This window comes from Melopsittacus undulatus, chromosome 3 (assembly GCF_012275295.1).
Source record: "Melopsittacus undulatus isolate bMelUnd1 chromosome 3, bMelUnd1.mat.Z, whole genome shotgun sequence".
In the NCBI taxonomy this organism is placed as follows: Eukaryota; Metazoa; Chordata; class Aves; order Psittaciformes; family Psittaculidae; genus Melopsittacus; species Melopsittacus undulatus.
This window is the reverse complement of record NC_047529.1, coordinates 46,179,071-46,323,249: the sequence shown is the minus strand read 5'-3', so window position 1 is coordinate 46,323,249 and position 144,179 is coordinate 46,179,071. Positions and strand designations below refer to the sequence as shown.

Sequence of the window (144,179 nt, the reverse complement as noted above, 5' to 3'; positions counted from 1 at the left end):
TTCTGAACTCATTTCCTTTCCTTATCACTGTTTTAAAGGCCAATTTCTTTGTTAACATGTAAAAAAGTATTTGCAAAGGTCTCTTATCTATGTCCTATATGAGAAAACAGCTAGTGGCTTGCATGACTGATTCAGCGGTTGCTGCCAACTGCAATATTCTAAATACCATGTCTCATTTCAGAATAGATACAAGAACAGTGTCATAAACATGTGACTAAGCAACATGAGAAATGTGACACTTAAGGAACAGCGTTTTCTGCATGATCTCAAACTTGATAGAAATAAGGCATCTATTTTTAGTGCTAAAAGAGATTAACTTCAGCATTCTGCAGAAATGGGGCCCTTTGAAGTTTACCTGAGAGAAAATTACAAACAAATTCCACATGTGGACCAAATAAATACATACTCACTTCAGATATTACCAGTGATCTAAAATTAGACTGGAACCTAATTTCATTAGAACTGGAACCAGAAAATAATTCCAGTAAACCCAAAATATTTTCGAGGTAGCCAGTGTGGGCAGTAGGAGTTTTGCTTCCAAGAAAGTCGATTAGTAGAAAAAAATACAGGAGAAATATTCACAACAAATCTTTCCAAATGGAAGATAAAGGTAATTTGCTGTCCCATAGCAAAAGGGAGTCCTACAGATACAGGATTTTCTTCAAGTACGTTGGCATCCAAAATTCTCTATTTTGACTCTTCAAATAGATGGCAGTCTGTTACTAGGAATATACCTGCATTCGTTGAAAAAAGCACCACAACAACAAAACCAAAGCAGAAATAACAGTAAGCATAGTAAATATACATAGATATTTGATTTTCTTGTTCACAAACACCATCTGGAAGAGCCTCATCCACAAAAATAAAAGACAGGAAAAAAAGCGTTAAAGTGGGATTTTTTCTGTATTGCATTAACATCTGAACTTCATAAGGAAATGGGTCTAACTGAATGACAAATTAAATTTTACAGCAGTAACATAAATCATAAACACAACATCCCCCTAATCTTACGTGAATATATTGTATCAGCTCATATGCTTTGGTCTTGTTCAGAAAAGCTTGGAGAAGTATGGCTGCATAGGGACTCAAATGGGCATCTGCCTGCCCTGCAGTTACTCTGGAGAAATGGTTTTCCAGCCTGTTCAGAAACATTACCACCTTTTCCTGAAAATGCTGCTGAAAACCTCACAGGATTGCAGCAGGGGTCTTGGCATTAGGGTGCAGAATCAAAGGATTGCTTTGTGTGTTGGCTGTACTTGAGGATTTACACATCCAGAATGGTGCTAAGGACATTGTCCAAATGCCTGTTCCAGTGTTTCACCACCATCTCGATAAAGAAATGCTTCCTCATGTCCATTCTAAACCTCTCCTGGTGCAGTCTGGAACCATTCCCATGCATGCTCTCACAGGATAAGAGGGAAAAGAGATTAGCACCTCCCTCTCTACTTGTCCTCCTCAGAAGCTGTATAGAGCAATATGATTGCCCCTCAGTCTCCTCTCCAAGCTAAACAAACCCAGAGCTGTCAGCCACTCCTCACTGAACATTCCTTACAGCCCTGTCACCAGCTTCGTTGCTCTCTTCTGGATGCATTCAAAGGCCTTTACATCCTGAAATTCTAGGGCCCAGAAATGCACACAGTCCTCAAGGAAAGGCTGCACCTGTGCTGAACACAGCAGGATAATTCCTCCTTTGACCAGCTGGTTGTGCTGTGTTTGATGCTCCCCCAGACACAGTTTGCCCTCTGGGCCAGGGGGACACTGATGGTTCCCACTGAGCCTGCTGTCGACCAGTACCCCAAGATCCCTTTCTGCAATGTGCTTTCCAGTGACTCCTTATCCCAGTTTACACTTGTGCCTGGCATTACTATCTCTCAGGTGCAGAATCCATTGTTTGGACTTGTCAAGTTTCATGCCACTGATGACTGTTCAATGCTCCCACCTATCTTGGTTGGAGACTGGAGTCTGATGCTCCCCATTCCCTATTAGTTCACTTGATTATTCCTGCTTATGTGTAGCACTTTCCAGTTGACCCTACTAAATGTGCAGATATTTTCAGATTATTTCTCCATTTTCATCTCTCTTCTGCCTTGCAGCACGACAGTAGTACTTGTTGTTTTTAGTATAAGCACACTATCTATTCTTTCATACAGACCACTAGTGAAAACAGTCTAGAATAGAGTGAAGACAAAACCCTGCAGAGCTGTGTAAATATATCTTCTAATTTTGTCAAGAAACCGCTGAAAAGTATTTCTTGATCATGATTTTGCTTGCAGGTTAGGGTTCTTTCATCTGAACTGTGATTCTGCAGCTGGCTTGCAAATATGATGCTAAACATTGTGAAAAACCTAAGAACCAAAGTATAAAATATTCACCTATCCCCTTCTACCCACAAATGCTATTATCCCACTGTAAAGAATGTTGGATTTGCCAAGAACAAGTTACATGATAAGAGAGTTGGTGGCAACTCATCTCATTATAATGTTCCAGTTACTTCTGTATTGGTTGCTGAATTATTTGTTCCAGATTTTTTTTTCTGGGAATCAAAGTTAGGCTGAGTGGTACATTGCTTCTCACCCTTGTTCCCTCTCAATTCATGGCACTTTGTTCTGTCTTTGTGAATTCAACAGAGGTGGCTGCTATTGGCTCAGAAACCTTTTTAGCCAGAGCTTTTTCTGTTGAAGAATTAAGTTAATAATTTCTGGAAGAGCTAATAATACTTTATTTATCTAAGTATCTTATTTACCTCTAACTGAGGCAGATGGTTTATTGCTGGTATTAACTTTGCTGATCTCTACTTCTTGTTGACTTTTCTACTGAAGATTGAAAGGTAATGCTGTCTGCCTTGCTTAATAGTTAATTAAAAAACCCTGAACCTTCTACAACCCTTTTTATCATTTATAAAATGCAGTGATGACAAATATTTCCTGATGTTCAATTAGAATTTCAGTTTACAAAAATTCAATACCACTCATAATTGCAAATGGTTCAGGCATGCAAAGGAATGAATAATTGTCTATTGTATTTCCTTTAAATCCTGGTTAACCTCTCACTGCTTCTAAATTAGAATAAAAGCAGAGACATGTAGAATGAGAATAACCTCAGAATATCAATATAAATTGACTGAAATATGTTGCTGAGGATGCAACTTGCATATTAAAATCAACACTTCAGTTGCAATACAGAACTGGAAAGTAGGAGATTAATTCAATAATGGTCATGAACTTTCATCTTATTAAGCTGTTATTAAAAATATTGTTATTAAATGTTACGTAAATCATTATTAATTATATCCAGCACTGAAAATACTGCTATGCAAACACTATCAAAGTGACAATAATCATAGGAAAGACTAAATGATGGCTTTTCTGGCAATGGTTGCACTGGAAAAGAGGAACTTCAACACCTTTTGCTGAGTAGAAAGTTCTTAAATCTGATGGGGAAAGTCAGCTCTGGAAAAAACAAAAGCTTTTTGATCCAGCAACTTGTAAAAGGCAATTTGCACTTGATCTGACTCACATATTAAATAAATAGACTATTAACTCAAACCCCAATTGCTTTTAAAAGTCTAATTTTTGAAAGAATTAGCACTTCCAGAAAAAAATTAAAATGCACTTTTAGAAACATGCAAGTTGAAAATGCCATTACCTTTAATATTTCAGGCCATGGCATCCTCGTTCCCTTATTTTTACCAAGATCCTTGCTTGAAGGTCCAGAGGAAAAGTTTATCCATATTGCTGGGACACTATTTTAGCCTTAATTCATAAAAGCAGTTATGCACATGCTCAATTCTCATTTAAATCAATGGGGACTGAGTGCTTGGGTTGGGGGTAGATCTGTATGTACCTCCTTTCCTGAGTCACTCTCAGCCTTTAATAATGAAAGAACCATAGAAGTAACTATTACATATTTTAGAAGAAATAGATAAAAATGGCTACAGCTGTATAATAATTTCTTTTTCTCTGAAGAACTGGGGTGATTAGAGTTAGCAGTAACTGAAAAAGGTGTAAAACGTTTGAGAGGGAGAGAGTTGCTCCTGTTCCTCACTGTTTGGTATGTGATACAAACAGGTGATGGATGAACTGCTGCAGTAATGTGCTTTATAAGACATTAGACGTTGAGGACTGCAGGGCTGTGCAGTGCTTCGCTGCGGCACCTGCAGGGCCTCTGCATCCATCTGGGTGGGAATCAGCTACCAAGCAAATAATGTCCCCAGAAAACAAATACTATCCTGCAATACTACATTACTCCTTCACTTAATACATCAAAAGGCAAAAACAATAAGGCATGACAAAGTGCAGAACTTTATGGAGAGTTGCAGTAGGAGGAGATACTGACAGTCAAGGTTAGGAAAGTAGAAGGAAAACTTATGAAGACACTTCACATATTCATGAAGCTGGAAGGCTGAGGCTGCTCTACTTGCAGCTCTTGTCAAAGCTTACACCGACCGCAATGAGCTCAGAATTGGCGTTGAAGGCCTCAGTGGAGGAGAGCTCTCAGTCAAATTGATAAGTGTTTTGTTGACAAGGGCTAGACTGAAGGATGTGCTCAATGTGCAGGTGCCATTGCTCATAGAAACTGAATTGAAAATGCACATTCCACAAGGACTGCAGTGCAAAGTTTCAAATTTGCTTTCTGACAGCGGTTCTGCTGGTAGAAACTTCCTGCACATGATTTGCAAAAAGGCAACACAAGAAGCGGTGTGATGGTGACAGGAACAACAGTGCATCATTTAAATAAATGCATAAAGCTACTTATAATTTGCTGTGCCTGCAATCCCAATCAAGAGATATTCAATGGAATACTGGCATCATATGGCAAGATGAAAACTCTATAACTTGACACATCCGTTTTTATTCTTGGGCTGATACAGAAGATGCTGGAAGGCAAGAAAGTAATCCTTGTCCTCAGTTTATAAGCAAAATTTTATCATGAGAAACAGACAGGTCCTAGTTGGTCATAAAAGACCTAGAAGAAAAATTGATGTAACTATACCTTAGAAGCACAAAAAAGCACATGGGCACCCTTAGCATATGTAAGACTGTTTCAGATTCCTTACCTTCTGTATGACACAAATTGACCCAAAGGTACAAACAAGAACATGAGCCTTTAGGGTGCTTAATGCACACAGACAACAAGAGTAAGCAGTGCCTGCCTCCTTAGAAACAAAACATTTAAATTAGGGCTTCTAAATAGTCAATTCTCAGTAGACATTGGTTAAAATACAGGAAGGGTTCAGGGAGCTGCAGCCATGGGAACATCCCCATTTCTGTTTGAATACGTACATCACTGTGCTGCAGTTAGCCACCCTGCTGTCTCCTGTTTTCTCTGTCCTCACACACATATAGAATGAATCTTGCTCTCACCACTGGTCCAGCTTCACAAGAGGTGCTCTCACACAAGAGCTGGTGCTGCTCAGGACATTAAACCATGCTCCTCAAAAGAAGGGAATTGTCTAAAATGGAAAAAAGGCAAATCAAATGGGGTCAGACCTTTTCCATGGTGAGGACCCCAGCCATTAATTAGTTATAAAAATATTGGCATCACACTACACTTACTACAGCACCATGTATGAGAAGTCTGAAAAGGACTCTTGTAATACAATTGTAAGATTAAGGGGAATTTTTTGCCTCCCTATTTGCAATATGAAGCTTTTCCAGATAAGTACCAGGATTACCAAGATCCTTGAAGGAATTACTTTCAAGAAAGCAGCTGCCATTAGAAGAAATCTAATAGGATAGTGCCTTAACTTGGAAGATACATGATCCCTTTCTACACCTTAAGGGCAGCACAAGTGTTCTGAATTCATAATTTTGTACCCATTAATTTATATTAGATCAAAGTCAGCTAGTAATATGCCCTTTGGTGCTATGTAATCATTTCTGTATCCTTCTGCTATTAGATATGATGCTATACATATAAAAAATACATTACGTACCCTATTGATACCATAAACCTGGTATCAAATTTTCACCAAACCTGGTGAATCCTGATAATAAGTGCTATTGTTTCTTTTTTCTGTCTTGGAAAGAATGAAAAGCCTTTTCATATTCTTTTCTTGAAGAAACACATTTACTTCAAATCCTGAAAATATCTAACAATTCAGAAAAAAATACATTCACTTCTGGCTACCTTCTTTAGATCTGTGATGCGCTGATAAAGCAGAGACATGCAAGTAAATCTATTATTTGATTGCAATTAAGTCAGCATTAATTTTTTAGCACTCTCTCTTAGCGACGGTACAGCTCCAACCTTCACAACATATCAGTAAAGCAGTGATATAAACTCCCAGCAACTTAGCTTTCAAGGATTACCTATGAGAAACTAAGCTGAGACAAAAGATTTGTATATAGTTCCAAATTTCATATCTTTGCCTTCAAATTTGGGTTGAGCACATTTCTATTATTTCTACAATTAAGAACATCTTCACTGTAATCTCCAAAGAGCAAGCACGCCAAATTACACAGTACTACCTGGCAGTGCTGCTGAGCTAGAGATACATGCGCAGACTAGAGCTGCCAAAGAGATATGGACTTCCTAGTTGTCACCATGTTATCAGTCTCCTACATGACAAATACAAATAGACCTCAAAAAAGCATATCCTTGTACCCCTTATGAGATGGGGGTATTTTTCATTCTGCATTCTGTGATCTAATGAGCAAAATTTGAGTCATCTGAGTTAAAGCAGACATTGCTCTGTAGTGGCTTTTTCTTACATTCTTGGGAAAAGGTATCACCATAGTGTTCAATAGCGTCTGACCTCTTCCAAACAAAAGGTTTTTGAGCTTTGCTTTTTAATATAAAGACAATTCCAGTTTCATGGAAAGGTTTTAAAAGCCTCAAATGCAACAAAACCCGTGCATAAAACTTCAAAATTGAACTGCTCTGAGGTGGACTGTTGCCTGCAGTTACTCTTTTGAATCAAGCTAGTTTCATCTGAGAAGATGCCAAGGAAAAAGAAATGTGAAATGTGCTTTAGCTGTTTGGGCCACATTTAAAAGTGATCCACATGGCTGGGGGGTTAGGTACAATAAAAAAGTGGTAAGGGTGGCTATAAAACACAGTTCAGAAGGATACATCTTCAACAGTCTCAAGCACCTTCAAAAGAAGACATGAAAGACAGAAAATCAAACTAGATGCTTATTTTTGTCTTATTCTAGGTGTTTACAAGGCTGACTGAATAAGCGTGTCTCGGGTACTTCCGCAGTTGGTTCAGGTTTGCTCCAGCTCCTGTTATCACCAGCACTTTAATTACAGGGATGTTCCTTTAGCTCCAAATCAGCAACCAAAATGAAAGTGTAGTCTAAGATACATTTCTGTAACTGCAGTTACTCATGTTTTGCTTCAGTGAAATTAACAGTGTGCTTCAGCTGCTGCGAGCTGTAAGATCCCTTTACCACAATAAGCTTCTGATTAGATGGTCATGCATGATTAGCAAGGGTACAGTCTGAAATACTGGATAGGGAAAGCAGAGCAGACACTTCTTTGTGTCACTTTGCCTTAATAGTTATAACCTGAGTATTTACACACCTAGTTTATGCCTCCAGCTTTTGTCAAACCTTTCATCTAAGTTACTATTCACTTTCCAGTCTAACTCATACTCCTTCTCCTCTGGAAGGTCGAACAAGGACAAGGACACTGAAGGACAACTACTTGATTTGCTTATGGCAGTGTCCTCAAAGATATCATTTGAGAAACAGCCTAGTTCTTTATGTGCCTGAAGTATTTTTTGTCCCTTGTTTTTTGGCAATTTGGAGATGGGCCAAAGACTTGCAGCAATTCTGCTGTAAGGTGGGACAGCAATGTGGGCTGCTATCAGAAGAGGAGCTTCTTGCTGCTACTAACACATCCATTTGTAACAAAAGACGTCCTTGCCAGTGGCTAAGCCATACAGCATTGTACACTGGAAACAAAGACAAGCTGAATAAACTTGCATAGAAGAAAAACAAGAAAGAAAAATGAAAGTAATCATAGCGGGTGATAAAACTTGTTTTTCTTCCAAACACAACAAAACAAGACAAATGTATCTTTATGGTAGAGCTAGGTCAGAAGACAATTTGGACACTTCTCGCTGCCCAGCCTGCAGAGCTCTGGGCCCAGTTAACCAGGGCTTCAGCCAGCAGCTGCAGTAGGCAGGGATGGAGTAAAGAATTGGAAAAGGTGGCATGTCTGCTAGAAAGACAGCAAAGGCCAAGAGGCAGACGTTCTTTTCAGACATTAAATCCTCTAGTGAAACTTTGCTGGTAAGTTTTCCCATTTCCCATGAGGCTGAAATCCTGGAGAACGTAATCAGAATTCAAACTTACACAGCTCAGCTACAGAGAATTTTTTATCAGTTCCAGCTCTAGCAGAAACATTTCAAAACACACCCACAAGGAAATGCCCTGAGCGGCAAGAGCTGAGGCTGCCATTCAAAAAATTTCCCACAGCCCACTCTGCCGTGTATCTCCATGAAACAGGGTAAAGACGCCACCGGAGCTGCTAAGGACAGAGTATTAGGAAAGACAAAGACCTTCACAATAATATAGAGCAGATGGATGGACTTTAAAAGAGTCTTCCTCTACCACTGCTGAGAAATATTACAGTTTAAAAATCTCTGCTCTCTCCCCATCCAAGGTTTTACATTTTTTCCTACAGAATAAATAAATCTTACTGACTTTCTGCAGTTACTTGTTTGTTTGTTTCCAGTAGATTAAGGGGATCTCCCAGCTTAAGTTTTCCCTATCACATCTCTCTGACATCATCTGAGGAGTTTGTGAGGTCTAACACTGCTGTTTTGGACTGCAGCTACAACAGACACATAGAGTCATCTCTGTTCCTGCATTGCTTTGGTTATGATGCACACCAGGTCTCCGAGGCTGGTCTAGACATTTGCATTGCTGTCCTGAAAAGGAAATTATTGTCATAAATAATTTCATTGAAGACAAAAGGAGTGGCAGAGGTTCACTGGTGAAAGAAGGTTAGGAGGGATATTTTGAATCCTGACAGCTCTCAGCTAGATAGAAAACTGCCAGCTCCTTCTGGGCAAATTAAAAAAATCATCATAAAATGTTTCACATTAGAAGGGACCCACAGAGGCATATAGTGTAACCCCCAGCTGAAAGCAAGCCTAACTTCAGTGTTAGATCAGGTTCTTCAAGACGTTGGTTGTTTGGAAAATTACTGGGGATGGAGGCTTAGTATCCCTGAGCAATGTGCTCCTGTTTGCAGTTAACGTCTCTGTGATTTTTTTTTTCGCCTTATATTTATTGTTTAGTTTGGTTGGCTGTATTTTGTCCTTTCCTTGTGAATCTCTGAACAAGGAAGGACTAGATTGCCGGACCCTTTTCTGCAGAGCTGGTCTGCAACAGACTAGCTCCCAGCTCATACTGTTTCATGTGGTCAGTTGGTCCAGAGAGGAGGAGGGTACTTTTGTCTTTGCTGAGCATCATGTTACCATTGGCTAGTTCCTTCTTCTTGTTCAGATCCCTCTGAATAATAGTTTTGTCCTTCAGCACATTGAACTCTGAGTTGCATATTCTGGTGCCATGCATCAAACAGATGAGGATGCACTCCTTGCTGTTGGTCAGGTCACTAATAAAGAAGTTTAAGAGCGTAACTTCCAGGATTGACCCTTAAAGAATACTAGTCCTATCAGCTATCCATTAATGTTCAATCCCTTGACCACTATTCTTTCATACTAATGGTCCAAGAAGTTTTTCACACAACTTGTAATTCACATGTCCAGTCCACATATTCTCAGTTTGGCTATAAAGAAGCTATGGGAAACTAACAAAGTCTTGCTAAAGTACAATAAAATGACATTCACTGCTCTCTCCTCATCCACTACACTGGTCATTTCATGACATATGGCATTAATGCTGGTTAAGTATAAATTGCCCTTGGTACATCTGATCCGGCTATTCCCAACTGTCCTGTCTTTCACTCGCCTGGAAACAACTTTCAGAAGGATTTGCTCCATAATGTTCCCATGGATATTATGGACATTCCCATGAGGCTGAATGTTCTGTGGCTCCTTAGACTCAGACTTTCCATCTTTGAAAACAGACATAACATTTGCCTTTTTCAAGGCACTGGGGACATCTTCTGATTGCCATGATTTCTATCAGAAATTCATTCTATCTGATGGAGCAGGCATCAAGAGGTCTCTTGATGCCTGCTCCATCAGCCCCCATGGATGCATCCTAATTGGTTTCCTTCTCTTGTCTAAGAGAAGTGATATGGCTAAAAGCGCTGTTGCCACACTCATTACAGTTTACCCTGACTCCATTGAACTTTCATAGTAGTTTCCAGAATCTGGTACAGAACTTTGCAAAAACTATCACTATAGGAACAAAAAACATCCTGACTGGAATGTTAGATGCTGAACTGACAGTTTATGTATTCAGGTAAGCTCAAGTACTAACATCAACTATTCCTGAAGAAAACTGAATCTCAGTCTTTAGTCTGTTGGTTTTCTGTCATGTGTAATAAATAACAAATTTAGGAAACCTAGCTTATAGAAGTGGGACACAAATGACAATGAGACTTGTTTTAGAGGCATACAGCAGACACAGAAGCTGGACATGTGGGTCAGAAAGCATTTTGTGCTGAGCAAGGAACATGTGATGATGAAAAAGAAACATAATGCCAAGTATCAGTAAAGAGTTACTAACCTGGAAACAAGTAGTTTACTTCTACCTAGCCAGGCTGAATGCAAAGATAAAGTGGGAAATCTGTACTGGCTGTACTTTATTACTTTCTTTCTTAATCATATTTAATATCTTCAACATTATATTTACAATGTATTTTTTTTCCCAGGAAGCACACAGCAATCCTGAAGAAAATAGCAAGCAAAGTAAAGAAAAAAACATTCTTATTTTGTCAAGTGAAATTGAAACTTTGTCCAATATGCCATCTTAAAGGTTTTCTGGGCAGTGACGCTAATGGGAACTATGGTGGGAAATTTGTTGGAACTATGCAGTCTCTGCACCTGATTTCCACTTTTGGTGTTGTTTTGGGTTTTGTTTTGTTTGTTTGTTTTTTACTATTTAAAAAATAAGTGATTCATCTGGAGAGTAATTTAACGTTGCCATAGGTGATAACTGAAGACCTAACTAGTAAAACATCTGCTTTCCTCATTACACACAGCAACGGTTCAATTTCTCCAGGGGACTGTTGGAAGGATTATGAAGGACCTCACCTCTTGCCAGCCATGGGAAATTCTCCCCTTTGCAATGGGGTTTTCAAAATACACTACAGTCTTGCAGGTCAAGAAAAGGCCTTCCCATTCCTGCACACAAGCCAACAAGGCTGGTCCCAACACTTACAAGCTTTCTGAGAACAAGCTTGGGAAGAGGTTGTCTTAGCAGAGCAGCCTGATGCACAAAGACACACAGCCTGTGTTCAGGCACGGTGTCTGATAGGCAACTATGAGGCACTGAAGAGCAATTTCAGACTTTCTGTTCCATGTTAGCCAAAGAAACTTTCCCAGTAACACAAGGTGATTCATGTGCTTGACCCTTACAGTCATCCAGATTTCCTTTTCTTTTTTAGCAGGATTATGTCAGCACAGTCCAAATAAGTGAGTTCTTATTTTTTTCCTTGAGCAGAAGAGGAATTCAGCTATTGTGGAAAAAATAACTCATAAATTAGAGAAGACAATGAACTTGATGGGAGGGAAGCCCAAATGAAAACAACACTCAGTTTGGTCTTGTGAAAAGACAAATATGTCATTGAGCTAAGACGATCTAAGTTTAACACATATCAGCCTTTTGCCCCTGATGGGAACTGCATATTTACAGGCCTGACCTAAGTCTAGAGTGTCTGTAAAACATGGGTGCAACAAACATAGCAGGTATTGAATGACCAAGTCACAGAGCAGAGAGCTCAAAACACCTTGGTCACCTCAGCACATTGATGTGATGCATAAAAGGGCATTCAGTACTTTTTTTCCTCTTTTTATGCTTTGCCACAGAATATTGAAGATTACTTTATAACATAGCACCCTAAATAGCTCTGGATCTGATTAAATGCTTGAATACTGTCTCACCTATTTATTTAACTCAGGTTTACCCATGGCTTTATATGTTTCAAATCCACGGGGATTATGTCTTAAATAACCTTTAAGGAGATGAGTGAGCAATGCAGCACTTAACTCAATGATGTACATAAATGTCCCAGAAAAGAGTTTTGTTCCTTATTAACATAGCAAAATCAGGACAGGATTTCAATACATGAAGGAGTGAGCTTTGTAAATCAGAAGAGGAGCATGGATTACCTGACAGCATTTCATTATGAGGAACACAGTGGTATCTAACATTACTCCAGTGACTTCAAGAAAGGACACAGAAACTCAACATCACAACAGCAAAGGTATCCCTTCTGCTTCTGCCCTCACCATCCAACATTTTTGCTCTGTGCAGAGCCCTTCATGCAGAAGCAAACATAGAGGCCAGTCATGTAAATTTGGTGAAAGGGACAAAGAACAAAGACAATTCTCGACTGGGTCCACACAGGATAATGGAAATTTTCCAAAGAAATGGAAAGGAAGGAGGGGTTACAAGGGTCTGCCCCAGTCTTGTGGCCTTCACAGTGCCAACACAGGGTATCTGAAAGTGTTGCTCAGGTGATGAAAGAGTCTTGCAAGATCGATCAACTAATAACCAGTCATCACAGTTCCTTCCCCTCCCAAATAGCTTAGCTGTGGCTGTTTAAAAAAAGTCAAATAATTCTAATGAGGAAATAAGCCAGACTAATTACTATGCTTTTATTACATTATATGTACTGTTCCAAAATATTCTGGGACTTCTCTTATGCTCCCATGATGTTCGTGCTGCACAGTTTTACAAGACAGCTGCAGGCAAGCGGCTGTTTTAATACAATAATACATAAAAGAATTACATCTTTTATAATAGTTACACGGGATCATAGTCACAAATTCTGCTTTCTAGAAGGAAGAAAAAAATCAAATAAAAAAAAATCCACAGGAATCATAGAATCACAGAATAGTTAGGGTTGGAAAGGACCTTAAGATTATCTAGTTCCAACCCCCCTGCCATGGGCAGAGAACATGACTGGCAAGGAAAATATATGGGAAGGGAAGACCCTTGCTATAAGAAAGAAGATGAAGGCAAGAAAGTTTTTGAAGGTTGTGCAAAGTGCAAAGGAACAAAGGATGCCTCTGTCCATAGCAGCCAGACAAGAAGTAACAGCTTAATGTGCATCAGTAATGATTGGAGTCTAGTACTTGGATGAACTTTCAGTTGCTAAGGAGAGCAAACCATTGTAGCAGATAACCTGAGGGGCTGCTGCTCCATCTCTGGGTGGCTTTAAGAGCAGAAATTAGAAAGGGCTTGCTTTGGGCAATGGCATTGGCTGGGTAGCCGGCCCTGCTGCCCTGCCCATTCCAAACTGCTTTCTTTGTCACGTCGGAGATGCCCTAACTACCTGAAAGGATAAATTTCTCCTTAGGAATACAGAAATTGAGCTATTCAAAGTAGAACATGAAAAATGACCCCAAAAGGAGTATGTTCTGAGAGCATTAGTCAAGTGTTTGCATCAGGGATAGAAAAGCTAAGTTCTTTACCTAAACAATTGCCAGGTTTGAGGGGTTACTGCTTCCAGAGCCAGTATTTTTGAAAGCAGTGAAGGAGCTCATAACTGTGACTTCACCCACCACTTCTGTGGTCAGTAGTATAGGCTTTAAGGAAGAATCCCAAATCATTTTTGTTGTCATTGCTAAAGATCAATCAGACACATTCAGCTTTCAAAATTTCACAGCCTGTTTATACCTCATTTGCCCACAAAGCCTCACTATTAGAAGGAGCATGAGGGGAAGAGCAGCCTGAATAAATGACTGAATGGACAAAAAACTTGGGAGTGACAATTTTGGAGTGTTCAGTGAGAAGTATGTTGGACTGCAAGACTTAAGATGGCCTGTCCTCTGTGCATGCATGCATACACATGAATGTGAGGCCTGAGATGTGCAGGGAAGGGCCTTCCTCCAACAATTTCTTTTTTATTGTGTGTTAATATAATAGCTAAGACACTTGGATAGCCCTGTGAGTGATTCATCTTGTTTCTAATTATGGCTAACTTCAAATATTTTCCTGCTATTTAACATAATATTTGCTAATAGTTAGTGCTCAGTTCTTGCTGTGTTTTCTGAGCATGGGCAACATCATATACTTCAGCTCCTCAGCATACCAGAGCAGTCAGCCTGATGCTTTTCACCCTCCTGGCCCCTTATGAATAACTTGTCATGCAAACAATGATGATGCCAGAGGACTGATGATACAACTCATATCTATGCAAAGGACTCCAGGGGGGAGCCTGCATACCACAGACTCTCCAGACTCTCAGCTCTGGCGAGACAACAGAGCCTGTAATGAAGAAACAAGAAGCATATGGATAGAGACAGTCTGTGGGGAAGGTGTTAGTGTGGTGTCTGTACCTGCTGCACTAACAAGCTGGTGCTTGAGTAGGGTCATCAGTGAGTGTGTAGAAAAAGATGATCCACCTGGCTTCTTTAAAGCTCTCCGACAAGGTTCTTAAAGAAAAATTATTACAGGAACTAATAGGGCTGAAGAAAAAGTCCTTTTATGGATTTCGTGTTCCTATAGTTTTAGCTTCCTACAAACCCCTGAAAACCTACCCCCTCAAATCTGCTGAGGTAGTGTTTCTACTGAGAAACTACCTGATCTTATGACTTCATTAATTCAGTTGTAGCAATCTCTGTCATATAACTGCTTAGTAGACAGATGCTCATTAGGACTCAACCCTGCTGCTGTCACCAATAGTTTTAACAAACCTTACCACATTGGGATTTTTTGAGAGTATTTAGCTCTAGACATAACCCTTTAATTACTACCTTAAAATCTCCTTGCAGAAGCACAGTAGGAAACTGAAGCACAGGAGTGTCTTGAGCTTCCTTCTCAGCCCCTAAGCCTGTATAGTTATAGTAATTTCAAATGATTGGTAGAAAAAGACCCCAATAATCCTCATAATCTTGAATGCTCAGCAATAGATTGTTCCACAGAGCTCTTTCTATGCCCAGCATGGTCAAATCCAGTCCCACAGTGGCCTTCCTATGCCAAGAGCTGAAAGAGGAGCTTACAGCAAAGAGGATATGGAATTTCTTATCTCTTCCCAGAAACTCAGCACTGTTCACAGGGAGGTGGAAGGAATAAGAGGTGCAGGATCAGCCCTAGATCTCAGGCTTAGTTTCCTTCATTCACAGTCTGCCCACTAACAACAGCAGCTCTCCCTTTCTCTCATTCACTATTTCCTCAGGCATTCTCAAGCTTAGTATGATAGATGGTGGCAGCCAGGGCAGAGGCTGGGACTAAGGAAGCCACAGGAGAGCAAAGGGGCAGAGCTGGTTTGAGAAGTGGGAGGACAAAAAGACATGTGAGGGTCAGCCAGCACTGACATAGCAGTTGCAGAGGTAGATTCATCATGGAGCAAGAGGACTGATAGGGGATGGCTATATAGTATGCACCAATCTGGGATGGTGGAAGAGCCCGAACACTGAACAAGGTGAAGCATTGGAATGAAAATTTTCAGCAGCAGAGACACAAAGAGCTATCTGCAGAAGGAACTATTCCGATTTTCCCTACTTATAAGAAAAACAAACTTGTGGAGTCCACTTCTGTTCTGGCATAAGAGCTCTGGCAGCCTTCAATACTTCAAAATGGTTTGGCAGCATGACTGATATTGACTTGCTTCTGCCTTTCACAAGCAAATACATGTTATTTTCCACTTATTACTCTCTCTTCATTGCTCTTCTGAAACCTGTTTTCAACTAAAAATGTGCCTTTTTTTTCTTAGTGAAGAACACAAACATGCAAGTTATTTCATCAAAAAGAAACCTGAAAGAGTTATAATTCTGAGATACAGTGAATCTTGCCACATCAGATTTTTATGAGAGGTGAATGTTTAATTATCACAAGGCCATTGCAATGTGCCAGAAACCTACCAACAAATAAACACAACCTGAGTTCCCATCCACACAGGCATAGACCCCTTATGAATAACAAAAACTAGCCAAGCATTTCAGGTGGAATCTGTTTTACCTAATTTAGACATTCCAATTAGTTGTTATGTAGTGATTTGTAAGATATGTAAGTAGTTATGACAGCAGTTCCATCCATTGCAGTCATTAGAAAGAAACAAGTGAAAACACATGTAAAACACAGTACACAAATGGCCCTTTAGAGGTGCTTGTTACATCCAGAAAAAACAGGTTGACCAGAAAACTAAATGTTATTGTCTCAAGCTATGAATCCCAGCCATAAAGGAGAAGACAAACACTGTGCAGTGCACTCTAATTACAGAGATCTTCTGCCTGTTTGTTTCATGCTTGAGACTGCCCTTAATTTTTGTATTTGTGAGAGATGAGCTGCAAAGGGAAGGAGGTTTTAAAATCCGCCATATTTTGGATCTTGGGGCATGTATGGGACTGCAGTGGAAATGAAGATTATTTGAGACAATCAGAGATCTACTCTGGAGCTAGCAGCACTCACTGTTACAATTTTTGAGGTGAATGGCAAAATCGGCCCTTCTCCTTGCTTACAGCATGGATGCTAGTAGTATGTCTCTGCCAAGACATTAAAAAGAATTGTCCCCTGAAGACAATAAATTTGTGCCAGAAGACAAGAAATCTCACTTATAAAGCTACCTTTAGTAGGTAGATAAGGCAAAGAATAGCTGAAAGTCACAAAAGCTCTGGACTGGACATTGCTCATACCAAGGGATGGCAGTCACCACCCTAGGGAATCACAGAATCCCAAGGGTTGGAAGGGACCTCAAAAGATCATCTAGTTCAACCTCCCTGCAAGAGCAGGGTAACCTAGAGTACATCACACAGGAACTTGTCCAGGCGGCCCTTGAATATCTCCAATGTAGGAGACTCCACAACCCCCCTGGGCAACCTGTTCCAGTGCTCTGTCACTCTCACAGTAAAGAAATTCTTCCTGATGTTAACGTGGAACCTCCTATGCTCCAGTTTACAACCATTGCCCCTTGTCCTATCGCTGGATATCACTGAAAAAAGCCTAGCTCCATCATCCTGACACCCACCCTTTACATATTTGTAAACACTGATGAGGTCACCCCTCAGTCTCCTCCAAGCTAAAGAGACCCAGCTCCCTCAGCCTCTCCTCATAAGGGAGGTGTTCCACTCCCTTCATCATCTTTGTGGCTCTGCACTGGACTCTTTCAAGCACCACGGTTAGGCTGAGCCCCATCAGAAACACATAGAGGACTTTTCTCATCGATACAACTTCTGACACAGGAGACAAGTCACCTTCTAAACTAGCTCATTCCTCCTCATCTTCAGAAAGGTCTAGGCAAGATGATAAGCAAGATATCCTCTGAAGTAAGCCAGCCTCTAAAGTCCATGGGTTTATAGCTCGCTCCAGGCTGGTGAGGGCTGACACTTAGGAGCAAATGCTTCCACACACCAGATAGCCTTAGAGGGTCAAAATATTCTTCAGACTGAGCCTTGAATAAGCTTTTAATTGTCCCAGAGGGAGACACAGACTGGTCTTTTCCACTGTAACTTAAACACTGGTAAGCACTGACAATTTTGTGCATTTCCCTTCATGTGCAGAATCCACTGACAGCTAAACTGCATACCGTTCCCAGAATTAACACACGAAAGAAACTACACTCAATCCCAGGGATGCCTTTAGAAATACTAAACAAATTAATCTTCCAGTCATACAGCAGCTTCAGCAGTCACTATTAGAGTATTCACTTCCCTGAGGTTTGCAGTGTCCTCCTGCCTCTCCTCATTCCTGGCTTGCCCTGGCCATTATTTCCCTCTAAAGAAGGATGACAAGCAGTAACAAGATTAGTGCTGTTTGATTAAAGTGTAACTATAGAGACAAAGGATCATTTCACTCCTCAGTGGGCTGTAATTTAGAAACAAAGCTAGTAGCACAGTTCGTATCAAAAAAGCCCAATAAAGAAAAAACAATGCTTAATGGACAGTGATAACATACTGTTTTCATACACTTGATTGCTATTAAGCATGTTAATTTATTATGAAGTTACCATTTAAAAGCTGAGCTTTTATATTGATCAAATTAAATTTAAATTAAATATCTTAGCCTGGGAAAAAGATACCACACCCATTTATACCCAAATTATTGGTGTGGTTTTTACAGCATCTAAGATACAAAATTAGTAATGAAAGGATAAGAAAATTAATTTTTTAAAGCCTCAAATTAAATCCTTAATCTTTACACATACACGACTTCATGAGACCAGATCTTGCTATTAAATTTTGAACTTGAATAAATCTAGATGAGACCAGCAAGATGTTTACAATACCTGATTAAAAATGGATGTTTTAACTGGTATTTGGAATAGACAAAAAAAAAGTCTTTAAGTCTGAGATTAAGTTTTCATCAGAAGTTATAAGGCTTGACTGTTTTGCTCTGTTTTGCAGAAATCATTCTCTTCTAATCTCTTGCCAATTTAAATTTCCAATTAAAAATATTGACCATTTCCAGATTGTTACTTACTTATTTTTTAACAAAAAGTGAAGAAATCCACTGTTCCACTACAAAACCAGCAGGAAAAGAATTTCCCTGGTCGCTATAGGCAATGCCCACTTAGATCAGAAGACCAAAGCAAAGCTATCTACCATTTTGAAGAATAGCAAACTGATGCAGTTCTACTTGACATACAAATTATACTGGCTCCTGATGCAGAAGCTCAGCCAACAAGACCAGTTGGATGTAAAAGTAATGCAATTTCAGGAACTATCAGGCAGTCTCTCTCCAGCCAAGAAGCCCATCACATATCCCACCTCAAGCTGTGTTTTTGAGATCCCCACAAAGAGAATTTAGCCTGGGGTGTATCTGCATCCAAAGGGCATGCAGACACCTGAAACTCTTTTAATGACTAAAATGGGGCTGTTGAATCTGCCTGTCACGTACAGTGAAATGACTACAGTACCACACAGGTATCTTGAGTGTCACAATTGCAAGCAAGCACTCACTTATATTACTTCTCAAGAATAGAGAACAGTCATAAGAAAGAGGACAGAATACAGTTTTTGTCTAATAATGCTAAAGTGAAAAGACTTAAACATGTTTTTAAAGCTGAAATGACTACTAAAAAGTAATCTTATTAATTCAATGCAGCTTTTTTAGTACACTGCATTTGTCTATTAATTTATGTATTTATTTACATGGGTCCTTATAGCAAAGCTCAGAAGATTTTTAGGAACAGGTTAGAGACATACTCATCATAAGGTATCTGCTGAGCTTGCAGCAGTGGGGTCAGATGACTATTGGGTAATACTTTCAATGCTACATCTATTTATGAATGTAGTTCAGAATTTGGCACATTGTAAGAAATTCTTCTAGCTCTTATAAAGGACACAGTAAGATGACTACAATCAATAAGACTATATTAAAGCAACTTAGGCCCAAATATTACAAAAGTATGAAACCAAGAAACATGGCCTATTAAAAAAAAATAATGGGACTGACAGCACAGAGAGACACTTGAATTAATAAAATGATTTTGTTTTTTCTTCCAGTAAGAGTGGAATGATTGAGATGATATAAATTCCATAAATATGTCAGAAAGCAGGAGGGGAAAAAAAGTAAGAGCAAATAAATCCCAAAGATTTACTATAAGCTACTAAAACCTTCATAATTTAAAAGTACATAGCTTGTCATACCACATTTCTTTTCAGTTCTGCTTTAATTCACATACAATTTAATTTGTGGATGCATTTCTCCAAGAAGGACTCAGACTAACTTAGTGCATTTCCTTCTGTCCCCGCCAGATCTTCTCAACCTCTGGTCTCCAGGTAAAAAACCCGCATACATCAGTAGTACTTCTGATCATGTCTGTAATACAAATTTCAATTAGATGAATTATGAATTAATCTTTAGGCAGCTTCTCTTTGTTCAGGAATAAGAGCTTTGATTTTGTACATTAGATAACTGAACGCAAAATATCAATTTCTGATTTCTTTATAGATTTTTAGATGTTTGCATTCTTACTGGAAGAAAAACATGTACTTCTTCAAAATGACATAATAGCTATGTCTTACACAATATGTTTGGCTAACCTTCTCCATGCCAAGATGGTTCAGAATCACAAGTCTTAGGTCATGATTTTTAGAATTTTAGTTAGAGCTTCTTGATGAACAACTTGAAAGCTGATACAGTATCCACTAATCTGGTGACAAACAAAATCAGTCTTTATGTTTAGATACAGCTAGAAATGATGCATCCCCTGTATGGTACTTTCAATGTCATGCAATTTTTGAGCACAATTTGCAACATAAAAACACCTCTACGTTGCCATTTAATCCTCCTGTATGTGTCAAATTAGAAGTAGTATGCTTTAAAATAGTTCCCTAACAACCAGATGACAAGGAATTAATGAAAGAGTCTGACTGTTCCTTTTGATCAAGATAAGAATAAAACACCTTACCTGTAAGTTTAGATAAGAAAACTAGGACCAGAATGAGTAACTGACAATCATTAATAAAATAGTAAATAGGCTAACCAAGCTGACAGAAAATGATTATGAGGGAGACAAAGTGGAACCATGTGTCAGAGACAGTCCTTCACACGAACAATAGCTAATTTGATCAAGACCCTCTGGGATGCTCTCTGCCATGTGTCAGGCCAATTATCCTTACAACACCCTCACCATTACTTTATTCCTCTTCATGTCAGAACACTGAATACTTGTGTAAGCCTCGTGTTTTTTCAGATCTTGTGAGATGATTTTTATTCCCCAGAATCCTTTGTAGCCTGTATAAACTCTGTATGCAAAAAAGCTTCAGCAGTCCTGATAACACTGGGAACTGGAGTCTACATGCTGCTGTACAATATATGCTCATCTTTTTCCCTACAGTCAGAACTACCTGCATTTTGTACCATCGTTCCTTCAATGAATTTGGATGACAAACCCTAGCAAATGATGGATGTGATTCAAGATTACATTGATTGCTTCATTTGAAAGGATACTGAATTAGCTCCTCACCTGGTGCAAGTAACAGTACCATCTGGCCCATGGATAACAAGCCTGAGGATATAATGTATGAATCTACACAACAGTGTAAACAAACTGCGCATGTGTGCATATAAAGTGCACACAATTAACTTTTTAATGCTCCATTTTCAATAAACCACATTCTTTTTTACTGGGTCACTCCAGCTGAAAATCATAACAATGAGAAAGCACTTCTAATACTTTTGCATGTATCTATGACAAAGGCTGACATACAATATTAAACACATTCCTTCCTGATATCTTATTCTCTTTTTCCTCTTGGTAGTATACATGCTAGGTTACACGGAAAATGAGACTTAAGGTTAAAAAAACCCAACAAACTTATCTATAGTTCTGCTGCCCTGAAGTTATGATCAAATCATAGAATAGTTTGGCTTGGAAGGGATCTTCTTCTAACTACATGTCTCTTTTTTATTAAATATTCTTTGATTCCTCTTAAAAGATTTTAACTGCTGATATTATTCTAGCTTGATTATAATGAGTTGTCTGAAAATGCTGACTTGTATGTTAAAGATTGAACTGTCAGAGACACGCTATACCTGGTGCTTCATTGTTTTAATCAAGGAGGTGCCTACTCCATTTCAAAAGCAAAGATTTACGTCCCAAAAAACGATGCATTTTTAATTAGAATTATGTAACCTTTATACCAGTATTCACAACATGATCGTTCTAAATTTATCAAAGAAATTAGTCTTTTTGCCTGTGTCCATTTCTGCCATGTAAACATTCATACCTATTAGCTGATTTTTTTTAAATTTTTTTTAGATAAATGGCATTGTACAAAAAATATAATAATTTTCATCTATTAACCCATATCTACTAATGTGAATTAGCAATGATGATTATACTCGGTACAGGAAACATGGATTGTATTGCATTTGCCCAAACTCCTTGTAGCAGCACAGCTGTGGCTGTTACATCGTCAGGTGCTGCTTTTTCTGTATCATCAGTAGTAACACATAGAGTTGTTATCCCTCCTGTTCTGTAATGCAATTTTTTTGATGTACACCATATGCCAATTAACATTTCACAAATTACCTTGTTATGGTCAATCTGTATTTATCATTCTGACTTAATCTTTTAATATTACACATTTTCAGCAAAGAGGATTTGGGTTGGCAAAGCCGTTCTGCTGTGATTGCACCTGGGCCATGTAGAACAGTACTGCTCCCAGAAAAAATGTGGCTGCCTTGGTTACTGTGATAGTCATTGAGGTGTCAGACAATGAATTTCCTACTTCCTTCAGCTTTAAAAAGGTTTTAAAGGTGCCCCCCTGCCTTGTCTATTGTAACCTCTAAATTGGTGGTTATGATAATCTTATGAAGGACTATAGCCAGGAATATGGGGGCTAAGAAGAATATTGAACCCACAACTTTTTTTGAATGTTCAACTATTCAAATGTACCCAAGAAGCAAGCTATACCACCAAATAGATATCCTTTCAAAGAAAAGGCTAAGCCTTGCCCTGCTGCTAGTGAATAATCATAGACACATGCCCTGAAGAGATGGCACAGGGTAACCAGACCAGAGAGAACGGCCTCTGCAGAGACAGTTGTAAGAAGTATGTTGTCAAACATCAAGGCAAGAATTCAGCACACAGCTCTCTTCCCAGCCCTTCCTGACAGCCAGCTTTAAACAACTCATTGCATTCCTTGCTTAGTGCTTTAGCCATTTGGATCTCATTCTTACATGCCAGACAGTCCTCACACAATGACTATTACAATTGTGTACCTAACTGGCCTTTGGGTTTCTTTCTCAGGAACAAACTCCAAATGACAGTATTACAGTACCCCAATATAGCACATCAGTATTTAAGTCAAGTCCTTTATTGGGTCTGCTCCTAATTTAGAGATATTTGGCTTAAAGGGAGCTAATTCTACTTCTGGTATAATGCTATCAGCTTCCACAGAGAGCAGCTGTTCCATTTTATTCCAGTCATCTCCAAAATTTTCCTAAACAGCTAATTCCTAGATCTTTTTGTCATCTTATCTTAGATGCTGGTGAATGAGGAAACAGCTGTGATAGCTCTGTGACTCTGCATTTAGTACCTACTACAGACACATGGAGCAAAGACTCTTTAACATGCAAGGCAAAAGATAATACAAATTACTAGTGCTGCTAAGGCTGCAAAAAGCTCTTTAATGACTAGTACGCTGGAGAGTGATGGCAAAAGGGGCTGGACAAATAAAACATCATGGGGGAAAAATTTGGATTCCTGTTCTGTTCCAATTATTCTGCATGAAATCTCAAAGAGAAGATAAAGAAACCCTCAAACTCCACAATTAGTGTACAGAGGGTTACCTACTATGACAAAATGTGGCCTGGTATTGGTATAGAACAGCTGTCATGTACCAGAGATGTCTGTTCCCACTCCTTTAAAAATGGGAATACAGGTTTAAGACAGAGTCCAAGCTGTGAATCCCAAAGTAATGAAAAAGTCAGGAGGGCCTGTCTTTCAGCTGTTTATCTGCACCATTTCCATTTCCATTTGATGCAACTGTGCTCTCTTCCAACTCTAGATGACTCCACAGCCCACCTGCCTCAGATTTAAAACTATATTCCCCTTGCAGTGCATATGAGATGTAGCTATTTAAATCTAGGTCTGTTTTGAGTGGTGAGAACTTGCAGAAGCAATTGTGGTTTATCTTTTATAGACTTATGTATTCTGTTGTATCTTCTTCTCCCTAAGCTTTGCTTTTGTTTATGTATCTCAGATAAATTAGAGGGCTAGTCAACAACAGGATATTACTGTTTTCTTCAGAGCACCTTGATTAGGCTCTGAATCTCAGACTCTGCCTTTGTTCTTAGAGCACAATTATTAGAAAAGCCTTGAGAGGCTTTCATAGTTAACAAATGATTTTTCTTCATATCATTTTTATTATGAGAAAGCCTACCCCCACTCTTGAAACCTCACTACAGTTCTTTCCTGTGTTGCCATTGTTTGCTTTAACTGCCTCCTTGAATACTTTCAGACTTGAAGTCCTTCCTGACAATTATTCATCCTCTTAAAGCCTTCACAGTAAGCACACCGCATGGCAAGTGACATATATTCTGCTATCCAGAAGCTGCACCTTATCAATCACTTTTATTGGCTTTTGTGGTATTTTAAAAAGCAAAATAAAACTTCTTCTCTTACAGATCCCTGGTAGACTCCTGACCCCTCTTATACATTCTCCTCCGTGCTTATTCTAAATCTCAAAAATTTGCCCTCCCCTTCATTTCCCCTGTTTGCACCACATTGTATATTCAGAAGACTTTCTCCCTGCCTGAACCTCTGGTTTGTATCAGAAACCCGCTTTACAATTTAGCTTTTGGCATTGAAGCACATTTTGCCTTTGTCTCTCTTAATGCAAGTCTCCTCTCAATAGCTCATTCTTGAAAGTTTCCACTGCTAACTCAGAAGTTGTTAAATTCCACCCTATTATTCTGCTCCTTGCTGTACCTAGACCTTTTTGCTGGCATCAGACTCCTGTGCAGCACACTAATGTATGCTGCTGTATACATACAACACATCATTGTGTGTTGTAAAACACATCCATAACAAAAGGTGTACTTTTTCCTTATTGCTCAGATAATTTTGTCTCATTTCTTCACTAGCCAGAATGAAAATGAGACAGTATATTAGTCTCCTAGCATGAGGCAGTAAATCCTCCTCCCATGGCTACCAGAATGATGTGAATAAATCATCCTGCTGGAACAGGTGACATTCACACAGGAAACCTGTATAAATACTATATACTTCTACAGGGGGGAAAAAAACCTGCAGAGCTTTCAGTCTGGGAAAATGGATTTCTCTGCAGCAAGCCTTCAATTTTACAGAAATGCAGGAACTGTTTTCTTTATTAGACTTAGATGGTACACCACATTGTGCAGCCAGTATTACTGTAAAACTCACCAGAGAGCCAATGCAAAAGTCCTTTGGGTCCAATAGTTATTTCTTAATCCATTTCCCCCTTTATTGAGAGTTTTAGTGAGAATCTGGGACATGCAATAAACATTTATTTGGTCTCCTAGAGCACAGTGATTTTGTACCTTAAAAATCTGACAGTGAACTCTTAAATATAACTAGGTGTGCACTTGTGCATGTATATTTCACTGTAACTTGCATACATGCTTCATTATTGAATTTCAGAGTTTTCACTACCACATAGGACAATACTTCTGTTATTAAACTGTATTCTATGATTTAGAATCCAAAATATACAATTTATGTATTTATTGGCTTCTGTGCAGACATAATTAGAATAAAAAGCACAGAAAATATTAGTCAAGGAAACTGAGTTGTAAAATAATCCTGTTGGGAAAGTATTCCAGTTTTAAGATCTGTATTTTAGAAGGACAAATAGATTTTTCAACACAAAATTGTTTATCCTGTGGGAAAGTTCTTTCTTTTTTGTTTCTCCTTTCATTTTGTTCTGAGGATAAAATAGGAATTTTGAGAGATAATTACTGACCACTAGCTCTGCTTGCATTTCTTTTTCACTATTGTGTCAAGTAGGGACAAAATGCGCAGCTCAGAGAAATATTGGACTTATTTAAGCCACATACAATTGAACTGCCTCTTGTCACTAAATCATTAACTTTGGAGGTGCTTTCAAGAACAGTCTGTTCATATCCATTGCAAAAACTGTACAATCGTAGACTAGAAAAATCAACACCCACTTTCTTGCCGTTACCATGCAGGTGCTCCACATGCAGGTACCATGTAGGGCACCTGAGTTCAAGGGGCATGGGCAGACAAGCTCTTGCTGACTCAGCAGCAGGGGTTCACAACAAAGCTGGCAGGCTGAGCAGCCTACTGCCCTACACTGCCAGAGGCAGCTCGGTTCATAGCAGGAGCAGCAGAAGGGTGTACACATGGTCCGTCAAATTAGCGCACAAAAGCCCATGACCTCTAATTTCTCCATCATCAATAAACAGATGGTTCCTCACATTTTTTTCTTGGCTCAGAAGATGGTAACTAGCTGTAATGATTTGCTGTGGCTTCTGGTGCTTGACAAGGTGTGGATGGTGCATTTGCCATCAGATGCAAGAGCTGCTGCCTCCTCAAGTTCGCTATAGGCCACAGCCACCTCCATTTTTCTTGTCCTACAAATTTGCTGCAGCACTACCCTCTTCTCTACCTCCAAAGTCATCCTGTCTCCTTAAGTTTTAAACAACAACTTCTATGGGGGAGTTAACGGTAACAGAGAAAAAGAAAAGGAAATATGTACTGCCACATGGCAACAAGTCATGGACAAACACAGACTTAGCTAAATGGTAGTATTTAAAATTTGAGAATGCAGTCACTAGAAAACTAAGACTATTAAAGTAGGGCTTCAATAATTGTGAATTCTTAAAGAATCCTACTAAAAATTTTGAAACAAAGACATAATGCTTATTTGCTTTCTGTGTGAGGCTGAACATATTTTATCTTTGACATTTTATATTAGACATCTTTCATCAAAAAGGCAAAATGATACAGTTTCCTATGAGGACTGAGAAAGGGTAAATGAAATTAAATGAATAAATGAGTTTCCCTATGGAAAATCCCATAATTAACTTAATGGAAATAATGAAGTAAATGGATTTTATTTTTATTTTTTCAATTACAGCACACTGTTGGAATGTAACAGAGATACAAAGGAATAACACTGAGATTCTGCATTGTACAGAAAGGTTTGAAGTTTGGGTATTTTTGCTGGTTTTGTTTGTTTGTTTTTAATAGTTCCTCTTATTTCCATGGTATTCAACCTATTTACTCAACAGCAAGACATTTTTCCAAGTGACAAGTGTACTAGGTACACATTTATTGTAAGAGTGAGTTGGTATTGTCATTAGTTGTGAATTCCTTCTGAAGTAATAAAAATTATTAAGCTACTCATCAAATAGAAGTCTGTCCACTTCTGAAATCCTGGGTTACTGCAGTCTATCACATCAGTCAAAATCCATGTGGCTCTTGCAGGGGACATGAATAAAAGCTTTGTCAATATTTTTGGTTTGCAATGTTCTCTAACGTTCATATTTACACAAAGTCTATTTAAGGTGTTTGTTCTTTTCATCTCTTGTTTCAATGCATTCACCAGCAGAATGATTTCCCTGTAAAATGCTAAAACCAGTTTGGCAACCATTCCAGTGCACTTCATGTGTATCATTGTATAGAACAATTAGTAAAGCCTATTTGTTCTTTTATGAAATGTTTTTACTTCAAAAAGAAGGCAAATTGGTTAAGCTTTTGAGATTTCTGCCATTAAATTTGCTCCTGTCAAAGCCTGCTAAATAAAAAATGTCAGTCTTTCAATGCAAGTGAGTTTTGCTCCAGTAATCACAACACATCCCAGGTGGCACATGCTGGAAATATTTGAACCAAAAATTACTCAAAGCTTTTGAAGATTATAATTTTTCCTAGGTTTACTGCAAAAAAGATTTAGAAGCAAGATGATGTTGATAGGTGCATTTTTCTAAGATCAGGAAAAAAAAGAAATTTTGAGAGAAAAACTTTTCTTACTTCAGACTGAATTTTCTGAACCTATTTCAATACTATAAAGAAAAAAAAAGCCTATTGCTTAGCTAGTGCAGGATCTGTTCTTTGGCAATGACAAGAAGACTTAGAATTTAGAAATGAACACATGGGTTGATTCCCACTGCTACATCAATAATCTTTAAAACTGACATTTAGATCCTATTTTTAAATGTAAATGTAAATTTGGGGACCTAAAGTGAAAAAAATAAGTTATCCTTGTTTTGTGAATTTAACCGCATAAATTATTTCAAACCCATTATAGTAGGAGCAAATTTATGAAATTTAAATACAGTTTAAACCTCATAATCCATTGCAAGCTTCTCAAGCAATATTGAATGTAAAAAAACTATTCCAAATCCCTCAACTATCACACTAATAGAGTAACTTAATGCCTTCCAATGTCTCCAGGGAACACGTAATTATTCTGAGTAAATAACCATACTTATTTTTACAGAATACCCTGCATCAGAACAATCTTTTCATTCCCAGGGCATGATTTTTGGTCTCAGTCTACTAGAGATCTTTGTCTTCAGTCAGATGGACATCTATGGTCTTTACTATTGCTAATTTTTTGTATTTTCTGAGGCTTCCAAGGAGCTGCAGCATTGTTTCCTCTGTAGGCACATCCCACTAACTGCTAGTGAGAAAGGCAGGGTTGCCACTTCTTAACATTAATAATCACAACTCTGCTTAAAATAAGTCATCATCAGATGATGCTGAGGAGGTCAAGATGTACTTCTCATTTCCTATTTCACACAGAATATGAAATATGTTGTTAATACATTTTTAATTGCATGCCCTCCTATAACAAGTTTACAACCCACCAAATATAGCATCTATTAAAATCCAAGTACTTTACATTGCCATAATTTTTCACAAATACGTTGGAGCATGATTGAAATATTAACAAGAAAATAACAGGGCTGAAAAAGACTATACAACTGATAGAAGAGTAAAGGATCAAAGAACACACTAAAATAAAATTAAAGTTGTGATCTCTCACTCACACCAAATGCTATTGCATGCATAATTTCATGAAAATCCTATTTAATTTCGCTGCATTTTATGCATTCAGTAAATCTACCATGGAAATGCAATAAATCAGAACATTTTACCTGAATGTTTCCAATAACCTTGTCACATAAAGTCAGGAATAATATGCCTAGAGAACATCATGGAATTGTTTCAATGCTCAATTTTGTGTCAGACCAGCTCTCCAGATTTATTTATTTTCTCAGAGGAAGAAATATATGTAGTTCAGGGTTTCTCAAAAAGCATAAACAAGCAAATGTGCTTGCATAATAATAAGAAAAATGTAGTTCATGTATTAATCAATTTGGGATCTCATGACATTTCTTCAAAGTAAAACCACACCTACTGACACTTGCCCTTTCCAAATTTGTACAGTTGCAAAATGGTAACTAGGAACAGCATTATCTTTTCTGAATCACAAACAGCAAAAGAAGCATAGCTATGTACAATCTAAATATGTTATCAACAGTTGGGTAGAAAAAAATATAGCAGGTTGGGATAAAAGAACAGAGAAGGATTTTCACTGAAGCTTGTTTTCTGGACCACTGTTCTTTGGGTGCTGGACTACATAACTAGGTTCCTTCCAACCCAAACTATTCTATGATTGTTTAAGAATATTAATATTTTCCAAAGATAATGGAAGATGATAATGAAATCACTGGACAACAGACATAAGAAGACTTGTCTAAAGTTAGAAAGACTTCTAACAGAAGAAAAATCACAGAGGAGGGATATATTAAAGGAGTTTGTATCTATCGTGGGATAAATGAACCAGGAATTGGGTGCTGTTGTGAAATAGCAAATGTATAAGGGAAAGTATTGCTAATAGAATACAGCAGTACAAATTTCCAAGAACCTGGTGAAACAACATTTGGGATTCTGTGTACTTATTGGACAATGTATGTTCCAGAAGTATGAACTCCAGCTACATAAGTGAAAACAAAGTCTCTTAGGGTGACAGGATGAAAGAGAGCTGTCCTGCAAGAGCTCAATGACATATGACTATGGCTTATCTTAACATACATAAAAAAAAGCACATTTTGCACATGGAGCAAAGAATAGTGATGCTAGTGGTCACTAGCTCTGCTGAGTGAACTGCTCTTGAATTAACCTCCTAGAAAGCCCCATTTCTGGCTCACAGAGAGCTTCTCCCTGAGTCAAAGGGTGGCTCAGAGCCTCAGTTTAATGTTTAGAATGGTTGAGCCTTGCACATTTATAGATGGTAGCTTGCAAGCTGAATTTAGAGGATAGTCCAAATGTTGAGTATGTAACATACACAGCTTCCTCAAGATACCCCACACATTAACCCATGCCGCTCTAAGGGCACTGGAAGACCCTGACTGACAGAGCGCCATGCCCTCTCTGCTTTGTATTTAACTGTGGTGTACCTTCCTCTCAAAGCACATGACTCTCATTTGCTTCTCATTAGTGACTATGAACTATAAATTCATTTTAGGGGGACAAAACTAGTAATTTAGAAAAATGGCTTAAGTAACTGAACATATTTGCTAAGTTACTGACAATCTTGGAGTCAATGATGTAATTTGAAAGATCAATTCTCTGTGTGAAGATTATGATTATGGCAGAAGTGAATAACAATAACAATGACTGGGGCTAAATTACTGTAAATTGTTCAGCTAATTAAACAATGAATATATCAAATCAAAGACTGTGCAAATCAACCACTGAATCAACAATAATTTGCTTCTGAATTTTGAAACCATCAAGTCATTGAATTAATACAGAGAATAAATTGTGAGACTGACATAAAAAAATGTCTTAGAAAAAAACCCTTAACAAACAAAAGAACCTCCAAGTCATGCATAGAGATAGTGCTGGAAGACATCGCATCACTTTACAAAACATAAAAGCCAAAAACCTATCCATACCAATGCCCTGTTTGCCACTATGGCCTTGACTTAACAGCTGTAAAATCTGAATGTCCATACTTAATGTAGCTCTTTGACTTAGGGAGTTCACTCAAAAGGGCAGTGAAATAAATTTTGCTAAATGCAGAGAAATAATGAAGTTAAAGTAGTTTCCCTTCATTCAGATCCTAAAATCTCACTGTGGCTAGAAGGAGTTTTTCCTCTTACTTTTTTTTCAGAAATTAACAGATGACTTAAACACAGAGGTAAAGTATTGAAAGATTAACAACTCCAGCAACATTTCTTTAATTTTAACTGAGCTTAATCAGATATTACTCTAAATTAAAAAAGAAAAAACAAAACAAAAAAAAACCCCAAACAAACCAACCAACAAACAAACAAAAAAAAAAAAAACCAACCCAAAACCCAAAAACCAACCAAAACCAAAACCCAAAAAAACCCTGAATCATCAAACCGCAAACAGAAGAGCAGCTCAGGACACGTGGATGTTTAAGGTCTGAGGTCTTGTTTGAACAGTATTTTTCTTGGTGTGAGTTGTTAGGTCAAATGGGAGGAAGACTTTGAGGCCAAGACTAGAGTAGGACCAGACGAGGCAGAGAACATGGGTGCTGCAAGATCAAGCACAAGCCAAAGCCAAGAAAGTGGGAAGTCACTAGCTTAAAGCCCAATACAAGAGAGGATTCAGAGGCTGAGATGAAGATTGACCAACTTTATACCAGTCTATATGCTACTGGGGAAGAGGCTGGGCCAAATTAATAGAAATGAATGCTAGAGCAGGACCCAGGGATGTCCTGTCTAAAATAGCGTCAGACAGCTTTGTGCACGTGGGTAATACATTTTCTAAGCAATTCAGTGTGATTATTGATCCGGGACTGGCACTGCAAAATATAACTTCACTTAGGCTGTCTTCTGGTAGTCTATCAAAATAGTTACTCCCTTGAATCAAACTCAAGAAATATGTTACTAGTGGAGCAATCCACAGAGGTATGCCAGTGGTCCCCACTTGAATGCATTAATACTCAAGTGCAATTCAGTTTTTAATTTTAAAGTGCCTATAAGCAAAAGTACAGAAGAACATATGAATATGAATGCGTGGAATAACCTTTCTGTTATACCTCTGAGTCATTGACTGTGGGCACACACACACTGTATGACTAAAACCTTGTCCCTGACACACATGGCTTGGAGTCTAACCAAAGGAACTGCAGAAAGTACAGGCACAAAATAGCTAGTGCTTTTGGCTACACAAGGCATCAAGAGATTATAATGCCTGACAAATTGCACTTGAGTGGAGGCAGCAGCTTGGTATGCGTCAGTAATGGAAACACTACTGATATCTCCTGTATCATAACCAGCTATAGCTATCGCTTGATGGAATCAGAACTAAGGATAGTCTCCATTCTGGTAGTCTCATATGGGACCTTGATAACTCATTTACCCAGTTTAAGAGTCTCAAGTAGGAGACAGTCGTACATTTAACTTTCCCAATCACCAGCAGAACCAACTTTGAGGGCTGTTTCATGTAGTGAAAAGCAATACTCCCTTGACAAAGAAAGGATTGAAGAATAAGTTCACTTCTGAGATGTGACATTCTTGGTAAACCACAGGTAGACTAGTCCTCTGAGTTAGGTAAATCTCAGAAACTGCAGGGAACCCACACATTCTGTGTCTTATGGGCAGAACAGGAATGACAGAATTCAAATCTATTCTCCCTTCCTGGTAATGCCATCAAAAATAGAAACATACCTAAAAATGTTGACATTGCCAAGGGCTTGAAAAACAGTCTCTCAGACTCCCTTATGTCTTGGAAAAAAGTTTCAAAAAGGGGGAAGGCTGTGAGAAAGCAAAAGCGCTCTATGGGGTGCTAGCGAGAAAAAGACCAAGGACACAAATGCCTTGAACTTTTGAACAGCCTATCAAGTAAACAGAGGGGCCTCCTTTTCCTTCCTGCACTTTCTCCCTAAAACATGGGGATGTCATATGAGTAAGTGGTTTGGACATTTTCTCTTTGTTAAAAAGACCTTGCTCTAATTTAATTTTTATCTGTTCTCACACCAATGGGTTAAACAGAATGAATACTTCAAACTAATTTGGGCTTTTTTTTTTTATTTCAGCTGAAAGCTCAAGTTTCTGTCAGAGAGCAAAGCATTACTTAGTTCTATTTGCACTTTAAATCAATCTTTTTTGAGCAGTGGGTCCATTAGAGGTGCTCCCTCCATCTGACAACCCTTTTCTACCCTGCTGATTCATGTCGTAACCCTGTAAACTTCAGTGTTACATATGAACAAAAAATTGAGAATCAGATACAATATTTAAATACATCTTTTATGTACTTCAAAGCTGCTATTAGTGGCTTCCCTATACCTTCTATTCATTAGCCTAGACAATTCTAATTTCCAGTGTTCCCCCAAATGTTATGACTAATCATGAAGAAGTTTAAAACACAAACAACTCTACCACCAATTATCTGCTATTGGTCATTAGTTTTTCTTGTGACCTTATCAGTATCAGGAAGTGGAGAAGAATGATTTCATATTTTGAAAGCTCACACCTCTTATGAGTTAAACGTTTATCAACTCTGCAACAGTATAGTATGATGCTTGGCTCATTTTTCTGAAAAAAGTGCTGAAATTGCCAATGGACTCAGTTTTACTTAGCATGTGTGTTACTTTCAGTATACTTACACTTTTTAAACGTTTTTTTAAAAAAGGATTACTGTTGGATTGGGGTAGAATTACTCTGGCATATATGATTAATGCGTTTGTATACTTTATTCAGTTAGTTCCCTGATACACCTGCCAAAACATTATTTCACTTAAGAAATAAAATGTATAAGAAACATCATTTTCTTGGGATAGTTGATCATGTGAATGGTCCACTGTTCAGAAGGACCTAAACAGAATAGAACAATATGCTAACACAGACTTCTTGAAATTCAGCAAGGGGAAAGACAGTGTGCCGCACCTGGGAAAGAAGCACCCCTTGCAGCAGTACTGGTTGGGGCTGTCCGGCAGATGAGCTGAACATGAGCCTCCAGTGAACCTGGCAGCAAGGAGCACCAACAGCATCCTGGGCTGTGTCAGCAGTAAGGATTGCTGATCAAGGGAAGGGATAATTCTCCTCTGACCTATACTCATTAGCCTACATCAATACCGCTGTAGCCCATAATGCACCCTCTTCTCCCCCTCCAAGTGCAAGAAAAACTGATAAAATGAAACTGTGCAGGCACCAAGGATGGTCAGGGCTGGAGCACCTGCCTCATAGGGGGGAGCTGATCCTGGAGGAGTGATGGCTTCAGGGGGACCTAACAACATTCCCTAGTGCCTGCAAGATGATTATTGAGGCTCCAGAGCCAAGCTTTTCACAGTGATACATGGAAAGAAGAAGTGAGATAACACGGACAATCGGCAACAAAAGAGATTAAGAAGGGGTAAGGAGAAATGTTTTCACCATGAGGCCAAGCAAACAGCAGAAAATGCTGCCCAGAGAGGTCATGCAGTCTCCACCCTTGGAAGTTTTCAGAATGCAAATAGATAAACCACTGGCCAACCTTCTAGTTGATGCTGCTTTGAACAGGAGGTTGGACTAGAACTTTTGAAGTCCTTTCCAACCTGAATTTGCCTACAGTTCCAAAACCCATACCTTTTGGAGACTGACTAGAAGTCTAAAAAACAGGGGAATGTCACATCAGAATATTGAATACGCAAGTTCATCATGTACTACTATTTTACTTAACTACAACCTAGTACATTTACTACTTATGCATGAAGTTGCATTTAAAACTGCCAGCCAACTATATGGGCTTTAGTGGGATTTCTGAGCTCATTCTCATTCCAGGGAAGGCTAGAAAAAGAAAAGCTGAGCACACAGAAAAGCCCTGCTCATATAGAACTCCTTGGACATCTTATTTGTCCCTTAATCTGCCCTTTATTGCTTGCCAGTCACATTTTTCTTTACGTTTAACAAGCTCTACTTGCAAGGGCAAACAAGTTTTCTCCTAATGATGTTCTGATGGAAGAAACATAATTGCACACCATAAAATCTTAGTAGCTATTTTAATTGCTCCACAAATTATCTTTAAGTGCTCTGCATGATTTATAGTAGCAAACCATGCCTCACCCCCCCCCCCCCCCCCCCAGCACCTAATAGGGCTGACTGGGATCTTTCAAGAAATCTTTTTTTTTTGTTAGAAAAAATATCCTCTGAAAGACAAGCCTTTTTTTCAGGGAAGTTTTAATTAAAAAAAATAAAATTGCTGGGAAAGGTTCTAAATTTGGGTAGAAGTTTTAATCAGGTTTAAAATACCAGGTTAATTAGATCTTAATCACAGAAAGAATACCTGAGTTGTGAGACAGGCAATTTGTAAACTAAGCTGAAAAGGTGACAGAAACAGGTTCAAGATACTGCCTCATCCAGATTGCAGACGAGCAAAAGGCTTGATTTGAGGTCTAGGTAAGAGATCTGTCTTGGTTGAAGCTTTGTCATTTCTATTGTGCTGGAAGTAACTTAATGTAAAAAGAAAAAAAATCAGTAAATTCAAGTTTTGTTTGCTGATGAGCCCTATCTTTAAATAATATTAAAGCAGCTGTGAGACAATAAGTAAACATATATACTTGCACAATTACAGTGATTTCTACACTCCTCATCACCTCAGCATTTTGTAACAGCAGACTAAGTGGCAACTCTGATGTAGAACAGCATGATTTTTAGATGGAATAGTGCTGAAAGTAGAACATTGAGAAGATTAACATTTTCTCTACAATAAGCAGTTTCTCTACAATAAAGCTTCCCACTAATTAGGCTGTAATTTATTGAGTAGGAAATAGAAATCAGTGAGGCATTAGGAAAAGCTTTTAGAAAGAGACAAACTTTGTAGCTGTTCCATCAGAGGACTATATTCTGATATAATTAGAGTTTATTTATTTAAAGAGTTGTATACCAGTGGGTTCCAACTCATTAATGAATAGCATTTTTTTTCTATAGAATTAATTGTTGATAGGTCTAAACAGCTTTGAGCTGTACTTAATGGAATCTGATCTGCTGAATAAAATCTTTAATTATTAGTACTTTATTGAGCCACTTGTAGTCTAAAGCTTTTTAGAATACAAAGTACTGAAGCAATCTTGCTCTATATTTAAGTTGGATATAATTATTTTCTGAATGTGACAAGTGGATGTAAAAAAGAACTACAGAGTTTAAGCTGGAAATACATATAAATGATAAAGCAAAACAGACTGAAAAGATAATTGGTAATAGGAAGGCTAGTAATTCAAGTCAGATATGCAAACTTTGTAATGATATAAAATTATGACCATCAGATTGGAAGCAAGTACTACTCAAAAATCAAACTTAAAGACAGATATTTTTTTGCTGTTCTGTGCCACAGACTTAGGAGACAGAGACTTTAAAAACCTCTCAAGGTTCAAACTTGAGGCACCAAAAATGAATTGACAGCATAATTCAAGCAGAACTGAACAACAGTTTCTTGTAAGATTTAAAATAGAGTACCAATTCAAATAATGGAAGTTTCAGTTGCTATAGCATATTAATAACAAAGTATGTTTGCATAACTTATGTACCAAATTATGGCATGTAAAAGAAATAAGCCTAAAATAAAATATACAAGTAAAATATAAATAAATGTGTAAAATACATATACATTTAAAAACAGAAATAAGCCAAACACATAAAAGTGAAAATTTGAGGTAAGATTACAGTAGGAAAAGCAAGAGAAACTGCAAAGCTGCAGAAATTATATTTCATGCAAAGTGTTATCAGAATTTCATTACAACTCTGGATGAAAGCAAATTTTAATATGTCAGCACTTTCAATTCACTCCATATTAATCTTAGCTTTACATATTTTCTTTGAAATTATTCACAAGTTAAGTTAGTATGTGCATACTTTTTATCTCTATAAGTTACAGTTTCTGTGCTAGAGGATTGTCTCTTCAATGTGAAGTTAGTAACTGGGTACAGCTGGCTTCAAGTTTTAGAAATGAAAATGTAACTTTCAAAATCTGCTTGTAAACACATTTACAGTTACTATTTCCTTCAGGATGATAAACACCAGAGTAGATGTAAGGATAAGATCAGTAATGCAATCAAAGATTTAAAGAGGTGCTGGGTATGGAATCTGAATATATAACAGGACCCTTACCTTTGATTATTGTTTCTCCAAGCCTGGCTTATTCTCCTCTGCCTTATGGACCTTATACTGACTGCCATTTGAATTTCCCCTTGGAAGTTTCCCCTGGGCTCATACTTGCTACAACTTGAGTAAATTAAAAACTGACAAAAGCAGCATTCACAACATGTAATGATAAATGTTGGCAAACCGACTGCAGATGGATATCCTGATGTGTATTTCAGAAGAAGGTGTTAAGATCCACAGTGTTTGACACTGTCTTAAGTGATCCGCAAGTATATTAGCAACATGTAAACATATGCAGGGCATAAGGACAGAACTTACAAATCACAAAAAGTCAAAGAAATCAACAGGAAAGATTAATCATGGGGAAAAAATAAAGCAGTTTTTTATTTTATTTTATTTTATTTTATTTTTCAGTTAACAGAAAAAAAAAATAGAATTAACACCTCCAGGAAGAAAATAATCTTGAATATACTTGAGGTTTCAGCCCAGGATGATCTCCTGCCTCCAACTGCTGATTTGTGATCTAGCTCTCATATGCCACACTTTGGAACCACAGGCACTATATCTACTTTTCAGGAATCCTTTTACTCTAAATTCCCTTTATTCTCCTTCCTGGGAGTTCAGGAACTGTGGCTGGTCACCTATCTAAAGCTCTGCTCCCTTGCTTTCTCTAGGTCTTTCCCTGACACCCCTTCCAGACCTTCTGAGAACCTCTGGTGACACTTCCTTCTGGGTAACATTTTAAGCAAAGGGCACAAATATTATGATAGAATTTGTAAACATACACATAACTAGATGTTAGGGAGCTGCCAACACATATGCCCAAATAGGCATGTCTGTGCAAAAACTTATTTCAACCTCTTCATGACCTTAAGAACATAAGGACTTTGTCTGTACTACTGAATTAGGGAGTGTCATGGCAGAGGAGTTAACTCACCTGTGGCTGAAATGCCAGAACTGTCCTTGACGGCACCCTTCTAGCACTTGTCATCTAGCATTTCCCCATGTGATTTTCTACAACTCAGCTCAGGTGCTTGCACAGGCCCAGAACCATCCCTCAACAGCTGCTTTGGACATGGCAACCCTGATTAGAAAACTGAAAATTTAAGTTGGGTTGATGGACAAAGGAAGGCCCTGGGCACTGGTGCTGTGGCTAGTAGAGATGCAGCCTTTGAATCTTGGACCTCACAAAGGTGGCACACATCTTGCACACCTCAGAACTGGAATCACAGCAGGAAGCACAGCAGGCAAGGAGCCATCTAAAGCCAATGTGCTTAGCCTGGTCCTGCTCAGTATTAATCAATGGGAGAGCAACGAGAAGGATGTGCCTTAAATACAAAACGGTAGGAAAGTACTTGGGGGCGACAGATTACATCTTTTATTAAAATATCTGTCCAGAAGCCTTTCTTTGAAAGACTGAACAGGGATCACTGATTTTCCACACTTTTCACACTTGGCAGATGATCCCCCCGGATACTGTGTGAGAAGAGAGAATGAATATCCTCACTACTGCCTCCTGGCGTCACTTCTCAAAACAAGGTATATCCCCAAATGTATTTTGTGAGAAGCTGGACAGCTCGTATTGGCTTAGGGTAATTCTTTGCACCTATGTGGTAAGTAGAGGTATTTACCCCAAGAAGAAAATGAGGAAGGAGAAGGGAGAAAGAGAGAAAGGAGTTAAGTGCACAAGAGGAGAGGAGTCAGTAAGGTTGCAGACATTCTTATTGATTCCTAAATGTAGCTGAACTGACTGATAAGGTCTCTTCTCAAAATTACTTCCACATGCTCATGACTGCAGTTGCCTGGGATCATAATGCCCAGCTGAACTGCTCTTGTTCATACCTAAAATCCATCCTGGTTGACATGAGTTACCATGACCCATTTTAGCTGAAACACCTATTTCAGTGTGATTAGAGACCAGTTAGAAGAGGTTAGCCACTTGTACTGAAAATAAAAGGATGCACGTCTGAATCTTAATGCACAAAAACTCCCAGTAGCATCAGTGGTCTTAAGTGCCTAATGTATCCAGCACAATGTATATGGTTTTGTACAAGCAGCTGCAACATGCACAGGGAAGGCTGCAATCATACAAATCAGAACAAGGTACAGTCACAGCTAAAATTACTACTCTCTAAGGATTATAATGTTATCATAAAGTTATTATTAAATCAGCTCACAGGATATCAACACAAATAATGCTGCCTGGAAAGTCTGAATCACAGGGGACAGTCAAGAGAGATAAATGAAAGCAAATGAAGAATCTAAGATCTGATCAGGGACACAGAATATTAAATGGATCTATTCCTGTTTATCAACACTTGGTAGCACATTACCAAGACAACATGTAAAATGATCTGTTGTTCATCAGTCTGCAAATTAGTAAGGTATTTGTTCACTTATAATTTCTAATCTTCCTTCAAAGTGCTGCTGACATAAACTGTCACTGTGCCAAAAAGTGGATTTGATGGTTAGGTTATGATAAACACTTTTCTTCCAAATGTTTTTGAAAAGAATCTATCCAGAAGACCTACAGAAAAAAAGGAGGAAACTGCACAGGCTTCTTCACCGGTGTAATTTATAATACCTTTTAATGCTCTTTGAAGCAGGATTGCTACAGGAGCTTAGAACTCATGCCTCTGCTTTTCTGCTAATGCCTGCATTATGTGTGCTTACTGAAGTTAAAATAAATTAATAAACCAGAAACAAGAAAAAAGCCCCCATCCAAAGTTACCCTGATTAAGGAATGTAAAATCTAACCCTTAATTATGTCTGCATGCTTGCAGCAAACAAAATAAAGGTGAAATATCACCTTTATTTTTTTAAGTATCACTGACATAAGAAAACCTTGGGAATATTTCATTTTGAAGGTAATCACAGAATTTCAGCACTTCACTCCTCTTGTTAATTGCTAAACAAGTGCAGGTAAGCTCACACTGTATGGTCTGCCTAACCAAATTCAAGACATGCGGGAAAGTGTTCATACTAACGGCAGATGTGTCATCTGTGAAGTCTAGTCACGGAATACATAAAGCCTTTCAGCCATCAACACTTTCCCCTGTTAAAAATGTAAATCCTTGGTTTATTTCAAAATAACTATAAGGGCACTTTGTGCAGAACAGAATCATTAACTTAGCAGTGAAATTACTTGAATGTAACCTGTCTCTAGGATCCTCTTCAACTTTACTAGAATGAGTGAAAAAAATTGAAAGTGCTAAAAATAATCCCAGTAATATACGTGACTGACATATATTTCTTTGTCTTATTTGTTTCAATTATTGCCTTAAGTGATTTTCATACTACAGCATAAAGTATTTTAAACAGATTTTCTTTCTCATTTGGAGAAAAAAAGATAGAAATGCCAAAGAGAATCCTAAAGTTCATAGCCAGTTTACTTCCTTGTTTTGGATGTCAGTTTTAGTTTGCATAATCATTAGGAGGAAAAAAGTTGAGTACACTGCTCAAGGACATATATTAATATTACACAGAAATGCTTGCAGCATTACCTTAGTGCAGCAAGGAATTTGGAGTCAAATGGTATCCATGCAGAACAGGTTTCCTTTGTGCTTCTATTAGCTTCTAATATATGAGTAGACTTTTAAAGGATCATATAGTACAACCTGTTTTCTGAACAGTGGAACAAATTGCTGCACCAAAAACATACAAAAGAATCTATTCTGTTATATTCTAATGGTGGGAGACTAACATTTAAAATGCTGCCTAATTTCTTATAAATTCTCCCTTCTCAAAAGAGCCTTTTATACAAAAACAAAAAGTGGAAAACAAGGTCTCCTTTGAAATAGTTTTCTTGTTTGCTTTAAAAAGTAAGTGATCATTAACAGGAACAACCAACACCAAATAGGATTTTTGCAATCTCCATTGCCCAGTTATGTGAGGTTCATATTTCTTACAAGAACATAGGAAAACCTGCAACTGGCTCTGTATTTAGGAAGCAGATAATGATTAGTTTTTATAAGAAGACCTGCAGAGAGAGAACTGACTTGCTAAGTGTTGGGGTGCCTGTCCTGGTAATGCAAGCCAGGTAGGGCTGCAGATTCCAGAAGTGCACAGTGCTTAGGACACTGCACTAGGTTGTAGGAATTTTTTTCCTGCTGCCTGTGCTAGCTCCAGCCTAATGGCTAGGAACCAACAAGGCATGATTTGGTCATGCCCCTTGGACCCTTAAAGGATGACTTACTGCTGAAGGCTTTTAGAAAATTCCACTAGAGTTCGCAGTTTCTGATACGTCTCATCAGAGTTTGTCTTTTTGCTTCTTTGTTGTTTTCATCTGTCTTTCTTTTAATCTTGTATTGTGAAGTAAGGAAAGCCTCACTGTAAGGTCAATGTGGAATTACCTTGGTCCTTAGAGCTGTTTTTATGGATGGCTGCTAAAATAAATGGATTAGCTGAAAGAAGCTTTGCTATCTCTAAGGCCTGAAAAACTTTGATCTTGGTAGGACCCATTACCACATGAGTAATGAGTACCAGTGACGTATCAGTGAGACATCCTGATATGCTATAAATTCAGAGTCCTGAAAACAGGTACTGAGATTTCCCCTGTTGAAAGAGTTAGCCCTCTTCCCTCCACCCTTCCCTGCCCCCCCCCAACAAAAAAAAAAAAACAACACACAAACCAAACCAAAAGAGTTCAAAGAAGTCAGTCCCTAAGAAAAATAGTAAGCTACAAGATCAGTCTCCCATTCTTTCTTTTTCTGGTTCAGGATATATTTCCTCATCTCTGGTACTAAAGACAAAGCCCAGAATACCCAATGGCGAAAAGTAACAAATTTCCAGAAGACGATGCAGTGAAGGGCTGTGAAGGTCAGAGATGCCCCACTATCTTCCTCAGATAACAAAAGGAGTAGTATATAAGTCTGTTCAAAGCCTTCTGTGGATGAAAACTTATCTTGTTAATTCAATATGTCGCAAAAATAGGAAATTAGGCTGACACAGTTTTTACTTGCATTCAGCAGAAAAATGAGGTAAATGTTTCACTAAATCAATGAAGCTCATTTATGTTAGATGGAAACAGATTAGGCTCTGTATTCCACTTGTAATATACCTTAGCTTTCACTGTTTTATCTTCTTTCAGTACATAACAGTAATTTACAGGAGTTTCAAGTTGTTTCCTCTGGGGTTTTTCCTTCATAATATTCCTCTGGCTGTACAAACTTGGCTGAATGTACCAGAGAGTATACTTAGGAAATCTGTAAGTACCATCATGCCAGAGTCAGGGGAGAACAGTTACTCTAGAGGACAGAGAATAATTTCAGTCTCCATAGGCTGGAAAGGAGGTCTTCAAAGAACATAACTAAATCCACTAACAATAACCACAAAAAACTGCTTTGACAGCAGAAGCACCAGAAACAGCAGCTGACAGGAGGAGGCAAGAAATCACCACAACTTCCTGGAGGAGTAAGTGCTAAAATCTTCAGTGTACAGTTTCTCATGTTGTGATGGAGAAAATGCTGATGAATGCACATGTGCTGCTTTTTATACCTCACATGCTGAAGAGTTGAATTCTGTAAGGTGCTGGGTTGGCATTCATCAAGTCAGGTGAATCTCTGTCAACTACAGGAATAAGAAAAGAAAGAATACTGTCCTTTTGAACAACCCTAAAGATCTTGTCTTAGAACTATTTCTGTTCACTGAAGGATATTCCTGGCTGGCAGAAACTGTTTCCTCAAGTATAATTTGAAAGAGTTATCTCAAACATGAACTCAAGCCTGGTAAGCAGGTGATTTGCAAACATTGTTCTTCTCAGGAATGAGTCTCTATCTCTTCAGTACAACTATTTTAATAGTGGACACAAAGAATTTGCAATGAATTTGAAATCAGAAAGTTTGGAAGAAATTATATTGAAGGAATGGCTTAATTAAAGCAAGAATGAAAACTAATGGTGCTTGTTCAATTAAAAAAGAAGGTGCAGACCAAGTGATTTTACTTATAAGAAAAAAGGGAAATCTAAAGGAAATGTAGCAAAGGAGGGCAAAAAATCTATATAAGGGAAGGTGACTTAAGTAAGGTTTTAAGTGAAGCATACTATCTGGATGAAGTTGCAGAAACTCTATCTCAAATCAAGGCAATTAAGAGCTTCAAAACAGAAAAAGACTACTTCCGGCATGTTACAGATGAAAAAGTAACAAGCCAGGAAAGCTACATGTATATAGCTGGGCAAGACTTATCTGAGCAGTAAATGGGGAGGTACATATATGAACGACTGCTCGGAGAATGAAAACAAGCACTGAAGGAAAACCTATAAAACTTCATCCTTAGCTTTTCCTGATTCTGTGCTTAGCATTATGAATTAAAACTATTTACAAATTTGACCTTTATTTCACTATTGACACAGGGTAAGATGCTAATGTTAACATAGTCCTTTGGTTATAATATTGACTGTAGTTCATAATTACTCTCTCAAGCTGACCATTGAAATCTGCGCAGGCACACTAAGGCAGAGAGGTTTTTAAGGGTTAGAACTGACTACACTGGACTCAGGTTTGTGGCTGTGAGGGAGTGAGGTAACAATGCTTTAGCTTAAAAGCAATCTGATTTTGCCAGTGTCTATTCCCTCTTCTCTCTGAAAAGAAGGCTAAATCATATTTTTTTACAGTACCAGTATCTTTGCACAGTACCTCATTTTGTCATACAGCCATGTGATATTCCCATACTCATCATCTCACCTAGCACCTCAGCACTGTCAAAGGCTCCTGCTCATCTGTACTTCCTTCTTCATCATCTCCCCAGTCTATTTTTTGGGCTGAGCTGCTTTTCCCCTTGTCAGGGAGGATATGCTGAGGATAGCTAAAGGAATTGCTACTGTGCAAGAGCTACAAGAGGTTCTGCATGTAAATACTGTATTTTTAATGCCCTTTCTCAGAAAGTTCTGCTATTTTACCTCACAGACAAGGATCACTGCAGTGTTCCCTTGCAGTCAGTTTTGGAAAATGCCTTGCACTTTTGTGGTATAAAGGAAGTTACCAGCAGGGCTTTCGATCCCTGAAAAGTAAATGTTTTGTTCTATTTAGCTGTCCCTGTAGAATAGACATGCTCATGGGTCGCTGTCATGGTTTAAGGCCAGCTGGCAACCCAGAACCACGCAGCCGCTCACTTACCCCCCACCCTTTTCTTCCCCCACTCCCGGAGGAATGAGAAGGAGAATCGAAAGAATGTAACTCCCACAGGTTGAGATAAGAACAGTCCAATAACCAAGGTATAACACAAATCACTACTGCTGCCACCAATAATAATAATGATAAGGGAAATAACAAGGAAGAGAATACAAATGCTCACCACCTGCAGACCGATACCCAGCCCAGCTGGAGCAGTGATCTAGCCCTTCCAGGTAACTGCCCCCCAGTTTATATAGTGGGCATGACGTGCTGTGGTATGGAATACCTCTTTGGTTAGTTTGGGTCAGGTGTCCTGTCTCTGCTTCCTCCTGGCTTCCCCTCCTCCGTGGCAGAGCATGAGACTCACAAAGTCCTTGGTCAGAGTAAACATTACTGAGCAGTAACTAAAAACATCGGTGTTATCCCAGCTGAAAGTCAAAAATACAGCACTGAACCAGCCACTGAGAAGGAGAAAAATGGATGCTACTGCTGGACCCAGGACATTTGTGGAACTAATAAAAAAGCAGAAGCTGTAAGATTTTTTTTTGTTTGATAAAACAGTCATTCTGATTCATCTGTTCCCATACCAGCAAGAGATCTACATTCCCTTGTCTAGATCAATAAAATATGAACATATATTAATCAACCCCAACCTATAGCTTTTTAAAACAGGCTAAGCTAAATTGAATTTCAGATTAAATTATTTAATATAAATCTCATGTTAATTCTGAAATTTCAAAGCTAGATCTCTTGGAAATGAAAAGATAAACTTAATTACATTACTGATGACTTTCAGATTGATTTACATCATAGTATATCACAGATGGCTTTAAATCAAATTAAGGATTTATGAAAGATAAAACCTTTAGTGACAGCAGACACAGGTAAGGCTGATGAAGTTGATGCCTTTCTTTGTCTTCAACGACAAACTCTCATAGGCCTTTCTGCTTAGTGCAAGTGTTCAAGGACAGGAACTACTAGGAGCAGCTGAAGATCAAGTTATGGTATTTCTGTGCGAGATTGATGGAATTGGGTCATGTACATTCACAGGTGCTGAGACAATTGGTCAGTGTCCTCAAAAAGCAGGTTAAACAGGTGATTAAAAACTGTTGGTGGGTGAACAGGTTAAAAACCAGGTACCTAAAAAAAATACTTGATAATCAGCCCAGTGTACTGCTTAAGATTATACTTTACCTGGCTGCCTGTCACAAACGGAGGGACAATTGTCACACAAGGAGCTACCCTGGGACATGTCCTGTTTAACATCTTTATCAGTGACCTGAAGAGGAGGTCATGGAGTGCACCCTTATCAAATCTGCATATGACACCAAGTCAGGAGCCCCAGTTGATGTGCTCGAGAGGAAACTGCTGTCTGCAAGAATGGGTCGATAGAGACTCCTAAATTCAGGAAGAACAAGTGCAAAGTATTCAACCTGTGAAGTGACGCAGCATGGGAATGCCTGGCTGGGAAGCAGCTCAGTTGGCAAAGCCCAGGGTGGCCCTGGTGGGCAGTGAGCTGAGCTCACACCTGCAGCGTCCCTGGCAGCAAGAAGGGCTGTATCAGCAGGAGCACAGATCAAGGGGAAGGATTACCCCTCTCTCATCAGCACTTGTATTTTCATCTATGCTAGTACTGCCTATTTTGGGCCTCAAGTAAAAAGATGTTGATAAACTGAAGCACGTTCAGTGGAAGTCCACTAAGATCACTGAAGGTGGAGCATCTGCACTATGAGGTAAAGTTAAGGGAGTTGGGCTTGTTCAGCCTGGGAGAGAGAGAATTTCAGGGGGACCTAAAAGCACCCTCCAGTGCCTATAGAGAAGGTATCAAGGGGACAGATCCAGGCTCTGGGTGGTGGGAAGACTAAGGACACTAAGCATAAAATGAAACAGAGGTTCAGACTGTATATAAGGAATTATTTTTTTTCACCATGAAGACAGTGAAGCAGGAGGGGAGATTATCCAGAGAAGTTGTGCAGTCCGTGTCCTTTCAAGGTTTTCAGTATCTTACTGAATATTGAACCATCAACAGACAACTTGCTTTGACAGCACAGCTACCCTTGCTTCAAGCATGTGGTTGGACTGGAGATCCTGAGGTTCCCTCCAACCCGAATTCTCCTATGATCACATGAAGGTCAGCTGAATGTTGCACCACAGTAAGCTATAAAGTGTACTCTGTATCAACTAGCAATGCATAGATAACTGAAAGAAAATAATTATTATTACAGAATTAAAATAAGGTATAATTTAATTTCCACATTACTGACATATATGAGCAATAACTAACCTCGAAAAAACCCTGTAAATCACAGATGATCAAATAATTCCAAATTAAGTTCACAAAAATATCCTGACAAAGTTCACTTCAAAATCCCACTCACTGCTGTCATTAGTAGGCATGTAGAATTCTTTAGAAAGTAGAACAGTTACTGGAGCTGTACGAGAATAAAAATGTATTTTCCTTGTATCACTTTTTTTTCTATTCTGATAAAGAGAGACACTCTCCCATAAAATTCTTTCTAAAACAGATCAAGATAAGTGAAAAACACAGCCACCTGGGAAGCCAAGAATGTGGTAGGGTTAAAAATTACAAAATCACAGACTGCTATTAGGCCATTAACTAATAAGCTCTGCTAATTCAACAACAGAAATACATAATTCAACTATAGGTTTGTGTGTATATATGTATAAAAAGTCTGAACAATTTGCATTTGCAGAGGATTTTCCCAAATTCTCAAGTACATATATTAACAAAAAAAAAAAATCAGACAGACAAAAGAAACATCCTTGTACCATTAGTTCTAAAATTAAGGGTCACTCAGGTGAAACACTTCAGGGAGTGATGACAGGTCAGACCAAGTACTTTTTTTTAGTGTTTCCTGTTCTTCTGGCCTATGACATGATACACTTAGCACATGGGACTTTGCGATTGTTCTTTTGAGACACTGAATAGCCTCCACTGAGCAAAGACCATAGGTACTTTCTCTGGATATGAGAGTCCCCTCTGGAGGCCAGATATGTAAAAGCTGGATGTAGATATACCTGTTCAAAGTACTTTAAGACAGTTACAGCCCAAGTTGCAGGAAGGTTTCTTCAAACCAGGTTACAAATCCTCACCTGTAACAGCTATCTCCAGGGACTCGCTCAGTCACTCTATTTTATGTCAAAACTAAAGACAGTGATGTTTACTCGAGTTACATCTAACAATCACTGAACAAAAGCAGAGGATGAACTTAAATTTAGAATTTCCTGCTGCTACAAACAGGTAAGATATCACATGGGCAGGATGAAGTTCTCACTAAGATACCTAAATGCATGTTTGTGTCAGTGAGCTATGTATCTATGCTCATGCCATCATTACTGCTTGATTCAGTTGTCTAAACAGACACATTGAGTGATAGCGCCACTAAAGATGCTCCAAGGCACCTACATAAAGACAGAAAATGTGACACAAGACTTACGGAAGATCTGCAGGTCTTTGAGGTAGTAGCTGGAGACTGCTAGGGTACATTGTGTTTCATAACTTAAGACATTCCAACTACACAGAAGCATCTAAATCCACATATTGTGCATCTTGAGGTGAGTTTCATCTTAGTGAAAAATCTCTCTAAGAAACATAAGACAGCAATCTGTCTAATAACTATTCTGGCTGCAAAGGTTATTGCTCCCACAAAAGCTGAGGTATGCTCATTAATGTGGTTCAACCGCACTATTTAGTTTTGCACTGAAATGGGTAAGGAGAGCCCAGGTGACCAGTTAACAGCACTTTTACAGAGAGTCTAATGTGTGCCTAAATTGCTGCAATGGCATTACAAGGGGAATTCTCACTGTGCCCCAACACTTTCAAAGCTGCGTAACAAACCTTTTCAAATCCTTGTCAGAGTGAAAGTGCCATATAGTTACTCCATCTCTGGACACAAACACCCCTCTCTCTCTATGTTGTGAAAAAGGTGTCAAAAAACATGACTCATCAGCTGTTACTTCAAGATTTATCAAGGATGCATGTATTTCCCAAAATATCCATTGTTCTTTTATTGGCATAGAGACCTCACAGGTGGGAAAATGCTACAATCTATAAAGAAGAAAATATGTGTCCCTTTGTGCCTGAGTTGCTTTACTAATAACCAAAATATTTATTGCCAATAGATCAGCAAATATGCAGTAGTCTAGTGCTGAAACTGTTCTTTAGAACAGGAATATTGAAACTATGTATTTTGCTATTACACAGATTCCAGCATCCTCCTGTGTTTTGTGTCTTTACAAAATCTTTTTGAAAGAAGCTTTTTTAAAAAATTAAAATGAAAATTATTTTATCAATTAGATACCAGTTTCTTTTGTTTATTCCTTTCCTTGCTGTTTTTGGAATCATGCTTTCAGTGCTGCAGAGGGAGGTGGAAGAACTGATCTTCTACCTTAATGAAACAACCAAACAAAGAAGTAAAGCAGTAACAAAAAGGGCACAGTAGTTCCTGAGTGACTATCAAATTTACATACTTATTTATTTTCTTTAATTTGGCTAAACTTATCCAATTTTCTAATGTGACTATTCAGGAACACGTTTTGCAAATCAAACATTTCTGTTGAAAGAAAGTTTGCTAAAAGAAAGCATTAAACAAATGTTACATTAATATACCAAATACATTAATATACCAAATACAAAGTTTAAGAAACAGAACAGTGGCCCGTGTCTAAACAAATGTAAGAATCACTCTTTAGGGAGCCAATGCAAGATCAAAGTAGATGTTTTTTTAAATATTGATATATTTTACATATATAGAAACCAAGGGTTTATTATCTGAAATAAATGCATTCAAATTAACAAGATAAACTATTTACAGTATTTTTAAAAGTGGTGTTTCAGAGATATTTGCTGACACAAAAACTGAGCTGATGAAACAGGTGCAAAGAAAGGACAAGATCTAATGCTAAAAATGCTTGATATATTACAGCGAATATGCACTACTAACAAACATAAAGCTAAAATGTTGTTTTATCTATTAGACAAAAAATGCTGTTCATCAAGAACAGTTACCCGCTAAATTTATCACAGATGCTGGATCAGTTAAGGTATTGTTGAACTCATATTTTAAAGGCCTTCATGTTTAAGATGATTTTGTTTAAAATATGTTACTTCAGTTATTATGAGGAATATAATTTCAAATCAGATGCTACATAAATATACAAAGGGGATTTTCTCAATATTCATTAATTTTGAATAGAAAGGTTCAAAGTAATCATTAAAAGAGTTAAATTCATTCAGATTAGATCTTTGAAATCATTAATCAACTGTGAGTGAATTAGGCCTATGGTGCCTACATTTGTGCATACACAAGTAAAGCCAAGCAGTACACAATGAATGTAAGAAAGCTGTAAAACTGAGCACGAGATTTTATTTTGCTCAGGTAAGGAGTCTTTTGATTACATTAGAAACTAGACCTCTATACACCCTTTATGTCTTAACTTTAAAATTCATAGTGCTTATTTTAAACATCACTTGAAAGAACTTCCTTTGTTGCCATCTTTACTGTGTGTGCAAACAGCAACATATTGTTTTCCAATATGAGAAACTATTTATTCGAAGCAGCATCTGGATTATTACATTTTTTCTGTATTTAAAATTGGAAATAAATTGCATTATCTCTGAAACTGCTGGATAGCACAGCAGTTTAAAGTAAATGTTTTCCAATAATGACAATTTGCCTGTCTGGCTCAAAAATTTCCAATGCAATCCTGTAACAAATGCACTGTTAAAAAGTAGGTTGCTTGTTTTAATCAATTTGAATTTGAGCAGAGTTCAAAAGAACACTCACTCTCCATAAGAACAAAGAAAACAAAGGGAATTCATCTGAGAGATGAAGAATAATTTGATCAAGGTTCTCCAGAAATTTGATTTTTTCTTCACCATCATAATCTGTGCTTGAAATGTTACTTTCTTCTGTCTCATTTTGAAGAAGCTGTTCCAGAATCATACACAAAGGAAAAATATTCTCATACTGGGTAATATCATACATGGCCTGGATCTGGGAATAAAGAAAAAACAATAATAAGCACAGGTTGAAAACATTTCTGCAGCCCACCATTCAGATGACAGTTTAAGGAATAATGTTAAAGTGTGCGGTATATAATCAGAACAGCTATATGCTTAGTATAATTGCTTCTAAGAATTTTTTTCCTTTTTGTGATAAGAGCCAAACAATTATCTCTCCATCATACTACAAAATGAAAAGTCAACATAACTTCCTGTTCATGAGTCACAGAGGGTTTTCTCCACCTAATTATCCACAGGCTGTGACATACAGTAATGACACCACCACTACAACACCACCAAACACTTTGGTTTACACATACAATTAAAATTGGTGAATTTCAGCATCCTGATTAAAAAGCATTTTTCTTTTTACTCTCAAATTCAAGTGACACCTCTAGAAAGCAAATAAAAAGTCCAAATTTTCACACTCAGTAGAAAACACACAAGCCAGTACTATGTATCTGAGACAGATATCATAGAATAGCTAGGGTTGGAAAGGACCTTAAGATCATCCAGTTTCAACACCCCTGTCACAGGCAGGGACACCTCACACTAAACCATGTCACCTAAGGCTCTCTCCAACCTGGCCTTGAACACCATCAGGGATGGAGCATTCACAACCTCCCTGGGCAACCCATTCCAGTGGTTCACCACCCTAACAGGAAAGAATTTCTTCCTTATATCCAATCTGAACTTCCCCTGTTGAAGTTTTAACCCGTTACTCTTTATCCTGTCACTACAGTCCCTAATGAAGAGTCCATCCCCCGCATCCCTATAGCCCCCACTCAGATACTGGAAGGCTGCTATGAGGTCTCCACGCAGCCTTCTCTTCCCCAGGCTGAACAGACCCAACTTTCTCAGCCTGTCTTCATACAGGACGTGCTCCAGTTCCCTGATCAACCTCGTGTCCCTCCTCTGGATTTGTTCCAACAGTTCCATGCCCTTTTTATGCTGAGGATACCAGAACTGCACACAATACTGCAAGAGAGGTCTCATGAGAACAGAGTAGAGGGGCAGGATCACTTCTTTTGACCTGCTGGTCACGCTTCTTTTTATGCAGCTCAGGACACAGTTGGCTTTCTGGGCTGCAAGAGCACACTGAAGCTGGATCATGTTCATTTTCTCACTGACCAACACTCCGAAGTCCCTGTCTGCAGGGCTGCTCTGAATCTCTTCTCTGCCCACCCTGTAGCTGTGCCTGGGATTGCTCTGACCCAGGTGTAGGACCTTGCACTTGTCATGGTTAAACTTCATAAGGCTGGCATCAGCCCACCTCACAAGTGTGTCAAGTGTAAGTGTAAGAGTCAGTTTGTCAAAGAAGCTCACTGATCAAACCACAAAGTCATTAAAAGTCTTTATCTAATTAATATAAATTTACCTGTCTTGTATTTGGAACTGTAATTTCAAACTGAAGCTTTCAGAATATCTGCTGTATACAAAATATTAATCCATGGGGAGATGTCTGGAATGAAACTCTGTGTCCTCCTTAACAGCAAATCTACCAGTAATATGAGATTACCTTGTTCTGAAAAGGCTGCAGTTACAGTAGATAGATTATCAGAACTGAGAGGTAAAATCCTAGCTGCTAGAAAATTAACTATGTATTTTAGAAAATGGACAAACAACTGTTCAGGCCTGTGGTACAAAGGCACATGGCTCTAGGTAGGCTTCAACATGGGTCTATGACTTAGCATTGAATCATTTTACCCACGTAAGCCGCATCCTGGTAGACTTTCCAAAGTTTGAAATTTTTACATAATAGGTGTTTTCACAAATAATATGTTATTTTTTATTCCAGTGTAGAATCTAACAAAAAGAAGGAACCTTCCTCAGGTAAAGCTGCTACTATCTTCCCCTGCAGTAGATGGTGGCTCAGGGATTCCTTACTTTGTCCTTTGGAGCTAGGAGTTCTTAAATGCAAAATCTGTGTTGAAGGTGCCAAAGGTAATATCTTTCAGATAAACTGCCACCTCAGGGACACCACTAGGACACAACAGCAACCCTATTGCGAAGCCTCTAAGTAGCTAAGTCACTTTGCTTAGTTTTCAAGACATCTTGAAAATCAGCTTAATCGCTGAAAAATATTATTCCTAGCCTTGCATGCTCCAGTTCTCTCTAGAAGCTGGTAAGAAGAATTTGCAGTTCAAAAGCTGCTGTCAAGAATTTGATATTGACATTCATATTGCAACAGACAGCAAAAAATATAAAAAGAAAAATATTTTAAGTATTTTCATACTTTTGAAGTTCAATTAAATCAAATTATGTAATTAGGGAAAACCTTCTTCTAAAGCAGAGATAACAAGAGAGTCTTTCTCCAAACACCAAGCATCTGACTCTAAAACATCTATGTCTACACACTGACTATTCTGACTGTTAACTAATACTAGTGAAATAGATGTATTTATTTGCCTTATTAGACTAAATTACAGCTTTCTAAGTCAAGAAAATAACTAGTATTAGCAATTTCTTGAATTTCCAGGGAATAGATGCTTCTCAAGGCCTACAAAGGCTGCTCTTGAGACTTTCAGTATAGGAATCATCTTACCAAACACAGGCATCAATAGGCTGAGATAGCTCCTGATTCAGTCCACAGAGGTAAGCAGAGGGTGGGATTCAGTTGCTTGAATGTCAGTATCTAATGCCATTTTGGACTTCCAAGGGTATTCAAGGCATGTGCACAAGCAGAGCTTTACATCAGAGTCAGCAGCTCTAAGCTAGGAGTACCAGTTGGAAATCTGAGTTTTGGCAACCAAGTAGTTCTCAGGGACTTTCAGGATGTAATTCATCCCATTCTAAACTAGATCCTCTGATGTACCATGTCCTGAAACTCTTTACAGTGATAAAATATGATTGTGCCCAGAAAAATTACTATTTAGAACCTTAAAATTGCAGTTCTATGCTTTTAGTTCCTGTAATTTGGATATTGGAAGTACATTACAAGCAAAATCCTTTGATTCTAAAGTGTTTGCCTTGTAAACTCACTTAGATCTTCCTTTCACATGAGGAATCAATAGAAAGAATTTTAGAAAGGCAAATTATGTCACTTCACTTATCCCCATAACCTCAGGCTCTTCCAGGCAGTTAAGCAACTGTGTTACTTTCAGTGGGTCTTAAAAAGTGCAACTAATTGCAACTTCATAAACTATCTAATTGATTGTGGATAATAGAAACCACAAGCTAACTAATTATCTTTCCTCTGCAAATACTACTACACTAAAGGAAAATTATTTTAGTCACACAGAACTGACTTTGCAGAGACAGGGTAAGAAAGGAGGAAGTATTTTCTGAGGTAATTGCTTTTCAGGGGACAAATGCACTTTGAAATACTGTTTTATAAAACCAGGAAAAAAAACCCCAACAGTCTAGAACATTCTCTGACTCAAGGCTTATTAACTTTAGCAACCCAGTTATATAATCTGAACAAAACGTGTCTCCATTTCTTCTTTAGATGTTTTTTTGTAGTACTAATAGATCCAATTATTATCAGTGCAAATTTATGCCACACAATTTGTAGAGGCATACCTTTATTGTGACCTAATGGGGCAATCAGGTAACAGTCCTATTAATTTCATCAGTGTGTGTTAGTGGGTAGTGACATATGTACATGTACATACACACACAGCTAGTCCATCCAGAAAATTCAGAAGGTATATCTTCAAAGCAAACCTTATATATAGACGACAATTCCAAAATACCTAACACCAACATTAAATAACTTTATAACTAACCCCATTTTTCAGATAGGATTTTAATATAATCAGTCTTTTTACTGATCAGATGGGTATGCAATATGGATTTTGGACACTTTTTTTTTTTTTTTGAGATCAGTCCTTGCCAAATTTTCCTAAGTATTTGGAAATGTGTTTCTTTAGCAGTAAGATGCATTTTGCATGCACCTCAGTTTTGAATTTAACTTCTGAAATTGTACTCAATCCAAACAAACTTTAAAGTTACATAATTTAAAAAAATTGAACTATTACATAAGATTAAGCTTTACATAAGATGGAAGCAATAGGTGCAAGGACCTCCTGGATGGGTTTGATGATCTGCCAATCAGAATTCATATATTTATATCACCAAGTTCAGAATGCAGGAAGTGTCAAAGCTTTTGGCTGAAATTCATTCTCCAAGCCTTTCCTACATTACAGAGTGACCACCTGGAATAGCACACCTACTTACTACATAATCTGAGAGCTAGGAAGAAGTTCTCTAACCTGTCTTCTTTACAATGGCATCATAAAACCATGTACTAACATGTTAAAGGAAACTGCTAAAAAACGTAGGAAGCATTGACAGTCATAATGCTAAAAAGACATCTGTGTTCTAGGCCCCTGGGCCTTTATTATACTTTCTCTTTGCAAAGCAACAGATCAGATAGTCCTGGATTAAATTCCAAGCTACCACTCTCTTACTGCACTGATTTATTTCTATAGAATATATTAGCAACATTTTGGACAAAAAGTAGGTATTCGAAGGCACAGAATTAATTGAACTAACCTTCACAGAATGGCTGATGTAATTTCTGAAGGTTATTCAACCAGATTTAAAAAAAATCCCAAGTGTTATTCTAAGCTCAAAACCAGCACTTAGAATATTTTTGTTTTCATGGCTTAGTGGCTCATGCACATTTATATAATTTATTCAAGTGCCCTCAACAACAGCAATATAAAAAAAGGAGAATAAATATTAGCTTTGAAGAAATTCTGTACAAGTCTTAAGCCATTTACCAGCCGCAACTCATATTACTAGTGATGAAATCTCTTAGGGCTCGAATTTTCACATGCAGAAGACTGATGCTGCCTTCTGAGTATGCGCAGATAAGTTTTACTCCTTTTATATCTCAAAGGACTTACAGAACGAAGACAATACCTTATCAGTGCAAAAAAATATATATGAACAGAAGAAAAGTATGCTCATGGCAACTAGTGTTTGTTTCCATGCCACTATATAGGCTATGGACAAAGCACCAGCAACACCTGCATACTTTCTGGAATAAGAAAACAAGCTCAGGAAAACTTTTTGGTTTAGAATGCAATGTTGAAATGCTGAATTTTTTTGCAAAATTAAAACAATTAAAATTCATTGAGAAGCATTATTATGTTTGATTAAGGACAAAAACCTTTCCTCCTTTTCTATCCCTGTAATTTAGAAATATCTGTTTAGGCTTTTTTAGTCCCATGAAGATAGTAAGTTTAAACATATACTGCAAAAATTAATTATACACAACATAATGCTATATAAAATACTGGCATTACTAATACAATTTTTAATTTGACTGTAAAGATAAGTGTTTATACAGCTCTGCTGTTTAGAAAGGGATAAAATTGACACTTCTTGAAGGCGGTTATTATAGCAGAGAAGTGTTCTGCCCATATCTCTCCATACTATTCTAATACTTTTGTTTCCTAAAAATTTTTTCTTGCAAATTTTGTCACTTCAATTTCTTGGCAAACTTTTCCTATTCATCAGAGAAGTAACTTTTCGCTAGCAAGGTGCCTTTTCTATGTCCCAAGAAATTCTATTTCAAACTTCACTGAAATATCAAGTGTTAACAATTGGTATTTCTATTCTTTTACACGTATATTTTTCAGAAAAGCATAAAGGGCAGACTGAAATAAACAACAGGAACTGCTAAAGCCTAGTTAATATTTCCTCTCAACGGAAGAAGAGGCAGTAGGAACTGCGGTAGCACCAGCTGCTGTGATCACTTAGTTAAGGATGGAGGACAGAACAGAACCAAATCTGCCATTCAGCTATTTTCAGCAAAAATCCCCCTCAGCCTGTCCCCTGTGCTCACTATTTCTGTGCTCACTATGCCTCCATATAGGAGGGATGCTTCTCTGAAATTATTTTCTGTATTTTACCACTACAGTTGTCCTAAAAGGAATATAAAAACAAGTCCCTTAATAGAGACGTATTTGACATCATCACTTTTTAGGAAAAAAGTTTCTAAATCATTGTAATGAAAAGTAAGAAAGAAGTGACTGGCTGGAAACGCTATCAACAAGTGATAAGTATTTAGTAAATTTTTGTTTGCTAAGGCAATGCTGACAAACCTAAGCTTTCAGTAAAACCAACACTGTTTTACCCTACCCATTCCATCTGAGTAAGTGGTTATTGGAAATACATTTCAAGAATCACTGAATCACAGAATCACAGAATCCCAAGGGTTGGAAGGGACCTCAAAAGATCATCTACTCCAACCCCCCTGCAAGAGCAGGGTAACCTAGAATACATCACACAGGAACTTGTCCAGGCGGCCCTTGAATATCTCCAACGTAGGAGACTCCACAACCCCCCTGGGCAACCTGTTCCAGTGCTCTGTCACTCTCACAGTAAAGAAGTTCTTCCTGATGTTAACGTGGAACCTCCTATGCTCCAGTTTACACCCATTGCCCCTTGTCCTATCACTGGATATCACTGAAAAAAGCCTAGCTCCATCATCCTGACACCCACCCTTTACATATTTGTAAACACTGATGAGGTCACCCCTCAGTCTGCTCTTCTCCAAGCTAAAGAGACCCAGCTCCCTCAGCCTCTCCTCATAAGGGAGGTGTTCCATTCCCTTCATCATCTTTGTGGCTCTGCGCTGGACTCTTTCAAGCAATTCCCTGTCCTTCTTGAACTGAGAGGCCCAGAACTGGACGCAATATTCCAGATGTGGCCTCACCAAGGCAGAGTAGAGGGGGAGGAGAACCTCTCTTGCCCTATTAACCACACCCTTTCTAATGCACCCTAGGATTCCATTGGCCTTCTCTGCCACAAGGGCACATTGCTGGCTCATGGTCATCCTCCTATCCACCAGGACCCCCAGGTCCTTTGAACTGTTTTCTCAAGTTGCAATACATTCTCACTTTATAAACAAATAAGATTAATTCTCACATAGAATTCTGTTCTTGACCCTTTGTTTTTCCTTGGAGAAATCCCTACTTGGGCTACTCACTGTTGGTTCAAGTCCTGAACACAAGACAAACGTTTTTCAGAGTGTGGCATGTACGTTTGGGTAATAGGCATTTTACTTCAAAACAACAGAGCAAGTCTTTTAACTGGATGATCTATAAGCATGTAAGTAAGCTCTACATAGATAATTAAAATTTACAAAACCAACAACATCCGTGGAATAAGAAAGCACACAGCATGATAAAAGAGGTTATCTTTAATTGCTGTTCAGTTTTTAAATAACATGCTGATAGGTGTCTCTAAAATATTTTAAGACAGGCATGCATGAAAGACTTTACTAGAAATATTTGTTCTGATTTTAATAGTGTCATATTTGATTTAAAGATAATTACCTTTGCAAACAGCCACAACTGAGGATTCTGTTTTTAGTTGATTAGCATTTCTCTTTAATTGCTTTTTGTTTCATGATTTGAAATGTGTATTTCCCTAATATCCCCCACCAGTAATCATAATCATTATTAACCATGGCAATATTCACCTGCCAAGCAAATTCAAACTGATTTATACCCTTTTTCCATATCTAAAGCGAAATTCACATCACTTACAATCCCTTACTTAAATTTATACCCCCACCCCGAACTTTCAAAGTATTTTCATCTTTTACTCAATAAGCCACTAAGAAATCTCATTTAGAGAGAGAACAATCAAAAAACTGAAACCTTCTTGGGATAATGGAACTTTATAAATCTATTTTACTCCAATACAAGGCATAAATTTGACCTGTCACTTCTTTCATAGATGTCATTTTTAAAAAATTATTCTAGAATAAAAAAAGTCAATTCTTCACAAGCTGAAGCATAAAATATGTTTTTTGGGGGTTTTCTTGTTGGTTTTTTTTTCAGAAAAGAATCTGAAATAGACTGTGTATCTATCATAGTATGGGTCCTTCCAAAACAAATGGGCTATTTAAGCATATTTCTAATTAAAAAAGGACACACACACACAAAAAAGTTCTAGACCCAACAGTTGCATGCAAGTCACTACCAGGATGAAAAAAAATCCAATAAAAATAATTTAATGTGATTTCTCAGCTATGAACATTTCAGTATTAAAGAAAGGTTTTTCTTGCGGCTTTTCTCCTGTTGGAGGAGGAGGGATTGCCTCTATTCCTGTAAACTTATAGCAAAACAGAACTGTGGGAAAGCGGAGGAAAGAGGCTGGTCAACTCAACTATAAAGCAAAAAAACCCTGGTTTTAGCTCTCTCGGATGCATAGTTCCCTCTAAAAAGGAGCCTTAATACAATTTACATTGACTTCCAACTGCAGCGGGTCACAAAAAAGAATGGAAACAGATATTACTACCTGTTTTGTTCTGCCTCAGCTTCCACCCCATCTTGAAAGTCCCATTTCTCTGTCAGTGTTCTGTTTAGCTTTCAGGGAGCCAAACGATGGAAGACAGATGATTTAGATGTGGTTATGAATAAGATGCTAATTACAAGTGGAAACTGGGACAGTGACATTGACAAAGACGGAGAACTTAGCACATAAGCATCCAGATTTTATAACCAGAAGGTCAAGTGTTGTATCAAAGTTATTCTAACATATCAGAAAAAAGCCCCTAGAAAAGCAGAAAGAATACAAGCTGTCAACCCATCAGTATCCCCATTTAGTAGCTACTGCCCATTAGAAAAGCATAAAGTAGGACAGAAAAAAGTTCTCTTATTCTTTCTTGTTCTCAGCTGTTCTTAAATGTGGTAAGGAAGCTCCCCCAGAAAAGAAACCTTATGGTACTTTGATGGCAGCTGATGCTTGAATAGACCTTCCTAGAGAGAATCATAGAATAGTTAGGGTTGGAAAGGACCTTAAGATCATCTAGTTCCAACCCCCCTGCTATGGGCAGTTCACAGTCAGACTTGCCTGTCCTTCAAGATTTCCACTCAGTTCCTTGGTTAGCCTTATATATATATCACGCTTCTGCTTTTAGCAAAAAGGTGAGAGGTTACAAATTCATAACATCACTGTCTGAAGTGCAATTCTTTAACACAAGCAAGTGTAGGAATGCCATATGCAATAACCATATAATTAAAATAACAGATTTTTTTTCATAGACGTAAGAAATTATACTCTCATCCTACAGAAAATCTCATGAAGTTACAGCAGTGCTAATAATCTAATCAAGTCTTGAAAATAAACATCAAACATACAACATTTTTATAGGTAAAGAATGATACTAAGGTAATAAAATTAAGTTTTGAATAACAACAATATAAAAACCTCTATTAATTAAACTCATCAGAAAACAATGGATTGCTCAAAATACAGCTATATTAGTTTCAGAAGACTGATTGGTAGAAGTTTACATATCTTTAGAAAAGACACGGAAAATAAACAGACTTTGCTTTAGTGGCTCTAACACAGAGAATCCTGAGAGTAATGCAAGATGCACACTTATTTCATAATACTTAGTAATTGTTCATAATTCATTAGCTTTTGAAAAGGAGCTTTTAAACATGCTTTTCATGTCTTAAGACTTTTTTGTTTTTTTCTAAAAGCATGATAACCTTGCCTCACATTCAGCTTGACTTAGGAAAATCATCTCTTCAAATATTAGGGATGGAAAATATCAATTAAAACAAGTTGTCTGGCACTGTCAAGTCATTATCTGCTGCAGAAGAAAAGAGGATCACCATGAAAAACAAGACAAAACAAAATCCCTAATAAAAAGCAAGAGGAGTGATTCTAAGGCACTGCCCTGCGTAAGGAAAAAGACAAAGCTGGCTGGAACACAAGCCTGAGATTTGTAAGAGAAAAAGTGAAATCTCCTTTCTGAATGACTTCCATAGTATCATAGAATGGTTAGAGTTGGAAGGGACCTTAAAGATCATTCAATGAATCCAAAGTTTCTGTATACTTTTCATAAATAATAATAATAAAAAGGATAATGCTAAAGAAGCCAGATTTCCTTCTAATTAAGCAACTATTTTTCTGTTTTCACAGTTAGAGGCTGGATATTGTGTAACTGTTCAAGGATATATTCAACTAAATCAACCTTTGGGTTAGGAAGAAGTGTTTTACTTATCTACTAGCACTTCCTCTTGCTTTGGAAAAAAAAATCTTACAGTTTATTGTACAGAAAAAATCTTTAAGAAAATATTTATATTTCATACAATGTTTTCACAAAGTAGTTGCCAAAAATGGATGAATAATTCCCTTAGATATTATCATGAAACAAGACAACAAAATAATGATGTTTCAACAATCCTAGCATTTGCCTAAATCACCAGCTTTCCACTACAATTATGTCACCAAATCCCATAACCTCTCCCCCAGTTTTCAAAGAATACCATCAGTCTTCCAAATTTTAACTGGAAGGCTCAAGAGGTGCGGTAGGATATTGTAATTTCATGAAAATTAGGATACACAAGCAGCGCTACATTTTTATTTAATGTATTCAAAACTATGTGGAATATATATATGTAGAAAATAAATCTTGCATGGATTAACAGCATTTAACAACATGAAACTGATGTTGGTTATTCAGCTTAAGTATGTGCGAAATTAGAGAAGCAAAAATATTTAACTGAAAATCATACAATATCTACAATATCATGAAATCCTGAGTACACCAAAGTACATCTAAAAGTTTATGTACATGTCTAAATTTAGAAGCAATTGCTCCTTTGGCTAAAACATGACAAAACAGAAAATGGAATAGATTGCTTCCTACAATCTTTTTATTCTTTACAGCAACTGAGTGTAACTGTGAGCAAATATGGTTACTCTTTCAAATTTTAGTTTTCTATTAATTTTCCATCATAGTTTTGTGGAAAGCCCCAAACCAGTAGTTTTCCAGACATTCTCACAGTTTTAATGTGTGTTTCTTTTTTCTTTTCAAATGCTACAGCAGCTCAGTAGTGTTAAAAGACAGGTTTTTAAGAGCTTTGGAGCAGCAGTTTAGAACTTGTGAGTGTCACAGTGAAACTGGTGCTGGAAAGCAGTGATATGCAGTTCAAGATTGGCCCTCTAAAACTCAGCATGCCAGGAGTAACTCTAAAGAAAGTTACATTTAGAAAGATCCTTTTGAAACAGGAAATCTGCTGCAGCTTATGTGGAAATTGCAGCATTCTGACAGAACAGAAGCAAGCAAAATAAACTTGAAGGGGATTAAACTATAAATTGACTGTCAGAAACCAATTAGTTTTTCTTTCAATTTTTGAAGCAGAAAGGAATGTAGAAAAATATACAGGAAGGATTATGCATAGGAAATGCTTAAAATTTAAAATTCTAAAAGTTATTATATCATCTGAAACAGATCATGGAAGAATTACTGAAGAAAGATCTGTGGTCTGAGCATCATCATCAATATTGGTATTGTTATTATATTATTAAGTTAAATACACTAGGTTATACCAAGCCAGGCCAAGTCCAAGGGCTTTCTATGCTTTGATCTGGAATAGGTGGACTTCCATTCAGGGAGTTTGGGGAAAGTCCTCTTGTTATATAAGTTACAGCTTGCACATGGCCGAACCTGTCATCTGGATTGTTCTGTAAATCACAAATGTATCAGCTGGCAATGGCACAACTGGACTTAACTAAACTAAAAGATGCTGGTGGGTGCAAAATTAAATTAAAATCTGGATGTATAGCATCACCGTTTTCAGCAAGTACAGAGGTACTTACAGCAGGCCTCATTCCTTGTCCTAACAGGATACTATCAAGAAATGTAATAGGAATACCTAGGAATACCAGGATTTGAAATGACCTAGAAGAAAGCTGAACAAAATTTAGGAGTATTTATATATGGCAACAGAAGCATATGATTTTTCTCTCTTTCATATCATTTTTTTATGAGAAAGCTTCTCACAGCTCAGTAAGACTACCTAGAACTGACAAGTAGCAAGGTGGTACAGGCTCATTTACCCTTTCTAGAATCTGTTTGAAAGTTATGTTCTGCAGTTGAGTTGGCTATCTAAGATCTGATTACCCTAGCAAAAGTACAGATGATTTTATCACATAGTTGTGCTAAGCCAAAGGCCTAAGAAGAATAAAACTAAAAATTACCAGAAGTCTCCTAAAAGGAGAGGTTTAAAACAATTATGTTTGAAGTAGAAGCATCAATTCTAGAAATAATTAAAAACAGAAGCCCAATTGGAGCTCAGAGTATGTTCAAAGTCAAAAAGATCTGAACAAAGCTCAGTGAAGCAGCATCTGCGTTGAGAAACCTAAAAGGTAGTGTTTTAGGCAAATGCCTGAGATGTCTGACAGCCCTGTTAAAGAATGCTGACATAAATATACCTGTAGAGGCTCATCTGGTACTCTGATAATACTCAGTAAGCTGAAGTTTCCAGAAACAGATTTTCATTCATGTGAATACGGTATAATAGCTGCATAAAAGAATGTCACTGTATCAAACAAACCCTCCAGAGAATAACATAAACAGCAGCAGTAGAACACTGTGTCAGTCTGACACCACTGGAAACCAAGAACATACTTGCATCTGGTAGAAGTAAATTTTGTAGAGTTCAAATACACCTTCCAGCTAAGGGTGTGATATCCCCTAGTGGCCTGAACCAGCCATAACATAGGTGAACTACGTACAAAAAGCTCTCCTGTCATCCTTACCAGTTACAACCTGCCCTGCCATTCCTTTTCCTGTTGTATTCCCACCTCCATTCTTTTGGCTCTGCTTTATTTTTAACTTCCCCTACCTCAGGAAAACAGAAGGTAAGAAAAAATGTGGCAATGGCATGACCATGCTCTGAGCCATCAGCAGAGCCACATGAATTTGAAATACATAGCAGGTATTTCAAATTGTACTTCATCCATCACCACAAACTCTTCTGCTCTTAAGGTCTCTGAATTCTGAATCTGTACAAAATACATTTTTTATTTAATTTGAACTTCCCACAATAAAATAGTATTGGGAAAAACAAATAAAGAAAATAAATAAGCAAATAAATAAATAAATAAATAAATGAGTAGAAAATAAGCTGCCATAGTTTAAACCTAGCTGACAGCTGAGCTCCACACAGCTGCTTGCTCACTTCCCCTGGGTCAGGATGGGGGAGAGAATCAGAAGGGTAAAAGTGAGAAAACTCATGTGTTAAGATAAAGGCAGTTTAACAGGTAAATCAAAAGCCATGCATGCAGGCAAAGCAAAACAAGGAATTCATTCACCACTTCCCTCTTGCAGGCAGGTGTTCAGCCATCTCCAGGAAAGCAGGGCTCCATCATGTGTAATGGTTACTTGGGAAGACAAACACCATAATGTTGAACATCCTCCCCACCTCCTTCTTCCCCAGCTTTATATATATGCTGAGCATGATGCCATATGGTCTGGAATATCCCTTTGGTCAGTCAGGGTCAGCTGCCCCAGCTGTGTTCCCTCACAGCTTCACATGCATCCCCAGCCTACACACTAGTGGGGTGAGAGGCAGAAACGTCCTTGACTCCCTTTTAAGCACTGCTTAGTAACAACTGAAACAAACACCCCTGTATTATAGACTCAGGTTTCCAGCACAAATTCAAAACACAGTCCATACTATCTACTAAGAAGAAAATTACCTCACCTAAAACCAGCGCATAAGCAAATCTGCAAACTGAAGAAAAACAGATACAGATCTCTTCACACTCCCTTCAAAACTATGGATGTTTTGAGTTTAAAAATGAAATTAGAGTTTAAAAATGCAATTAGAATATGTAATTTACCTAAATAATTTCAGAGCTTAATACAGTTTCAAGAAAATTACAAAAAAAAACAGTTTCTAATCATCACCACCATTAAGAGATCATGACCTTTTGTGTAAAACAACATCTAGCATTGCACTAGCAGGATTAAAGGTAACTGACATTCAGAATAGATTCTCAGAGATCATTTTGTTCTTTCTGCAGGTGCCGTAATACTTGCCAATTACTAAATGAGCACACAGTAGGCGAAATGCAATTCTAATGTCAGATTTACTGTGCAATTAGAATGCAATGTTAGATATAGTATGGTATTTATTAAAAATTTGTCCTGATGAGATTAAAAAAATTCCAGCACTTCAGAGGATGACTAGCCTTTCAAAAGGATAGCTACACTTCAGATTGAGGCAGATTTATTTTGTTTTTATTAAGTGGTCTGGAACAAGAAATAAAGCATCTTCCTAAGTGTGGAGCAGACGTAGTAATTCAAATACCTGCTACTTCATTTTACACACAAAGCTATTTACAATCAACTCATTCTATTTAATAATTACTAGTAGGCAATATATACAAGAATGTAATAATGCTTCTTTAAGTGCTGTTAGAACACAATAGCATTCCTCTTTTTTTCTTTACTACTTCATACAGATAAGATGCTGTCAATTTAATGCAATTAAACATAATTGCTTAATTTATTTAGGCAGGAATAAACCCACCGTGAAAGATATTAAAAGATCATATTAACAAATCATACTAAATACACAGGCAACCTAGCTCTTCAAAATTGTTTCAGATGACTGCAGGAATTACATTGACAAAAATGTGATAAAAATCATTACAGATTGACTAATTAAAAGAGAAGAAACAAAATCAACCCCTATTAAAACTAAGGTGCACTGATCATCTTTCTTATGCTGCAACTGACTCCTAGGAAACTTCTAGTTATTGGAAGGTCTAGGCTACCTGGCATTGAGTGAATTCCGATTGAGTTAAAGACATCAGCTGCAACATAAAGAAAGCCTCCTACTGTAATGCTCCAACTTACATTATTAGAAGAAAGACATTACCCTGAATATGAGCGTTTATACATTCCATTGCTATCAATGCTTTTGTAAAGAATATGTATGTCATAGCAGAGGAGAACACTTCTGGGATAATACAGCAATTTGCAAACTGTGAACAAATAAGAAATAGACTCCTACTACATTTGAATGGCTTTAAGGTAGCCATGTAATACATTCCTTGCAAGTTTTCCTGGTGACAGCAAATTAGCCAATAAGGAACTCATGCTGTGACTGTTTCTGCTACAAAACTTAACTCATGTAGATCAAATTCAGATTCACCTATGCTATACTGGCATACAGCTATTGCTTCAGAAAAGTTTTTAAGCTTTCCAGTCTACAAATTCTTGAGAACTTGTCATTTGTTTTTGTCACACATCCATCTCTCTTATGTAATACTGTGCATGTTATATTCCCTACTGGAGATGGGATTATCACCATGTAGAACTATGGTTCCTTTAATGTCCTTTTCAGTTCTCAGTCCTCTGGCCAATAACAATTGACAGACTTTGACTTCCCCAATCCTAAAGGCTTCTTCCACCTACTGTTTCCTCTGTGAGATCTCACTAGCGTTCAGAACTGTACAAGGTCAGCCTTGGGCCATTATCACTCTGTATGTTGTCACACCTTTCCGTGAAACTTTACTGATAGCTATAATCTCTTTCCAAAATAAAATATGCCACATGATTTGTTCCAAACCCTTTTGCCCCAGGTGACACAGGGATTTAGCAACGTACAGGAAATCAGTCTGTTGGTTGTTTTTTCTCTTTCTCAACTCTTAAATGTCTGAGATTTGTATCAGAGTGAACTTAAACACTTATGTACAGATGAAGAAACTTAGTACCTGGGTTCTAGGCTGATTTTAATTCCACTCCTTTTGGAAAAAAAAAAAGGCAGTAAGAACCTATGAGCTGCAGAACTTTCTTTCATTTTACAGGAAGCTGCTCTTATTTTCAGGATCAGAAGAAAACCTATTTTGAAAGATCTTCATGAGCACCATCCTTGAAAAGGGACAGAGTTAACAGTGGTTCAAGATGAAAGAAAGTAAGGAAAACGACATGGAACAGCTTCTGGCTGTATACACATTTTATACCGCAACACAGAGTAAATGTACAGAGTAAATGCACTTAAAGCAGAGGTTATAGTCAAAACCGAAACAAAAAAAAAGTGATAAATAGCAGGAGGAATCTATCAGGCCTCTTGGGTATGTCTACAGTGTGAGGGTAGGTATCTCATCAAAACCTTCTCAGACTAAGCCCTCATCCGGGTGACAGTAATGCCACTATTTCAGTGTATCCAACTCAGGCTGTACCTGTGGAATTTCCCAGAAGCATGGCTTCTCTAAGTATGAGCCACACAATAGGATTCTTCTGAAAAGTGATTGTCATTAACTCAAAGGATCTTACTATGGTCCTAAAACATTCAGTAAAAAGAAAGACCTCACCCACTCTGTCATTAGAAAGAATGAAGTTACTGATAGGTAGACGATCATAAAGACATTTCTCTACGTAAACACAGACTCAAACTAGCTGGTGTTCCTCATGAAAACTGTACATCTTGCTTGACAGGTGTCCTGGTTTCAGTTGGGACAGAGTTATTTTTTCTTCCTAGCAACTGGTGTAGTGCTGTGTTTTGGCTTTGGTTTGAGAACAGTGCTGTAATACACCCATGTTTTAGTTGTTGCTAAGTAGCACTTACTCTGATCAAGCACTTTTCAGTCTCATGCTTTGCCAGTGAGGAGAGGCACAAGAAGCTGGGAAGAAGCACAGCCAGGGCACCTGACCCAAACTAGCCAAAGGGGTATTCTGTACCACAGCACAGTATGTCCAGTATATGAACTGAGGGGAGTTACCTGGAAGGCCCAAATTGCTGCTTAGGTAAAGCTGGGTATCAGTCAGTGGGTGCTGAGCTTGTGTTTTCTGAGTTGCTTTTTCTTTGTTCCCCTGTTATTATTGGTATTATTATTTCTATTATCACTATATTTTACTTTTATTAAACTGTTTTTATCTCAACACGCAGGTTTACATTCTTTCCATTTTCCTCCCCATCCCACCAGGGGGAGGAGAAGGATTGAGTGAGTGGCTGCATGGTACGTACTTGCTGGCTGGGGTTAAACCATGACAATGGAATATCAGCACAACCACTGCTGGGTCTAACAATCTCGTGATGAATGAATAACCCCTGGGTGGAAAATTCTCCTTGAAGTCTGCACAAAAACACTGGTGAAGAAGGGCAGTTTATGCATAACTTTGCATTTGTATAGACAGCTTGGTAATTAGCTGGAGAAGCTGATGACGCAAATAAGTGTAACTTCTTCCCAACTCCACTGTCATGCTCCCAAGTCTTATCTCTGCATTTAACAGTTTTCTACTTACACTCATAAACTAGTTCTCATGTGGCCACAAAAGTAACAACAAACTCCCACCACCCAAACCAAATGAAAAGTCACCCAACCTATGTTGTTGTTTATTTTTTTTAATCTATCTGTTCATTAGATAGCTTAAAAGTGAAGATGTATTATAATGACTTTGCCAGATATAAAATGGCCTTGTTAACGGAAATATTCTAGCCAACAAAGGATGCATTCTTCAAAAGGAAGTACAGGGATCATATGATCAAACTACAGTGAATGACTGGCTGAAATGCCTCAGTGATCAAAATGGGGAAAAACCTGCAGGCTCACCCCAGCATACAGAGTATGCTGAACTATGAAATACTCCCTCTTATGACTTTCATGCAGATGACATCTAGCTTTCTAGAAACCACTCAAAACTACTAAAAGCAGTAATAGTACAAAGGTCTGTGAATTTCTTCTTAATGCTGGAAAAAAGTAGGAGAAACTAAAAACTCAGCTTTCTGCCTTCTTCATGCATCAGCTGGAAAACATCATTGCTCGGGACAAACATCTTTCATCTCACACCTCTATTTGAATACTAAATTCATACTGCCTGACGTAGGACACAGCCTTATTGTCAAACAAAAGTGCACAACAGCAAAATAGAAGAACTGCATGTGACTATTAGCAGAGCTGTAATAATACCAAGAGTAGATAGTCAGTAGAATATTCTTCCTGAGCCAGTACTCTTTCTTACCACATTTATATCAGAAAAACAGCTGAACAGATTAGGTGGGTAACACTTAAAATATTTTATGGAAGTAATCCACATGCACTGTTACTAACAAGCAGCACTATTTGAAGGCGAGAGACTACTGTGACAAGGAAAAAATTATTTCACTCATATCTGGTCTTCCCATCCTTGCCACCAGGTGCCCCATTCTCCTTCTGAAACATTGATACAGCTTTGAAACATTCAGAAACATTGAGTGGGGTTTTTCAAGGGAACACTGAAGTTTTTGAATTCTTTAGCACATTTAGGCTACTTATATAAATTGCAGCATCTTTTAATGACATTTTCCAAGAAGATAAAGGTTAGAATCACAGTACTTCCTGAACCTACTCTTCTTACTCACCCTTTAGAATCCATTAGATGTGGATCATCAGAGAAGCACAAAGTATTGTATGTACTGCCTTAGTGAGAAACACAACTGCAGTGATATCAACAGTCCAAAGAGAAAAGGTAAAGCAGAAAAGAAAAACCATTACAAAGAATAAACTTGTATGACAAGAATTTTCAGAGAATATCATCCACACAGAAAAGTAGCTAGAAAGTTCTAGTGCAGGATCTGGAAATCGGAAAAGAAAACAGTCTAGATATTACCTTTGAACAAAGGTGTCTCTCAGATACAAAGGGTTTTTTTACCTTCAAATTTCAATGCCATCTAGTTCTCGCATAATGAAAAGTAACAGAAAAAAACTCAGTTTATCTTCTTTATATCACACACTGGTTTATACACTGTTTCCTCTTTAAATCACAACCTCTCTTTCTCTCAGAATAGATGGCTCTACAAATCTTGTAAGTCTGTTGGTTTTATCCAAACCCCTTCTAGTTTGTTACACATTTTCTGAGAAGACATTACCACATGACCAAGTCTGCTACAAGTTATCATCTGTATCTTTACCATATTACCTAGTAATCTCAACAATGCTTTAGAACAGTTGCTCTTCACAGAAAAAATAGATAGGAAACTATCTTCTGTACTTGGTAAATGACACCAAATTTAAAGAACTCACTCTGAAAGGTTAAAAATTTAATAATTCATTACAGTTATGAGTAAAAATTAAAATAACCCATCTTCAAAACTTAGATCTACAATAGCTAGCACCACCTTGCTACACTGATGAGAAAGAATAATGACAAAATACTTAGAGTGATTTTTAATTTGGTCCTCTTGCAGTGTGCAGCATGATTTATCTTAGGATTTAAAACTGTCCTTAATTGCATATTAAGAGATAGAAATATGTGCAATGAGACTTTATTAATACTACTGTCATATTTCATACTGAAAACAATATACACTGGCTCACCTATAAAATGAACTCATAACAAAGGCTTACTTCATGCAAAGTAGCACATTAATATTCTAAACAGACTGTAATTGCTATTCTGCTAGTTTTATAATATTCATGTTTGTAAGCAGTTTTGAACAGCAGTCAAGGACTTGTTCTTTTGTAATGCTTCCCTTGCATTTATATTAAAAGCCTTTGAGAAGACAGTCACTGGCTGGTGGGAATAATTTTCCAGGAACATAGGTACATTTTTTTTTAGGTTTGTGAAAGTCTAAAATTATTTATTTGGTCTTTGTTTTTTAAAAAAGTTAACTAATTCAAGTACAGTGATTACTCCAGTAGCTGCAGTATTCACTAAAGGGACAATTGAGTTCCGAACTGCAGCACAATAGTAACACCATTAGAGCATATTGACACAGATGCTTAAAAGACTGACATAAATTTGATAATCTCTTATAAGAATGAACTCCAGATGTTATTGAGGTAAGTAAATAAAGGATGAAGGAGTAAATGCAATACAAATATGAATGAACTGTAATAAAATTAGCATTACATAATACTTAAGAAAAGTTTTGATGTGAAACCATGAGATAGCAAGACAGGAAAAATGTAATGTATCTGACTAGAGCCATCCTGTGCTGGTAATCCTTCTATGTTGTCCACGTGTTGCGGAAAGTACACAAGTAAGGCCCAGACTAATTTTGCTGTGCTTGTTAATGAAATGTGAATATTATATAAGTGGTATTTCAAGTAGTATGTTAGAGAACTTAGTAAGCTGTAAAGAACAGTGCAATCTGTTAGTCTACATCACTGATTAGGGTGTATAAATCTATCTCTTCCTAAGAAAGTAATTCTCTGTAAAAAATGGGACATTAGAAGCCCTCTTATGTACTGACTTAATTTAAAAGGTCATATGCAAATCTCCTTCCCATTTCCAACTTGAAATGCAAGACTGAGGTGCCTCAACTAAGAAAATCACTTTGGTTTGTAAACTCCAATACTACAGGCAAGTTGCACAGAAAAAAATTTAACACTCATTTCTGTAACTTCTACTTAATAGAATAGCTGTCTCCCACTTGTATCTACTCCTGACATGCCTATTCTGAAATATTCATCTCTTTCCCAGCCCTATACCAGGAGCTTACTGAAAGATTGCACACTGGGAGTTAGTTACAAATGGAAGCACTGTGTTATTTTTCAATTATGTGATCTAACAGTCTTAAGAGTCCAAAGAATGTCTATTGTTTTTAAAAATCAATAAACATACAAGACAAAAATATGAATATTTACTAAAAATAAGCTGATAGCAGTTTAGCTTCTAAATGTAGTCAACTGAAACAAAGAAGTTCTGAAACTGTGAAAATCAACAACCTTAGAGCAAACTGCAGAATGAAATAACAGGGAACAATGATTAAAAATACAGAGTTGACAGAATTGCAGAAAGATGTAAATTAGGCAGCAAAACCAGCTTACAGCAAACAGCTAAATGGACAGTGAATGACTCACTATCCCACTTTGAGATGTATACCCTAACTAGGAAATCACATCCACCGCTCAGTCTCAAATATTAGCTGCAAGCAGGCATACAAATTAAGAACCAGAAAAAAAGGTAAGATGGTAAGAAATCAGTTATTTCATAATTTACAACTAGACAGCCCTTGTTTATATATTATGTGTAGCATTTCCTTAAGTTTGTGACAATCTATTTTGTGTGTGTATATCAGGCTGCAGGAAGCTGAAATTCTAAACACTCCATGAAACCGAACAAATAGCCCTCCTTTGCTGCTGCTTTGATTACTTAGAAATCAACTCTCAAACGTTTTGCTTTGAAAGCTGAACTGCTGTTGTTCTCACATCTTATGACACAGTCACTTTATCTTTCCTGATTCCAAATCCATATCCATTCATTTGCATTCCTAGAGAACCACTGCTCTTGAAAGGAAGAGCATGTAGAAACAAGCTAAATAAAAAAGCTGTCATTTTCAGAACAAATAATTTGACTTAAGGTTTCTTACAGCAAACAAGCATAGACAAAGCCAGAGTAGTAATTCCAAATTTTTAGCGATCGTGTATCTGAAAGTATTAAATCATGTACTACAATGTTTTTACATAGACTTCAATCTTAAATCTGTAAGGGACCATAAGGACCACGCTGCTTGATCTAAAAACTGAAGGGGAAAAAAAAAGTCACAACTTTTTTCCCCAGAAAATTAATCTAATTATCTTTCAGAAGGATATATAATTTTATCTTAAAGATGGTAAAACTATAGAAATCACTATTTTTCCTTGTAAGCTGTCAGTATATCAGCTGAATTTTCCATGTATCAACATTGCAAATGAGAACATATGCTGATGCAAAAGTGAACCCATTAAAACAAAAAGTGAAAGCACTGATAAAACATTAAATATTCTATACATAGGGAATAGAAAAGAAGACAATTAATGGCACTGAAGGCAGGGTGAACATTTATAATGCAAGTAACTGAGAAGCTAAAAAGATCACAGAATATCAATAAATCGTAAAGTAAAAAAAAAAAAACACCGAAACACAACATACAAAACAAAACAAAATATAAGACATTTAAAGTGTGTTAGGAATATAAGTAAAACCAAAGATAAAGCCAAAGATACCCTACTAAATATTGGTAGGAAAATGAAAAGGAGTTATGCAAGAAAACTGCAACCGAATAGTCAAGAGTGGTTTCTCCTCTAATTCTGAAGTGGAAGAAAAGGCATTTCTATTCCATATGATATTGTGGACAGAACTCAAGAAGTGCAACAGCCTAACACTTTACTAAAAGATGCTCTCAAGTTCTTTCCAGAACATCTTTGTAGTATTTCTCACAATTAATGCATGTCAAGACCCACATTAAAATATCAAACATAAGTGTACATTAAGCCCAAGAGCCCTGTTTGGAAGATCTATTTCGACAAGATAATGTATTTGTCCAGCAGGCTGTGGGGTCTGTCTGTTAGGGAATTTTCTTTATGTTACTACAGTTATGAATTAACTGGAGCACAGCCCTGTCCCCTACTTTCATACTGACTATTTCAAAACCACAGTTTCCTGTGCAAAAAGCGTTATGTACAATACAAACATATTTCCTGGTTTGGTAAAAATGAGTATCAAAGGAAGCAGACCTTTCTTCTACCCAGAAAGATCTTGGCATAAACAGGTATTTGATCAAATCACAAAATCATAGTTTACTTTTACACAGTTAATTAATTCCAAAATACTATGAAGAGATGAAAAGGTAAAATTTATTATTATGGTTAACCATTTCAGGGACCACAATTATTTCTCGAATAGTATTTGTCAGATGACAATTTATTTTAAGTACTACATTTCACTGTTTGTGTTCCTGGATGCAACTAGCAACTAATAAAACCCATCTATGTTTCATTTAATAACCTTAGACAGACATGCGCTTGCTAGCTTTCACATTTAATTTCTAGTATTTCCCCACAGCAATGAAGCCCTGAAAGTCTTTTTAGAAATATGTCAACTGCAACTGGATGCCTATATTTGAGTTTGTTTTTCAGATGCCATGATTTACACTTAACTACTCAGGCTTCCGGAAAAAAACAATAAATAAATAAATGAGTTTTTCATTTGCCAATCATAGAACCGGGTATAATCTGACAAAGATAATTATTCATTGCTGCTCCTGCAGACCCTTAATATGCCACAATGGCAAATAAATCAATATGTCGCAATTTCAATATAATTATTTTGAAAACACAGACTGCACTGTCAACCGAGTTTTGTAACTACATTAATAGCTAAAAATTCCTGAAAATCTTGCTGTTTCACAGGATGCATTTGACTGCTCATCCTGACTCGCTTTAAACTTTCTACTGAAGGAAACAGGTTCCTTAGATATAAGTTTGTCTTTTAAAACCCTTAACTTTAGAATTATTTTATTTTTTTAAAGTTTCTTTGGAATTCAGATCTTGGAACACTGATGTCTTTCAAATGTAAGACATTATGGATAAATAGCTACACATGCTCAACTTTGTGAAATTCTAGAAATCTTGTCTCCCGCCAAGTCAAATGTAATAAGGAAAGTGCCAGTGCCTTGTACACAGATTACAATAACTTTTGCTATGCTTGTGTTAGACCAGTTCCTGCATGTGCATAAATTCATTGAGAGCCATTACTTCTGCACACATAAACCACCGTCAGTTGCTCACAATGAATTCAGATCTGTACACTGACACTGACTGAGAAGAACCAAAAAGTCATCCTCTTTCCTAATACTGCACTGCTTATTAAACAAGTAAGTGGGTATGAGGAACACTTCTTTACAGACAACAACAAATGAAAATCAGATGACAGCAACAAATGAAAATCTGAGATCTTCTGGGTAGTGATGTATATAAAGTTAAAAGCCATGTTGTACGTTATCTACTATTCTAACAGAATTTTTGATACATGCACCAGTGACAGTAAAGTGTCTTTAAGGGTGTCGTCAAGGATATTTAAAATGCCCCACTTTGGTTCCTCTGCCCTCATTTTTCAGGCAGGAGAATCAACCAAGAAGCACCTCAGGATGACAAAGGATGTGCCAAGGTGCCAAGTCAGCAAATGCTCCTTTGGCTGTAATGAGAGAACTGCTGCTTGCAGGCTTGGTGGCAGGCTGCCTGGGGTGCTGTCACACAGGACCTGAGACTGATGGGGTACCAAGGTCAAATGAAAAAGCAAGAGCCCTCCCAGTTGCCTCCCCTGTCACCAGAAAGAGGAAAAGCTTTGCCATGGCAACACCACTATGTATTTTTCATCTCTGCTATCTTTAGTACAGCTTATTTTGGCTGTATTTTTTAGGGGTTTGCATTACAAACATAACATTTCTTCCCCATTCCAACACTAAAAAGGAGTAAGACTGAATTGCTGGAGCAATCTCAAACACCTGATTTTTTGTATCCTGATAATCCCTCCAAAATCTCCATTCAATTTTTTCTTTGAATATATTATGCTACAATTTAAAACTATTCTAACAAGAGGAAGAAGACAAAGAAAATACGGATGACATCAAAGCAATCACAAAATAGTACAGACATCTGAGACTATTAAGGTTTGTTCTTCTCTCTTTAAATCAGACATCTGCATTTGCTACTGAATATATATTACTGTAACTGTTGCTTTCTTACAGGAATCAGAAGTGGCTGATAAGAAGTTTCAAAATGCAAATAGTGTACAGGTTTGCTAAATGTGCTACACATTCTGAATACGGAAACATATATAGAGAATCCTCTTTCAGAGCATAAGGTAGGAAAGACAACTAAGGCAGATATCACTGATCAAGTGCAGGTAGCATTACGTAAGAGTTTGTTTCTTATAGAACAGAAAATTACAAAATTATGTCTTACATAGGGGCATAATAGAAAGTACTGACAAAAGTAAGGGTCATGTGAAGTAGAAGAAAAAAAAATATAAATCCCCAGATAAAAGGAAACTCAATTATAGTTACATAAACAAATTCTCAGTTCTTGTTCTAAATAATTATTCTATTATTTTAAAAGTATCTGAACTCAGCAACTGTATAATAAATATCATAGTATAAATACAAACGTTTAATCCAGTTTGACTGGAAAATTGAGTTCTCTAGAGATTTCAACAAGCTCTGGATCTGGTCTTTAGCTTTTAAATTAACTAGACTAGCATCATACAGAATGCAATTAGACCACAACATAGCCAGGACTATTTCATTCCCAACTATTTTAACTGATACTAAAAATGCTGGCATATTCTAAGCATTTTTAATGCTTCTTTCAAATGAACTCTAGTAAAAAATTTGTTCCCACCAGCTGGATTTCTTCCTCAAATGAATATTCTAACAAGTAGCAAACCAAATCAATATTTAGTTAATACTACTGATTCACATTGAATCAACATAAAACTAATTGTGTAGACAACTGCTTATGCTCCATTCATAACTCACCTACTTATTTATCTACTTACCGTATAACTTTATATATAAACATTTTTTCAGCTGTAATACTATTTCAACACATTCTAACAGTGTAGACCACGGCTTTTTTTTTTTTTGTTAATTATTACTTAATTCTAGGCAATAAAATTCAGACTGAGAAAGCCAAAACTGAAGTTATTACTTGAGAATGAAGAGAATAATAATTGTAAACAATAAACAGAATCAGTAACAATTTTCTGATTAGATGCATAAATAACACAGTCTTACATTCAGCTTCTAGAAAAAGTTATCACCTGTATAGGAAGGAATTTGGACTACATGACTTCTTGTGACCTCAGAATCCATGAATCAGTAATATAATTTAACTTCCAAATGCATTTTAAATTGTTTGCAAGAAGTTAAGAAGTGTGTTCTGAAACTGAAATGTATGCTAAAATCCATTCTGGAGAACAGTTCTTATGATAAATGGAAGTATTTAAAAATGAGCAAAAAGGCTCTTGATTATTATTAGTTTTGTCATTAGCATAAAATAACTCAGAACGGTACATATTATTTGAAATGCTATTCAGGTGAACACAGTTGGAAGCTACTTATTATTCAGATCCTTACATGTACATATGACACCACTGTAACTGAGCACAACTCTTGTACGATCTCGATCAGTGGTGCAGTCCAAGTCTTCAGGTACATTTTTCTTCCAGTTCCCAAGAGCTCTCTTACATTACTGTTTTCTCCATCTTTATAGATAAATTATATACAGGTGTTACAGTGAATACTGAATATAAATGGGGACATCAAAAGTAATCTGCCTGAGAAATACAGAATTCACAGGACGCCAAACATGAAACCCCCAAGAGCCTTTCTCTGATGCAAACCAGTCAGTCCTGCACAAAACTGATCTGCTTAAAATCCCTGCCAGATCACATCTAATCTACATTTTGATTTTTTTATAACTGCTTGAAGAAGAGTTTTAGCCTCTCTCACTTTGAAATCCTGATTGTTGGATGTGTTATTAATTTTCTAAAATGAGTCAAATTTTGTAAATTTTCTGTAAAACCTCTTTCCTGACTTACTAGCATTATTAAATCCTCATTATACCATTTCCCCCTAAATTACCATCCACATATTTCATTTGAATGGTACTTCAATTTCTTCCAATAGTCAGGAGGACAGAGGACATCTGCAGTGCAGTTTTGCCTCCTTTCCCCTTCCCTGTAACTGATTTAAATTTTGATGATAATTATCAATGTCAATATAATATATAAATAGGAGTGGAGATTTACGGCTGAAAGGTTTTAATCCCAACCCTCACTCTGAGATAGGTTCAAATACACTTTGAGCACCCTCAAAAGATGCTCATCATGAATGTACTTGAAGAAGTTCAGTAAAAGAAGTTTGGTATCTAACCTTAATCACCAAATAACGCTGCTTCTTGTTTACTCCAAAGTCATAAGGACTACTCCTTGTACAGCAACTTTTAACATTCTAGAAGACTATTACAACTCCTCTTCCCCCTCAGTTCTCTCTTTTCTATATTATTTTATGGAAACTTATATTTTGTCAACAATATCTTAAAGCAGATTAAACGTGCACACAAAGAATCCTATGCAGATGATCTGTAAAATGTAAAAAAACCCAAACTATTCCATGATTTACAGCATTTTTAAAAAGACTGAAAATTCAAAAAAATACCAAAATACAAATCACCAATAATTATTATTTTGAGTAAATATAACATATTCTTGACATTTTTATCATAGAATCATAGAATGGTTAGGGTTGGAAAGGACCTTAAGATCATCTAGTTCCAGCCTTCCTGCCACACCATCTGGTTCTTTATAACACAACTTGCTTAGTTGTGCTACAGAATACTAGCACAATTCTAATAAATATTGCGCAACATTCCATGCTCCTCATCATAAAGCACCTTTTACAGTTTGGCCTATTTAGCCCACTATCTCTGGAAAACAGATGAATTTTAAGCAAAGTATTACCAAGTCTTCAATAATTTCAAAAAAGGTGACTAGTAATGCTGTGTAATAGTTAACAAAATTGTCTGACATAAAGAGAATTCTGCAGGCAGTTTAATTTGCATGACTCCTCTAAAGCCACTATGGGAGTAGAAACCCTCTTCCTTCCACTGGCCTTAAATCATGCATAAGGAAAGTCTCATCAGCTTTGTACCTTCCCTGAAAGTTAACTTCTTCTGCTTCTTTCTACAGTGGTGTCTACACTTCAAGAAACAGACAGGCATAGTTTAGAAGGAGCTGTCTATTATATGATTATTAGTTAATCTTAAGAATCCAAGAAAACTGTACCAAGGAAAACTGTACCTTAACAAAAACTGGAATTAGCTCCTATGTTACAGACAAAAACTATAAGTATAAACTGCTAATTCATCAGACTCAGACACTAATCAAAGCATATCTTCATCTAAGCTAAGTAGAGCTGAGTGATTCTTGAGCAATAACCATGTAGAATGAACTAGCAGGGGCTATTCGAAAGATTGGTCAAAGGATTCATTAGAAGAATTGTAAAACAGTGAGGTAATTAAGGTCTGTGATTCAGACAGTGTTCTTTAATATTGCACATTAATTCTCTCATTTATTTTACATTGTTTCTTAAATGTACTGCTAGCTACCTGCTTTTTATTAGGAATGGCAAGTCTAAATCAATACAATGACACCGTAAGCCTAATTTAACTCTCTTATGCCTACATCTTTAATTATATGATCACTTACTGTTTGGTTACGGGGTGGTTTTTTTTCTTTTCTTTTCAGGGATATCGGTTTCTGTTACTATAGAGGGTGGATAATGTTCAATTAGAAGAAATACTATTTGGAACTTTTTCTGTCCTTGCTATATATAGCATGGGCATGAAATGTGTAGCATTCAGTCTCTGCTCTGACTAAACAATTACTATTTTTTTATTTTAAATGACAATCATTGGTATAATTCCACACATACCACAAATACTACTTTAACTTCATAAGTGCTTTTACAGAGGAAGGTAATACGTTAGTCCTTTTACAAAAGATCTTTTAAATACTCAAATTCATTGCTGATACCTATCTTGGCTAAGACATGATTTTACAATGCCTGGCATTACACAGAACTGCATGAATACAAAACAAAGTTTTGTTTTGGCTTCTATGAAAGCTGTGAACACACCTTCGTCTTTAAACTCGGACGTATGCACTCACAGAAACAACAATTAAAAAAAAGGCAAAGGCAAATACAAAACACGGCCTGAGGCAGGTATCTAGAGAAAAATTTTCAGCCTGAACGATTGACATTTGCTAAAATTTACAAAATAAAAACAAGCTCTTATGATTAAAAACACTATCATGTACCTGATCTACAATGTGGCTGAATTTTGCTATGTGAGAGTTGTGTCAACTGTGTCCTGAGCTGCATCATGGGAATTATTGCTCAGCAAGTTGAGGGAAGTAATCCCTCCCATCTTCTCAGCACTGGTGAGACACACCTGGAGTGCAGGGTCCAGTTCTGGTCTCCTCAGCAGGAGGCCTGATATACCGGAGTGTGACCAGTGAAAAGTCACAAAAAAATGATGAAGGGATGAGAACATACAGGGAGAGGCTGAGAGAGCTGGAAGTGTTCCACCTGGAGAAAGGAAGTCTCAGGAGGAATCTCATCAATGTCCATAAATACCTGGTGGGGGAGGGGGTAAGGAAGACAGAGCCAGACTCTTCTCAATAGTAACTACTCCTCATCCAGTAACAGGACATATTAGGCAAAACTGAAATACAGGAAATTCCATTTAAACACAAAATTTACTGTTTTTTTTCTATGATAAAGATGATCAACACTGGAACAGGCTGCCTAGAGGGGCTGTCTAGTCTCCATCTCCAGAAAAATTCAAAACTTGGTTAGATACAGCCCCACGCAACCTGTCCTAGTTAAGCCTGATTTTAGTGAGGTTGTACTAGATAATCTCCAGAGGTCATTTCCAACCTTATCCATTCTGTAATTCTATGATACACACAATGAATCCACTCTAAGTTAGTCAACAGGACTGAATTACAGTTCAGATAATAAAAATGTGGAGGAAGAACTCAAAATGAGTGACTGAAGAAATTAACCTAACCTAAGCTCTGTTTATAATTTATTCCTATAGGCAGAGCTACTACTCAGATTTTTATCTCTATATTACCACACTCTCTCTCTTATTTGTCATACACAGTTCCCTGTAGTACTCTATATTAAATGTAGTAGCTAAGCCTAGCTACTACAAAAAAAAACCCTTTGATTAAATGATATGGCTACACAAAAGAGGGTTCTTTAAAACAGGAACCCCAGGTAGAAGTTTAGTACTCTGAGAACTTGGAGAGACTAAGAGTAACTTCTAATGAAAGAATTCATTACAAGAATAAAATAGAGTCACAACAATCTTGTTTCAAGACAGTATACCTAGAGGCTTAACTGTGTTTTGCCAACTCAGTTCAGGGATTGACAGATACCAGGGAATTCAAAACACACAAGCTAAACCTTCAAAGGCTGCACTGTAATCATGCAACCTAGGATGTCATAATTCACAAAAAGAAAACAAACAAACAACACATTTTTTTGCTTGTTTTCCCTATTTTCTTGCTCTATGCATTTTATTCAATGTGTTTCTCCCTATGTGAATTGCTATTGGAATCAAGTGAAAATAACTAATTTTTATGTATTAGGAAGTTAAACTGGAGGGGATTCAACAACGTTATTTCCTAAAATTAGTTTTAATTCTGTAATGTTAGTGCTACATGCATTTCAAATGTATACTCCAGAAGGAAAGAAATAACTCTAGAAGACATGCATACAGACTGTGCTGCCATAAATTATTCTGTGACTGTGTATGTGCGTGCGCATTCACAATTGTGGTTCAGCCCAGCAAAGGTATCCAGTTGCCTGTATTTCATCCAGGTCCAAGACTGCAACCAACAATGTCTTAATCCTAAATCTAATCAAGCCATATGAATCATATCCTGACCAAGCACACTTTACCAATCAACTTTAGGAAAGCATTTTCTGTTGTACAAATCCAAGCATCTAAGCCTTGTTCTCCACCTTAACACCAACCCAGCAACCCATGTCACTAACACAGAAATCTAAATACATTCAGCTGCCGCCCCCTTTCTGTTTCTCCACAAACCTAGCCTAGCATGCTATTCCTGTATCTCCAAACCCCTGTGAGTTACAAGCTCACTACTCATTCCCACACTTACCTAAACCCACCAATATATTAACTCCAAGGAATTAATTGTGGATTGAGAAGGCTACATCATCAGTGCCTCTCTAAAACTGACAATCCTGACTCCTAAGGTCTCCACAAGATAACCCCAAATCTAGTTCTGTGACGTCTTCTGTAAACATATTCAGCTTTAGCTCATCATATTGTAACACCCTAAATTAAACTTATACTAGAAATCCTGTCTAACAATGAATAGGATTTGCTAATGATACCAGTCCTGAAACATACTCCCTCTGGGCACAGCAGTAATTTGCTGGCCTACTAAATCAAGCTTTAACTAAGCAGGTAGAGTACTGTTACCCAAAATCAGAGAATCATAGAATAGTTAGGGTTGGAAAGGACCTTAAAATCATCTAGTTCCAACCCCCCTGCCATGGGCAGGGACACCTCACACTAAACCATGTCACCCAAGGCTTCATCCAACCTGGCCTTGAACACTGCTGGGGATGGAATCTAGACTAAGTTTACAATAAACTACAGAACTGGATTTCACCACTCACACACTTCAGCCATACCAACCACAATTCCAACTTTAGCTACAAAATAAACACCAGGTAGCTAATCCCCTTCACCTTAGGAATAAACCTCCTCTATTAATGACTTGTATATCAGTTAAAACCTAGCAAGATGAAAACTCTGCTTCTTTTGGAGCCAAACTAGGGACAGCAGCCCCTTCTGGATGTGGCAGCACTCAGTGCAGATCACAGGCATATGGACTAAAAACTACTCCACCACACAACTGCAGCCTGCCACAGTTTCAATTGAGGACATAACCAGGGAGCTTGCTCTGACACCAAATCTAACCTGCTTAACAGCAAGCTAGCAGAACAAGTGTAGTCTGACTGGTCAGTCATGGTAAACACTCCAAAGTACAGCCTTTCAAACATTTTGCCATCTTAAAACTAAATCCTGTTCTAACCATAAACCTAACTCTAAATGCACTACAGCCATCCTTCCCCAATTTACAATCTAAGCTAAGCTATGCGGTCCCTTGAAAATCCAGAGTTCAATCCAAGCACAAGCAGGATCAAATCGAACTCACTGCTAATCAAAAAAAGAACGTACAAAGAACAGAAGCAGCTTTCCTATGCTTGATAGCACACCACAGCAAACTGCAGAAGCTATGCCACTCTGCACGTGCTTAGTGGTTATAATGTCTCACAGTGAGTGATATAATGAGTTTTCAAAAGCACTTTAACATTTTATGGAAAGCACTGAACAAACATTAGTTATTCTTCCTGGCACTGTGATTTAAAATAGTGATGGTTATGCATAAACTCTATAGGAAGATAAATACAGCTTCAAAGGTATTTTTAGCAAAAAAAACCCAAACCAATAAATGAGATCCCAATGGGGCAAGCTGATGATCTAAATCATTATGTACAGGTCTGTCTCACATGTTTGAAGAGAGGCAAGAGTGTGAAAGCTAAGTAACACAAAGATCTCGATGTGTCCTCTAAAATGAAAATAATGTTTTGAAAGAAAAATGAAGCCATGATTTTATTACTATCCTGTATCATTTCATAGTTTCCATTTACATTTTCCTATATTTAACTAATTTAAAGACAGTTTTAATTTTCGACTGTAATTAGTCTTCCAAACAAAAATCCATTTTATCAGTAATTTCTAGGGCTACAACTCTTCTCTTTTCCACTCTATGAAGATACGAAACACTAAGGCTGCACTACGAAGTCATTGACACAGGAACTGTACATTCAGTGATAATGAAAACTTTAAACAATCCTCCAGAAGAAAGAAATCTGCAAAAAATGTTACTTTGCCTGTAAATTGAAATTTTAAGAGCACTTATGGTATAAACACTAATTCAACATACACAACTCCGATATCCAAAAGCATTAAGGAAGTGGTGCTTAATTTTCTGTAACATCATTCCATTTTGCAAATCACTGTCAGTAAGCAAGAATGCTCCATGAAGAAAGGAGGTTATCACGAGTATTAAAACTACCTATTTGGAGACACAGATTAAGTAATAATCAAAAGATCTTCCAGACTTAGCAGATATACCATATATGCCACAAAAATCAGATGCTGCTTCTTATTCACATTCTGCTTTCAAGCATGTAAAAGGATTAACCGAGCTGTAAAGAAAGAAATAGGAAAAGAACAGAAGTTACACTGAGAATAAGGAAGTAAAAGCAGCAGCAGCCCAAATAAGCTTTCACTGCACTCTTTTTTTAACTGTATCAAATTGTGTGTGTGGGTTTGGGGGTTTTTTTGTTTGTTTGGCTGTTTTTTTTTTTTTCCTTTTATTTGGTTGGTGGGGTTTTTTTGTGTTTTGTTTAGTTGTTTGGCATTTTTTTTTAAGCCTGGATTTTGTGCATGATTTGAAACAATGTGATTTCCAGGAATATTACTTATTTACTCATAGAGGTATAATATATTCTGATTTCTGTAATTAAGCATTTTTCCTTTTCCAATATTATGTTTTCATGAATGAGATGATTCGCCAGTATTAAGAGTAATAATTCTCTACTCGACAGTAACACAGGGTTCTCCTCATGGAATCGATATTTGTTGCTTCTGTTCCCAAACACACCTGAGGTTTTCTGATTACATGTCATCTTCAATTTGCCAAGAACATAAGTGCATTCTAAGCCCTGCTACTTTTTAGCTCTATGAGAATACTTCAAAACTCCTTTCTTCTTAGTGTTATCATTTTATGGAAGTATGGTAGGGAAGAGAGAAACTGCATGAACCATTTGTCATTGTCCAGTTCTGTCTGGCACACATGCATCTCTAAAATCTAATCTGTAACAGAGGATGACATATGCAGCAAAAGCCGATATACACTTCAAAGGTGTATGGCACTCTTCTGACATATACCAAGTTTGTCTTTCAGGGGAGAGATTTATGTTTTTGCAAGTACTTAGCTCTAAACTAGCTGCATATCTATGAGACAAAACGCAGATCCACTGATTATTCTACCCAGATCCACTGATTATTCTACCCAGCCATTATTTCACTTGTAGCATAAACAGTCACATGGAATAAAAAATAATCCTGCATTTACCCAGAGCACTATTTTGCAGCATCTTTAACTATTCACAGTGTGAAATATGTTGCAACCTGTGCTCACCAACATATAGAAGGAAATGAAATCTAAAAAAGGATGAGCAGGTGTCCAGATGCAAGTTTAATTATTTTAATGAAGTTTACATGGCATCAGTCTCTTTTGTTTTACCTGGGTGAAGTATTAATAATCTGACGTATTAGTAAAAGTCAACAGTACAAACTACAAAAAGCCAAACATGCTGGATAGCCATTTTAGTACCTTGAACAACAGTGGACTGCAAAATGCATTTAGCTTTTCTAGCTGCATGATACTGTCAGCCATTTTTTCTAATTAATGATTTTAACCATATCTACCATATCTGGGAAAAACAGTATAGCTTTTTTCCTAACCCATAAAAAAGCCGTATTACAACATAAATAAACTTGTGGTTGAATTGCATAAACAAAGGAGACTTCTTGGAAAGAGAAGCTTATCTGATGAATTTTCAACATCACATCAGATATGCTCTCATTCAGAATAAAGCATGTGGTCGGTACTATACCTGCCTAGAGCATCCACTGGATACAGAATAACTGCATGGAGAAAGGATTATGAAGACAAGCCCTGACATTAATAGCTCTGTCCTTAGCACTTTAAAACTTCTGTCATCTAGCTGAACAGAGCTCCAGGCAAACTGCATTTTCCCTGATGGACTGATTACCAACTGAGCTAGTCCATCTTGACATTCTCAATGTCTCTAATTTGCAGGCATGCTAGAAAAAAATAATGGCTCTCCAGCCACAGGAATTGCTTTCATTTGCTTCCACATAGAGCTGTTGCCATGCAGTTTGACATTTCAGTGACATGACTGCTATACAGCGCTGAATGGCAACAAAAATGTCAGAAAATGCTCAAAAATCATACTGCATTCATGCTCCTCCTTATTCGTTTTCTCCCCAAATAAACTAACTGTGCTTGCAGGCAGTGTAACAGAGCTTCCTATTTAAAGGCATATGTATCCGAAATACCACAGCTTCACACATGTCACAAGAAGCTCAGATACACGTATCCTGCACTCTAGCTCATCATCAGTCCCTTCCAACATGTGGAAGGGCTTTAACCACACTTACTACAAGCACATTGACCAAGGGCATGTGGGATTGGCAAATCTGGTTGGAAAAAAAGGGTGCTTAGGCAACCAGGGAGTGTCTGACCAGGACTGTCATCTCCTGAGTAATCTCGAGCTACCCATGTGCTACTCTGCCCTCATGCAAGGTTGGATCTGCTGCTACCCATGCACTTTGTCACCTACTGATTTGTCCCTCTTCTGTCCATAACAACAAGTGAGAGCAAGCCCTTCCAGCCTGCACAGTGGAGTTTTTAGGTGAGCTGCAGCTTGCACAGAATGGGTCCCACTCTTTACACCTAAGGTTTAACTGCCACAGCCTAGTGAGCTAGGATGGCAACAGAAATGTCCTCAGGCTGTAGGTTTTGTAAGAGTGTCCTCTTAGATGGAAGACCATACAAGGCCAGGCGAGCTCCATCAACCCGGGTTTGAAGATAGGAGTTTTCCTTCTCCTATGAGGAAGGCCTCTCTTTGCTAACGAAGATTCAGGAAGGGCTTTAGCCCACACATTCTGATTTCCTGGGTCAATCTCGAGTGACTGATGACACAACAGCACAAGTGTCTAGGTGGGATTCTGACTTAGAGGTGTTCAGTCATAAGCCTGCAGATGGTAGCCTCATGCCAGTGGCTCCTCAGCCAAGTGCATGCACCAGGGTCTGAACCTGTGGTTCCTCTCATACTGAGTAGGATTACTATTCCAACAACATAACATCAGTAGGGTAAAACTAACCTGTCTCATGACAATCTAATCCCAGCTCACATTCCCTATTAGTGGGTGAACAGTCCAACGCTTGGTAAATTCTGCTTAACAATGACACACCAACATCAAAGGATCAAAAAGCGATGCTGCTATGAATGCATGGCCGCCACAAGCCAGTTATCCCTTTGGTAACTTTTCTGACACCTCCTGCTTAAAACCCAAAAAGCCAGACGGATCGTAAGGTCCCTCTTCCACAGTCTGTATTGCACTGAAAATCAAGATCAAGTGAGCTTTTGCCCTTCTGCCCTTTGGGAGGTTTCTGTCCTCCCTGAGCTCACCTCAGGACACCTGCGTTACACTTTGACAGGTGTACTGCCCCAGTCAAACTCCCCACCTGCCACTGTCCTGAGAGCAGGTTGCGCTGGGCGCTTGGCACCAGAAGTGAGAGCGCCCCTTGGGGCTCGCTGCCCCCCCCCTCACCAGGTAAGTGAAAAACCGATCACAGTAGTGGTATTTCATTGACAGCCAGGATGCCGGCAGGCGGGTTGCCCCGCACCGCCAAATGTGCGCTCGGCCTCCCACTTATTCCGCACCTCTCATGTCTCTTCACCGCGCCAGACTAGAGTCAAGCTCAACAGGGTCTTCTTTCCCCACTGATTCCACCAAGCCCATTCCCTACTATCTGGCAAAACTTTCCAACATGTACACCTAAAGAATTAGAATACCTAGGAACTAAGTTAGCTTATTAACTACCTACCTGAAACGTAGCTTGTTACAAACATCTAATAAGTTTACTTACATGAGTTTGTCAGTGTTCAGACAGAAGTACACTTTGCATGACTACCTATTACAACTGGTCTGCTGGATTAGGCCTTTCCCAGCATAACAGCTCTGGCCCAGATCACTCAAAAGTGATCTTCAGACATACAATAGGACTTTCTTCCCTTAACTTTAGATATCTACAACATAAATATATTTCAGCTAATCAACTTAAGTTTCATTCCTCATAGCCAGAGAGAAGCCAGCAACTCTACAACCAACTAATACAATTATGTATATCCAATACAGATGGGACAAGAAATGCCTTTCCCTCCCTTGGCTATAAAGGAAGTAAGCAAATCAGATGTAAGCATCACAGAAATCCAAAGTGAAGTGAAACAAATCTCACCATATGTCTAACTATTTGAGTCAAAGGCATTTTACTGTAATAAGACCGACTCTCGAGAATTTATGTAATACTCAACAAAGCCTTGCACGACTATCCATCTTCACAATGGCAGATTTTTTAGTTGACCTTAGCTGCTTGGCTGAGTTCTATAAGAAGTAGACAGCAGTGTCTACTACATACATCTAAACTAAATAGGAAGAATCCCACCCTATATCTTGTGTCAAAGTGTAACTGCATCATTAATTTCAGGGGAAAAGTTAGCACCCACATTTGGACTGGGACTTAACACTTACAGGTAATATTAAGAATTACATATAAATTGGTGTTTGATTTTTAAAAAAAACCTATTCAGTGTACAGGTTTTGTGACAGAAATATTTTAAAGTTTTAAAAATGGAAAAATAGCGTTCAGGGGTAATGGGATATAAAACCATAATGCTAGACAAGCTATGTATCAGCAAATACTAAATAAGAAGGCTTTCCAGAGCCTCACAGTATGTTTTCCTTTCTCTATTTTCAAATCTGTTTTCTGGAGTTTAACTTTCTTTTTCAGACTTCTTGGAATTAACACCTGGGGTGGGGTGGGGGTAGAAATGAGCACTGAACCAGTATGTGCTTTCCATTTCTGGTCCTTTGTCTTTGAAACAGTTATCATGCAGGAAGATCTGTTATCACGGCGAGAAGCTCAACATTTGAAAAATAATCCATCTTTCACAATATCATTCAGAACTCTTAGTATCTCAAAATTGTATCTGCTCTGCAGTACAAATCCAATTGGGGATCAGATGATTTCTATTCCATGGTAAGATAAGGTTCAGTTACTGTATTCTTATAAACTGTATTTATGAAAGTGTCCTACTAGAGATAAAAATTAAATATATATATCTAACATAAATAAAATTAAAAGAATGAAGGGATCCAACTGAGTTTATATTAATATACTTTTGCCTATAAGTCAGTGTCCTGGTGTCACCCAAGCAGTGAAGTAGGAGTTTCACTTTATGTACATGATTAAGTACTTCAATGAATTAAAACAAACTACTAACTTGCTTGAGTTTACTACCATAAAACTCATCCTAACTGGGTAAAAAATCAGGATAACTACACTGTTTTATGGGATTCTTAGTTACTTTTATTTTCTATATTAACATCAGGATATTGGTCCAAAGTAGTAAAAAAAAAAAAATCTATTATTCATACAATTTGTCATATTCTAATATTACTAGATATGTTTGTCATATTTGATATTAACAGACATATTCAATTAGGGGACTATAAAAATATGCAGGGCAATCTGCATAGTGTGTAGTTCATTAGACAGATACACTCTCCTACATTCAACCTATACTTTTAAGTTGTAAAACTAAGGGCACAGATAGCTCTTTAAAACTGTGGGTCACAGACAGATAAGCAGGGCCATAAACAGGAAGATGCAGATACAAACTCAGTAAAATCAGTCAGAATTTTAAAGTAAAAAATTTTCACTTAAGTATCAAAATACATATCCACAACCACATAACCTGAGCTGAATATACTTCCTATTGAAGAGATGACTGAATATAAAATTGCCTATACCACAATGCCAATATTTTATAAACTATAACTTCGCTCAAGTCTTAATGAGGGAGTTAAAATAAAAATGTTAAGATACCTAGATGATTCCTTTAGAAAATAAAAAAAAAGGAATTTTGGTTTTAATCCAAGCCAGTGTTGGAAAATAACCTCAACTTTAAAAAAATTATGATTAGGCAAAAATAAAAAACCAGAAATTTTCTTAGATGAATAAGCTAATTTTTTAATTTCTATATTTCACCAAATGTTTGTAAGTCGATTAACAGCAAGTCAATACATGCCTCACATGATTTGCTTCTCCTATCTGCCAATGACAAAAAAAAAACCAACCCAGACAACAAAAAACAAAACCAGTACACACCTCTAATCATAGCTAAAGTTCAGAGTCCCTAATTTGATTATCTTACTAGGAAAACATCAAATGCCTTTTCAATTAATGGAAGTTTTGCTTAAGCAACAAAAGACAATTAGGATACTTGGCAGCTAATGAAGTTTGATTATGTAAGGTATTATCCTTCTGCAAATTCTATTTTCAGTATTTATGAAGATTGTTTTTTAAAGCTGTCACTCGATATATTTCAAACTGATACTGTATTGTTAGTTTTGATTATAAAACAAGAAAAAAAATCTTTTGAAGAGTCATGACTACCATAAGTAATGCTACATGAAGTAAGAAAGATTCAGAAGCAGGTCTATAAATTAGGTTGTCAGAATTACTACAGTTTAGTGTCCTATTGTGTTAAGTAGGAAGGTTTTTGTTAAGCACTATTTCCAGACATAATTATCACATACAGAATGTACAAGGGCTTGTAAATGAACACAGTACATCTATTTGGAGTAAATGCAAGAATACACAAGCTTTAAAAACTTTATCATCACAGCACGCTAAGCAAATCATAACTTCAGCTACTTTCCCTATGTGAACTTCAGCTTTTCAAATCCTACGATGTGTCAGCCAGAGAGAGATGCATAGCCCCTGCTTCAAATTCAGAACCTTGAACCTTCCACTCTTCGTAGAAGACCAACACTGTGTTTGCAGATGAACATTTCAAGCCTACTTCATTGTTCTAGAACTATTAACAGGCATCTCTGCCTAAGTGCCTGAAGCTCACTTACTTTTCTGATGGTTACTTAAATGCAAAGTGTTTTCAAAGGACTCAAAGGAAAGCCCCGTAAGCTTTAGTAAAATTATATGAAAGTCTTATTCCAGACTAGCATTTGTGTTGGCTGGTCAAAACACATTAATCTTCCAAGAAGCACTTATAATGATGGATGATGAAAATATAAATAAATAAATAATGTTACCAATTCACTCCCCCCCAAAAAGGGGAAAACAAACAAAAAGAAGGGGAGGAAAACTGAAAAAGGGAAAGAGACAGTCTACTGCATTTCCGTACCAGAAGAAGGCAGGCTGACAACCTAGTGGGAGGAGGCAAAAGCAGAGCAGGCAACTCTCTTTATGCAAACATGGCTCTAAATTCTTGAATATGAGAGAATTAGATTATTTCTCTGGGTGAACAGAAGGGGCTATTTAAAAAAAAAGAAAAGTTCTGTGGACTGATAATGGCTAAGATTTGCATCAAGCACAAATACAAGGTAATTAAAATGAGAGAGATGGAAGGCTGCAGGTAGTGAAGCCTTAACTTGAAAAAGGGCTTGGTCCTGCAGATGAAAAGGTCAAGTAACAAATGCATCTTACTGTCACAAATTTCATTACACATATGTGGAGTATGAAGAAACAGAATAAATTTTAAAGAGAAAAAAACTTTGTTGTTGTTGTTGCTGTTGTTGTTTTCCCCTTGTCCATAAATAAATACAAGTCTCTATATCTCTAGAAACTGTCACCCACTAGACTGACATCTTCCCTTCAGTGCTAGATACAACTTTCTTCAATTGCTCTAGAAGTACAATCAAAAGTTTCCATTTCTTGACAGTGGGAGAAAGGAAAAACAGTAGCAATAACAACCAACAAACCACCACCAATATAAACTAGGGGATCAAGCCATACTAGACAAACTGGCATTTAAGCAATTTATTATACTAGCTGTGGTGTAAGAATTGTTCAGGGATTAAATTACCAACTTCTGCATATTTATATATGAATCAAATATTCTAACATTTTCTTGTAAATAAACAAATTACACTGCTGGTAATAAAATCATTTGCCAGTTCAATCAGTCCAAATCACTTCAGTACTTAAAGGGAATCTTTTACAATTAAAATCACAGGATACTAATTTACTTCCATTATCTCAGCTGCAAGTTATACAGTTCTGTAATCTAATTATAAACTTAAAATCAAATATATGATTCTTTCTAACATAAAGCAGAACCAAAGAGGCATCAGACTTAATTTAGAAATTTTTAGAAGTAAAATTTATGTACCAAATAAAAAAGCAATACTTAATTACAGTATGGCAAGGTTAACTAGTACTGTAGTAACTAACTAAGCCAAGTGGAACGCTCAATGTAAACTTTTAATTAGTGTGGAGCACTGGAGTCACTGGCAAGAACTCTGCTGAAGGAAGGGATGACTGATTCTGTTAAACAGGTGAGATTTAATAATGCTAAAAATGAGCAACTTATTTAAACTAAAAAAAACAGATTTTTTTTTTAAGTACACACTTCCCTATCCTTCCATTTGTTTAATGTTTCCTCTGTTTTAGCTACCATCAATGACTGGTATGCTACCAGTGACTTCAGAATGTAATTCAAACATACTAGAAATCTGGGTTGGAAATTACATGTTCCCTTGCCAGCAGTCAGAATTTACTCCCATATCATAAACTACAGATTAAAAGAAAAAAATTTAGACTGTTTGAGCAACACTTAAAGCATTAAATTAGATACACCTATGATTAATGTTTTCTATATATATCAGTGCCTTATTTGCCACCAAATAAAAAGCTGCATGCTTTCTTTTTATTGACCATTTGAGGATAAATCATAATTCCAAGTGAAATTGAACAGTTTGCATTAAATACATGAAAATATCTATGAAAACCCAATTTATTTCAAACACCTCTTCTCAAAAATTAAACACCTATTTACCTTTCTTAAAACAAAAATACATAAAAAACAAACAAAAACAGAAAAAAAACAAACCCCAAAACAAAACACACACACACAAAAACACCACAACAAACAAACAAAATCAAACCCCCAAAAATCTCTGCAGTTTACTGGAAAAAAATTTAACCCAAGAACAACATTCATCAAAAATCTTATCCCTATTCTATTCTGCTCTCCATCTCCTACTCATTCCAATAAATTAAATAGAATTCTAAGTGTTGGATAACTTTTGCATCATGAAAATTAATGTTATAATGTGAAACATAAAAACTAATTCTGAAATAATGTGACTTTCTTTCCAGTTTTGCATGTGGTAGAGGCATACTTCTTTGTGGGTCCAGCTGGATACTTACATTGTATTATTGCCTGCATGACTGCAATAACTGTTTTAATTAATTATTTCAAAGTCTTTTCCAAATTATATAGCATGATCTTAAAACCTATACAGTCTATATATTACACAGTCTGATAATTTTATGTTTGTCCATAAGGAAATTTTCTTTTACTTGGTATCTCTTTTTTTGAACATGCTGTTAAAGTTAGGTGCTGCCATTTTCTGGGTTCTTAAACCCACATATTCTGTAAAAGGATCCATTTATTACCTTTTATGAAACAAACAGATACATACAAAAAACACTTCCAAACACCACTCTCTAGCTCTTCTCCAAAAGAAAAGGTGACAGTACCTGTTGAGCCTGCAACAGCTGCTCAGCAAACTTACGTACTTCTGATAGTAGAAGAGATATTAAAGAATTCCTTAGTATGTTGTTCCTTCCTAGCAAAACCAGTGTGTGTGATACAGCATACAGTGCCTGAAACTAAAGAAAATAACAATATATGCAATCCTTTTTACCCCAAGCAATGACTTTAAATAGAAATATGCTTTACATATTAAATAAAAAAATAAAATTTAAAATTTTAATGTTTAAAACTCTATTAATTACACACATATGAGATCTATGAGAAACCATATCAATTGCCCAGAAACTTTCTTTTTTTTAAATATTAGCACTACAGGAAACCATCATATGAACAAACTCATCCAAGACTGTGAATTCCCCAGCTGGTAGCTTTGCAGCATTAGCTGTCATCCGCCCATCTGCTGCCAGAGAAAAGTGGTGACTGCCCTGCACATATAGTAATTCTGTTCATCACAGGTAGACTAATGAACAAATGAATTCTTTGAAATTCAAACAAACATAGAAGCAAGCTAAGAGCTATACTGATTTCTCTGTCAATAGAGTTATCAGGAACAAACTTGATTAAATACTGATTAATGCAAGACACCACATTTTCAAATTCGAACAATTCACTGTCAGATTGTTGCCTAACAAGCTGTAACCAAAGCATTTCTCCTGAACCACAGGAGGAGTGATACGAACTTATATGAGAATTATATTAGCAATTTTTTTCCCCACAGTCTTTTATATATATACATATATAAAAAATATATATATAAAAAAAAAACCCAGGACCACCAAAAAACCCCAAAACAACCCAAACCAAACAAAAAACCCAAACCAACTCTCTTGTTTCCTGTACTGTAAATGTACAACTATTATGCAATGAAACATACTACTCTCCCGAAGTAAACACTGCTAGAAGAAATGGTCATTTCTATATATAAAAGAATTGTAGTTCTTTAAAAGAAAAAATACACATTAAATTATACATTAAATAAAAGTGTAATTATATTTTATATAATGTACACCTCTATGACATTAACATTCAGTATCTCTTTGTAAATGAATCTTTTTGACTGACAAAAGGATATTTGACCCAAATTTGTATGCCTAAGAATAATTACATCTTCACCACTTGAAAGCAGACCACTGCATCCTATTAACAATCTTGTTTAGTTTACTAGCCAGCTAATGTATGTACACACACACACATGCACACATATATCTATATACACACACAGAAATAAAAACACTTGCCCATCCTGTACAAGTTTGCACCGAATGAATCATCCTGAAAATTATAGAAAACAATGAACTTTTTTTTTTGCAATTATTAATGCTAGCAGCAGAGATTTAACTAAAATGGTATTTTTCACAATATTTCGGTATCCTTTCTGGTTTAGGAAAAGTCACCATTTTCTAGCTGGAATTTTGTAGGACTAGATAACAGGGGATATTCCAATTTAAAGCCTGATCCTCTACTAAAGGAAGTAAAAGGGATTTTGTACTGACTGTATTTACAATACCTTATTTTAAAGAGAAAAAGGAGACAACAAAAAATTCAGACTATATGCATTAAAATCAAATAGAACAAATTTATAGCATATAAGCAATGAACTAAATAGAGAACAGAAGTAAGTCTTTGTGTTTCCAAGCAATGCTCATGTGTTACTAATTAAACTCTGGAAACATTCAAACTGATACTAGTTCAAATAGTATGCAGCTTCATTAAAGATAAAGATATCTTTAGCTCTCAAATCTAACAAATGTTACAAAAGGAACTGAAATCTTTTAATCCCTTGGGCTTGCTTAATGGTATAGATGAAATAAAACCTATGCTCTTCAGGGATTCTCAGGTACAAGCAGTCAGAAAATTAGATTGTAAAAAACATACAATCAGGAACAAGAAAATAATGGAGCTCAGTTCACTATTCAGGAGCTGCATCATCCATCCCCAGCTCTTCCCTAACACCTGGGTTTCTGCTCTCTTATCATATTCCTCAAGATGGAAAGCAAGACAGAGCAATGCTGTGCCAGTAGCTGGGAAGCACATGTGGATTATTGGCCTGCTTCCGCCAAAGTAAATATATAATGCTCTGCTAGCCTCAGGCATAATGATTTGGTCTCTCCTCCAATCCAGCCACTGATTTTAAAGCCTACTGGAAGGTATTTTTTGACTTTCTACTTCTTCCCATGTGATTTCAAACTCACTATCAGTTTCAAAAAATTACTAGCAGAGGAAAAGACTGACAAGCAAAACAAACATCACACTCCTATGAGTCTTGTTTCCTCAGAAAATCGGGATAAAAATCTTTGCTTATGAATTATTTGTTCAGAATTCATTTTTCAGAATGTGTTAGACTTTTCTTCTGTAACAGCTATCCAGAACTTCTGAGTTCAGCTGCTTCATGAGCTGCCATGATACACTACACCCCACAACTGTAAGTTTGTTGCTCCAGTTTCTGTTTCACTTGTTTACAGCTTTCATGCCAAGTAATAGTTCTCTTCCCCAAGTGACTGGCATATTTGGCAATACAGGACTAAGGCAAATAATTATTACAGGTATTCTCAAATTGTGAGGTGTTAAAAACAAAACAGTATTTTTGCCTTTGAATTCACATCACCCTTGCCCTTTGCCAACTGAAGTCCAACCTCTTTTCTAACTCATCAATGTCAACTGAAAGTTTCACTTTTAGACAGAGAACCTTAGTAGCCCTTTTTTAATCTTACTGTCATGTTGCTCCCTTTGTTAATTTGATAGCTGTCATTTTGTCTCTCTTCCTGTTTATGTTGCACTATTTCTCCTATCTTCAAGTCTTGGGATTTGACAAATTATTCCAATTCTTTCCTCTGTAAACCTCATCTCAAGCCCTTGCTTTGCCCTTACCTTTGCCTTTCATAATCTTTTTCACTCTTCTAAACCTGATGTTCTCTGCTAGGACCATCAGTTAGCTTGGCTGCTGCAAGCTGCCTTTTATGTTACAGTATTTCAGCACTTTTTTGCAGAGCTTTAGCTGAAAACATTCTGGCAGACAGTGTGACATACAATAGAGGCAGGTCTCTTTGCCACATTTGACTGCATGCACCGAAAATATTACAAAACCCAAGGAAAAATGCAAAAGGGGTGAACAACTTTTTTTTTTTTAAGAAAAGGTTCAGAAAAGGTGCAAAAAATAAGAAAATTAAACCAAGGTATTTCAGCATCTGGAAAAGAATTACTGTAAGACATCACCTGTATGCTGTGTAGAGGATAGAGATGGAAAAATAAATACCCTACAGTCTGTCTACTAAAGATTCTGAAAGTCAGAACACTCTGGAAAATTCAGAAATGTCAACAGTACATATTGTGATACTCACTGAAGTAAATGTGCAACCTACTGCCTTAGGTGCAGCTTTGTTGAATTTGTGGAGTGAAGAAGGAAGATCTCCAGGAAGTGAACTACATGAACTCTTACCAGTTGTCTTTGCTGACCAGGAAGCTTGCATGTCAAACTGGGAGTGTAAAAGTGCACTCACAGATTGAAAGTATCTTTTTTAGGTTTATTTCTTCATGGCTGCCTAAAAACCACTCTCTGATTCACTGATCAGCAGGGTGCCTCTGGTTCCATACATGCTTTTATACAATCCAATACTAATTCACTAGCAAAAGAGGCATCAATTAGTGCATCTGTTAGCTCCTGTCCATAGGCTAAAATAAGCCAAGTAGGCTGCTGCTGCCACATTGTCAAGGAGAAGGAGAGAGACCAAAGAAACTGCTGCAGAGAGACACTTGCCACCACCTACCCATTTCCCTCCTCCCCCCTTACTACTTCTTACACCACCAAGACCTCTGGCAGATTTCCTAGGTTTTCATCCTCTCCTTCCCTGCGAAAGGGAACAGTTTTACTGCTTAAGTAACAAGGACAGACTCAGACCAGAATCAGCGCACCTGCAGAGGCTGGACTGCCCTTAAATGGCATGTCCTCTGACTGACACACACAAACCTTTCCCCTTCTATTCCTAACAATTGTAAACATTTGGTATACAGCACAACTTCTTGCTACTTCTCTAGCTGCTTTCCTATCCAATTACAAAAGGTTAAAGCACTAAAAAGTATCTTCTTCAGTTTCATTATTCTTCTAGTATGTGTTCCATAACAAATACTTTCTTGAACACCAGATAGATAAAAGCTACCAAATCTTCCATCTATAAGCACAATTTTACAAAGAATGCTCTTACATTGCTCTGCTACAGTTTATCTCTGGTAAACTCATATTGCATTTTACATAATTTAATTATTCTTTCATTTTAAATTTGTTATAAAGTGTTTCATGTAATTGAGATACACTGCTACCCAGGTAACTTCTCTAACCATCACTTTCAAACACAAAGCGTGCTGCATTAGACATTCTACAGTTACAATACCATCTCTAAGTCTTTGATTCTAAACTTATTTAACTTTTTTGTCCTTTCAGTTTCATAGGATAAAGACTTGCCTTTTTCATTTTGAGCACACCACATACTCTTGAGTTAGATAATATATAAAAAACAATGACCCCTAGTTGATGGGATAAAATACATGTAACAGATGCTGTTGTAAGTTTTTGTGCTTGTTTTTTTGGTCTTTTCTAAACAACAAAAACAGGCAAATCAACTAACCAAAAATCCCTAACCCAAAACTAAAGCGCAACCTGGATGTCCTTAGAATTCTGGGCTGCAAATCACTGCCATGTTTAATTTAGTTTCTACCTTAAAAATGCTAACACCCACTTCCATACACTAAAACCAAGTACCTTGCATGTATCATATCACCCAAATCACCTTTACAGGAAAGGCAGCACTTTCCTTGAGGACATAGAAACACAAGTTACCAGTTAATCTGAAGACTCTAAGAATCTGATGTGTAAAGAAATCCAGCAAACTCCTAAAGACATTAGGGATCCTGCTGGCATCAGTTTTAATCGACAAATTTACTTTAAACAATGCTATCCTGGCAGAGAACAAGAACGTATGAATCTTCTTGGGATTCACGAGTTAAGCATCTAAATATCTAATTCATCCAAGAGGCTGGATCCAGTGAATATTGTCAACAGGATGCCAGTATTAATCCCAGGTAAACAAGCAGCATTCGCAGCAGCTGCCACTCAGAGAACTCCAATGTTACTGCTGCCCATTTTTTTAATACCTAGTGTAAATATTCTACTGACAATGAAAAAGCAGCTCTAGATACAAAATTTTCCCTCCCTAGCAGATTAGAATTTATATTACTTTTTATTCCTCCTTCTTAACTAGTCCTGGTCAGAAGCCTAGAGGAGTGAAGAACTGCCCATCTGCCTGCTGATGCTGAGTTGCCAAGCCATGTTAACAGATGCAGAAGACATTAAGCAGTAAGTGTAAGCTAATTGAAAGCAAAAGACTTATAGATTAAAATCTTTTTTTCTGAGGACTGCTTAGAAAAAGTCACTGGATAAATTACAGAAAACAGGTATTCTTCAGCTTTTAGATTTTTAAACTAAGGAGTGAGCTGGTCATACTTAAATTCAGGGATCTAAATCGATGTCTCATTTAAGTATATAATATTTAGACAGTTCCTGCAAATGAAAATGGATTTCAGACATTTGTTTCCTGATTTGCACTCTTCTTCCCTCTGCCCACAGTGTGAGAGCTACTTGGAGCACCACTCAGACATGCCAAGTATCTGGCATGCATACCTAGGAAGAACAGAGGTACCTTGTTTAGAGTTGTAAATTTCACTGCAGTTGAGCACTAAGAAGTTAGGTAAAGAATACTCAACTGTGTTTGCAACTGGCTGCAGATAACAGGTTCTACAGAGATTACTTTTAATTTCTGTCCTATCACCAGAACATCCCCTCCATTTAGACACACAAAAGTATTTCCTAGGGAAGCATAATAAAATGCTTGGGATACACAGCCACCTTCAAAACCTAGAGGATGTAATTTTCTGTCAAGACAAAATAAATAAATAAATAAAATTTTGTCTGTTAAGAGCAACAAAATGAACTTTTCCATGAAAAGACAATCCTTACAGCAGGAACAGCTCTTGGCCTCCATCTAGAAGTGACCCCAATGGAACTAAAGTGCTGGGGTCAGTAATGCTGTGATGGAGCTATGGTGGTCATACAAACCCTTTGACTAATCACCTTATTATGGTAACCCCCTGAGCCAAAAAAAAAAAAAAAAAAAAGAACAACTGTATTCCTTTTGTTCAGTAATAGGCTAGAATAACAGAAGACAAGGCCTAGACAGAATTCAAGTGCTTTTGCACAACCATGTAATGAGGGGTATGCTTTGATGTTAGTGTTCCACATGGTCTCAGCTGCAAATATCACAGAGATGCCACAGAAGCAAAATGACACTGTTAATGCAATGCTACAGAAAGTTATGAGAGCTTTGATAGAAAGCATTCACTGGACAGAGACTGAGGGCAGAGCTAAAAAAACAAACAGCTTTTGATATATTTTTCGTATCGTATTCAACAAAATCAAGAACTTCTGCATTATTTCATTAAGGGCCTCCATACATTTAATTTGTAAATCAAGCAAAGGCCCATTCCATCCATTTTTTTCTCCTCCTAGTGGAAATAATCTATTATACCTTGAGTACTAGTTAATTACATGGTTAAAATCAGGAAATGACATTATTTGTTGCTAGGAAAAGAGATGTCCTGACGAAAAAGGAGGTTGGAAACTATAAAAAAAATTTGCCCTTATGGTAAAAAAAAAATAAATCTTGCTAACTTCATTCTGTAACTGCAATAATTGTAGCTTTAGTACATGATGTGTATCAGCTGAGGCTGCCTGAGGAGCAAAGGGGACAAGAGTCAGACAAAAGTTTCTTTCACTCATTCACTCATTCCTATCTAGTTACTCTGATCCACTTTACTGAAGTAAATGAGAGTCAGTGTTTGGTGACTGCTTTAGACTGTAGTGATTTACAAGACAATGGATTTTGATTACCATTTGACTGGAACAGCTCTCTACATAGGACAACAGATTGCTGAGAAAATGTAATTCAACAATCAAGAGATTAAAACATTGACTCTTACTAGACCATAAAATCCTGGCAACACATTTTAATATTCATACAAATGAACTACTCTTCCACTATGCAAGCAAAATTCTTTGGCCAATGAAAACGCACCATGGCACAAGAACCACAATATTCCCCTTGGGACTCAATTTAGGGAAACTGAAGGTCACTAGTTTGATAGTTGGGAACCACCAATGACACAAATGACTATTTTAAATTTTTATTTGGCCCTGAGAAGACAAGACTTTTGTAAACAGTTATGTACTATCCTGGCAGTTACTAACAAAAGATACTGTAAATTATACATGGCTGGGGAAATTTATTGTCACCCACAACTAGTTGGAACATGTATCAAATACATACTGCTGCATGTATTAAAGCCATCAAAGTTTATGATTACTCTCTTCCAAGCAAGTTCAATCATTAATGAATCATACAAATTGTATCCAAGATAAGAAAAGATTCAAAACCATTGTTCTAATTAATGTCTACTTTTTCAATTGCAGAAGCACACTTCCATATATTTAATTATATAACTGCCAATGAGATTAAAATATTTATTTCTGCATTTCACTGTACTACATTCCAACTTGTTATTTTAATGAAGAATTGTGAATCCTTTCTCACACAAACAGCAGTTAAGGCATTAAATTACTACCCAGAATGCGTCTTTAGCAACAACTAAAACATCAATGTGTTAGCAGCATTCTCCTCAGGCTAAAGCCAAAACACAGCACTGCACCAGCTACTAGGAAGGAAAAAAATTACTGTTGCAGCTGAAACGAGGACAATAAAGAACACACAGAGAGAAAAATGGAAACAGGCAGTAAAGTTCCAAACAGGGTAAGAAAGTTCCTAGACACTGTGCTCATTTCTCAGTATCCATGAAGATGCTGTTAACACAAACCAACTTCAAAACAACTACCTTAGAGTACCCAATTTCCAAAGGGGGTTAAAAAACAAAAGAGAAGGAAATAGCACATAACAATGAGGATTTTATTTTTTTTTTATTGTTTGAATGGAGCAGGCAATTCATGACTCTTGATAGAATTTTCGAAGTCAGTATTGATGTTTTAAACATAGTGTGAGGAGAAGCAAATGACCAGAGTTCACTGAAACACATCTCTCTTCCTTCTGGGTCTTGTTTGAAAGAGATTATGAGTGAGGTGGGGCAAATAGTTGAGGTATTTGTTGAATGAGAACAAGGCACAAGAAAGCAGTCTCTTCTGACAGCCCTATACAGTTTGATTTTTAGAATCTTGAAAGCAATGTACCACTGTCTTCTATTCTAGTGTTTTGATTAATTCCTATCCTGGGTTCAGCAGTAGCAGTCATTTTTTATCCTCAGTAGCTGGTGCAGCACTGTATGTCTGACTTTCGCCCTGGGAACAGCGCTGATAATACCAATGTTTTAGTTACTGCTCAAATGTTCAGCATGATCAAGGACCTTCTGAGTCTCATGCTCTGTGGGGGAGGAGAGGAAGCTGGGAGGAAGCAGAGACAGGACACCTGACCCAAATGAGCCAAAGAGGTATTCCATACCACAGCACATCATGCCCAGGATGTAACTGAAAGTTACCCGGAAGGCCTGGCTCACTGCTCGGTCAGGCTGGGTATCAACTGGTGGTATTGTATTCTCTTCCCTTGTTATTTCCCTTATCACTATTACTACTGGTGGTAGCAGCAGTGGTTTGTGTTATACCATAGTTACTGGACTGTTCTTATCTCAACCCACAAGTAGTGAACTGAACTTCTGTCAACAATGCTGATAAACTACGGTGACACAACTAGGGATCATATCACATAAATCTTATGTACTAAATATGTAAAAGAATAAAACTGGATGTGGGGCTGGGCAATCTGATGTAGTTGAGGATGGCCCTGCTTATTGCACGGGGATTGGACTAAATGGCCTGTAAAGGTCCCTTCTAACCCAAACTATTTGGAGTCTATAAAACTCTTTCTATAAGAGGAAATAGAATGGTTGGACTTGATGATCTTAAAGGTCTTTTCCAACTTGCTTGATTCTATGATTCTATGTAATGTAGCACCCGGTGACTGTATTTGTCCATGACAGCTTTGAATACAGATGAAATTCCCTGAAAGAAGCCAGATATAAAAGTATTTTTCTTCTACTTCCAAAACAACAAACAAGAATCTAAATTCAGATTAACAATAATTGTTCTGACATTTTACACAGGTCTATATCCAAGAGATGTAAATAAGACATGTGTTAAGTACCTCAATTTGTGTTATAGGGATTTGACTTCTAAAGCTGATTCCATATACTATGAAACTACAGCCAGCCCAAGTTCACCACAGAAGGTTTCCAGGTAGGGCTTCAGAATGCTGTGCAAAACCTTCACCAGAAATGTAAACCACACATGCTATTCCGAATAGCACAGGGAGCTGGCTTCTCCAGTGCTTCTGACTGTTCCATTTTTCTGTAATAGGAGAAATAACCCCTTTTTCCAAAACACCTTGGACAGCAGAGACAAACCTCAACAGAACAGGCACAACTCAGTGCGATGCAGGAGAAATGCACATTCGTTATGTCCCTGTGGATACGTATGGAGATAGCTGTTGCCAAAACCAAAATGGGTAGGTTAAAGAAAAAAATATTTCCGTGATTCCTTTCTGCAGGAGAAAAGACAAAGTTTCTAATCCACTGGAACTGTAATTACATACCATAGCTTTTATGTAAGTTTTCCATGGGAAATGATTTCCCATGTTTTGTCAGGTAGTAGAGAACAGTATATTTGAAAAGCAGTCAGTGGCTCAGCAAACTGAATACAGTCTTGCAGAGCTTTTCTTGTAATACACTTCTGCCTGTTTGAAAGCAGGACTTACAAAGAACCTGCACAAATAGGACAGTGGTTCTGCTGACAGCTGAGTGACTCAACATGAATGAACGATTTGCACCTCAAAAGGTAATGGACCAGTAACATATACCCACAACAAACTTCCAAGGTCTCAGTGCTGAAGACTCACAAACTGGTGACAACCAAAGCTCTTGCTCCAGAGATCAGCAATGATGATAGCAGATTTTACAACAGCTGGCTGCAGAGAGCAACAGCTCCTCTGTACCAGAATTACATAGGATCCTCAAGGGCTCTCCTGTGGCAGCCATACAGTGATGTCAGCAGAAGGTGTAGAGGCAGGTCTTTGAGCAGATGACTGAGAGCTTTCATGAAGCACCCATGCTTCACCCTCAACAGCCATGACTTGAGGATCCTTCTAGATATTTCTAAAAGGTTTCTTCCAAAAGACTGTGTCTGACAGCTGTGTGCACACTTCTGAGCTGCTCTCCAAACATGGAGAGCGAAAAAGAATTTAAAAGCGACATTCAAGAGGCTACTTTCATTTGCAGTTCTTTGATTTATATGTTTGGGTTTGGGGTTTTGGGGAAGTTTTTTTAAGTAATATTTATTTTACCTCTCATAAATGATAGATTTTATTCTTTTTTTTCTACTTGTGATGGTTTGGCATTTCAGGTCAAAATACTATCCAAAATACACAGCTTTATGCAACTGACTCCGTGCAGAAAAGCAGGAGTGTATGTCTGCTGATTCCTACAGCTTCTAGTGCTTTATAATTAGAAATATCTCAAACAATAGGACTCAACAGTTACAGCAAGTAATTCTGCTGCTGTTTTTCTTCCTTTGCATCTAACCTAGGTATAATTATTTCTTTGCCAATTCTCACAGGTTTTTAACGATTTTTAATTTGCTCTGCAAAACACTGAGACTACTTTTGAAGATGAGGTGTTAAGTGTAATCCACAGACATTTCTCTCTTTGTTCACTTTTTGAAGGTGTTTCTGCAGTCCTTTGTGCTCCTTGACAGTCCATAACAGTTCTATAGGTGAGGATGGCGACGGGAAAGTTGTGTCAAATACTATAGCTGCACTGGTAGCTGTCTGTACAAAAACTTTTTGACAGTTTGTAAGGTTAGCTACAACAAAATTCCTAACGTTTTTATGCTGAAAGGATTTAAGCATCCTTCTGGAACCAAAATTTATAGTTTGCCACTCTTTCCAGATGACAGCCTTATAATTAATGGTAATTTTATTTTAAACCTATAATCTTGATATTTCAATCACTGCTTGAGTAAACAGTGATGATTAAAACTGAAGCATAAAGTGTCCCTGAGAGATATCTGGTACACAGCACATGAAGAATTAGTTACACAGTCTCCGCTACTGATTCTGATTTCTACATATTTATTTCCATATTCAATTCAGTTTAAAGAAAACCAAACCTCTAAAAAGGATTTTTAATAAATCTTTATAAATAATGAAATTACTGCACACATTTTTTCTTTTTCTCTAGAAACCTGGGAACTACCTGAGTTATCCCTTAATAATTGGCCTATATAATTTTCAAACTCTTTGAATCTGTTTTATTGAAGTAATGGCTGTCTATAGGAATGACTGTTAAGTCAATCTTTTGGTAGAAGAAAGATATAAAACATTTCATAAAAAGTCACGTGTTTCAGTGAAGTTATTCAGAGAAAAGATGCCACCTGTAAATTGCATGGACATATCCCACCCTTCTGGAATGACTTATAAAAGCTTTTTGCAGACTTGAAACATCCTGATCTATCAGAATATTTTCTCTCCTATAAGATGTGACACCTCTCACTTTAGGCTTTGCCAGGTTCCTGCAATCAACAAGCAGTCCCTTTCTGGAAAACCTTTTGGTTGCTCTCCTACAATTAACATTGTTTTAATTATTTATTATCTTCCTCTTTGGGTAGAGGAGAAGAACAGGTGGAAACACTGGACATAATCAACTATGAAGAAGTCCTTAATGAATCCCTGCTCAAGTTTGCTGTGTTCTTTATCCTGTAATCACACAAAAAAAAATAAAAGGAGTCACACCTGCATGATTCTATTCCTGATGCCACACAAATAGTAAGCTCACATTCTTTCAAAACACTGGCCATGCATACCTCTAATTAAAACGTAAGTATCACAGCATAGCAACACTGAAATAAAAAAGACCCTGGTATTAGAGACACAAGGCTCTAGTCCTGGAAAAGCTTCAGTATAAGCTTCAGTATACGAAGATTTCTTTCTGAACACTTTCTAACCAAAATACACGCGTATCCTCTCCCCATCCCCCAAGTCTGGCAATAGTATTTGTTTGATATTTACATTCTGGGTAAATACTTAATATACAGAGTAAATGGGATTAATCTGAAATTATGACAAAGGTCTTTTCCAACTTAAATGAATCAGTGAACACAATTTCAATAAAGATTTTGAAGAATGGTGAAAGGCTGCTTCTTCTTCCTTAAAAACAGGTTTTGGGCAGAGAAAGATTAACCTTATTGTACTGAAAAGCTTTTTCAAAATAATTGTTCATTTAAATATAGCAACAAAACACAGCAAAACACAAAGATGGAAAATGGTTATGTCTAATACATGCAACCAGTGCTGTTTGGCATGTCATGTCAGGCCAGGATGGACAGGGCTTTGAACAACCTGGTCTAGAAGAAGTGGGGCTGAAACTGGATGATCTTTGAGGTCCCTTCCAACCCAAACCATTCTATGATTCTATCTGTCCACAGGTGTAGCAGATGTCTAGGCTCTCATTTTGCTAAAGGCAACTTTCGAGTTCATTCTAAAGTAGGGACCTAGTACCTGGTCAGCATTCATTAGGCTCATAATGGATTATTGGGATACAATCTTCATTCACTATAATGGTAGTGTAGTTTACATACATGTGGTACATGTATTGGTACATCTAAGTGTCAAACAATTTCACCATCATGTCTTTTCCAAGTTACTCTAAAAGACAGAATGAAAACCAAAAAGCCTAAGACAGACAATGGAATTCAGTACTTATGAGAGGCCTTGTGAAGACAGACCAGGGATATTTCAGTTGAATGAGAAAACTAACAAGATGATGCACGGTACAGTGCAGAATAATGAATGCAGACAAAATCAATTCAGTCTTGCTGCTGTCTGTGCTGGGGACATGCTAGTTCTGAGTTCCTTACTCATCTGCTGACTTACTTTTAAAACACAAATTTGCAAACGTATAGAGAGTGACAGAGGTTATATGAAGCAAACCAACTTATTTAATATGATAAACTTATTTAATATGATAAAGAAATCATACAGTCGTTACTTTGTATTTACAATATATCTTCATATAGCAGGTGGAACAATGTGGTTTTCTCTTATATTTTCTATAAAGTTGTTTTCATCTGCTGTTTTAACAGTTTTAAAAAGGCCTATACTCAGGAGCAAAATAGAAGTACTTGCATGCATGAGCAAGAACTTTTTCAAATGCTTTAGAGCAAAAAAATGCCCATATTAAAAAAAAAAAACAAACACGAAAATCTCCAAGTACCCTTCAAACGATAATAAGACAAACTAATATTTTAGAAGCGCATAAAATACAGGAGAATACTGCAGTATACTGAAATGGCATAGGAAAGATGGAAGATGTTTTAAACTTACCCTATTGACACTGGTGTTTCTTAAAATAATCTGTATTAGATTTTTCTTAAATTCTTCCAGCTTCTTGAAACACTTCATCAAAACACAATTAGATAATTTATTATTAGTTATGAAATTGATCAAAACAGAAACTGCTTCAGTAAAAAAATCTGAAACTGGAAATTTAGGGCTGTTGTAAAAAACAGTCAGTCCATCAAGCAACTGAGACACTGAATTGCATATGGTGAAAGAATCATTCTCAAGCTCTGTGAAGTCTGCTTGAAGGATTCCTTCTTCTGACAGTTTTCTTATTTCAAGCAGATGTTGCAAAAACTGCACTGGAGCAGTCAAAGACTTCTCCTTGCTAGTACTGCATAGACTCAGTGGGGGAACTCTTTCCAACAAGCATTTAGAAGTGTCAACATTATGTTCAGATGGGTGAAAATCAGAAGCTATGCCTAAAGAGTCGAATGCATAGTCATTAGAGACATCACATCCAGAGTCTTGTAGCTGGCTTGAGTAATTCACAGGGTTTATACATTCCTGATCCAGAAGAGTTTCAGCAGAGGCATCTGGTTTTCCTGAAACACAAATGTGAAAATTACAATACATGCTTATGGAAAGTGTCATATACCCTTTTTCCTTTTATTTCCATACGAAATTCACATAATACGCATGTTTGCTCCCCAAGAACTTCCCATAACTAGAATTTAGGTGTGGAAGAAAGTGACATAAACTTTCAGAAGGTAGTGTGTATTTGTGAGCAAGATGTTTTATGCTCATAGTAATATGAATAGTAATTTTGAGTCCTTCATTTTGAGTCATTCCTTATGACTTTAAATTTTCACATATATAATTTAAGCGGACATCGCATGAACAATTTAAGTGGTCATTTATTCTCCCATTAATTCCCTGGGAAGGAAATGCATGTAAATTTCTGGTCCCCCAACATTTTCACTACTTTTATTCTCAAGAACTCAGACTGCTTTTAAAAGACAGTGAAGGTTTATTACTATAACTGTGTCAAAGGAGATCTCTTTTATTAGTACTCTTCCTCCTCACGTCAGGTAAGGAATACTAACAAAGTCAAAGTTGAAAAGAACATTATACTTTAAAAGAACATTATTACTTGAGATTTTTTTTTTTATTATTTAACAGCAGAAAACATTCAGAATAAAAAATATCTTCAGTTACCACCTATCTAATACCATCTTCTTCAAAGGCACACAAACTATATTACAGAAGGTATGCATGGCCTTCACGCTATTAAATTATTTTCATACATCCTTGTAGAATCTCTTTCATGCTACTTCACACATCAGATACATTTGAGTCAGTGCCTCTGGGCATAAACTCACTACTAGATGATAACAGACTCCCTCTCTGCTATATGCTACCTGTGCCAAGAGATTACAGTCAAAACAAGCATGAGACTTTAGACAGTGAAGTGGAAGGCCAACACACAAACATCTCAGTGCCACAAGGCTCCATCTGACTAGCTCTTGTTTGTGCCCTGCTTACTGGGTCAGAGCCACAAACTGCTTCTCCTCTCACTCTTAAAAAACATGCGTATACTGTTCTTATTTTCCACACGGGTCCAAAGCAATATCTCTGTGTTTATAATCTTAAGTGAATAAAAAGATCTTATAGGTGGTTTGGCCCAATGAGAAATAAACGTTCTATTTTGTGGCAAGTTAAAAAATAAGCATTTTAACACAGGAAACATCACTAGGCAGCAAGCTACAATAGTCTGTACACTAACAAAACATTACTGAAAAAGGTTTATACATACTTCATTAAATATACAATTTCAAATTGAATTCTTACCATTACTTCAGTTTCAGAAATCAGACCAGATCATCCAATGAGGGGACTACTACTGAGATGAAAACTGGAAATGTGGTTTGTTAATTTATTGTTGAGTTTCATGCCTTGTAATGTCCAAGCATACTCAAAATTGAACACAATTGGTACTGACTCACTGAAAATAAAAGAGCTAACTGTAGGGAAATCAAACAACATTTGCAGGAGATAGCAAAAGCAAGGCTTGTAAGGCCAGCCTAGCATTTTATATATTAACACTGTTCCCAAATGCCCTGCATACTCGAACTTCGAAAGCAAGCAAAAAAGCAAAGCACACTTCCCATGGCCTGACTAACAAAAACAGGCATCAATCTTTCATGTCTTCTCTCTCTAAGGTTTTGAGCAAAAGACATTCCAGAAGAAAAAAACCTGAAAGCTGTTTTTGGTGCTGTTTACAGAAAATAAGCCCTTCTAGGGAATCCATCTATTATGAGTTTCACTGTGTGGGTATTTTGTTCTTGTTCTTAAACCCATGGGGCAACATGAAAATTGCTAAAAGGATGTAATGCCAGGAGTCAAAAGGAGCAAAGCAAGAAATATGTGCAAAAAAAGTACGTGTGTTCACTGCTTCTCTTGTTGAAAGGGAAGGAAGAGGGGGAGAAATAGCAGTGGTAGAAGAAAGGAGAATGAAAAAAGGGAATACAGAAATAATACAGAAATCAGCAGGAACCAAACTTCAGGCTGTCCCCAAATAAAATAGGTAGTATATTCAGTGAAACCTTCCTACCAACAGGAAACAACACTGCATTTATACTCAAGGTTCCTACTCACTGAGATATCAAACTCCTGTGCCATGCTGAGTTTCCAGAAAACCCTGTTACAGTAAGTCCCTAATAGCAGCATATTTCCAGTTCAATGAGTAATACAAAATGCTTTAAAAATGTTCAGTTATTTATATGTTCCAGTCATGTGAGAAGCAGGTGGAAGTTATTTTTTAAAAAAAATAAATCACCTATCAGAAAACTCTCATTATTTCCCTCAAAATGTCCAGAAACAACTTATCATTTATTCCTGAAAGAAGGTAAACTTAATCACTTTGTACTAACCCACAAATGAGAAAGTAGCCTTGATAATCACACCATGTGGTTATCAAGTACAAAAAAAAACCCAGCAAAATGAAACAGCATTTAGCCTGCCTCACACTAACAATAATCTTCAAACAGTAATTTCAAGAATATTTGACTATAAATATAGTGGAACAAGAAATATGAAAATTTAGTGTGCATGATAAACTCACCACAAAATTTTACAATGCTTTTACACAGGTAATGAAATATCTGGACATGAGCAATTTTACAGTGTTCTTAAATATGTCACATCAGATTCAGGAAATATTTAAACTCTGAATTCCTATTTAGGTCTTTAGCTCCTTACTACCTTAAGATCCTGAGCTGAAAATCAGAACTGTGTGCTCCCCACAGCAAGACAAGGTCACAAGAACAGCTTTGGGGTGCAAAGGCTGAAGAACTCTACATATCCACCTCTGCAGAAAGCATCTGTCATGAAAACCAGCAGTCATTCAAGGGACAAAGGAGTGACATGCATACAGTGTATAGTATGTAACCAACATTTGTCGGCATTTCTGTGAAGCATAAGAACTCAAACGCACATACTGCTTTGGGACCACAGAACAGAGTGAGATGCCCATCAGTCTTATGATTAGAGGGAATGGAGTCTTTGGCTAATCCTGACAAAGCAGAGTTCTCACAAACACTAAAGTCCATCCATCTCCCAGATACGTTCTGTCACTTCTGAATAACTACCCTAATACAGACACCAAGACTCATGTCACAGATAAAAAAGGCAGAAGGAAGATCCAATTGCTTTATCAGGACAGGAAAACACCTTTTGTCTCCCATATGCCTGTTGCCAGCAGTCAGATCATAAGGATTCTCAGAGCTGTGATGAGACAAGGGAATGACCCAGCTCATGGTACTACCCAACACAGTGTAAGAAATGCAGCATCTGTACTGTAGCAGGAGCAGGAGTGGTAGAAAATGATTTCTCAGTGCGCTGCCACAGTCTGGACAGTGTTTGAATGAGGAAGGCCACATCCTATATATAGTTAAAAATTTAAAACCTGAAGAAGAGTCCCCAGCTGATGAAACTGCAGTGAAACCATAAAATGGCCTTCAAGTCTTTTGAAAAGCTTAATATACCTGCAGTTACACCAAAACCAGGGTTTGTAGAAGAGGAAACAGGCTTGAAGTTGGCAGATATAAGAAACAAAAGGGAAGACATGGTTTGAATTCTGTAAAGGAAAAAATTACTACCGTTTCAAGCATTAGGCATTGTTTATATTCTCTCATTTTGAGAGAACACACATTGATTATCACTTGAAAATAAAAAACAATGATGTTAGACACATAAAGCTCTCTTAAAACTCAATTACAATTGATAGGATGTGTCTTTGATGATACTGCATTCTGTTTTCCAAGTAGGTGTTCAGTCAATAACTACTAAAAGGATATGAAAACATTTGTGAACTTATTTCCACTTTTTCCTATTGTATTCACTTTTCCACTTCTGTGTTTTTCAGGAGTCTCTGTTATTCTTCATTTAACCTTCACTGATTGGTTTTTGCAAGTTCATTTTCCATGAATGATGAATCAAGTTTATTCTCTTCTTAAAAAAGATCTCCTCACACATATTGACTGTTTTCTTTATCTTTTCGTCATGTGTAAGCCTGTCTCTCTTCTGCTGTTTTCATAACTAAATAAGCTAGCTGGTTGAAGAAAAACAACATTCTCTCCTCCTCATGAACTCAAAGAAAAACTTCTGTATATATCAAAGCAAAAAATATTGTCTCACATACTTGAACATTTTGAAATAATTATGAAAGCTTCCAGGATTCTCTAAATGAAGAAATTTTAGAAGCCATGTATACCACACTTTGCTTCTGCATTTCCCTGTTGTTTTGGTTGGTTGGTTTTTATAACCAGCTTGCACAAGAAAGCTCTTCTCTTTAAAGCTAAGGTATTTCATGCTGACATACTTTATACCATTTCACAATAATTTCTCAGAAATGAATGAATATAGGACTGAGTATCTAAAATTCTCAAATTAATTACTTGGCACCGGGATTTAAATGCTTCTTGGAAGGCTTAGAAACATATACTTAAATTTGTCAGGGATTTCGCTGACATAAAGCATCTAAATATTTATAATCCAGTACAAAGTGAAAAGGATTTTGAGGACATAAACTTTCATTTTTAGGGGATTTCTGTAGAAGACAGCACAAACCTTTGTAGTTCAAATCAAATAATGAATGCTTGCAGTATAGATATGGAAGGATTCATAATCAGGTGACAAACATACAGATTTGGATCAGTTACTGCTCACAAAGCAGCTTTCACAACAAAAGATCTACTGTATGCTTTACAATACTGACCATCTCAATGAGATGACTGAAATTTGAGGTTTTAGCTAGATAGGGGATATTTCAAGATACTAAGGGAAGTAATGTTACCTATGAAGACTACCTGACTGAACTATGTCTTATTAAAATGCTTTGCATTGTCAAATTGAGCTTCACTAAGAGGCAAGAGGTACCATCCAATGCAGACAGCAATGACTGACGTGCAGCTGTAACTAGCTGAAGGGTGAAATTAGGTGGACTCCCTAAGAAATCAACTTGGGTGTGCGCTCCTAAAAATATCTTTTGTGAATGCAACATGGCATAAATACTCGCCTTTTTTGTTTTATATATTCAACCTGCAAAGATCTGCTTGAGGAACCCAAATCTATGTTTGTGTTAGGTTAAAATTGCCCAAAGAGATTGCAGAATCTCCATTCTTAGAATACTCAGAAACTGTCTGTGCATGGTCCTGCACAACTGGCTCTGTGTGGTCCTGCTTGACAAGGGGGTCAGACAAGATGATCTACAGTGGTCCCTTCCAAGCTCAGTCATTCTGTAGTTCTGTATTTCCAAGGAAAAAAAACTTTCTGATGCTTAGCTCCCCACAGCAGACATATAGGCAACAGGATCCTAACTGCCATGGCCACAGTTCTTAATGTGCTTTTACCATATACATTCAGTTTTCACCAAAATTATAATTCTGTTACCCAGGAGAAAGGAGATGAATCTACAATAAATTATGAATTCTACTAGCTTTTATGAACCTTATTCCTAAAAATAGCTATGCAGCTTATCTATACAGGGAATTTATAAAATAATAAGTCTTTTCTCTTGCTGAGACAATTGGGTTGTTTTTTGCCTCTGAATGGGTTCCTTATACAGAAGTATGGAAAGAAAAGGATGCTTACTGGGTCCCTTTGCCCCAAGTATTTCCTTAGAACAGCTGTAGCAATGCCATCTGATAAGATAGACAGCATCTGCTTTCAAAGGGAGAAACCAAAACAGACCTGTTATCCATGGAAGGAGCAGTACTGAGATTTCAGTGAATCATTACACTCCAGCTGGTGCTTTTTCCAGATTGCAAATTAACTTATTTAATTATCCTGAAAAGGCCTCAGCTTTCATAAAGTTCCCTATTGTGTCACTACAATTATAGGGAACAGATTTATCTCATCATCATATTCCAAGAGCCATAGTCCCATAAATCAGAGCTAAACACATTTTAACTTCATTTTTGTCATCTCATGTATCTGTTCTCAATTCTCTCCTACAAAAAATAATTTTTAGGTTGTGAGACATTACTTGCAATGCTGCTGATGTGCATTAGTACCACTGGTAGAAGCATGGGAGTACAGTAATACACTTAAGATGACAAATGACAGTTCAGTTTTGAAGTACTGTCTGTCTGACACCATCACACCTTAGAAAAAAAGGCTGAGATGGTTCTTAGACTGGGCTGCCCTTATGGATCTGTACGGAGAGAAGGCTACCTTTGGGGAGTGGGGAGCACAGAGAGGAAGGAAAAATCTCTTTATGCAGAAACATCACACTCCTAAGCACAAGATGAAAATTCTAGTCTATATTCCTCTACCTTACTACCATGCCATAGAAACTAAAACCTTTGCTAAGTACTATTCAGGGCAGTTTTAAACATTTTACACCAATTTGTCTTCTTTTTGTGGAGGGAATTAATTTCTCCTAGAATAAACTAATATGTTTTTATTATTATTAGTCTGATTTGGACTTCTGGCTCCCCACTATTGAGGAAGATTCCTTTACAAGACTACAAGAGAACATATGCACCAAAGAATCTGCATACATTTTGGTTTGATCTTTACTAATTCATCTCATGGATTTCTCTTTGAAAACAAGCTTAAAAATCTATTACCAATTATGTTCTCTCACCACTCCTTTTAAAGTAAGCAGGCAGAGGAAACATCACAAGGTAAGTTATTTAAGTCATGGTGGAGAGTTCTTTCCTTTCAGAGGCCTGAAATCAAGTTATTCTGAAAAAAAATTGACTGACTATCACACTTCCTGCTCTCAAAGCAGGACTTACCTGGTGTCTTCTTTGCCTACTGAGGAAATGCTGGGTCTTTAAGGTGAGTATCCAGAGTTTCCGCCTGTCACTTCTAGGCAAGAAACACACAAGCTATGACTTACAGGGGAGTACACAGGGAAGCAGTAGGCTAATTCTGTGGACCAAAACAAGACTGCTGGTAAACTGGAGTTGTGTATCTTCCATAATCAGTTTTACTTCAGCTGATGAACTAGCTGGTTCCAATTCTATATGCTTCTGCTTTTCACAGAATCACAGAATCCCAAGGGTTGGAAGGGACCTCAAAAGATCATCTACTCCAACCCCCATGCAAGAGCAGGGTAACCTAGAGTACATCACACAGGAACTTGTCCAGGTGGGCCTTGAATATCTCCAATGTAGGAGACTCCACAACCCCGCTGGGCAACCTGTTCCAGTGCTCTGTCACTCTTACAGTAAAGAAGTTCTTCCTGATGTTAACGTGGAACCTCCTATGCTCCAGTTTACAACCATTGCCCCTTGTCCTATCACTGGATATCACTGAAAAAAGCCTAGCTCCATCATCCTGACACCCACCCTTTACATATTTGTAAACACTGATGAGGTCACCCCTCAGTCTCCTCCAAGCTAAAGAGACCCAGCTCCCTCAGCCTCTCCTCATAAGGGAGGTGTTCCATTCCCTTCATCATCTTTGTGGCTCTGCGCTGGACTCTTTCAAGCAATTCCCTGTCCTTTTTGAACTGGGGGGCCCAGAACTGGATGCAATATTCCAGATGTGGCCTCACCAAGGCAGAGTAGAGGGGGAGGAGAACCTCTCTTGCCCTACTAACTACACCCTTTCTAATGCACCCTAGGATGCAGCAAGTCTGAGCTTCAGCAAGAAGAAAGGAGGCTTAAGTGTCTTAATTCATACTTATCTACAAAAGAAGTTGCTCCCTTTTTCCCCATATACAACTAACTGCCTCAAGAAACACATCAAGCTAAGGAGTGAAGCAGGAGATACAAAAATACTTTTGTCCCTGGCTCTTATTTCCTGAAGAGATACAAGTTGCTCCATATGTTTTGACACAGGAAGCAGAACTTCGGGGACAGTAACCTGAGAAGTCAAACACAGCCTCAGGACATAGTTGAAAATCAGGCATTCGTGTTAATCACATTCTGACTCAGAGTTCAGCATTTCCCTAAACACAGGCACACTATGGTCGAGTGGGCTGGCAGCCATATGCTACTGTGGAGACTAAGACCACAGGAGGGGACTTCGGGCATGACAGATTAAGTTCTACTCTAAATGATCTATATAAGGAAGAATAATTCTAAAAAAGGGGGCTGGTGGGGGGGAAGAAGAGAATCTTTTTTTTTTTCTCCTTTTTAATTAGAGGAGCAAATAGTTCAGTAAATTCCTACTCACAGCATAAGAAGGGAATAATATGAACCAATATTGAAGGTGAAGCTAAAGAAGAGGTAACACATACTCAATACAAGTTTTGCTAAGCATATACCCTGGATAACTGATTTGGAAACCCTCATGAGTACCAGCCTAAAAGCAACCACAGCAATAAACGTATATCCTCTGAACTGTCATTGCTAAAATACACGCTTGGCAAAAAAGGGTAGAGTACTGCATTTCTGCCTTCTCAGGCTGGAGTAACAGCTGCAGGCTTTTCAGATCTCTTGAACAGTAGCTGTCAAGAAACAATATGACTGTTGATTTGATGAGCTGATAGCAGCTAAGGAATTTATCTTAGGGGACAGGTGCTTAAATCCATAAATCTATCAGTTCATCAATGCTTTGCCTTTTCATGTAGCTCCAAAGCAAAGTGACAACAGAATGCTCTAAATATTTTATATTCTGCCTTTTGGAATAACACCAACAAGCTCAATCTGCACCAAAGTAAGGTAAGAAACTTTGCTTAATGTGATTTTTTTTTCTTCTCAGGGAGACAGTTTCCAAGACAATGCTGGCAAGGTGAAGAATAATGAAATGACAATTACAAAAAGATTTGCTTCTCCTCCTCATTGGATAGCTGACATGCAACCAAAAGCACCATCATGAAAGAGGAGTACTAGTGTCCTCATATTCAGAAAGACAGCTGTCGATTTAGTCAAATAAGGAACTTCCAGACACAGCACAGTGAGTGAATATATACCACGGTGATTTTATAAAAACACATTAAACTGCAGCAACTCATACTACATAATCATGTAGCAAAGCATGTTCCTCCCCTTCAGTGAGGAACCCCAAACTTTAGTTCTAGAGTCTTTGAGGACAAAGAGCTACTCACATAGGTCAAAAATAATTTAGACAACACATCTCTAAAAATGGGATACTTTGTTCTTTCTGCTTGATGTGCTTGTGCATCCATACTGTGTGCAGCTATGTGGAGAAGGAAAACAGGCATCACAGCTTCAAAGAGCTCACAAATTTCTCACATCAGGGCAATAAAACTCCATGGGCAGTCTCTAATCATTCCAGAAGCCTCTGAAAGATCTACTATTATTATTACAAACAGCAGATGGGAAAGTCAGAATGCAGAAAAGGAAGATACAGCTGCAAAGTGAACCTTGGCTGAAGGACTCAAATTCTCCAGCTCACAACAGGCAGCAGCAGATGCGAATGCAGTATCTCTGATCCTTACTGCATATTTTCCAGTGGTGGATTTTGTGAAACTCTAGTATTTTTGCATCTATAGAGTTGTTAGAGAATACAAAACAGCCAAAGAAAATATGAGGATGTGTATTCTTTTAAAAGGTTGCACTGCCTTTAGCAGAACACCAACTTCAAAAATGAGGCTGGAGAAATAAGTGCCGGAAGAAAAGGATCTGTGGTTATCTGTGGATTACCTGACCACAAGAACCAGCACAGCTATCCTTGGCCCTAAAGACAACTTCTCCAGTCTGATATTAGGCAAACTGGGACAATATACTATCAACAACAAACCAGAAGAATGGCTTGATGAATTTGTAGTAACATTCACATGAATAGGACAGAACACCACTTAGACCACTTCTCTTCTCAACTTAGGTTCAAGCTCCTTATGTCTTCCTATCTCAGCATGGCTAGCCTTTAGCTTCTATTCTCCATGGGCTCAAAAACTCTCAAAACTGGCACAACACACAAGAGAGGATTTTTATTCCACCAGAGCAGATGATGCCAGTGGTGAAATGGCCCCTGTTACAGGCAGGCCTTGCAACAACCTTTACATGTCAACCACAGATATTCTGCTATTAATATACATCATCAACTTTATCACCACCAGCGTATACAGACCTCACTAATAGATAATCCTATCAGTTATCAGTAACAAACACTCTTTACTGCAAAGCAAGAGACTGAGCATTTGTTTCCAGTGTAACTGTAACCATGAATGCTCACTCAGCACTTATATCTGTCTGATGAAGAACATATTCTTTCCAAAATAACATATAGCTCGAATCCATTATCAGAAGGTTTCACATGTCATACACCAAGGTTTAAAAGAGGGAGAGAAGGCAGGGAGAGGGGGGAAGAAAAAAACGAAACACAACCAAAAGAAACAGTCAAAAGGAAGACATAGAAAAAACCACAGAAAACGGTGGTCTCAAAACTAGACTCCAAGAACTCAAAAGTGTCATTTCAATATTAAGAGAAATCTGTATGAAGAGACAGAAATTATGATACAGTTCTGATTTTCCACACATTACTATTCTCTTACACCCAACTGTTAAACTGAAGGGAAAGACTCCTCTTAGATAACAGGTGGGGCTGATGTAAACTCCCATAGGTATTTCAAATGTCAAAATGTTTTCTAACAGATTTATCAACACTGTAATCATAAATATAAACAAACATTTTAAGTGAAAAGCAGCTATACTCTAATCCTTCAAATTAGTGTAGCATTGGTTTTGTACCCAGGGGAAACTGAAGCAATATAGAAAGATTGTAAATACCACATATGCATCTTTACTATTTATGATTCCATTAGCTAAACAGAGACTGAAACAAAAGTTTGTCTTGATTGAAAAATGAGACTTGGTCAGCTACCCAAGGTATGTTTGAACAGGTTGCTGAGACCATAAAAAAATAAAGACGTATCTACGAAGAGCACTTCCTGAACTGCTTTGTGAAGCATGGGACTTTTTCAAAGTCAGACAGCCTGCTGGTAGGTAGCAGAGAGATACTGGAAAGGCATGTCTTTTGTGGACAATTCACCATATCAATATTAGTGAATATCACAACAGGTCAAATAAACCACAAAGTGTAGAGTAAGCATGCTACTTCCCTGTACAGATAATGAAGAAAGCACAAAAAATTTAGTGCAGCTGTAGACATCTAATATTATGTAAGATTTATCCTATTTTAGGTCTATGAACAAACTTCACTGTGACTAGGGCAATGAAAATTAGCATTTTTTTTGTCTTTCAAAGGTATTATCCACCAGGGATAGTGGCTTTTCTCCACCTGTCTTGCAATCAGGAGAGCTTACGTTACGAAATGAGACAGTATTATTCAGTTCAGCAGCTTAGGGTATAGAATCTTTACAAAGTTAGCCTTGGAACACTGAAGTTTCAGGTGAACTGATTTAGTTTCTAGTGTTCTACTCAATCCACAGAAAAATCTCTCCTAATCATATGCATCACATGCAATCAGTTCTTCACAACATTAAGACACCTAATGCAAACTGCAGCTTGAAAGTTACTTTTATTCTCAAATAAACATCATGTTTGTAACAGGGTTGCAGAGAACACACACAAACAATAACACAATAACTAGGTATGAACAATGTCTAGAGAGAAAGGTCTATTACTAAGAAACAAACAAAAAAACCCAAAACAAAACCAAACCACCAAACAAAACCCCAAAACAAAACATTACAGCTTCTAGCCAAATTTTAATACATCCCCCCTCTCAAACTTAGAATTCAGAAATCTTTTCACAAGGCAATAAAGCAGCTACCATCTCAGTATGAAAGCCCTGCAGTAAAGCTGCATCAACCTACTAAAAATCTCAAGGCATAAACTATTTCAGAAACTATTTCAGAAACTTACCATTTTCCAAGCAGAATCTGGGACAGATCTTGTTCAAAAGAAGTTCCTGACGTAATCGAAGAACTTCAGCTTCCAGCACTTCAACTTTCGATTTCCATCCAAAATCTCGTTCAGAAACAGTTTTGGCAAGATGCTCAGTGTATTCTTTGCAACTCTTCCCTGGTGGCTTTGAGTGGATAATTGCAAAAGCCAATGCTAGTTTTGATATTTTCAAATACCAAACTTCATTTCCTCTTCTGCCTTTGATTTCTATTACATTAGAAAAACAGAAAACAAAAAAGTAACTTCACTATGAGGCTGTGCTAAAAGGAAATTATGCACAGTATTTTCTTGGCTTTGAAATCTGTTCAACAGTGAGAGCAATTATCTTATTTCTAGTGCATTTCTAAATCATCAAGGAAAAGAGAAGAAATGTAAGCATCTGTGTACAACATGAGAATAAAACATACATGAGCTGCACTCCAGCTGTAAAAATAAAATTCAGGCAGTGTCTTAAGAATAATTGTGGAAACCTTCAAACAGGTTTATCCTAGTGAAATCTTAAATGTAAATGTTACCTCCACTAAAACAAAGATGAAAGTACTAAAAATACAAACCTGAAAAAAAAAAAACCGACCCCTTCCCCCAGAAAAAGAATGCATATGCACTTCTTTATATTTAGCTTAAGCACAATACATAAAATTTCATAGAATCATAGAATAGTTAGGGTTAGAAAGGACCTTAAGATCATGTAGTTCCAACCCCCTGCCATGGGCAGGGACACCTCACACTAAACCAAGGCTTCATCCAACCTGGCCTTGGTTGGCTTCATCCAACCTGGCCTTGAACACTGCCAGGGATGGAGCATTCACTATCTCCCTGGGCAACCCATTCCAGTACCTCACCACCCTGACAGTAAAGAATTTCTTCCTTATATCCAATCTAAACCTCCCCTGTTTCAACCCATCATCCCTTGTCCTATCACTACAGTCCCTAATGAAGAATCTCTCCCAAGCATCCCTATAGGCCCCCTTCAGATACTGGAAGGCTGCTAGGAGGTCTCCACGCAGCCTTCTCTTCTCCAGACTGAACAGCCCCAACTTTCTCAGCCTATTTTCATACAGGAGGTGCTCCAGTCCCCTGATCATCCTCGTGGCCCTCCTCTGGATTTGTTCCAACAGTTCCATGTCCTTTTTATGTTGAGGGCACCAGAACTGCACACAATACTCCAAGTGAGGTCTCACAAGAGCAGAGTAGAGGGGCAGGATCACCTCCTTTGACCTGCTGGTCACGCTCCTTTTGATGCAGCCCAGAATACGGTTGGCTTTCTGGGCTGTAAGTGCACACTGAAGCCAGCTCATGCTCATTTTCTCATTGACCAACACGCCCAAGTCCTTCTCCGCAGGGCTGCTCTGAATTTCTTCTCTGCCCAACCTGTAGCTGTGCCTGGGATTGCTCCCACCCAGGTGTAGGACCCTGCACTTGTCATGGTTAAACTTCATGAGGTTGGCATCAGTCCACCTCACAAGTGTGTCAAGGTCCCTCTGGATGGCATTCCTTCCCTCTAGCGTATCAACTGAACCACACAGCTTGGTGTCATCGGCAAACTTGCTGAGGGCACACTCAATTCCACTGTCCATGTCAGTGACAAAGATGTTGAACAAGACCGGTCCCAACACCGATCCCTGAGGGGCACCACTCATTACTGATCTCCAGCCGGATACTGAGCCGCTGACCACAGCTCTTTGTGTGCGGCCATCCAGCCATTTCTTTATCAACTGAGTGGTCCACCTATCAATTGATGTCTCTCCAATTTAGAGACAAGGATGTTGTGTGGGACAGTGTCAAACGCTTTGCACAAGTCCAGGTAGATGACAGCAACTGCTCCACCTCTGTCCATCAGTTCCATAGCCCCATCATAGACAGCCACCAAACTGGTCAGGCAGGATTTCCCCTTGGTGAAGCCATGCTGGCTGTCACCAACTGCCTTGTTGTTTTTCATGTGCCTTAGCATGCCTTCCAGGAGAATCTGCTTCCAGATTTTGCCAGGCACAGAGGTGAGACTGACAGGTCTGTAATTCCCTGGGTCATCCCTTCTTGAAAATGGGGGTTATATTTCCCTTTTTCCAGTCTTCAAGAACTTCACCTGCCTGCCACGATTTCTCAAATACGATGGACAGTGGCTTTGCAACTTCATTCGCCAGCTCCTTCAGGACCTGTGGATGGATTTCATCAGGTACCATGGACTTGTGTACATTCAGGTTCTTAAGATGGTCTCGAACCAGATCCTCATGTACAGTGGGCCCAAGGTCTTCATTCTCCCTTTCTTGAAAGTATACCAAAAAGTCCCTATACTCAAAAAGATGACACTTCTGAGGTTGTTGTCAGTTTCTGAGTTTGGACACCTGGTATTGCACATTTGCAGTTCTAAGTCTACATGAAGCCTCAAACCTGCAGAGAGGCCTATGCAGACATCTTCAAAGTAATGCAAGTGGCTAGTAAGATAAGTGATGAAGATGGTTTCATCAGCTCTTTTGCAAACAAAATGGGGTAAAGGGCACTGTAGGATTCAGAAAGAGCTACCTTTTGAATATTTCTGTCACCTTTCAAATGCTTCTGAAACGCACAAACAATTCCTGTGCATTCCTTGCATACTGTCCATTCAGACACATCAGTCAGTTACACTTTGAAACATACAGAGCACAAGGAATAAGACTGCAAATATTTGTTGGGATCTATCTACCTATAGCTATGTTTTAATCTACTGCTCTCCACTTGAAACTCTCAGGGCAAAAACCACCTAGTCTGTGCCACTAGTGCACTCTGAAAGCTAACGGAAGAGTAAGCCTTTACAAACTGAACTCTACTATCTATACCTACTGTTTACAGCAGTTATGCATGAAATAAACAGTATGTTTTGCAACATTTCTTACTTGTAAAAAATCTCTCACACAACCTTTCCACTCACATCTGAGAATACCAGTGAAAAGCCAAAGTTAATTCTCAGCCTCAAAGTATCAGCACCTCTGTGGGACAGCAAACTGATATAAGACTCTTGTTTGCCTTATACATCAAAGGAAATGTTTTACAAATACAGAACCATGAAAGTAATTGAACTGCCTTCAAAAACGAAATACATAGAATCACACTGAAAGAGTAAGTAAGTAACAGTAATGTTTCCAAAATCTTTGGCTTTGAACTGAAAGGTGCTCCCCAGATTATCTTGTCTTCTTAATAGAAGTTTCACACAGATATTACTCAGTGTCTGTCAAGCTCTATTCTTACAAAGCTCCTTACAGAGCAGAGCCACAAATTAAGGCAGGCAGAAAGATGCCTTACAAATGGATTTCACTGCTGGTTTATCATTTTGATATCTCCAGAGGCTACTTTGCGAAAGCTTTCTGATTCACCTTCCTTTTGAAATAGGACAAATAAGAGTTGCTTTGCACTTTGTAAAATGCTCTGTCAGTAGTAGCATCTTCATTTAAATTACATTTAGGAAAAGTTGCAGAAGGACCAACGTTCCAGTGTGGGTCAGGGGATGGTATTTAGTTTCGGCATTTCAAGAATTGTCAGGTGCCTTTTATCATTAGAGTTACCATCAACCCTTCTTTTCTATCATGCTCTGTTTGTTTCTACTCACATGACATACTACTACAACGAAAAATTAAAGTTAGCTCTTTTACCACTGATACTTCACCACTATGCACTTTACAAATCTCAGCTCGTAAATCTTAAATCCACAAACCACAATCATTGTAGTCTTAAATAGCATTCCACCTTAATAGTTAGGACATACAGTTAAGTAATAAAATTTGGGTTTTGGAGGCCTTTTCCTTTTAGCATTTTATACAGACCCATTTCTATAGCAGAAGTGCCTTACACCAAATGAATTTACTGAGGTACCTTCACTCTGGAAAAAAAATCACTAATTTTCTGGAATAATTACTTATAAATATGCCTTTAAAAAAGAAAAAAAAAAGAAAAAGCAGCACATCATAAAGTTGGTTCTTCTTAGGAGCAAGATACAATCAAAGAAGTTTTTGAAGAATTCTGTTGTAATCTCAAAATCTCTAGTTTAAAAACAGATAAATATTAAAAAATAGTGGCATACCTATTTACACAAACAGTGGATTTTGTAAAGATTTTCTAGAAAACATACAGATCTTCTGAAAAGAGAAGCTTGTGGAATGAATAGCAGGAGTTTTAAGAGTTGATTCAAGTTTTTCACACTTTCCTAAAGGGACAAGTGCTCTCTCAGAAACCACTGTAAAAATCTTTGAGAAAATAACACTGGATGATGCTGTTAGAAGTATAGGGATGCTGGCCAACTATGCATTAGCAAAAATTGCACAGCTTCTGTTGCTCTCAGGAAGTGCTGCACTGAAGACCACCAAATGCAAATGCACTCCACTAAAAGCATATTGGCAGCTACAGAGTTTTATCAATAATGTTTTTGCTCATATCAGCACAGAAATGACACCAGTAGTTAGATAGAAAAAAGATTTACAACCAAACCAGAAATCTGGGGATAGAACTAGGCCAAGAACAGAAAGAAGTCACCAGTCTAATCCTAGCCCCTAATGCCAAAGTATGTCCAACAGGAATTGACAGGATCAAGAACTATTCACTAAAATACATCTGGTACTCAAGTTACTCAGGGATAGTAACTACTTACTAACAAAGCTCCACTTGATCCTTTACTCAGTGCTAGGAAGGGAACCAGTAACCACTTGCAAATTCTGTTAGGAGCCTAACAACACTGTCCTATGACAAGTTTCCTATGCAAACTTCTCAACCCACAAGCTGATACTGGGAGTGCACTCAGAGAGTAGGCACAACTAACATCACTGCCAAACAAGACTGGGTTTCCAGATTTCCTACACAACAAAGAGACACCTCCCTCTCTCTCCAGCCTTCTAACCCTCATGCAGAGAGAGCACACTGAGGACTCACTGCCCTGCTGAAGTCCTAGCCATGGAAGTCTGCCGAGTAGCCTGACTAACTAGTCAGCTGCAGAAATCATTACATGAAGTCAGGAACTGTCCTGTACAGCTCTGTGTTACATAACCAAGGGAAACTGAGAGGTGGTGTAAGATCCTTTCAGGACCACAGATATAAACAGTAAATAGGATAACACAAGGAACCAGGATAAATCTGATTCATAAGCACCACCCTACTCCATCAATTTGCTAATCCCAGCGTTCTGCAACTGCATTCAATGCAGCAGCTCATATTACACCATTAACTACAGCAAGATACCTTTCTGGCAAGTCTCACCTTGGTTTTGACCCTCTCTGCAATATGTGAAGAAGTAACAGTTCCCACTAATTAGAAAAAAAAAAACAAAACAAACCCCAAAACACTAGTTTCAGATGACAACCTTTTCAGTTTTCATCTCAGTCAGAAGCTTCATATTCAGCTCTATTCCAGATGTCAAAGGTTACACATTATTGTTTAAAGCCTTAAACAATTCATTGTTATTAAAAAACTGAAAACATCTGCTAAAGCCATGAAACTTGCTTAAGTTTACTTAAATCATTCATTAATGAAATTTTAACGACTGATAAAAATATCCTGTCTAAAAAAAACTTGCAACACCGCAAAAGGGCTGTTTATGCACTTTGCTAGTAGACCCCACTTTCATATGAATAATGTGTTGTCAAAGTCTGGAAGTTGAGGTCAAACATGCAACATCTTCAAGAAACAAATACAATTTCTGAGCCTATACTGGTGCAAAAACATCCCTACCTCCCCTAGAAATCTCTCACAGCTGTCAGAAGATACTCTCTCCTTTCTTACCTTGTTTTTTTTTCCACTGTTAACTACACAGAGCTGAACAGCCCAGTCCCTGAATTCACAGCAGTTGCTTTCACTGCTGCACACAACACCAAATTAAGTCTCAAGAGGGGAAAAAAAAGGACTCCTGGATGCTGTTTGGGTTTTTTTTGCCTCATGCCAGAAATCCACCACTGTCAAAAACAGGCTCACAGGGTTAACGATAATTTTCTGTCTTTAAAAGAAGTGCAGGCATGATTGCTTCATTATTCTTTGCATTAGCACCCCTGAACTACAGGAACCAGCTTCCCAGACAGACGTAATCTAGAAAGGGGTACAGTTTGCAGTCAGAAAAAAAAATGCTCTGCTCCCTGAGGAAAAAGCCAGTGAGCTTGGGATGAGCCTGCCCCAGCTCCTGGGCTCATGCTCATTGGTCTTTCCCAGACAGCTCTGGGTTCTTCTACCTAGAGGAAGAGCAGCGTGTGCTGCACCCACCCAACAAGGAATGAACAACTCACTTTGCACACATGAATCCTCAGCTCTAGAGCCTTTAAGAAGTCTTTCAGGGGCTTTTATGGGTAAGAGAGGTAGATAAGTTTAGGTAATTTACCTTTCCAAGTGCTACAGTTTTCTGTCTGACCTTGGAAACAGGGAAGCCACAGAGCAACTGGGAAAACTGGGCTAAGTTATGTTGCAATTTAAGGCACTTCAAAAAAAAAATCTTGTTTGAAGCAATTCAACATTTGAGTAATATTCATTTATGCCACAGAATTGCACATCTTAGGCATGGTCTCTAAGCTTGCCCATGAAATTGATGGTTAACAATGGAAGAAACTTCTGCAAGTCTCATAGACAAAACCTAATTGCTTACAATGGGACATTTACTTGTTATACAGATCATACTGAATATTTTAAAATTTAGCAGACTAAGGTACAAAGTATATTGTAACTCATTTAACTTCCAAGCCATTCAACAACTCAGTTTTCTTCACATTGAAACAGATGGGACATCTATTGTCATAACAGAAACAACTGTCATACATCACTACTACATGGCTAAAAATCTTAACACTAATAGTATGTAACAGCCAAAAAAATTGTTTTCGTTCTAAATTTAAGTATATGATGTGTCTTTAAAGGCACAAGCATAATAGGAAAAACTGATTATTTGCCACTATTTTTACTTTAACTAGTCTATCAATTACATGCTGCAGAAAAAGGTGAAAAAATTACCCACATCTTTGTAACCTCATTCTGCATTATACAATAGCAACCAAGATATTGACTCATTATAATAGAGCACAAAATGCTGTGAGTGCTCTAGCGGAACTGGGCTGAGCTTCAGACCCATAAGGCTATAACATTAAGCAACAATAAAATAAACTTGATTTAATTGGTATGCCTAACATAATACTGTCTTTCGTATATACAATAAATAATGATAATGGGACAGCTGCATAATCAAGATGAACTAAAGTATGCCTTGTGTTCCAATTAAGCAGTTTTTATTGTAAAAACATATATTAAACCAAGGCTACTCCACAGAGTCAATTTTAAACAACCTGTACTCAGAATACACAAAGATATCTGATGTAGATATACTCACTGAGGGAAAAACTTGCTTTTAGTACCATACACCTATTGCTTTCAGTTGCTTTTAGTTCCACAAGCAATGAGCCTGTGGTACTAAGCCAGCATTTTTTTTTACGGAGTCAAGATGCTAAAGTGATACTGAAAATAATAAATATTTAAAATACATTATGTCAAAAGCACAAGGAAACTTGATTAAAATGTAACAGAATTCATTTCTTCAAACAATTTAACCTTTAAATAATCTTTTCTTCTAAAGTCAACTCATAAAATTCTCCAAAACCAAACAACATTAAAAAAATATTGAGTTTTTTAAAGATCCTCAATTACAACCATCTCATAGCACTTAAAATCATATGCAAGCATAATTGCTCAGTATTTCAGTAGGTATGATTTATCTCCTCTTAACTACAGAGATCCTCAGTTCAGAAGGCTATAGCTGAGCTTGCTGTCTAGACTTCCTTTATGATCAATGGACAGAAATAGGTATTTTGAATGCTGAAAATACTCCAAGTGTTTTATACATCTACTTTGTGATGAAGTTAAGTCATGATCCAGGAACACACTCATTTCTCTCACAGGATTATACAAATAGTTAAGATAACTAGACCAGCTCCACATACGTCTTGTGGACAGCTAACTTCAGTGAGACAAGTTGGTGCATCTCAGGCACCTAAAGCTGAGACATTCAAAAAGCTATTTAAGTGGGTAACTAATAAGAGAAATTTTGCAAGCTTAAAATCAGCAACTTCTTTTAAAAGAAATTTGTAATCCTAGATCTTTTTAATATCTTGGGGGGGGGGGGAGGGTGTGGCTGTAAATAAGTGAGGGAAAAAAAAAGCTTTCTAGAAGAAAACCCAAAAATCATGGAAAAAAAATGTGAGAATAACCTTGTGAACATTTAAACACTGTCTATGCACAAAACAAAATCGCATACAGGTGCAAAGTAAAACACATGGGAAGCATCAAGTATGCCCAGAATTAAAAGAGAATAAACCAGTTTGGCCCCTCATAAAGTTACTGTGCATCACTCCTCAGTGAGATCACACGAGAAAACTATTTCCTCCTACATGAAACTGTGTGAACTCCCAATTTCAGATACTACAAGTATATTGATACTCCCATAACTATATACTTAGACTAACTCCAAGTTTGGACTACTCTGGCACTTCAGTTTCTGAAAAGAATCATCTGATAGGGTTTTTTTTAATTGTCTTTTTTCTAACATGCTGTTGTACTGGCCCATCTAGAGGAGAAATACCATATCAGTATGGCAATCCCAAACTACTCAGAAGTTCAACTCTGGCAATTTTCTTGAAAAAGCATTACAAAGCATTGACAGCAGGGACAACTTACGGACCACAGAAGTCCTAAAGGATTCACTTCTGCTCTATTCGCATTAGAATAGGCCAAGTGAAAAACACTAATGTAAGCCTGAGATTTCTTGTTTTAAATTATGCATATGTTCTCTGTACAAGCTGCGAGTTCTTCCTTTTGCACTCCTTCTTCTCCTCAAACAGGCCTTTTTTGCTGTATCACTTCCAATGATATCTAACGAATCTGGCACATAGTACTATTACCACTACTATGTTTCCCTTTACTATTCTTACTTCTTGAAGACATGTAGAAAAAGAAATTTATTCTATAAAGCCTGCAGTTCAGTAACCAAAGCATAACTCGATGGTGTCAGTTTATCTGTTCTTATGCCAGCACAGGTTTCTTCCCCTACCACAACAAAACTGTGATCACTTAAGCCTCTGGATATAAATCCATTTAGTTTGGAAATTGAAGATATACTTTTCATTACAGCTTTATGAGATTGTAAATGACTGCTTGAATTTCATGATCTAAGTTTCACATGTGCTAATAATAATTACAGAAAGTGTATATTTACAGTTGGCATTTTCGAGTGTGGAAGATACTCCCAGTCTTTACATACTCAAACTGTAACAAGAAAGCAGCTATTATCTCCCAAGTTCTACATATCCCAAGGACTGTATTAGCCCTCAAATGAAGAATTTCAAAGCAGAATTAAAAAAAAAAAAAAGGCATTCATGAGGTTTGGAGCATTATACAGGGATTATTTTGCACCTCTCCTCTTCCCATATTGAAGTATATTGGCTAAAATATCACCACAATTTCCTTTTCAATTGCACACTTCCAGCCTTTACCTGAACAGGTTGATTTCCACAGTTTTTTTTAATCTGCAAGATCGGCATCTTTCAGTGAACAAGTTTCCTTCAGGTTATGTTGCTAAACAGCATCTGTTGTGTTTTAAAAGCCTTATTCTTGGCTTTCTTACACAAATTGTATATTGGCAGAATGAAAGACAAAATTGTTCAAAAGGAAGCAGATCTTTGCAAGCTGACATGGAGGAGAGAACGGCTGAAATAGTAGAAATCTAGTACTTCAAAAAGCATACAGTATGCAATGAAGAATGAAGTCTTACATATACTATAAATACTAACATAACTATAACCACATTTAAATACTAGTTATGTATTAGTTTATGAAGCACCGGAAGCTGAGAAAGTGAACCACAGAAGTGCCTTGCCAAGCATTTGCAGCCAAGTCCATAAACAAGTTATTTTTTACACTTTAATTCAGCCCAATTACTAGTTTATCCAAATTAAGAAAACGACCAGGAAATAAGACAAAATTACTTATTACTTTTCTCCACTGGTCATTGAGAAAAATATGTAAAACTGAGCACCATCATTTCTAAATTCCTAAGGACAGAGTGATCAGAAACTGAAACTTCAGTTCACTAAGAACAGAAACAATCAGTTTCAGGTAAAAACATTGATAACTTCTCCGGTAACCCTTTGATAACTCTTTTCTGTTGTACTTGCATAATTAATGCAACCTTTTTCTAACAAGCGGAGCATTAACAATGTTAATAGAATTCTAACATCTACCCTATATAACTTAGTGACAATACAGTGTTCTTACTTGTGACTTGGGTGAAATGAGCAGGGAAAAAAAAAGAATTGTCAGATATCAGCAAATTGAGAATCTGAGTACATGTAGACAGAAGTACTTCATAGCTTCTCTTCTTCATTAATAACAAAGAAAGTGGTGCAGCTTTCATGTGAAGGTTGGCACTTCTTTCCAATCAAACCGAATAAACTGAACCTTTAATCAGGAAAGCAATCCCTAAACTCCCAAGCCTGCCCATCCGTGGCACCCCACTCGCTGCCCTCAAGCAGAGGCAGCCCCAGCGGCCTCATCCACCCTGACCCGCCTCTGCTGTCTCGGCAGACCCCCGACCTCCGCCAAAAGCCGCGGGGTTTACACGACGGTGCCTCCGGACGCCTCAAGAGCCGCGGCCGAGGCGAGCAGCCCACGACACCGAGGAGCAGGCAGGCTGAGGGCACCTCCTCACAGGTCTGCCTCCCGCCCGGAGCCCTCGCCCAGCCGCAGGGAGGCCGCTGCCACCCGGAAAGCCCTAACGGCCCTGGGCCACAACATACCTGCTGCAGCGGCAGCCGCGCCGCCGGGGCCCCTCCCCGGCTCCATGGTGGTGAGCAAGCAGAGGACTGCAATAGCCTCTCGGGGCGCCCAGAGCTAAGGGGCCTCTCCGGGGGTCAGGACACGAGTTCACTGCCACTGCTGGTTCCCGTCAGCCCCTCGCCTAGGTGAGGTCCTGGCGCACTTCGGGGGCAGGGTACAGGCCGCCCTCCGTCCACTTCTGTTCATCTCATGGTGTGGGCCGAAGTTCCAGCTCACAAGCCAGGGACGAGTTGAAGGATAAAGGCCACCTTAATACAAAAGCAAAAACTGCCTTTGTCGTGAAAGTGAGGGAAAGGGAAGCAGAGGAGCCCTGTAGGAGAACTCTGAAGACGCCTTGGGCTTCCCCCAGGGAGGCTGGGGAGCGTAGCTGTGGGCAGGGGTTGGGCAAGCCTGGCCCTGTGGAGGGGAGCAGGTGCAGCCTCCGACCCCACACTTGCTTTTCACCCTCAGGCTGCTAAAGGTGGAGGTGCCAGCTCACCTCAGTCACCTGAAAGGGCCCCTCATGCTTTTACTTAAAGCAGTAGTGGCATCCTTACTGCTATAAATTGCATGAAGGTCGCTTGAACTGTTTTGTTAATTAATGTCATAGAATCAAAGAATGGTTTGGGTTAGCAGGGACCTTAAAGATCGTCCAGTTCCAGCCCCCTTGCTACGGGCAGGGACACCTTCCACTAGACCAGGCTGCTCAAAGCCCTCTCCAACCTGGACTTGACACTTTCTAAGTTTGGATATTTTAAGAGCAAATAAGATAATAAAAAGTTAAACTATTTCTTTAACAGTACATTGGAAATAGAAGCTGCCTCTTAGATGAAACACTGATCAAAGCTCACCAGTTAACTTAAGAAAGTATTTGTGTATGTGAAATTATATTCTTTGCCTGATCTGTGCTGAAAAGGCTGTGTTAAGACTTGTTGGTCAGAGATGGAGTCTTTTCAGTTGAAAACTGTGAGGATGGAGGATAGGAGGAAAGATAAGAAATAAGTAATGAAGTCAGATGCATTAGGTGCAGTTAGGCTTGTCACAATACATCAAGTTCTTAAGTGGGGGGATTGATCTTTCTAAAGACAGAAGTATTCAGGTGTGACAAACGATGTACTTTTAAAATTCTCATCCCCATTTTTTTGTTCTTGGGAAATCTAACTTTAATAACTTTATTTACTCAAAAAGCTAACTTTTTATCAATATATACAGTGGTAAGACTTGTGAAGTAATGTACTTACTTGTTTTTAATTGGAAAAACAAATTTACCATCCAAAGTACAGAAAACTGTTAACACATGAGAACTTTCATTTTAGACTTCAAATGACAAAAATAAATTAGGCTTAATAATTTAGAGACTGTTCAATCTGGCAGCACTACTTTCTCAGTGAAACCCAGGAGAAAAAATATAAAACATTCTCTAGCTTTTTATTATTATGACATATTGGCAGCTACAATTCATTTATCGCTATTTGTGCATCTTTTGTGCATGCACGTGATGGAGATGCTTTGCAAAGTGGACAGTTATTACATAGATTGGAATGTCTACTTTTTCAACTGCTACAGAAATAAAAGATTCAGAGACATCAATGCTTTTGCTGCAAATCTGGGCTTTATATACAGAGAGCTGAATCTCAAAAGCAGAACTGGGCAAAGGCAACATTGTTAGTGTTCTAAAAAAGAAAGTGTCTCTGCTTTTTGTTAAGAGTATCAGTCCTACTTGTAGTTGTAGGCTTACTGAGAGGCACCTAACAATCCTAAGAACTTCTACCATTACACAACTGGAGGGATGTTTTTTGTATGTTCATCTTATACTTAAACATCTAAGAGCTGGATAAATTTTAGACTAACACCCTCCCCTATACATACATTTTTTTATATGGGGCTAGTAGTAGTTAAAACAAAAGTGTCTTGAACTTATGAAATCAGGGCATCCAACTTTCAGAATACCAACCAATGTATACCTTTTCACAGTTTTTACAGTTTTTAGGTTTGCCTTTAAAATAAATTGAAGCATCCCAATATTTTCAAAATGGAAAAAAAGCTGATTTATCTGAAAGCAGCAAATATGGGTACAATCAGGCACAGGTTCACTGAGACATGTGATCCTGTTCTATTGAAGAACACTTTACAAAAATTATTTATAGAACTTGTATTAACTCTGTGCACTGAATATTCCCAGTGATTGCATAATCTAATAGTACTTTTCATAAATGAACAATGTGTGTGTCTGCACATGCATTTGTGCACACGTGCAAATTAATGTTGTAGCCAACAAATAAACACAGTTCTCATTCTGGTATCAAAACATGGGATGATTAGCACCGTATGTAGTCTCAAGTGAACCAACAGTTAAATCAAGCTTTGATTTGAAATAAGCAGTTTGTAGACCATGAAGGAAGCTGACTCTACTAGTTGCAGATAAATTCTTTTGATCTCTCTTTCTGAAGGTGCTTTTGATCTTCAGAACAGTCAAAGGATATATTCATGGTAAAAGGTCATACAAAATAATTAACTGCCTATATTAATAACTATACATAAAAGCAGTGCAGGTGTTTAATCACATTAGAAGTCATGAATTCTCAGTATTTAACCAATCCACGTGCTGAATAATTGCAGACAAGTTAGTGGTCAACTGAAAAAAAGCTCCAAAACGTATGCTTCAATCAGTTATTGAAAGTAAGTGGATTACATTACTGCCAGACATGCAGACCCTGCTCTTGCTTGATGCCTGCAGTATCAACAACAATTTGTGTTTGGAGAGCTACAGTCTTTCAGAATTCATCAGACATCTTTATACTTTTATGCATCTGAATTTACCCAAGAGCTGGAAGTGTCTGAAAACACATATGAAATATGCTGTCTCAACTGCTGTTGTTTGCAGTTTTGTTCAGCAGATGTGGGGCAAGAGATATACCATCTTGAGAAAAGCGTGTGAAAATTATGAGCAGGAACTTCAGTGTCTTCTCATTTGAGCTTTCATTCTTCTGTGTTACAGTGCCATATTTATTTAAAAATAAAAATTTTGATATCACAGTTCTTCATTACTCAGCATCATGCTCTTTTCAAGATAGATTATGTTTGTGATGACTATTCTGTATGTAATTCTGATGACAGAAATATGGCTCAAGTAGTCCTTTTGATCATAATCTGCAATTCTAAACAAACCATCTGATTTAGGATATTCAGGGAGTTATGCAATGACTTCTTTGTTACTGTTCAGAAATAAAACATTGCCATCAGGAAAAAAGATAACACTTCAGCTTCTGATGCAATGAAAACCTCATTCTACAAAAGCAACATACAAAGTTAGACATAATGTGAGAACAACGAAACAAACAAAACTTGCTACCATTGAGAGGCAACATGCCATCAGTTCTGACAGTATGCCCTGTTATGAATAGATACTTCACAGTGCTTTATTTAAATGTTATCACTTACATAAAAGTAATGACAGCAGATTCCATTCTCTTCTATACAGTATGTACTAAAGAAGGAGAAAAACTTTCCCTCAAAGGATTTCACCATCTGGAAATCGATACTAAAAGTTTCCCACACCACCAGGTAAGAAAAAGGGTAAAATCATGTTAGTGAGGAATCAGAATGGTGGTCATACCTTAGTGTAGAGATGTTTAAAAATAAATGTGATTGATAGTAGAGTTTTCTGCATTTGCTTTTCACCATCTATCGATGATTAACAAAACACTGGTGTGAAAGCTTTTTTTCCTTTTTCCATGTAAAGGACAGCAAACATTTGGGAAGAAAGAAAAAATAAAACAAGGACATATAAAAAGAGTTTCCACTTAATTTAGTACTTTTTATTGTAATTCCACAGGGTTTTCTTTATGAAGTCTATAAGAAAAGTAGAGAGAGTAAGAGATAATTGTTATCAAATAGCTGTCCTAGGATATACAAAATTCAGATACACACACAAGGCTGGGATCAAAGAGCATCTGAGAAGTCCTCCCTAACTGCCTAACAGTACAGAAAATGGAGTGCATTAAAATATCCACATTATTCTTATTTAAACCTGAGGCATTCCTTTGTGCAAATGTTGGGTGTGAGCTGGACCATGGGTTGCAACATCCATGTCTTTCTGTTGACTAAAATGGGTCTTGTATAAGTTCTGATAAAATGAGTTTCACTTCTTGGAACATACTCACTTAAATACACTTCATGCTCAAAAATTGCCAGATGCTAGCCTGCTTCAGACAGAGTAGTGGTGCTAGTGTTCAAGCTACCATCTGTATTTTGTGAGAATGTGACTATTCCAGATCTAAAATCAGGAGATGTTTATAGGAGGCTGTGCACTGTACGTGGACATACCTGCTCTGATCTACACTGGAGGAAGTTGCATGGAGCCTGGCAGTCTTGTACATGGGTAAGAATTTTGACTCCCTCAAGAAGCTCCTCTCTCAGCACTTACATTTGTCAGTGTCATTTTTCCCAGGAGACTTGTTGGCAGTACTGAGAAGTCTCCTGCTAAAAAGTATCCACAGTCTTTGTACTGCATAGCAACACAGAGACTGTTTTCTGGATTGGACAGCATACTTGTGCTCTATCGTAGTGCTATCCAGGTCATGCAGTGTGCAATATCAGTCTGGTTGTGCCACACAGCTGATGTCAAGCACAACAAAGCCCTGAATTTCCCACATTAAGAAATCCACACTGATCTGCCAGGCACCAAAGTACTCTTCCTCATTTGGTCCACAAAGGACAACAAGGGCATTTCCTCATTTTGTGAAAGCTTATGTGGTTTATACACACTCACTTGCACACAGGGGCACAGATAACTAGTGATTAACAGACCTAGTCTTACAGACTAAGCAGTCAGGTTTCATCTTCAAAATTAGGGTAACTTCTCCCCTCAAAAGGACTGTACTGTACTGTTTTTGTAGGTGAGGAGGGCCACCTGCTCTGTCATGTAAATCATCACCATTTTGTTCACTTAAAAGGAGTTTTGTCAGCTGTAATTGTCACTGTGTCCCACTGAATTTAGCAAGCTTAAACCATTAATTAATTTGTTTTTCTCTTGGTGTGAAATGGACTTTGGGTTAAACGATTAGAAATGTAGATTCCTGAAGCCCAGAATTCCTTGTACCTACAAGCTACAGAAAAGAGATTGATGAAAGAAAACACATTTCTCAGAAAAAAAAAACCCAACTTAAATATTTTAGACTAGTCAAACTAATTTCTCAATGCAGTATGTAGTATAAGTAGGTCATATGTAGAGATATGCACACTTAAATACATATATACACATTCAGACAGATAGATAAATAGGAAGACAGACATATCTAGGTACAAATGAGGGAGTGAAACAGATTGTGATAAAGAAGCAGAAAAAGTTGAGGGTTTTTTTGTTTTTTTTTTTGATTAATATGTTTCAACTATAGCACCTGGCTTCCAAAAATAAAGCACTTTGTCTCCTCCACACACAACATTCCTTCCCTTAGAAAAATCCCGTCACACATCCTAGTTCAGTGATTACTGAGCTTTATAGCTGAAGGGTTGAACATAATCTTAGTGGATGAAGGGAGCCGCAATCAATACTGCAGCTTTGTGTCTGCTTTGAAACTCTTACCCTGTGCTTTCTGTGGCTCCTGGAGCCCATCAGGGAAGGGCAGTGAACCTGACATAAATCCTCTTTTCCAACAGCTGGACTGTTGCTGCAGAAAAGAAGAGCATCTGCTTACAGCACGAGAGGATGACACTACCATGGTTCCCACACCTGAAATAAAATGGTGGAGGTATATGGATGTGAGCATCAGTAGATAAAAATGAAGATGCCATTTAAAACTTGCATGACTCGAGTGACGCAATTTCAGATTCAAATAAAATCCCTGCAAGTTGTGTCCTGATGCATCTATCCAGAAATCTTAAGATTCATATGTGAGCCTCAGGCCACAGATTAGAACCACAAAAGATGAGCTATGCATATTTTAAGGGGAGAAAATTTTACATGCCCACAAGTCTCCACAAAGAGCCATTTCATAGGAGGATTTAAGAGGCAATCATCCATCTGCCAAAATGTTAATGTTTAATCATGTTTCTTCTGAATGAGTAGAAAACATCAGAAGAAAATAAATAAGAAAACCAAGCACACAAACAAAACCCACCAAAAATAAAATTGCTAACTATAATTATTAAGAAAACAAATTCTTAAAAGGAATTGGTTGCAATGAAGGTGAATCTAAATTTTATTAAATGTGTAATTTTGGAACTAGAGTGACTTGTCATAACTTACAACACAACTAAAACCCTTGTTAGAGGGAAGAACACTTCATTAAATCTATGAAAACCTCTGTATAAGTATAGTTCATAAAATTAACTAAATTCAGCTCTAATTAAATTCTACTTAGTTTCGTTCCAACTCATTCTCAAATTTTGTTGAAAAAATTGTTTGATTTTTCAGTTATGATATGTAAAATCAATGCACAGTTTTTCATTTCAACTGTAACATTTGGTTGCTCTTTAAGCTCAATTGGTTGTATAACTCTAGGATTTGAAGAACAATGACAGAAAAAGCAGCAAGTCAGCAGAGTGAAATTCTTATGTAGGTTACTTGGGTAATTCATATTTCAGAAAAAAGAAATCTGAGTTCTGTGGAGTACATGTGATACTTGATAAAAGTGCTATATATATATATAATTCCTGAAAGTCTGTAAGAAAGTTAAACTGAAGTTTAATCAGCAGTTTTGCTCTGCACTTATTTCTGAGAAAGTAAGGTGCAGTTGGACCAAGAAATGTATTTATGGAATTAATCCTCTTGTATTCCCATGCACTTTGCATTTGGAAGGGAGTTTTTTTTCCAATAGCTTTCATCCTTTTAATTCCTTATTCAACTCTACTCTTTTATTTATGCTTTATCACTATGTTCTACACAGAGATATGTGCATGAGTTCATTGGAGTCATGCATATACACGCACATTTTTCTCAAGGGAAAATGTGGCCTTTAATAAATATGCAATGTGGCACAGTTGTGATTGAGGTAGGCAGTTTTAAGATGCGTAATTTGCTTATTTCAGAACCAGATTTCATCAAACATTCCAAAGGCAGGTATATGTCAAACTAAAAGTTACATGAATTGGAGTGTAAAAGGGAAATCTAAATATTTTTCGAATTACGCAGAAGTCTGGTTGCTAATATTCCATAACTCAGAACCAGCCAGACTAGATTTTTCTTACACCTTTGTAATAATTCATAGTTGTGTAGTGAACAAACATGAACAATATTAACACAACAGATCATGTTTTTAAACCTTTAAATGTCATAAAAAAATACCTCCTCAACCACAATTATCACCGTTGAAAGTGAGATGCTATAAAAAGTAAGAAACAGTCAATCTCCTCATTTGAAGTGTTTAGTAGCCCTCTGAACACTATTCCTCGCTATTAAATGTCTTCCAAGGAATAAAACTTTAAGTGCTCCAGATTGCTTAAAGTTTTGAAGTTTTGTCAAAGTTAAAAGAAACCTATCATCTTGCCACCGGTGTTTCTTTGTATGCTAGAATCCCTCTCTTCCTCAGAAGTAATTACTTCTACATTTATTTTCAGAGCTAGGAATTGCTCTGCCAATATTCATGAAGACTGACCTGTCCTCACTACTTTTATTTTATTTGTGGAAGACAAATCAGACTGTCTGAATGCTCTGGGAGTTAGTTGAGTTTAACATCAATATGAAGCCAAAGAGATGATCCCAGTGTCCCATAGATCATTCCTTAGGCTGTCAATCAGTACAATTTTACCCAGATCTCCCTATCTGTTAAGTCCATTACTAAGTAACACCAAGGATGGACACACACATAAGTCGAAAACATAAGAAATGCTACAGTAGGTGAGTCCAGAGTCTATCTAGCCCAGTTTTGTCTCTCCTACAGCAACAGTGGGAAAGGCTGATAGAATACGCTGGAGGGAAGGAATGCCATCCAGAGGGACCTTGACACACTTGTCAGGTGGGCTGTTGACAGCCTTATGAAGTTTAACCATGACAAGTGCAAGGTCCTACACCTGGGTCAGAGCAATCTCAGGCACAGCTACAGGCTGGGCAAAGAAGAGATTCAGAGCAGCCCCGCAGAGAAGGACTTGGGGGTGTTGGTCAATGAGAAAATGAGCATGAGCTGGCTTCAGTGTGCACTTGCAGAAAGCCAACTGTATCCTGGGCTGCATCAAAAGGAGCATGACCAGCAGGTGGAAGGAAGTGATCCTGCCCCTCTACTCTGCTCTCGTGAGACCTCACCTGGAGTGTTGTGTGCAGTTCTGATGTCATCAGTGTCATCAGCATAAGAAGGACATGGAACTGTTAGAACAAGTCCAAAGGAGAGCCACGAGGATGATCAGGGGACTGGAGCACCTCCCGTATGAAGATAGGCTGAGAAAGTTGGGGCTGTTCAGTCTAGAGAAGAGAAGGCTGCATGGAGACCTCATAGCAACCTTCCAGTATCTGAGTGGGGGCTATAGGGATGCTGGGGATGGACTCTTCATTAGGGACTGTAGTGGTAGGACAAGGGGTAACAGGTTAATACTTAAACAGGGGAGGTTTAGATTGGATATAAGGAAGAAACTCTTTACTGTTAGGGTGGTGAGGTACTGGAATGGGTTGCCCAGGGAGGTTGTAAATGCTCCATCTCTGGCGGTGTTCAGGGCCAGGTTGAATGAAGCCTTGGGTGATATGGTTTAGTGTGAGGTGTCCCTGCCCATGGCAGGGGGGTTGGAACTAGGTGATCTTAAGGACCTTTCCAACCCTAACTGTACCTTGATTCTATGACTCTAATTGCTTGCTGGCATCTGTTGCTTATTGTTTCAGTCCATAGACACTGCCGAACCCTTCATTACTGCTATAGCTGAGCATCTTATTGTCCTCTACATTTTCCTGATAAGAATGTAACATTGCTTAAATTTTATGAGTAAGACAGGGAATCAACTACAGAATAAAAAACTGAATTTTCATCTCCAGCTTCTTTACTGTCTAATTAAGTCAGTTGTCCTATTTGATCCGTGTGATTAAAAAAGATATTAATGAGCAACTAACTTGCACAGAAGTATTGCCAACTGTTTAACCTAGCTGCTTTTACAGGTATATATTTGTTTTTCCTTCTTCAGTGTGTATTTATTTTTTATCAAGCTGATCCACTAAGTTTTTTTTTATTTGTTATGTTCAAAGCAAAAATTCAAATTATACAGATAGTATTTAGGGTATCAAGTGTTAGTGATCGTATTCAAGATGGCTTCAGCTAATGTTCCATAGGAAATAGGTCGCTTCTTAGCCATTAGACACTCCATTAGGAATTGAAATAGGTCAATGAAAGAAGATAGCAAACTCCTTTAAATGTAGAGTGTAAGATGAAAAAACTGTCTTGAGTAAGCATAAAGATTCAGTTTACCAAAGCTGACAGAGAACATGAAGCAACAAAAAATTTGGGGGTATCAAGGGGAAGTTTGTTTCCACTAATTTGCCTTTCTCTCTCAAAAATGGCTGCTTTTCATTTATATTGGCCTCAAACCTCGTTAGCTGTAGTATGAATTTCACAGGGCCTTGCTTCCCTTTTTTTCTGTCAGACTTATTTCGATGGCTTGAAAATATGCAGTGTTTTTTTTCTTCTGTGGTGAAATGAAGGGCCTATTTGTATTTTCCAGAAACACTGAGGCACTGATGTTAATTCAGTTTTCACAAACTGGATAATTAGAGAAAATTGATTATAAATTAGAGTAGGTTTTAGCATGTGTCCAAACCATTGTTCCACAATTCTAAATTCTCTGCACATTTGCAAGACAGAGTACTTACATTTTTCTAAAAGATCTTCCAAATAAAGTTACTGTACCATTTGTAACTGAAAAAATTGCTGTGGAGTACTGTGTCAAATGCCATCCTATATTGCTTTTCCATGCTTAAATTATAGTTTCGTGAGTTATATGCAGTAAGCTTACACCACGGGGCTAAGAAAGCCCCTGTGAAATATCTAAGTAGTTCACAGAAACCTTGAAAAATCCCATCAAATATAGGAAACCTTAAAAGGATTATTCAGATGTCCCTGAATGAATTCATAGATGATGTACATGTCCTTGAAAATAAAATTTTATAATTGAAAATCTGACAGGTCCTTCACTAGCATAAGTGCAACTCAAATCAGACTTTTACAAAGGCTTAGGCAGCGAGTTTTCAAAGCAAGTCCTTGAAAAGAAACGTTAAGGTACAATATCAAAAAATTGTGAACAGTGGATTGTTAGATGACTAGAACAGTTCAAGCTAAAAAGAAAAAGACAGTAAAATGTGGATTTGTATTTTCAGTTTAAAACAATGAAATAAGAAGTTCTTAAAATAGTTCTAAGCCTCCACAAAACTCACAAGGAAAACCTGTACATAAGAAATGTTTCTTTCTTCTTTGTTATTTTTCCTTGTGTGAGAAAGGTAGTGTTGATTTTTAATTTCTAGAATTACTTAGAAGCTAAAGTATCTTGCATGGTGATTAGATGTTGCCTTTTGATGACAGTACATGGAATGATCCTCTAACAGTTTCAAAAAGAGAAAAACAAAACCAAAAGCAATCTTCTGCTTAGTATCCAATTCTCCAATACCCTGGTTGTAAATATCTCAGAAACTATCTTGTTACAAAATTTATAAAGGTAAATCCACTTTTGATTCTGAAGATGCTAAGAATATGTTTAAAATGTTAAGATATTAAAAATATTTGGCAGCTGTGGTGGGTTGACCTTGGCTGGGTGTCAGGTGCCCAACAAGCCACTGTATCACGAACCTCCTGGGGATGGGGAGTGGAGAGATGGGGTGGGGGAGAAAATAAGATGGGAAAAACTGTGTGTAAAGACAAAAGCAGTTTAATAAAGCAAAAGCAAAGGTGGCACTGGAAGCAAAGGAAAACCAAAAGAGTTATTCTCCCCTTCCCATCAGCAACCACTTCTGGGGAAGTACAGCTTAAGTAGATGTAGCAGTTGCTCTGGAAGATAAACTTTGTAATAATGAATGTCATCTTTCCCCCTCACTTTCTCCTGTTATTGTTGAGCAGGCATCATGGAATATCCCTTTTGTCAGTTTGGGTCAGCTGTCCCGGCTATGTCCCTTCCCAGGATTCCCTCACTCCCAGCCTAGTGGGTGAAGTGGGGGAATGTTGGTGAGACAACCTTGATGCTGTGTGAGCACTGATCATCAGTAGCCAGAACACTGATGTGTTATCAACATCTTTCTTCCTACCCATACAAAGCACAGCACTAGGAGGGCAGCTGTGGGGAAATTTAACTCCACCTCAGCCAGACCAAATGCAGTAGTATCTAATTTGGAGTATGTTTTTAAATCATTTCAAAAGGTTGTCATCTTCTGATGTCTAACATGAAAAAAAAAACACTGCTGCATAAAGTTTCTTCTTATTTAAATAGACACAAATAACAACTGAAATTAACATCAAGACTCAGAAACTGTATAAAAAAGAACCGTGAAAACTTTCTGCCTAGAACCTGGAAGCAAGAACTGAGAATTATTACAATTACTTCTATTGTTTTTCTTCATGCAGGTCTCTGAACAGTATGTTGAAAAACAAAAATATGCTACTCAGGTATGATTGAGCTGATTAAAAAAATATGGATATAAATTTTTAAGATGAAAGTCAGGGTCCTTTCTGTCCAAAAATGAAAACACTGCTGTGAAGACATACACCTAAATAACCAGTGAGGTGAAAATCAGCTGAACCTGCTTTTTTGATCCTATTTTCTAGGAGGGTAATCTTCAATCACTTCAATTGTGGGTCAACAAATAAAAAGGAAGTAAGTAATTTCACTGTTGATCAGTACCTGTCATCTTTATTTGTTTGTCCTACTGTGCTGCCAGTCTCACTGAGACAAATCTAATCCTGAGGGAGCACAAGTGACACAGTGGTTTTGACATTCAGATATAACACTATATAAGGTGCTTAGGTTTTCTGAAGACTGTGGAATGTGTGTCTCTTGCAGTAAATGTTTTGGAGGTCAAGGTGTTACTTCCAATATCAGTAGATGGGCAGAATACTCTTTTTTTTAAGAAAGATTGCACATCAATTTCATTCAGCTCCTTTCACATATCATTTAGAATGGTGAACCTTTGGGTCAGGGCCCAGGATACTGTTATGTTTCCTTCTGAGGTCAACAGAAGGAGCTGAAGCTTTTTAGCTTTTAGCAAGACTCTACCAAGCTTTCATGCAGTTGCTGGGCCAGGCAAGTAGATAACCTAAGTAAATGGACTCTGTATGTGCAAATGGGCTCATGCAGTTTTGCATGTACAGCGCATCTCAAGCATCAGGCATCTGTGTTTGGACCCACAAATGTTGATAGGTGGAGGACAAGCTGTAGGTCTCCTCAGTTACTCTGTAGTCATTGTGAGTTGAGATGTCACTAGACATCTTCATAAAACTCCTCTTAAAATATTTATTGGAAAATTTTTATGATAAGTAATGCTAAGCCAGGAATCTCCTGTGAAATTAACAGAGAAGGGGAGGAGGAAGGATACAGAAATCTGAAAAGTAATATGAAAATTGGCATATTTTTACAGATATTTTGGAGGCAAGCCAAACTTTTAATTTGGATTATTATTTGAACAGTTTAGTTTGTCAGTATTCCTTTTACATCCTGTAAAATAAGAGGGAAAACAAGGACACAGAGCACGATTATAAAAGTGCTTAAACTGACAATCCAAGTGTCATACAGGTGAAATCCCCCAGGCAATAACTCCGCGGTCCTGCAGTGGTCAAGCTTCTCTGCTTCCAAAGAGTTTGAAGAGAGGCATAGGATATTTTGGACCCAGCAGGATCCTTTTCATAGGTTTCTCTGCTAGAAGAGAACAGTAATGTGCATCAAAGGAAACCTTTGTTGGTGGACGGGATAAACTTTATTACTGAAATAAACAATTTAGATGTACAAATAAATACTGTACTTCTGTTTAATAAGTGGAGGTAAGAGCTTCACAGCTAAACACAGAAGTCCAAATTCCTGAAATACTAAAGCTTCTGCAAGGTTTGATTAGAGTTTTGTATAAGCTGTAAAACACAAACAAAAAAAAAAGTCTTCAAGATTTGATTCATTGTACCTGCTAATATCCCATACCCTTTCCTTTTGCATTTCTCTCCCTATGAATGAAAACTTGAAAGTTGAAATCAAGTTTTCTGGCAATTAACCTTTCTAAGGACAAACAAACAAAAAAAAGGAACCATCAACAGTCCTCCATTCAGAGGCTTTTGGGAAGTCATTTAGGAGCTTGAAATTCTTCCTGAAAGGAGTTTTCCCTTTCTCACTGATCTTGCTTCCTCCTTTGATATCTCTTCCTCTGCCTGCAGATGAAACATTCAGTCATGTCTTGCTGGAGAGAGTTGATGGATGAAACAGTTTCATACTCAAAATTATCTCTACACTGCTAGTCAAGCTCTTTTTGTCCCAAATGGATTCTGCATATGGCTGATTTTCCCCATGTAGAGTTAAGAAGTAAACAGAGAGTGATAGATACTGGCTTTCCATCATCTGAACTGTCAGCTGATGTACATTAAAAAGTTATCTATGCCTTTAATTGTGAGTAGGAGAGGGATTTAGAGCTTGCAGGAGCATAATTGTTTCACAGTAAATCTCCATATAAGCCCCTCTTCCTTAATGCCCACACACAGTTCCACTGACTTAAATATATTAAATTGCCCCTTTCCCTTCAAATGCTGGTGCCTAAGGCAAGATCTATTATCCTGAAGCTTTCTTTGTAGCTTAGACTAAAGTGATGCCGATATTGCAAACCAAGAACCAAAATGAGGAAATATTAAAATAAAGAATAAAGCTGCCTTTATTACTGCCATATTTCGTAACTGTATTAATTTTGAGATGTGTTTCTGTATAATGCCAGTCTTGTGTTAAAAGTTTTGATAATTGACAAGTTTCTTTCTCATGTGATGTGTTTCTGGAGACAAGGTGTTAGCATGTGGGGGAGGGGAAGGGAAGGGAGAATTTTATCTTTTAATGTGCCAGAGACTGTGAAATTTCTTTCAATTTACTCAATCAGCTAAAACACACTTGTTTTGATGTATAAATCTTAAAGTTTGGTGAGTTGCTTATTCCTTGTTATGGGTGAATTTGAATTGAAGCAAACAAATAGCTTATGAAAATCAGGTAAATGGTCCTATGATTAAATAAATATCTGCAGTCCCTCTGGGCTTGTCTTTGTTTCTTTTGAGCTCCGGCAATCTTTTCTTGTTCATATGATGAGGATACAAGAATATGTGCATATTTAGCAAAAAGTACTTGTGTAAATGAGCTAACAAACACTTGCTGTTGCTTGTATTCCCCAGCCTGCCTAAGAAGACAAGTGGTTTTGCTTATTGATATTATTAATAAAAGAGGAATGCAGACCAGAAAATTGCCTCTGTTTATCCATGTTCACTGACAGTAATTTAGACTACAATAGCGTTGCTTATGGATGTAACATAAAGGGATTTCTCATTTAGGGTGAGTCTAATTGCATTCTTTGCATCAGTGTGTGATGCAAGGGAATCATGATATAAAAGAGATAAACACTGCTTGCACCAGCACCATGTAAGACATCTGTTCCTGTCTCACCTCTCCAGACAAGCAGGACTGGTCACATTATGCTGGTCACACTGTCAGAGATTTTACGTAACAAGAGGGACCAGGGCAGGGGACACAAAGATGTGGCTGAACTGCAGCTCATCTCTGGTGGGCTTCCTGCTGCTACCCGATCAGCCAATCACCAGTGAATACTGATACATCTTCTGAGTGAGGTAATGTCTCCTTTATACCCTTTTTCACACAAAGCAGCCAATTATCCCAGTGTCAAGGATACTTGGCATTTTTACAGATACATGTGACTATAGGTAGATAGTTTACTTTTGCCTTGACTTTCATTTTTCATTCCTACTGCCCTCTTTTTTTCCATTAATTTCATGAAAACATATCTCTCAACATGTACAAAGAGGCATATTGAAAAATAAAATTTCAGATAAATTATAGGAATAACACATTTTGACATTGTGCAACTTCTTCTAAAATGAGAGAATGCAGTGATAGCATTTGGCTTGGAATTTCCTCCAACAAAGAGGTGATCTACATTCACAGTTTCCTTAAAGGACAGAATAATATGAAAGGAATATTTAATAATTTGTGGGATTTTTTTGTGCTTGACATCTGTCTTTCCATTTTAATTGAGTTAATAGAATTTTCCTGTGTGTTCTTTGTGTATTTCAAAAACCATTTAGTGCTAAAATTTTCAGGTAGAACTTCAGATAGCTCTGGGTAGCATTCTGTGTGCTGAATAATGATGAATAGAAAGCACAGTTCTCTTTTTTTTCCCTTCTTATTTTTCTAAGATGATGGAGTGTATATTGTTACAAAGCCAGCAGAAACTACAAAGTCAGGATGTGATCCCAGTATTCTTTATGAATGATGCAATCATATGACTCAATGAATATACAAACCTAAGTGGAAAAATTATAAGACTTTTACAATAGCCTCTGAGATTGACTTTATTCCATATCTACTGGCCTGTGCTTTTTATGTGCTTAAGTATTCATAATAACACTACATTTTAAAGAGAATAGTATTCATGTTATTCTGTGGGTACTTGGCTATAGCGAATAGAAATATATCTACATAGTAACAAACCTGGCAAGTGGAGGTTCAACAAGGCATTAGGTGATCTAGGTAATCATAACCACAAAATAAGGTGGTGGAAAAAGAAGGGAACTGACCACTGACTTTGTTCAACAACCCATAACAGTATAATATTAATATTGTGGACTAGCTAGTAAATTGTATAACTTACTTAAGGACTTTTAAGGGTTTAATGATTTATGACATTTGCAGTATGCAGCATAGAATCATAGAATAGTGTTATATAGCGTGTCACATACTATTGCAATACTCAGTACATTATGTGTAACCATCTATCCAGGCTGTTGTTGCTAAATTTTCATAGTTCCTGCTTGGTATAACAGAGGATAAAATTACATCTCCTTATATAGTTTAAGGAAACAAAATGGAAATTTAAAGCTACATGGAAACCATTTCTTACTTTGATGTTGAAATTTCTCCTGTAAGAAGCTATCATGAGCCAGGAATATTCCCGGTCAGACACCAGAGCTGTTGGTTACAACTGATTGTGAAGAAGCTGACTAATAAAAAAGCAGACAGTTTCTGATAGTCATTAACTTTATTCACTTAGCTTATCATTAACTTAGCTTAGTAGCTTTTTGGTTTTATTGAGCATGACAAAGTTGGTTAATTGAGAAAAGAGTC

General features: G+C 37.5%; 1 protein-coding gene across 1 annotated transcript; it reads right to left on the bottom strand.

Moving 5' to 3' along the window:
- Window positions 1-49,479: 49,479 nt before the first annotated feature.
- On the bottom strand, window positions 49,480-127,940 carry MEI4 (meiotic double-stranded break formation protein 4). The gene is made up of 5 exons (XM_034060743.1): window positions 127,895-127,940; window positions 117,075-117,323; window positions 104,812-105,371; window positions 91,315-91,446; window positions 49,480-49,731 (listed from the first exon to the last, which is right to left on the bottom strand). Exons 1-5 carry the CDS (start codon window positions 127,938-127,940, stop codon window positions 49,480-49,482), a joined length of 1,239 nt encoding a protein of 412 aa, XP_033916634.1.
- Window positions 127,941-144,179: the final 16,239 nt, after the last annotated feature.

What these genes read in the sequence shown, in the direction of transcription:
- MEI4 (XM_034060743.1), bottom strand. Translation starts at nt 127,940, where the DNA reads ATGGAGCCGGGGAGGGGCCCCGGCGGCGCGGCTGCCGCTGCAGCAG. An exon ending in CAGATTCTGCTTGGAAAATG is followed by an intron (nt 105,372 to 117,074) that starts GTAAGTTTCTGA and finishes TTTGTGTTTCAG; the next exon opens with GAAAACCAGATGCCTCTGCT. An exon ending in GAAACACCAGTGTCAATAGG is followed by an intron (nt 91,447 to 104,811) that starts GTAAGTTTAAAA and finishes TATTTTCTTTAG; the next exon opens with TTTCAGGCACTGTATGCTGT.